A 123046-nucleotide genomic window follows, 5' to 3' on the forward strand; every position below is an offset into this window, starting at 1 on the left:
GGAGAGAAACAGGAAATCCCATACTGCACATCAGAGTATAAATTCATAAGACTCTGCAGAGCAAGTTGGTGACATCCAGTTCAGCTGAAAATGTGCATACTCTGATCTGCCAGTTTAAAATCTGTAAATGGCCTGAAAAAATTCTTACATAGAGCCTAAAAAGGCAGGTACAAGAATGTTGATTGTACATAACAGAAACAGAACAAAACAAGTCTCCCCCAAATGGAAATAACCTAATGCCCACCACAGAAGAATGGATAAGTCAACTGTGTTATATTCAGACATTGGAGCACCATATGGCATTTAAAATCAAAGAACAAGAGCTACATCTATCTGCTTTGAATAAATTCCAGAAAGAATGTTGAGAAAAAATCCCCAAAAACAAAAACAAAAAAACTCCAAGATACAGTGGGACATATTTACAACAAAGATACCATTTATATAAATTTTTAAAACAGGCAAAACAATCCTTTATAATTTTTATGGATATACAGACTATGTGGCAAAAATATAAAAATGTGAATGGAAATGAAAGGCTGAATTCATGAGAATGATCTCCTCTGGCAGGAAAGGGAGGGAGAGGAAAAGATCCAAGAAGGGTACACAGGAGGCCTCAATTGTTTATCTGTCATGTGTAATTTCTTTAAAATAATTATCTGGCAAATATGGCTTAATATTAAGATTTGATGAAGCTGGATAATGGGTATGTGAGTTTTTATGCTTTATTGTTATCTGTATGTTTCAAACATTTATTGCTTTATTCTTTATTTTTATCTGTATGTTTCAAACCTTTATTGCTTCAAGCAATAAATTTGCTCTTTGATTTGAGTGGGAAGAGGCAAGTTCATTCTTCTAAGCAGGGACAATAGAAACAGCAATGAGGGAACCAGGAGAACTAGACTGGAAACTGTAGAACTGGGAACTATGCAGCCTGGACAACATAACAAGACCCAGTCTCTACAAATAATTTTAAAAATTAGCCAGTTGTGGTGGTGTGTGCCTGTGGTCCTAGCTACTCTGGAGGCTGAGGCAGGAGGGTCGCCTGAGCCCAGAACATCAAGATCATGCCACTGCACTCAAGTCAGGGTGACAGAGTGACATCCTGTCTCAAAAAAAGAAAAAAAGAAAAAAGAACTGGGATGGCAGAAAGAGGGATGAAAAATGATCTAGAATGTTTTCAGGTTCTGAAAGTGTCCCACCCCCAATCTAATTCTGGACTCCCACAATACTCTGTGTTTTTATCTATCACTACTCTTTCCATATCCAATAGAAATCTTCTGTTTTCAGTACTCACAGTGTCACCCCATCATTTTGCTTATATCCGTTTTGTCATACGTTTATATAATTGATACATGTTTGAAATGCTTGTTCCCTGGTGCTGCAAAGAAATAGCATTTGAACACAAATTTAATTTTCTCAGCAAGGCCATTTTTACTTTCTGCAGAAAGGGTACACTCACGAGCAGTTTTGCCACTAGAGTACACTGAACAAAGGAGACAGGGTTATTTATAACCTGACACATCCACCCTACTGCGGTGTCCAGTTTCCACTGGCTGGAACGGGACCTCACGTTCTGTATTTATCCCGATTGGCTAGCAACTTAGAACTTTTTAAAAGAGGTAAAGGCAGAGGAGAACAAAGGAAGAAGGGAGTAATTTGTGGAATGCTGGGAAAGGTAAAAAGGTAAAAACACCTTCAAATAAGGAAGAGGAATAGGCTATGACCTAATGCTTGCTTGGACCAGTATAAGCCTGCCAGGGCAAATATTTAGGCTAAATTGTGGAAGCTAAGAACACAAAGTACATTGTTTTCTTTATTATGGCTAGCAGATATCTAAGAATGTTATCACAGGTCTTTGAATAAATTTTGCTTCTAAGAGAAGTTACTATTTATTCCTAATTAGACGGGAGGAAAGTCTCTTTGAAGAGGAACCTCTACTTTACTTTTTATATACACAAAGGTGGTTATCTCAGAGTGGCCAGGATTTCAGACGATGTCTACTTTCTTTATTATGCACTTTTAATAGCATTTGAACACTTACAAATTAAGAAAATTAAATTTCCAAACAAAAAATGAATTCTTTTACAGACGAAATTCTTTTCTCTGTCCTGTGTGTCTGTCTGCCTATCCCAGAATGAAACATCCTTGAAGGCAGGAAGCACATCTCATTCAGATTATTTCCTCCTCCGAGCCTAGCCCTGCCCTGGCTCACAGCAGATGATTGGCATCTGCTGAATGAATGATGGGTGAATGAATGATGTGTCCTTCAGAAGAAAGGCTAAAGTAGCCAGGAAAGAGGTGATCAGGCAGGAGAGAGGGACTAAGAATCAGAATCGTCACTGGGCTTTGCTGCCATAAAACTCAAACGTGCTCTAAGATGGGAAGAGTACTACAACTTATTTAAAGGTATAAAAAACAAGCAAACGAAACAAACAACAATGCCCCACTGAGCCACGTGGCTTTCACAGACGCAGAGCCTTAGAATAGAATGCAACCTTAAAGACAACTTGCCCTATTGTTTGCTTAATGCCAGTGTCCTTCCAACGACTTTCCGAATGAACTCTTGCCCCTTGCTGACATTAGCCTCTCCCAGGTGTGGCCATTCTATCTTTGGCCGGCTGTGTTGGAAATTTCTTTTTGAGAAGGTGAAATCCTGTACTCTCCATCCAGATCCTGCTTCTTGGGACCATTAAATGGAAGACCAACCTCTTTGGAGCTTTCATTCAGATCTAAGATGAGACAAGGCACATTCCTGTAAACACCTGTGCTTTCCAGTTTAGTAAAATAGCCCAGGTCCCCAGCATGGAGAGGGTGCCTGAGGCCAAGGAGCTAATGGAGGAGACTCCCTGGGCCTGGAGATGCAAGTCCTGGAGAGGCCAGGGCGGGGCCTTCCATCTGGAGAGCTGAGCACCTCTCCCTCTTCACAGGCGCAAACCGAAGATTCTTGAGGCCCAAGGAGAGAGGGTAAACAAAGGAGGCTGTCCTGGCTCTCTGACAATTCTAAGTCTTTGAGCTTCTAGGTCCTCCTCTAAGTGCTTTCATTTAATCTTCACTGAACTCTACGAGGTAGGGACTATTATCACTCTTGAAGGGATGAGGAGGCAGACACAGAGGTTGCAGCTTGTGCTCTGACCCACTCGGCCATGCAGCCTCCCTTCATGTCCTGATGTCCAGAACAAGGAAGACAGCCATGGCGCAGGACTGGAAGGCAGGGCAGGGGACCGTACCATACATTCCCAGTGTGGTGGGACAGAGCCCCGGAGGAGGTGTGAACCACGCACTTGGCAGCGCTAGGCCTGTTGGTGAGAAGCAAGTGCCCATCAAAGCCTGTAGGACATGCATCAGCGGCAGGGTCACCTACAAAGGGAAGGGGGAATCTGTCTACACTCTAGATAGGCTGCATCTACACTCTCATCTACATGATACACACATGGGTGGGAGGGTTTGTGTGTGCATCCCATAGATGTACTCTCAATCCAGATTAACTCTGGCTTTAACACTTAACTGGAGAAAGGAGAATCACTTGAGGCCAGGAGTTCAAGACCAGCCTGGTCAACAAAGAAGACCCCCGTCTCTGCAAAAAGTATAAAAATCATTTTTTATGGCTGCATAGTATTCCATGGTGTATATATGCCACATTTTCTTAATCCAGTCTATCGTTGTTGGACATTTGGGTTGGTTCCAAGTCTTTGCTATTGTGAATAGTGCCTCAATAAACATACGTGTGCATGTGTCTTTATAGCAGTTCATGTCCTTTGTAGGGACATGGATGAAACTGGAAACCATCATTCTCAGCAAACTATCGCAAGGACAAAAAACCAAACACCGCATGTTCTCACTCATAGGTGGGAACTGAACAATGAGAACACATGGACACAGGAAGGGGAACATCACTATCCAGGGCCTGTTGTGGGGTGGGGGGAAGGGGAAGGGATAGCATTAGGAGATATACCTAATGTTAAATGACAAGTTAATGGGTGCAGCACACCAACATGGCACATGTATACATATGTAATAAACCTGCACATTGTGCACATGTACCCTAAAACTTAAAGTGTAATAATAATTTTTTAAAAAAAAAGTGTAAAAATCAGCCAGGTGAGGTGGTACACACCTGTAGTTCCAGCTACTTGGGAGGCTGAGGCAGGAGGATCGCTTGAGCCCAGGAGGTCGATGCTGCAATGAGTTGTGATCATGCCACTGCACTCCAGCCTGGGTGATGGAGTACACTCTGTCTCAAAAAACAAAACAAAACAAAACAAAAAACTAGAGAAACATATCTAGTTGTGATAGCAGCCAAACCTTCTGAGCCTGAGTCCACAGTGCTTGTCATCACTGACCAAAAAAATTAAAAATTTTCTGAGACCCAGATAAGAAGCTGGAACTCTTCCTTGCTACCTTGAACTCGCGCTGTTTGCTCACTTCAAACGGCCTTACAACCCCACTATTTCACTGTTCGATGTCTCAGTCTGCACCTTTGTCAGTGTAGAGGTGCAGATTAATTCCACAGGCTTAAGTAAATTCAAACCTCATTCCACAATCCCAATGTGATGAGCACAGGCCAGACAAGGGGCCACACAGATCTTAGGAGAAATGGAACCATTTTTTTCTGTTATTTTTCTTTTTGATACCATCTGCAGGGACATGCGACAGCGAAAAGCTATAACTGCCTGAATGAGGATTTTTCTGTCTACTGAACTGCTCTCTGAAATCCCAAAGGATAATCATCTCTGAATAGCAATGTCATATTGCGCCCCCTTCTTGGGATTTACCTCCCTGAAAGCAACTCTCTCAACCACAGCCCAGCATCATCTCAAAGGCAAAGATAATTCAGCATAGTCCTGGCCTCATCTCCCTCTAGGTGTCTGGTAGAAGTGAGAGAACCGTCCCACATGCAGAAGAAAATGGATGGCCACTCCCCTTCACTTTCTCCCGGCAAGCTCTACTCAAGGCAAAGTGTGTTCCTGCAGAAAAACAGGGAAGAAGTCATAGTTTGAGTCCGAGTGCCCATTTCGACAGAGAGAGGCTTCTTATTGGTCCCCAACCAATGGGCACCAGAAAACATTGAAAGAAACATCAGATAAGGAGAGAAAGATCAAACTCAAGAAAAAGAGAGAAAAGAGAGCAGCCATCCAAGACAGGAAGAAATTGTGCGGACAGCAGCAGCAAAGGGCTTGGAAGAGGAAGAAGGGGAGAAGAATAAATGACAGAGGAAGCATGGAAGGAAAGAGACCCAGACACAGTAATTCAGCCAGAGACAGAGAATGGACACAGACATGCAGAGACAAATGCAATTAATACCCAAAACCCAACAGACAACGCAACCTCCGGCAGAGGTCGTTTGTCTTAAAATAATCCAAGAAGATTGCAAATTAGTTCAACCATTGTGGAAGACAGTGTGGTGATTCCTCAAAGACCTAAAAACAGAAATACCATTCGACCCAGCAATCCCATTACTGGGTATATACCCAAAGGGATATAAATCATTCTATTATAAAGACACATGCATATGTATGTTCCCTGTAGCACTATTCACAATAGCAAAACATGGAATCAATCTAAATCCCCATCAGTAATAAACTGGATAAAGAAAACGTGGTACATATACACCCTGGAATACTACACAGCCATAAAAAAGAACAAGATCATGTCTTTTGCAGCAACATGGATGGAGCTAGAGGGCATTATTTTTAGCAAACTAATGCAGGAACAGAAAACCAAATGCCCCATGTTCTCACTTATAAGTAAGAGCTAAATGCTGAGAACACATGGACACATAGAAGGGAACAACACACACTGGGCCCTGTCAGAGGGTGGAGGGTGGGAGGAGGGAGGGGATCAGGAAAAATAACCAATGGGTACTAGACTTAATACCTGGGTGACAAAATAATCTGTACAACAAACCCCCGTGACACAAGCTTACCTATATGACAAACCTGCACATGTACGCCTGAACTTAAAATAAAAGTTAAATAAAATAAAATAACCCAGACAATTAGTCAAAATTTTGGTGGCAAGTATAGGGTTCATTGAAGGGATCATCTTTTGAGGGGAGACTGCAGGTGAGGGTCTCCAAGATATAACTGCATCCACTGTATGTCCCCAGTAAGCTAAAAATCCCCTGTGTAAAAAGCCTGAATAGACAGCCCCCAGGCTCATGCATGCAAATGAATCTTGCACAATTTGTGCCCTTGAGGAAGAGCAGACTGATTTGCTACAGGTAGGTAATGTCAGATGTTTTTTCCCATTCACCTTCTTTTCCTTCTACCCGGTGAGCCTGTACACAGAACAGTCTGGAAGGTCTTAACAGGTACTGTCAGGTATGGAGCCATCCCTAAAGGTAAGGAATGTGGAATAGCCTTAGGGACATTTTTCTCTATAATTGCCAGGTATTTCCTCATATTTTTTGGAACGATTTTGTTTTCCACATCTAAGCTCTGCAGTGCTGATGAATACAGAGGTCCCTTGCTGGGAGCATCTCACTCTTTTCCCAGCTTGACCATACCTGCTCTAAAGCTCTCATGGGTTGCTAAGAATCCCCCCCTCAAGGGTCTTCACAATGTATTTATGTACATCGAGGAAGGATTTTCACAGAAACACTTTGAGGAAGCAGGGCCAATATGAGTTTCTCCATTCTACAAAAGGAAGTGCAGAAATGATTGCAAAAACTCGCTCAAGGTCCTCACAACCCAGCCACAGCACAAACAATACATGGATTGAGGTCTCCCATCCGGTTCCATCTACTCTTGGGTATATCACCTTGGCTGAATATCTGGGGTGGCAAAACTCCTGTCCTCACACATGTTCCCTCCTTTTGCTTCAGCTCTTTCTTGTCTTTAATTGAAGCACTGCAACATTTGAGTCCCCAGGTAGCTCCCACATCCTTCCTCCCTCTCTAGAGACAACCACTATACTGAATTCAGAACCTGTCGTGCCCATGTATATTTAATAGCTTTTTTTTTTTTTTTGAGACGGAGTTTTTGCTCTTGTCACCCAGGCTAGAGTGCAATGGCACAATCTCAGCTCACTGCAGCCTCCACCTCTGGGTTCAAGCGATTCTCCTGCCTCAGCCTCCCGAGTAGCTGGGACTACAGGGGTGCGCCACCACACCTGGCTAATTTTTGTATTTTTAGTAGAGGCGGGGTTTCCCCATGTTGGCCAGGATGGTGTCGAACTCCTGACCTCAGGTGATCCACCTCCCTCGGCCTCCCAAAGTGCTGGGATTACAGGCGTGAGCCACTGAGTCCAGCCTATTTAATAGTTTTTTATTTAAGTATGCACATATAAATACCATAAAGAGTTGTTGTGTAGATTTCGAAACATTTTATATTATTCTGCAACTTGCTTTTTTTTTTCTTTCCACGATGGTTTAGAACTTTGTCCATACATTAGCCCTGATTCATTCATTTCAACTGTTACTGTACCGTCACCTCTTTTCAACAGCCTTGCTGGAAGTCTGCGCCTTCCCGTCTTTCTTCCCTTCCTCCACAGGATTGAGTGTCAGAATTTGGAGCCAGATGGGCTCAGCAGTCTGTCCTGTGCTTCCGGTAGGCCAATCCCCTGCTACGTTACAGCCACTATTAATTTCCACCAGGGTTTATCCCAAGTGATTGGATTAATGAGACTGTTGATACAGTAATTTCACTGCCACTTCATAATTAGTTCTCAGTGGCAGTTGTTGTAGTCATGATCCTTCTCAGTAGGAAGAGGTAGAGATAAAACTGGAAATAGAGCTTTTCGAAACTACATGAAGCAGGAAATTTAAAACGGGACCTGGCTAATTCCTACCCAAAAGACCACTGAGACTTGGTAAATAAAAGTAAAGTAAAAGTTGTACTTTGGGCATGTTGGGAGACATATGTAGGAATGTCATTCTCTCAAAATATTCTGATAAGATAATTAAACCAAACCATAATCAACTGAAAACTCTTTTTTTAATATGGAGAATTATATGGCATAACAGCAGAATAAAACTGAGTATGTTGAACTGCTGGGTTAGGTGGCCGTGAGAGCTGTGCATTGTCTGAGCTCACCATTCTAGGGAAGACATTGTCAAGCCCATCCCTCTGATTGCAGCTGCCAGTTTCATGGCACTGAGATCCATGTCATTTACCCCTGGAGCCAAGCACATATCTGGTTTTCCCATTTGTTAAATGAATTGTTTAGCGAATGAAGAAAAGTAGCAACAGCGAAGTTGCATTGGCACATAAGAATTTCCTAAAGGCTGCCCGTGAAAGAAAGAATTATACCAAGCTGCCAAAAGGGCTACAGATAAACTCACACATGACAGCTACAAACAGGAAGGGAAGAAGCGTGTCTACAAATGTTATAATGAAGCCAAGTTCATTCAGCAAACACCAGCCAAGGGCTTTCTAATCCCAGTGCTACAGCGTGAAGAGAAATAGAAAGGGCCTAAAGATAAGGGAAAGGAGGAAATATTTACTGAACATCTACTCTCTAATTTTATTCATGTTGAATTTCATCTTTACCACACAGAGAAGTGGATGCAAGCTCCATTTTGCTCATGAGGATGTTACAGGACCAACAGGTTGGTATGCCCATTGCACAGTAACAGACCAACTACACTGAGACAGCAGAGTTTGCAGCAGAGAAAGAGTTTAATGATCACAGGGCTCCAAGCAAGGAGATGGAAGGAGACCCTCAAATCCATCACCCTGAGGAGCTCTAGGCTGGGGTTTTTAGGGGGATCATGGAGGGGAAAGGGGTTGGAAAATTGGGGTCATTGATTGGTTAGAGGAGAGGGGATGAAATCATCAGAATATGGAAACTGCATTCTTTGGTGAGTCAGCTCCTGTGAGGTCCTTCAGACCAGCTGACGTCAGTAGCTTCATTGGTATGCAGAACCTGAAAGAATATCTCAAATGGAAAATATAACACTTTATAACATTCAAGCTGTTATCTATAGGGCAGTTAAGGGGAACTATAATCTTGCGGGGTCTACGTGATTCTGAGGCAACAGGCACCAAACATCTATGAGGAAGCAGGTCAGAGAGCAGGCTGCCCTCATGATTAATACTGTGTGTGCTGCAAGCTTGGTTTATCTTCGTTTCTTCCTCTTCCTTCTTCCATGACTAATTTTATAAAGTATACAGGGATGGCTTCAAAGATGCCAAGACTGAGAAAGGCTGTCTAATGGAGCCACTGCCATTCAGCTAAGCAGCAGCAGACCCAGGATTCATGCCCAGTTCTTTCTTACCTGAATGCCCCTGGCTTTGCAGAGCAAATATGGCATCTCTCCAAGATAAGGAATGGTCCTAGACTTTGAAGAGCTTACAGCCTAACAAAGGAGATCACTTCAGTTTAATTTTAAAAAATAACTCATTAGAAAACAACCATGGACAGAGGAATTGAGACTTCAGTACTCCTCATAACCAGGTAAAGTTTAGCCTATGAAATTTTATCTCTTTTCTTCCTACATTCTAGAAAAACACCACCTGAATATTGTCATTTCTTCTATTTCTGTTTCCTAGGATGATTTCTTTACACACTCCACCTGACCACATGGATTGAAGTTTGTGGTGAACATTGTCACTTTTTGGATCACCCAGCATCTGAACCTCCTTCCAACATTTGGGGTGTTCCCAATCTTATGAATTTTAGTGAGAGGCAGAGGCTACCTCCCACTACAGGAGCCAAAAATGCCAGCTGATTACCTTCCCAGTCCCCTTGCTGCTAGAGCATGAACACATGGCTGAGGCTTTGAAACAGGAGTGAGTGAGGCAAGGAACAAAAGACCACAGATGATTCTGAAGTTTAACGAGATTGAGCCCCTGGAGAAGGAGTGGTGTAGTGCTGGGGCAGCAACCTGTGTCCAGAGCCAGGGCTCCTGGTGCTGGTACCAAGGGTGTAGTCTTCAGCAGGACAACAGTTGTGTCCTCCCCAGACCAGCTCTGTACTGGAATGTGCTGGGATTATATCCCTTGGTCCTGGCTCAGTGGCCTCTGAGCCCAGGTCTGCACGTCTCTACCCTTCTACTGAGCTAACCAACATTATTTCTTAGACAATTTTAATCAATAATAAAGCTTAAATGTAAAACTTGGACAAATCAGTTAAATCCTGCTTGCCTCCCCATAGAGAGGCAACAGACTGCTTGGAATTGGCATTACCATTTTCATGCATCTTTAATACTTTACTATATATTAAGGAACGCTGAGCACTACACAGCAATCGTCCTGTATATTCTTAAACTTCATACAAATGGTGTCATACTCTATGTATCCTTCTGAAACTGGTTTTATCTCACTCAACACTATGATTATGAATTATTCCAGGATGATACATGTGGCTATTAGTCCACTCATTTTTACTGCTGCGGCTCTAATAGAATTCCACCAAAAGAATGTATCACAATTTGTACATTCCTTTATGGGCAGACATATGAGTTATTTCTAATGTTATGTTAATATAAATAATACTGCTGTAGACCCTCTGGTACATAGCTCTTGGTCTTTGTGTACCAGGGTTCCTAGAGGGTATATTTCTAGGAGTAGAATTGATAGGTCCTACCACATGAGCCTCACCAGGCTTACTAGATAATGCCATATATCTAGTTCTCTAAAGTGGTTGTATCTTATATTGGTTTAACTAGTTCCTTCTGCTTAAATGAGCCAGAGTCCATTTCTATTACTTTTTTTTTTTTTTTTTTGAGACTCTCTCGCACTGTCGCCCAGGCTGGAGTGCAGTGGCACAATCTCCACTCACTGCAAGCTCTGCCTTCTGGGTTCACGCCATTCTCCTGCCTCAGCATCCAAAGTAGCTGGGACTACAGGTGCCTGCCACCATGCCTGGCTAATTTTGTGTATTTTTAGTAGAGACAGGGTTTCATCGTGTTAATCAGGATGCTCTCAATCTCCTGACCTCATGATCCGCCTGCCTCAGCCTCCCAAAGTGCTGGGATTACAGGCGTGAGCCACTGCGTCCAGCCCATTTCTATTACTTTTAACTAAGAATACAGTCTGATGTTGGGAGACAATTTCCATGGGTTTCTCACCTTTCTGCATGTCTTAGAGCAGAGGTTATCACTGTCTTTGTTCCAGGGTATCTCTCCAAGGATTTTGGAGAATGAACAGCTTTGGAAAACAGTGGTACGTCCTCAGAAGCAGAAGGCAGGCATATTGATTCTCCATGCAGAATAACAAAGATAATGCCTCCTTCCAGGGCAAAAGTCAGGAAGGCTTAAACTCATTATAAAAGATTCAGGTTACTTAGGCTTGGGATTCCTCTCTTGAAATGAACCCCACTGTGTATGCAGTTATCATCTAAACATCTTCACATCCCTGGGGCTCAAGGAAGCGGTATAAATGATGGTATTCTGGCTATAGTCATTGCAATAAGTAACAGAGTCCTTTGTCTCTGACCCAGGAGCCTCATGTCTTCTGCCAGGTTCCATGAAACTCTGGCAAGCTGACTTATTAGCCTGCAAGCAGGATAAAATCTCAGACCCTTCACAGTCCTTGAAAAGTGACACAGAAAGTAGGGTGGTTTGGGCAATCAACCTTCAGGGAAACTAGGAGGGGGACCTGAGATTTGTTGTCTGAACTGATCAGAGCTTATGACACTTAAAAAAAACATTAATATTAAGAAATGAGACTTTAGCCATTCGTGTGTATACATTAGGAATGCTCCCAGCTCTAAGCAATGGAATATTGATGTTAATAGTGGCTTAAGCAATAAAGACTTAATTATATCATGTAACAAGAACTCTGGAAATAAGAATTGCAGAGCTGGTACAGAAGCCCAGTGAGACCAAAGTCCCAGGCTCCTTTTTCCTGTTCTGCCCTATCATCCTTAGTTGTCGCCTCATTGTTACCAGATAGCTGTTGCAGGTCCAGGCAGCTTGTCTGCATCAAGGTAGGAAGATGAGAGAAAAGCTGGCACCAGCTGCATCTGATCTTTTTACCAGAAAAACAAACCATTGCCCTGAAGGCTTCTGGATTGGGATAAATCCATCATTACTCATGACTTTCAGCTGGGCAAATGCTACCTGCCCGCCCCCCCGCCACCAACAAAGCCAGTAAACAAGGAAGAAGAGGCTAAAGGAGAGTGGGATGAATGTTCACCAAGGATCCGACAGTGTCTGCCACAGTCTACCCAGAGATCCCCCAACATCCCAATATCTGACCCAGGTGCCACATCCAGCTCAAAGTCCAGGATCTTAGGTCCAAATGTGTCTTCTCAAGGTCTAGTGACCTGTAAGCTAATAAATAAATAAATAAATAATTTAATTCACCTGCTCAACAGTGTTAAGCAAGTAATAGAATAAGTGAATCAACATTTTTCAGAAAAGAGAAAAATACAAGGCAGTCACCCATCCACAACACGCATGCCATATCCCACTAAAAGTGAACAGAGCAGACACTCTCGTTGGCAGTCTTGAGCTCCTCAGTCTGCCAGGCCAGCAACCCCTGGTTCTGCCTTTGAAGTGACCTTCTCTGTCCGCTGGCCTCTTTGCCCCCTTGTCCTGGACCCTGGGGGTACTGCCTTGCCCACTGTCCTCCACAGCCCCTCTGAGATGGGCACTGAGGAGGATGCCCCGGAGTTGCATGATTTTCACAGTCTTTTTTATTTTTTAGAGGTGGGGTCTCACTATGTTGCCCAGTCTGGTCTCAAACTCCTGGGCTCAAGCCATTCTTCCACCTCAGCCTCCCGAGTAGCTGGGGTTACAGGCACATACCACTATTCTTGGCACAGCTGTTTCTTTCTTTCTTTCTTTTTTACCGGTATATTGTTTCTTATACACTTTTATAAGGCTATTATGTACATTCTTGGACAAGTCTTTCTTTGGATACCAGCAACCACTTTTTCACCTATTCAATTAGAAAAGGTCAAAATCTTGGATAACACATTGCGTTGGCAAGGTCATGTAGGCAGGCACTCTCATACTGCTGATGAGAGCATAAACTGGAACTACTTCCATGGAGGGCAATTTGGCTAAATATATTACTCACGTATATATGAGTAATTTTGAGATATATATAGACATCTATCTATATACATTTGACTCTATACATATACATTACTCATGCAATGTCTTTTGACTAATTCCATTTCCAGGAATGTATCAAACAAATGTATTTATGCATAAAAAATGACAGTTCTACAGGATTATTCATTGCAGCTGTGTTTCTAAAGCACAGGCTTGGAAACCACCTAAATGCCAATCAATCAGGGATGGTTGAATAAAATATGGTACATCCATACAATGATATTCTATGCAGAATTCATTGTATATTGTATAACAAGAATGCTCTTAACTTAGATCTCCAAGAAACATTGTTAAAAACAGGTGCACAATAATGTATATAGGATAGTCAGTGTCATCTGTGCCAAAAAGAAAGGGAATCATATATCCCTGGAAGGACACGTAAGAAATTGATAACAAAGGTTGCAGAAGGGAACTGAGTGACATGGGCATGGGTGGGAGCAAGACTTTCCGTTAGGTATTCGTTCTTTCGTCTTTGAGCCATGTAAATATATTAGCTACCTAACATTTCAAATTAAACACTTGGTAGGCCAATGTTCATGGCAGCATTGTTCACTATAGCCAAATAATGGAAACAACCTAAATGTCCATCAGTGGGTAAATAAATAAACACAGTGTGGTCTAGCCGTACCATGCAATACTATTCAGCCTCAAAAAGGAAGAGAATTCTAACACACGCTACCACGTGATGAACCTTGAGGACTATGCTTAGTGAAATAAGCCAATCACAAAAGGATGAATATTGTATGATTCCACTAATAGGGAGGCACCTAGAAAGCACAAATTCACAGAAACAGAAAGTAGAATGGCGGTTGCCAGAGGCTGTGGGGGGAAGGGAAAAAGGGGAATTGTTTGATGGGTTATAGAGTACCAGTTTTACAAGATGAAAAGAGTTCTGGAGAAGGATCAGGATGATGGTTGCATAACATTATAAATGTATTCATACCACTGAATCGTACACATGTAAATGGTTAAAACAGTAAGTTTTAGGTTATGTGTATTTCAACACATTTTTTTAAAATTGGTAAAAGAAAGAAAGAGAGAAAGAGAAGAGAGAGAGAAAGAGAAAGAAAGAAAGAAAGAGAAAAGAAAGAAAAAGAAAGAAAGAAAGAAGAAAGAAAGAAAGAAAGAAGAAAGAAAGAAAGGAGGGAGGGCGGGAGGAAAGGAAGGAAGGAAGGAAGGAAGAAAGGAAGGAAATCAGAAAAAATCCAATTGAGAGGCATTCTACCAAATAGCCAGTACTCAAAACTGTCAAGGTCAGGAAAAACAAAGCCAGGATGTCAGAGGTCAGAAGAAACTGAGGAGATACAACAAGTAGATGGCATGTGGTATGCGGGATTAAATCCTGGAACAGAAAAGGGACCTTAATTTAAAAACTAGTGAAATTCAAATAATGGCTGGAGTTAATAGGCTTGTACCAATGCTGATTTCCTAGTTTTGACAAATGTACTGTGGTCCTGCAAGATATTAACAATAAGGGAAACTGGGTGAGGGGTAGATGGAGGCTCTCTATACTATCCTAACAATGTTTGCATAAGCCAAAAGTTATTCCAAAATAAAAAGTGTATTTTAAAAATCCAACATTTTAGTTATTTTCAGGAACAGGATTTGCCAGAATAACCTAACCCACCTTAATCTGAAAATGGAAGGCTTTCCCCTAGACAGCCCCATCACTCATTCCCTATCTCCTTCAGATCCCTGCTCCAATGTCACCTGATCAAGGATTTTCCCCTGAACACGCTACTAAAAACTACTGCAACGTTTGTTATCCATTTCTTAGTAGCTCCACCTCACCTGGAGTGATGGTTAATACTGAGTGTCAACTTGATTGGATTGAAGGATACAAAGTATTGATCCTGGGTGTGTCTGTGTGGGTGTTGCCAAAAGAGATTAACATTTGAGTCAGTGGGCTGGGGAAGGCAGATCCACCCTTAATCTGGTGGGCCCAATCTAATCAGCTGCCATCCAATATAAAGCAGGCAGAAAAACATGAAAACAAGAGACGGGCCTAGGCTCCCAGCCTACATCCTTCTCCCGTGCTAGATGCTTCCTGCCCTTGAACATCAGACTCCAAGTTCTTCAGTTTTGGGACTTGGACAGGTTCTCCTTGCTCCTCAGCTTGCAGACGGCCCTATTGTGGGACATTGTGATCATGTAATTTAATATTTAATAAAGTCATATATATATATCCTATTAATAAACTCATATATATGAATTAATAAGCTCAGATATATATGAATTTATATATATATATATCCTATTAGTTCTGTCCCTCTAAAAGAACCCTGACTAATACACTTGGCTACAAGGAATGGAAGCTCTAGAAGAGAAGTCCTAATTATTAACCATGGCTTCAACAGTAGGTTAGGAACAAGAACTACAGCATCTCACCATGTTTTCTTTTCTGGTGTGTCAAGTAAGCATGTATGCATCTTTGTGAATTTTATCCTTCCTGTTCCTCTCCTTTTCCCTCATCATTTTATGTAGGGTGTATCAGTACTCTGTCCACGAGAATGAAGCTTATCCAAATAGCCTATCATGGAGCTAAATGTGGTAACCCATGAGTCTCTGGGGCATTCCTCTTTGGGAGAGGGGCAGATATATTTTCTGTTATATTCCGCTGCACTATGTGAGCCTGGAGCTTTGCAGTTTACATTTGGAAATGTAAATATGGGAAGAAGAGTATATTATGTGCATTGGACAACCAAACTAGTGGTCTCTGATGAACAGTTACCACGCTCTTTGACCACAATCACTTGAATGCCCCACCTTCAGAGCTAACATTTAAAATGAGTGCTTATTGTGTGTCAGGCACTGTTCTAAGTGCTTTATCCATATTAACTGAGAAAATCTTCACCCAAATCCTATGAGCTAGGAACTACTATTCTCATTTTACAGATAGGAAAACTGAGTCCTAGGGATATTACATAATTTAATCAAAGTCATATTAGCTGGGCATAGTGGCTCACACTTGTAATCCCAGCACTTTGGAAGTCCGAGGCGGGCGGATCACAAGGTCAGAAGTTCGAGACCAGCCTGGCCAACACAGTGAAACCCCGTCTCTACTAAAAATACAAAAATTAGCTGGGCTTGGTGGCGGGCACTGTAATCCCAGCTACTCAGGAGGCTGAGGCAGGAGAATCACTTGAACCCGGGAGGTGGAGGTTGCAGTGAGCCGAGATCCCACCACTGCTCTCCAGCCTGGGTGACAGAGCTAGACTCTGTCTAAAAAAAAAAAAAAAAAAAAAAAAGTCATACAGTAAGTGGCAGACCTCAAATTTTGGAGTCCAAGGAGTTTGGACTCCACACAGAGTTCACACTTTTAACTACAATTCTGTATTGTCCTCACTATACTGGCAAAATTCAGAGAATTCCAATCTTGCAGTTTCTGGTAGAAGGCAGAACTCATCTGCCACTTTAGAAACCGTTAGAAAATTCCAGAAATTCACTTCCTCAGGCTCTCCTCCATGTCAGTCATGGGCACATGATCTAGATTCCACCAATAAGAAACACCTGGGCCGGGTACGGTGGCTCCTGCCTATAATCCCAGCACTCTGGGAGGTCAAGGTGGGAGGATCACTTGAGGTCAGGAGTTTGAGACTAGCCTGGCTAACATGGCAAAACCCCGTCTCTACTAAAAATAAAAAAAAATTAGCCAAGTATGGTGGCACATGCCTGTAGTCCCAGCTACTCAAGAGGCTGAGGCAGGAGAATCACTTGAACCTGGGAGATGGAGGTTGCAGTGAGCCAAGATCGTGCCACTGCACTCCAGCTTGGGCAACAGAGCCAGGCTCCATCTCAACAACAAAAACAACAACAACAAAACACTTGCTGCAGACTTTGAGCAAGTAGGCAGTTATGCAAAGAAGTGAAAACCACAGATAATTCTATCTGGCAGCATTGTACCAAGAATGAACTCCGGGGCAACACTGGCTTTTGCTCGTCCAGAGCCAGAGGTGTCTGCAGTGCTATCTCCATACAGTGGCAGAGGCAGCAGTGATAGTCACACAGAAATAGAACCAATCCTATAAAAGTAATTTTGATCATGGCTCCTGGTTATGTAGCCTTCAAGTCTAGTTTTCCAAGGCCTCTCAGTGAGTGGGTGTGAGCTACCCAACATCCTTTTAATAAATCGCTTTGCTACTAATGTCAGTCAGAATCAGTGTCTGTTACTTGCAATTAAGGACCCTGATATATGAGTCCTTTTCTGAGGATGAGTGATTCAGAAACATCGAGGTTCCAGGCACACCCAGAAAATTGATGGTACAGTCACACTAGAAGCATATCAATGTGATTGTGTGGGCTGTGGTGCTTCTTGGAAAAACAACTTAAGCTCTATTCTCTTATGGAGTTCATCCACATCTTGCATAGATACTGTTGGAATGGCACATGTAATCCTTCGTTCAGGAGGGCTGAGGACCCTATAATGATTAATTTTACATGTTAACCTCACTGCTCCATGGGGTGCCCAAATATTTGGTTAAATATTATTCTGGGTATGTCTATAAGGGTGTTTCTGGATGAGATTAACATTTGAATCAGTAGACTGAGTCAAGCAGATTGCCCTCCCCTGTGTGGGAAGACCTCATCACATCAATTGAAGGCCGGAATTTTAAAAAGGCTAAGTAAGAGGGAATTTACTCTCTCTGTCTACCTGATGGCCTTGGAGCTGGAATACTGATCTTCTCCTGCCTTGGAACTTGGACTGGAACTTGAACCATTGGCTCTCCTGGTTCTCAGTCTTTGAATTCCACATCTTGGGACTTTTCAGCCTCTGTAATTACCTGAGCCAATTCCTTATATCTCTTCATCTATATCCATACATACATAAGATATATAAGACATACATACACACACACACACACACATATACATACATACAGGTATATCTCATTTCATTCAGCTTTGCTTTATTGCACTTGACAGACATTGTGTTTTTTACAAATTGAAGGTTTGTGTTAACCCTACGTTGAGCAATTCTATCATTAAGAATTTTCCAACAGCGGGTACTCACATTGTGTCTCTGTCACATTTTGGTAATTCTCACAATGTTTTAAACATTATTCTTATGATTATATTTGTTATGGTGATCTGTGATCAGTGATCTTTGATGCTACTATTGTAATTGTTTTGGTGGACCACAAACTGTGCCCATGGAAGATGGTGAACTTCATCAATAAATGTGGGTATTCTGACTATCCCACCAACCAGCCGTTTCCTCATCTCTCTTTATTTCCCTGGGTTTCCATATTCCCTGAGACACAATATTACTGAAATTAAGCCATTGAAGAACCCTACAATGGTCTCTAAGTATTCGAGTAGAAGGAAGAATTGCATGTCTCTCACTTAAAATCTACAGGCTGGACACAGTGCCTCACGCCTATTATCCCGGCACTTTGGGAGACCAAGGCAGGCAGATCACTTGAGGTCAGGAGTTCAAAACCAGCCTGGCCAATATGGCGAAACCCCATCTCTGCTAAAAATACAAAAATTAGCCAGGCATGGTGGTGTACACCTGTAATCCCAGCTACTCAGGAGGCTGAGGCAGGAGAATCATTTGAACCAGGGAGGCAGAGGTTGCAGTGAGCTGAGATCATGCCACTGCACTCCAGCCTGGGTGACAGAGCAAGACTCTATCTCAAAAAAAAAAAAAAAAAAAAAAAAAGTTAGAAATGGTTAAACTTAGTGAGGAAGGCATGTCTAAAGCCAAGACAGGTAAAAAGCTAGGCCTCTTGTGCCAAACATTAGCCAAGCTATGAATGCAAAGAAAACATTTTTGAAGGAAATTAAAAGAGCTACTCCAGTGAACACACTGATGATAAGGAAGGGAAACAGCCTTATTGCTGATATGGAGAAAGTTTGAATGGTCTGGATAGAAGATCAAACCAGCCACAACATTCCCTTAAGCCGAAGCCTAATCCAGAGCAAGGCACTAACTCTATTCAATTCTATGAAGTCTAAGAGAGGTAAGGAAACAGCAGAAGAACAGTTGGAAGCTAGCAGAGGTTGGCTTATAAGGTTTAAGTGAAAAAGGCATTTTCATTACATAAAAGTGTAAGGTGAAGCAGCAAGTGCTGATGTAGAAGCTGCAGCAAGTTCTCCAGAAGATCTAGCTATGATCATTGATGAAGGTGGCTTCACTAAACAACAGATTTTCAGTGTAGGTAAAATAGCCTTGTATTGAAAGAAGATGCCATCTAGGATTTTCGTGGCTAGAGAGAAGTAAATGCCTGGTTTCAAAGCTTCAAAAGACTGGTTGACTCCCTTGTTAGGGGCTAATAAAGCTGGTGATTTTAAATTGAAGCCAATGCATTGTCCATTCTGAAAATCCTAGGGCTCCTGAGAATTATGCTAAATCTACTCTTCCTGTACTCTATAAATGAAATAACAAAGCCGGGAGGACAGTACATCTGTTTATAATGTGGTTTATTGAATATTTTAAGCCCACTGTTGAGACCTACTGCTCAGAAAAGAAAAATTCCTTTCAAAATATTACCACTCATTGACAATATACCAAATCACACAAGAACTCTAATGGAGATGTCCAAGGGGATTAAGGTTTTCATGCCTGCTAACACAACATCCATTCTGTAGTCTATGGATCAAGGAATCATTCTGATTTTCAAGTCTTATTATTTAAGCAATACATTTCATAAGGCTATAGCTACCATAGATAATGATTCCCCTGAAGGACCTGGGAAAAGTAAGTTAAAAACTTTCTGGAAAGGATTTACCACTCTAGATGCCATTAAGAACATTTGTGATTCATAGGAGAAGGTCAAAATATCCACATTAGTAGGAGTTTGGAAGAAATTTATTCCAACTCTCATGAATGACTTTAAGGAGTTTAAGTTTTCAGTGGAGGAAGAAACTGCAGGTGTGGTGGAAATAGCAAGAGAACTAGAATTGGAAGTAGAGCCTGAGGATGTGACTGAATTGCTGCAACCTCATGATAAAACTTGAACAGATGAGGAGTTGCTTCCTAAGGATGAACAAAGAAAGTAGTTTCTTGAGATAGAACCTATTCCTGGTGAAAATGCTATGAACAGTGTTGAAATGACCACAAAGGTTTAGACCATAAACTTAACTGATAAACCAGAAGTAGTGTTTGAGAGGATTGACCCCAATTTTGAAAGAAATTCTACTATGAGTAAAATGCTATCAAACAGCATCCCATGCTACAGCGCAATCTTTCCTGAAAGGAAGAGTCAATCAATGTGAGAAATTTCATTGTTGTCTTATTTTTAGAAATTGACACAGCCACTCCAACCCTCAGCAACCACCACCCTGATGAGTCAGCAGCCATCAACATCAAGGCCTGACCTTCCACCAGCAAAAAGATTATGATTTGCTGAAGGCTCAGATGATCATTAGCATGTTTGGCAGTAAAATATTTTCAATTAAGGTATGTACATTGTTTTTTGGACATAATGCTATTGCACACTTAATAGACTACAATACAGTGCAGACATAACTTTTATATGCACTGAGAAGACAAAAATTTCATGTGACTCACTTTATAGCAATATTCACTGAACCAGCAATGTCTCCAAGCTATGTCTGTGTGTATACATACATACATATATATCTCCTATCTGTTTTGTTTCTCTGGAAAATCCCTAATAGAGACCCTCTCAGGAGAGAAATGTTCCTAGAGGAACAAGGAAATGTGCTTCACCCAGTAAGGAAGGGAAGGGCATTTATTTAACAAGATCTGTTAGGTTAAACCAAGATTTCTCTACTTTGGCTATCCATCCACAGACCACTTAATGGACATTTGGAGCACAAATTTTAGGTCATCTCTAAAGAGATTCATTGTAAATTTTATGATAAAAATAAAAATACATAAAATCAATACTATTCATTTCAGATCAATGAAAAAAATGACAGTTTGAACTCTTTCGCTCTTTGGAGGGATGACATAGTTTGTGTCACAGGATTCCACATCTGACTGGTTTCTTCTATATTTACCTAAACTTACCAGTTGTAAGTTATTGAGCAGGGCAGCAAGAGTTTGGCTCTGTCGGAGAGTGCTAGATATTTGGGTTGAACAGGGACATGAAAATCATGGAGAATGACTCACTGAAGACTCCTTTCAGCTCTCTGTCAGATGCTAAGTCAATAAGCACATCACACTGAAAAGCTGGAGGGATGACTCTGGGCTTGGCATCAGTGCTGAATGGATTCCTAATCTACTCTTTGGAAAGTAGCTTTTCATGCTCCATTGCAGCCCCTGGAGGTAATTTTAAAATATGCCCAATAATACATCATTGATTTCTTTCTCCCTGAGAAGAAAATCATCAAATGTTAAAGAAAAGACAAATTTTCTGCAACTGTCCTATTTGTACCATGGACAGTCTAGTGTCTTATCCTCAGTATTAAAATTCATGGTCACTAAACCCTGAGGCAATAGGTTCAGGCTCTAAAGACAATAAACATGTGGCTGAGAAAACACCAGTTCAGCAAAGCACTTGAAGTCTCAGAAATAGTTTATGACATTATCAGTGCCATGAAGAAATGTTTCTATTTCATTCCTGATTTCAAAAATTATTGAGCACTGCTTTCTCTTTGACAGGGTACTTCAGTATTGAAAATGTCTTGTACTAGGTGCCCAGTGGGTATAATTTGGATAGACTCACAATTTTCATTATTTTCATCAATCTTGAATCAAGATCAAGATGCATAAATACCATTGGCTACCAATTGTTCTCAGGGAATACAGTCATGTGTGGATCAACACTGCAGCACAGGCTGGGCACAGTGGCTCACAGCTGTAATCTTGAGCCCAGGAGTTTGAGACCAGCCTGGGCAACATGGTGAAATCCCATCCCTAAAAAAAGTACAAAAATTGAACAGGCGTGGTGGCTTGCGCCTGTAGTCCAAGCTACCCGGAGGCTGAAGTGGGAGGATCTCTTGAGCCCAGAAAGTTGAGGCTGCAGTGAGCCATGATCTCACCACTGCCTCCAGCCTGGACAACAGAGTAAGACCCTGTCTAAAAAAAAAAAAAAAACAAACACAAAACCTTGCAGAGCAAACCTTTATCGATCAATGCACTGCCTTGCTATACACATAGGTAAGTACACTCAGAGATGATACCAACACATATTTGCTAATCTATACCACAGTTCATGAACTAATCAGCAACTAAATGAAAAACCTTTTCTGTAGCATAAATTTTTTAGTGACAAAAAAAGACAACAGTTTTCTAAGCTCTTTTACCTCATGTATGCATCACACCTGTGCCATGAGCCAATTCACATTCTACCTACACATCAGGGGCTTCCTCCAACCATGCATGATTGCAATTGCTCTTTCATATTGCCTGTGATATCCAAGAACACCATTTTTTAAATGAATTTCTCAATAACTCATATTGCTTAGCTCCATGTATATTTATCATCGGTTTTTGGCTGGTTTTACAAGCTTCCCATCAACAGTGTAACTAATACCTTTTTCTGCTATGAGGACTCTGGAATTCTAAATGATGTCACTGTAGTTTCAGTCTCGTCTCTACAATTAGCAACAAGATTAATTAGTTAGAAGTTTACTAAAGAGGTTTGTGTGCATTGAGAATAACACAAGAACTTTGAAGGCTCCCTATTATACTTGACAAAGTTTCATAGCAAACAACTTATTAGGGACCAGGTGGAAAATAGATTGCTTCCATTAAAATCCAATTTCTCATTTATTTACTCTCATACTTCTTATTTGCACTCCTCTTTTGACATATTGTGCAGTTTTACTTCTTCCAGCACACAGAGTCACATTCTGTATTTGCACATTCTATGTTTGGGTTGTGGTGTTTACATTATTGTTTTCATCTCCATTTTGATGCTTCTGTGAACCACTTATGAGCCATCTATCCTTTTTAAGCTAGAGAAATGCTGCAACATATTTCAACCTATAAATGTTCCCTTAACTGCTGCTTTCACTGTTTGCAATAGGTTTTGATACAAAGAGTTCTACTGTTCATTTCAATGCTTTTCTAGATATTACAGTACAAAAGTGATGATAATAGATGCCAAATTCAATCCACGTAAATGACATGTAAATACATGGACCTAGAAGAACTGAATCTGTTCAGTGAAATGTTGCAGAAGATGATATTGTGAAAATGCAATACATACACAACCTTTGAGAAGATGAACACTATGACTTCATTGGTTGTCTTTTAAAACCTGTGAATCACTTAATAGCTGAGCTGGGACCATAAGTAATCAGTGATCTGGTCACCGTTTTGATTGTCCAAATTACTAAATCAGTGTTTGTTTCATTTTTGTTGTTGTTGTTGTTGTTAACCTATTTCATTTTTTAAATTTAGAAATAATTTTTTTATTTCCAGAAACTTTTTGTTTTTTTTTTTTGCTCTTTGACAATTCCTTTGCAATATAGTCTAATATTTCAGTAAGGTTTACACAATGTCTTTGAATCTCTTGTTTCTTCCCAAGTCTGAATCAGCACTCCCTAGCCTGGCTTTGGCTAGGTTTCGCTTCAAGCCGCTGAGCCTGCTAAATGGTTCAGGGCCTTTCTTTGCCTACTTGCAAAGAAAGTAGGCAAAGACTTAATGCAGGTTGAGATGTTGAGCTCTTGCAGGCCCCACGGAGCTGGCCGCTTGGGAAGGAACTGTTTCTCCTGTGAGTCAGGGCCCAGTGGCCTGGCAAGCGGGGGCCTCTTGACTGAAGCCCCTGAGGAGACACCCAGTATCTCAGGGACTTTGGGAGGACCAGTCCTCTCCCAACCACATGGAAAGAGAGCAGTTCAACCCAGCAGGGCGGCTCCTCTTGAGGGGGACCAAGACCTGTGGAATCAGCAGCCCGTGCCCTCTGGATCAGTGGGCTCTGGCCTAGGCTTTGCCAGAAAGTTTGGCTTCCTCCCAGGTCCTTGGGTGTTCTCTCAGTATTGCAAATAATGGTGCACCAATGCCATCCTCCACTGGCCCTTGCCTGCACTTCCTCTCATGCTCAAAGTTCCAGATGTGTTTGGGATCCCTCTCTAGCCTCCAATAGGGAGCCACACTTGTCTTACTGGTCAATGAACCCAGCAGAGAGAAAGGGACAGTGGGTCATGACAGTGCTCTCCAACCAACATCTTTCCAGAATCCCCAGTATCCAATCTGTCTCTCATTGAACTCATCCTTCAGGTGGTCACCAGTGAGATTTACCTAAAACACAAAAGTGTCAGGCCCTGATGAGAACCATTTGTGGTTCTCCATCAGCCGAAGTCGAAGTGCAAGCTCTGGAGCATGGTTTACTAGTTTCATTCCACCGCTCGCTGACACATATTTTACTCTGAATAGGACAGAACTGCTTCTGGTTCTAACATCGTTGCTGCATTCCTGTGTGTTCCTATCAATGCTGCTACATCTCACTTCCAGTGTTTCTTTTATCTCGAGATTTAGCTCAGGTGTCACCTCCTCCAGGAAGTTGTCCCTTAACCCCCAGGTTGGTTGAAATACCTGTTATCTGTGCTGCCATAGCACTTTGGGAATGCCTCTCTTCTAATGTTCACCTAATGCTGTCACTGTTTCCAGTGGGTTTTGATACAAAGTTCCCCTGTTCTTCATTTCACTGGTTTTCTAGATATTACAATACAAAAATGACCATAATAGATGCAAAATTCAAGCAATGTAAAGAACACGTAAATGACCTGTAAACACATCGACCTAGAAGAACTGAATCAACACATTATGTTGAACTTCTGTTATGCTGTCTCCTTCTAAGCCATCAAACTCTCAAAGTTGAAAACTTTGTCTTACTCATTTCTGTATCCCCGGAGCCTAGCACAGTACCAGCCACGTGGCATGTCCACAAAATATTATTTGTTGAGTTAAATTGAGCATATGTCACAGTTTCCAACCGACTGAAATTTCTACTCTTTTTACAATCTCCCCACCAATGCCCCAGGAGTACTTAATGAGTTAAATTCAACCATTTAATGTACAACTCCCATAACAAAGAATGTTTCATCCTTGAAAGGCAACATTGCATCTCAGAAGCCATCTGAGATTAGAATATCACCTGGCCTCAGATTTCTGTAGATGGATATTTTTACCCAAATAATACCATCCTGATTATTCCATATCTGAAACTCTTATTCATCTACAGCAAGAGAACTCATTCCTATTGTCAAGGCTGCAAAATTCTATAATGCACTATGTGAAATAGGCCAAGCTGTTGCTATCAGCAGTGAGAGATTCTTACGCCAGCTGAGGACTCGGCTGCTTTGCCAGAAAGGTTCTTTCAACCAGACCACAGTGTCTGTTTGTCCCTGAATAATCCACATTTTCCAGTCTGTTATGATGCATTCCTTTCCCAGCTCCATTTTATGCGGCCTGATTCTGCCGCATCACCACATTATTTCCACGGCCCACTTCCTGTGGGGGACTGGATTTGGCATCAGTTCTTATTTTTCCCCAAAGCTCAGGTAACAACAGCTTGGGGGAAAAAAAATCTTTGACAGCACCCATCTCCTAAGTTTAATGGAAAGGAGAGAAAACTGGCAGGTCGGGGGAGGCGAGGGGACTCTGCATAGAGTACATTTTTAAGCTAACAAAGAAGATAGATTTTATATCAGCGTGATGATGAACCACCATACATCACCCATTTTCCTATAAGGTGAGGATTTTTTCTTAATCAGCAATACAGATACCATCCCTTCAGGCCATTGTCAGAGAATATAACCCTGAACTACCTACTCCCACCTCCTTTAGAAAGCCTTGCTAAGAGAAGTGATGTTTAAGAAGGAAGGCCTAGAGTCATGCACTTCTGACTTCAAGCCTATCTACTGTTCAGGTTAAACCACCAAAAAGCCCCCACTGGCCCTGTCTACAAAATCATCTTTCACTGAAATGCCCTGGAATGTTTAATATCAACTTTCACTGAGTGTCACAAGAGATGGAGCACAAAAGTTGACTCTGCTTTTGTTATAAATCTTGTTATTAAGGAGATTACTCAACATTCCCGACAAGAACAAGAAGGACAGCAATAAAAACCCTGTGCGAAGAAAAACCTGAAAAACTCGTAAATCAGAGGAGAACGGGCAGACCAGATGACTACAGCTAACGTGATATCCTGGATTGAATCTTGGAACAGTAAAAGGATATTAGTGGGGAAACTGCTGAAATCTAAATAAAGTCTGGTGTTTAGCTAACAGTTATGTATCAGTGTTAGTTCCTTAGTTTTGGCAAATGTATCATGGTCCTAGAAGATGTTGACATTAGGAGGAATTGGATGAGGAGTTTACAGGAACTTGATATTATCTTTGCAACTTTTCTGTACATCTAAAATTATTCCAAGATTAAAAGTTTATTTTTTAAAAAGACTTGCAGGGCCGGGTGCAGTAGCTCATGCCTGTAATCCCAGCACTTTGGGAGGCTGAGGCAGTTGGATCACTTGAGGCCAGGAGTTTGAGACCAGCCTGGCCAACATAGCCAAACCCTGTCCCTAATAAAAATACAAAAATTAGCTGGGCATGGTGGTGTGCGCCTGTAGTCCCAGCTACTTGGGAGGCTGAGTGAGGCAGGAAAATTGCTTGAACCCAGGAGGCAGAGGTTGCAGTGAGTCAAGATTGTGCCACTGCACTCCAGCCTGGGTGACAGAGAGAGACTCTGTCTCAAAATAAATAAATTTAAAAATAAATAAATAAATAGGCCGGGCGCGGTGGCTCACGCCTGTAATCCCAGCACTTTGGGAGGCTGAGGCGGGTGGATCATGAGGTCAGGAGATTGAGACCATTTTGGCTACTGCCTGTAATCCCAGCACTTTGGGAGGCTGAGGCAGGCGGATCACGAGGTCAGGAGATCAAGACCGTCTTGGCTAATGCTGTGAAATCCCGTCTCTACTAAAAATACAAAAAATTAACCAGGCATGGTGGCGGGCACCTGTAGTCCCAGCTACTCGGGAGGCTGAGGCAAGAGAATGGCGTGAACCCAGGAGGCGGAACTTGCAGTGAGCCAAGATCGCGCCACTGCACTCCAGCCTGGGTGACAGAGCGAGACTCCATCTCAAAAAAATAAATAAATAAAAATAAATAGATAACTTGCAGGAGAAGCTTAGAGTCAAGAAAAAACACATCTCCCATGAGAGTCTTGCATGAATTCTCCTTTTTAACAACAAATACCCATAACTATTGTTCATTTCTTTTCACTTTTGCTGTTTAGATGCTCAGAGCCAAATTCTATGCTGGATGATATCAATTTTATTAATCCTTACGGTTATCATATTTGCTTCCTCATTTTTCCTGATCCTAATTTCCCTTTTCTATCAAGAATAAGGATAAATGCAGCAATAAACCTTGCTGCATTTTTGCTCTTATTGCCATAAACCAACTCTAATCTTTTCAGGAAGGAGGCTCTGCATTCATTATAAACCTGAAAACTGTCCAAAGGCAGGGGAGCAAGATTGGGAAGGTTTAGGAAATCACGGGTCATGATGTACAGCTGAAGGAATCAGGCTTCTTAGGCAGAGAGATGACTCAGGAGACAAATGATGGTTATCTTCAAATGACTGAGCAATCGCCCTTGAGAAAGCAGGAAAGACTGGCTCTGTGTTGCACCAAAAGGCCGAATCCCAACCAAGGGATGTACATCATGAGAGGAAGACCTCAACTCAGCACACGGAATAACTAACAAAGCTTTCCAATGAGGGAGTGGTTAGTACCCCTTTCCATAGAGAAACCTGAGTAGCATTTAGATCATTTTCACAGCATCCCAGGTATGCACATTACACTGATGCAGCTGGCCTGCAGCCCATGCCTTGAGTAGCAAGTCTCTACTCTAGACCATCCATCAGGTATCCCTCATTGAAGAGGTTAAACTAGAAGATCTCTACAGCTTCTTCCAGATGCAAGTTCTGAGATTATATAAAAGTAGTTTAGATCAGCCTGGGCAACACAGAAAGACCCTGTCTCTAAATAATTTTTTTTTTTAATTAGCTGGGCATGGTGGCACATGCCTATAGTCCCAGCTACTTGGGAGGCTGAGGTGGGAGGATCCCTGGAGCCCAGGAATTCAAGACTGCAGTGACCTATAATCGTGCTCCAGCTTGGGCAACAAAGCAAGACCTCATTTCAAAAAAAAAAAAGAGTAGTTCATATGGGTGATCATCATTAAATGTTTAGTCAGGAGCTATAGAGTGCCCTCTGCAGCCACTCTCTTTTAATCCTCCCAACAGCTCTTCAAGTTGGCCTGGAAGGAGCATTTCTGCCCCATTGGCCAGGTCTTTTCACACTGCCTTTTTCTATAGTGGCAGTGCTTGCAAGCTGGCTCTGGCATGATGTCCCAAAGGCAGAGTCTGAGACAGTTACATATATTGTTTTGGGAAAAGGTATGGGTGACTAAGTTAGGTGACCAATTTAGTCAATCATTGTTGCTGTGGCAACCAATTCAATAATATGTTGAGAAGAGGCCAAGTCTGTCTGTTTTGGAAGGAAATCTACATGCCCTCAGCATCCCTAGCTTCAAGCAGAACTTCCTCTTCCTCTATATTTGGGTTAATGCTGTATCATATACACAATGTGGCACCCACTAGCTATGTGGCCTTGGGCCAGTTACTTACCTTCTGTCCATTCCTCACACTCTCCAGGGAGTTAGGCAAGTATTTCTGAGAACACTTAGATCTAATATTATAGATAATAAGTGGGGGTAAAGTGACATTTTTAAAAGCATCTAATAATCATATAATAAGCCAAGTATCATCTAAATGTTGCATCTCAAGCTTTTAACAAAAGTCCTCATTATAGAGTCTTAATAATGGAAAAAGAGTAAGGCTGGTGGGAGCAGAGGACAGCAAAAAGAGAAGGTAGATGAGCTACAAGTCTGCCTTTCTTCGTGGTCCAGGACACATAGCCCTCCTGCACAAATAACTCACAATCATCTTGTGCCCAGCTATCACCAGACCTTCGGCTGAGAGAAAATTGCAAGTTAGCTCACTGCAACCTTGGCATTATTAGTACTGCACGTAGCTTTCTCCAACACAAGCACCATCCTATAAAATCCCCTTGCAGTCAGCTCCTCTCTTGCTGACTTGCCCATTGCTTTCTTGCAACAAATTTTATTACTTTCTCTAATAAATCTGCCTTTCTTTACCTACAGCTGTTTACCACCTGCACAATACCAGCCCCAGATAGTCATCACCCATGACACTCATTCACAAGCAGTTTGATTTTTTTATCTTTTTTTTTTAGACAGAGTCTTGCTCTGTCACCAGGCTGGAGTGCAGTGGCGTGATCTTGTCTCACTGCAACCTCTGCCTCCTGGGTTCAAGCAATTCTCCTGCTTCAGCCTCCTGAGTAGCTGGGATTACAGGCATGCACCACCATGCCCAGCTAATTTTTGTGTTTTTGGTAGAGATGGGATTTCACCATATTGGTCAGGCTGGTCTGGAACTCCTGACTTCATGATCCGTCTACCTCGGCCTCCCAAAGTACTGGGATTAAGGCGTGAGCCACCAGGCCCAGCTGATTTTTTTATCTTTAACATCCCCTGAGAAGTAGTCATTGACATCCATTTCTCACATCTGCAAAATGGGGCCATGGGACTTTTCCCAGCATTCAGCCCTCCTGACCTTAATGGGTTACCACGCTGAGTTTTAGGACAGAGAAAATGGAACTTGTGTGATCACAGCTTCTGCCGCAAGAAAAAGGCTGATGAGATTACCTGTTATTAGTATCTTTCAGAGGAAGATTTGGAAGCAGAATAGCATTGGCTCTCCAGAACATCAAAATCAGGACCTTTGGTCCAAGATCACCAAGAGGAGTACCACGTAGGAAGCCAAAAATAAATGATATCTAAGTTTCAGGGGAGAGAGTAGTAAGACAAGGGGTAGAACAACTTGTCTCTGAATGCCAAGGTACAGATCAATCAGACACCTTCCCTGCCCTTCAATTATCAGCAGATCATGCAGAGGATAGAAAAAAACAATGATCAAAACAAACTGAGTTACATGTAGTCATAGTGCTATGGCAGCAGAGAAGAGGAAAAGACAGATTCTGCTCAGAGAAATCTTGGGAAAGTTTATGAACCAAGCTACATTTGGACTGGGCCTTAGAGATGGTAGAGTTCTATAGATGAGGTGACAGGGGAAGGAGGAAAAAAGGAGATTCGAATCCAGAGGACGAGTGATAAAGACGAAAACAGTGGCAAAATTAAAACTGTGACTTTCTATTAGATTGAAGGGAGGGGGGATCCTGGAGACGAGAACGGGAAAACAAGCTGAGGGTTTAGTGCTTGCTGAGGAGTCTCAGCCTCACCTGGAGGCAATGGGGTGACTCAGAGGGTGTGTGAGCAGGACAAGGGACTCCTAGCTGTGTTTTGATAAGATGACTCTGGAAGCAGTGAAGATGCTGTAATCAGAAGAGGAGATTGAGCCAAGAAGTCTTGGTAAGCTCTTTATAACAGTCCAAGTTTACAACATTAGGGGCTCAACTAGGGGCAGGGCAGTGACATTGGAAATGGAGCATTGTGGAGCTGTTTGGGATATTACCAGGGTCAGAGGTCCAGGTTCCTGGAAGGGATTGATGACATTAAGCAAGAAGTGTACAGCACTTTGGCGTTTCCACAACACCTTCCCCTCCCTTTCCTCATACCTGGGCTACAGCAGTCTCCCTAGGAGGGCTGCTCCGCTACCATGCAGTCTCTTCCCCACTCTGATCCATTCTCCAAAGCTTCCAAATGCTCCAAATGCATTTCCCCACTAGCTCAAGAACCTGTAGTGATTCCAGTCCAACTCATCGGATTCCTGGCAGAAAACGGAGAGGAAGCACTTCTGATCACTAACGGTCATTCCGCTGCATCTGCCTTCCAACCCCATTTAGGCCCCGGTGGCAGCCAAGCTCTGTCTCCCAGCATATGTGAGTCCTGTGCTGGTGTTTCCTTATGGTGCCCTACTCCCCTCCATTCCTCAAGATCCCTTGCTTTCCTCAAAATCCACCTTGGAAGTCATCTCTAGAAAACTCTGCCCCTTCAGGGGCTGCCTCAACTGTAGCCCACAAATGACCATTGCCAACTGGAGAAGCCCCCCAACTTTGGCTCCCTGTCCCCTCCTCACCACTGAAGACTAGCAGCACAGAGTTGGCCCTGCTGCCCAAAGGGGCTGCATCTGGGCCCCCCAACCTGGCAGAAATGATGGCTCCCTGAATCTCTCTCCAGCAGATGACAAGAAGACAGAACTCTGCATCTGCGAGCTTCAGAGACTCCTGCCTCCCCAAGTCCCTGGCTTTCGCTCTATGTCCCACCCATTCTGCAAGGAGTCAGGGGGTGGAATGTTCTAAGATGCCAACCTGTCACTGAAGCTCCCACTCCACCCTGCTGACACCTGACTGCCCAGAGGACTCACAGGGCCAGGGCAACCTGCCATTCCTGGTGTCAGCAATCTACCAAAGAAGCGAAGCCTCCAAGATTCCTTTGACCAGGAGAGAAGAAGGTATTCAGCAATGCAGAAAAGATAAATACTGCAGATTAGATAACTGGACAACATGCTTGAAATTACTCAGTGGCACAGCCATCTTTTAATTACCTTGGAACAGGAGATAAGAGTAATGGAAAGCTACAGATAATTCATTAGTTTCTAAAAACCTTTCACATCCAATGTGCCATTTGAAGTCGATGCTTACAAGACACAGAAGAGGCTGGTGAAGGGTTTTCAGGAAGGAAGTAAAATCCAAAGAACAGGAAAAACACAATTTGTTCCTCATAAATGCTAAGTGCGGCACAATGCAGTTATTAGCCACAACTCTACACACTCTTTCCCATTAATGGATAGGTTAAATCTTTTCCAAGTGTGACAAGTGGCATCTGATCACTCCCTAGGGATTTTCCGTTCTTTAGCCACTTACCAGTCACAATAAATTTTTCTGCAGTTCCATTTAAGACGTTATTCTCTGGGGGGTATTCCAGTTTACTTTGAATAGCCTGTAAAAGTATTCCCAACCAAGAGCAGAAAGGCTTGCTCCAACCCACTCTAACAGGGAGAGAAGTCTGCCCAGCCCAGGTATTAAATGACTTCATGACTACAAAACAGCAGGGTGGAGCCAGGCCAGCTCCAAAGCTAATTCAGCTCTCTCACTTTTACAGATGAGGACAGTGAGTTCCAGGAAGGGAAAAGGACACATCCAGGGTCACACGAACTAACAAGTGATAGAATCTACACCAGATCTGGATCCCTTAAATTCTGAGACCATATCTAATTTTAAATAGACATTTTCTTTCTATTTTCTGGTTCTTTCTACAGCCTGAGGGGGCATGAGATGCTCCACCCAGGTCCCCCTTGAAGGAAAGCCTTAGGGCCTAGCTGTGGGAAGCACGGTCAGCACAAAGCTGCCAGCTCTCAGTTCCTTCGGGATCTGCCTCGACTAGAGAGGTCTGTGCCACTGGAGGCTGCATCCTTCCTGGGAAACCCAGCACCCAGTGACTGAGGTGGGTGGGGTACAAAGGCCCAGCCATTTCTGCCCAGCAAGGGCTACACCAAGGCCCAATATTCACTCCACGGCTCCCCAATGCCACTCTCTCCAGAATGTGGTCTTCCTGCCTCTCCAACCAATGATGCAGCAGGAGAGGGAAATGAGACGCCTGGGGTGGCTGGACCATCTCCTTGCAGGCCTCTGCCCGGCAACCCCAAATTCACACCCCAGACCCCTTCAGTTCACATGGAATAGAGCAGGTTCCAGGAGCTGGCCAAGCAATTGCATGTGAGCACATAGATGCCCTCGTGCCTTCTCCTGGGGAGCTATGGGTCACTCATATCCTTGTGGCATTGATAGAATTTGTTGGTTTTGCTTAAAGAGGTAGGAAGTTTAAAAAAATAAGGCATGATTTGGCAGAAAAGCACAAAACACTTGGGTTCCAGTTATTTGAGCATTTGTGGGTGAAGTGACCCTATGTCCAGTATGCCTGGTTCGTGCCTGTCACCCCAGGGCCATTATCAATAGCGCTGCCTTTCACCCTCAAATGCCTCAAATACCTCAAATGTGGCCACCCCATGCAAAAGCCATAGTATCTCAGAGCAAGTCTATCTGGCTGTCTATCCTCCTCTCCAGTCTTGGATATTTTGAGAGAGAGAGGAATATGATGTCCTGGGTGGTGAGTGGAAAGAATGCCCTTCCAGGACAGACTTGGGTTTCAAAGACCTCTGGACCAGTCACCAGCTCAGAGACTTCGGATGAGTTTCCCAGCCTCTTACTGCCTTATCTGAGAAATGGAAGTAATTAAACACACCTAGCCTTTCATGCGTGGTTGTTGAGAACACCGAGTCAAATACTGGTTACGAACTTTCTCTGGAAACTGTGAAGCCCTATTCAGATGGAAATATGGACAAAATGCCTAGCAATAAGTATTTACTAAATGACTGAATGCTTGACTCATTGAATGGGTGGAATGCGGCGAATGTTAGGTGTAATTATTATCAATGTGTGACAATGATAAAACAACAACCAGGTTTTTTTTTCAAGTTGATAGGTCACCCCTCAGGAGGTAAAGTCTATTCACCTAGTCTTGAATACAGGCTGGACTTAGGGACACATTTCTAAGGAAGACAACAGAAAACAGCACAAGTGACACTGCATGTGTTCCAAGGCTAGACCATGAAAGGTACTTTAGCCTGGCTCTCTCTTGGGACGCTTGCTCTTCAATCCCTCCTGCCATGTTGTGAAGAAACCCAAGCAACAATGGAGAGGCTGAGTATATTCATTCTAGTCCTCAGCCCCAGTGGAGGTCCTAGCAAACAGACAGCATCAACAGACAGTCTTTGAGATGACTGCACCTCCCATCAATGTCTTATTGCAACCTCACAAGAGACCCCCAGTGAGAACCACCTCCTGAGCTCAGTCAACAATAAATGATTGTTTTGTGTTTAAAAAAATAGTCAATGGGAATGTGTTCTGAAAGCAAGATGCATCTCTTGGAGCAAACTGCCTCCCAAGGATATGAGAAGGGCCACGCTAGGTATGACTCTCTGTCTCTGCAGCTGGAAATGTACAGTCCTGACAGCAGCCTCTGGGGTGTGCCACCCAAAGCATTCCATTTTCTCTAATAGCCAATTATAACTGTCATCTCTGCAAGTATCTTAATCTTTGAAATTACTTTTGCAGGCACTACCACCTCTTGGGATAATGGTTCCATAAGCTTCTTCCTTATGAAACTCCTCCAGAATTTGAAAAATAAATGCATGTCCACTTTATCCACTGCTCTTACCATTTTAGAGATTATGATCACGTTCACTCTTCAACTTCCCCTTCCCAGACTGGGTCATCTGGTATTTTTCGTTACAATCCCTAATGGCAATCCAGTGTGGTACCTAAAACATTCAAGACCTGGGGAGTTAGTGTAAACTTCCAATGAAACAGAGTTGAACTAAATAGCTTATTTGTTAATAGGTATATAGTTTTAACAGGCTTTGAAAACAGCATGTGGGTTTTAATTTGTGTTAATGAATGTAGTCCCTACTGAAGTACTTGAAAATAAATACACAATGATCTCAATTCAATGTTAAGATTCTTGCCCTTTTTGCCCCCTAGCACTGCTGGGCCTGCAGGTCTCTGTCGAGCCATGGATTCGGGTCTCTGTTCCGCAGGATGGAGTTTGTTAAAGTTGTTAAGAATAAGGCCTACTTTAAGAGATAGCAAGTGAAATTTAGAAGACGCCAAGAGGGTAAAATTGATTACTATTCTCAGAAATGCTTGGTGATACAGGATAAAAATAAATACAGCACACCCAAATACAGGATGATAGTTCATGTAACAAACAGAGATATCATTTATCAGATTGCTTATGCCCATATAGAGGGGGAAATTATAGTCTGCGCGGCATATGCACGCGAACTGCCAAAATATGATGTGAAGGTTGAACTAACAAATTATGCTGCAGCATATTTTACTGGCCTGCTGCTGGCCTGCAGTCTTCTCAATAGGTTTGGCATGGACAAGATCTGTGACGGCCAAGTGGAGGTGACTAGCAATGAATACAATGTGGAAAGCATTGATGGTCAGCCAGGTGCCTTTACCTGCTATTTGGATGCAGGCCTTGCCAGAACTATCACAAGCAATAAAGTTTTTGGCACCCTGAAGGGAGCTGTGGATGGAAGCTTGTCTATCCCTCATAGTACCAAATGATTCCCTGGTTATGATTCTGAAAGCAATGCAGAAGTACACCAGAAGCGCATCATGGGCCAGAATGTTGCAGATTACATGCGCTACTTAATGGAACAAGATGAAGATGCTTACAAGAAACAGTTCTCTCAATACATAAAAAACAGCGTAACTCCAGACACGATGGAGGAGACGTATAAGAAAGCTCATGCTGCTATATGAGAGAATCCAGTCTATGAAAAGAAGCCCAAGAAAGAAGTTAAAAAGAAGAGGTGGAACCATCCCAAAATGTCCCTCACTCAGAAGAAAGATCAGGTAGCTCAAAAGAAGGCAAGCTTCCTCAGAGCTTAGGAGCAGGCTGCTGAGAGCTAAACCAAAGAATTTTCTATGAGGATTTTTCAAATAAAGACAATAAACTTATGGACAGCAACTAAAAAAAAAAGATTCTTATGTATGGTTTTTATTACATGTTAAAAGCAATATTTTTTCCTTGGGAATAAAGCTCCACAATCCTAGTAAAAACAAAACAAAACAAAACAAACAGCCAAGAAAATGTTTGCATGCCTCATGCCACCCTGCTGAAAACCCTCCAGACTCACTGCTTCTTGCCTGCAGAATAGCGTCCACGTGGCTCAAATTGATGGGCAGCCATCATTGGTCCTCCAACCTGATGCCTCTCTCCCCAACAAAGCATCAGCAGTGGTGAATCTGATTTACTCACTGACTCCCACACATGTATTGCCTCTCCTTGTTGTGCTTGTTTGCCAATCCTGCCTCCAATAGCAGGAGTGCCTGTCTATCCTCACCCATGGTTCCCAATTCCCTATCATGTTTCTTTTTGTAAGTTCTAATGCTTTATAAAGATTGATGTTTTATGCCTTTTCTTCTTAGAGGTCTTCCAAAGAACAAAGAGAGAATTTACATATTTTTAATTAAATAAAACGTATTTTATTTTGCAATTACCATATGGGTCTACTGGGACCCTTTTTATCTAAAGGCAATGTGTATAAGAGGCATTACAGGATCTAGGTGATCTTATTTTTCTTATATCTTGAGATACTTTACTATTTTATTATCCTGGGAATTATTGTTATTCAATTATTATTATCCTGACAATTCCATCATTCTTCCATTTAAAAGTTATTTTCATCATTTTTGGCATGGTTGGGAACAACTGATAACTAAACCAACTGTTAAGTAACAATTGCTCCCAACCATGCCAAAATTGATGAAAATAATTTTTTTTTTTTTTTTTTGAGACGGAGTCTCCTCTATCATCCAGGCTGGAGTGCAGTGGTATGATCTAGGCTCACTGAAACCTCCGCCTCCCAGGTTCAAGGAATTTTTCCTGCCTCAGCCTCCCAGGTAGCTGGGACTACAGGTGTGTGCCACCATGCCTGGCTAATTTTTTGTATTTTTGTTTTTTTGTTTGTTTTTTTTTTTAGTAGAGAAGGGATGGTCTCGATCTCCTGACCTTGTGATCCGCCCGCCTTGGCCTCCCAAAGTGCTGGGATTACAGGCATGAGCCACCACGCTCGGCCTGAAAACAATTTTTAAATGGAAGAATGATGGAATTGCCTAGAAGGATGGTGCAATAGCGAAGCAAATCATCATCCTTCCTTTTTTTAAAAAAAGTTTTAAATTGTTTTTTTAATTTTTTGTGAGTACCTACTAAGTGTATATATTTATGAGGCACATGAGATGTTTTGATACAGGCATGCAATGTGAAATAAGCACTTCATGAAGAATGGGTTATCCATCCACTCAAGCATTTATCCTTTGAGTTACAAATAATCCAATTACATTCTTTATTTTCAAATATACAATGAAGTCACTATTGACTATAGTCACCCTATTATGCTATCAAATAATAGGTCTTATTCATTCTTTCTACCTTTTTTTTACCAATGAACCATCCCCACCTCTCTCCCAATTACCCTTTCCAGCCTCTGGTAAACATCCTTCTACTCTCTATGTCCATGAGTTCAATTGATTTGATTTTTAGGTCCCACAGATAAGTAAGAACATTTGAGGTTTGTCTTTCTGTGCCTGGCTTATTTCACTTAACATAATGATTTCCAATTCCATCCATGTTGTTGCAAATGACTGGCTCTCATTCTTTTGATGGCTGAATAGCACTCCATTGTGCACGTGTATCACATTTTCGTTATACATTCATCTGTTGATGGACACAGGTTGCTTCCAAATCTTAGCTACCATAAATGGTACTGCAACAAACATAGGAGTAAGGACACCTCTTTGATATATTGAGTTCCTATATTTTGGGTTTATACCCAGCAGTGGGATTGCTGGATTATCTGGTAACTCAATTTTTAGTTTTTTTGAGGAATCTCCAAACTGTTCCTTGCATTTTCTTATTACCCAAAGAATGACACCGTCTCTCAAGAAAGTACAAAAGAAGACAGGAGACACCATCTTTGTAGGCTGCTTTTTGCTTTCATTGAACACACTTGACAAATCAGAATTTTTCATTTTCCACCCATAAAGGCAAAGAAAATAAAATGGACAGAAAAAGACATTCCAAATTATTAGATGAACCAGAAAATGAAATGAAAAGAGACAGAGAGTGGCACTGTAGACACGAATAATAATGGTAAAATATATCCTTAAAGTGAAATCTCAGGCTATCAGGCCTCAGATGACACCATCCTAAGTGAGTGTTCTCAAACTTAAGAATCAATGCGTGAACAATGTCTTTTTTTTTTTTTTTTTTTTTTTTTTTGAGATGGAGTCTGGCTCTGTTGCCCAGGCTGGAGTGCAGTAGCGCAATCTCGGTTCACTGCAAGCTCCACCTCCCAGGTTCACGCCATTCTCCTGCCTCAGCCTCCCAAGTAGCTGGGACTACAGGCGCCCGCCACCATGCCCGTCTAATTTTTCATATTTTTAGTAGAGATGGGATTTCACCGTGTTAGCCAGGATAGTCTCGATCTCCTGACCTCGTGATCCACCCGCCTCGGCCTCCCAAAGTGCTGGGATTACAGATGTGAGCCACTGTGCCTGGCCAAAAAATGTCTTTTTAAGAACAAAAAGGAAATACAGCATTTTTTCCCTGTTAATCAACAGAAAGGACTTCATCATGCAATAATTTGTGACAAGAACCTGGACCATCTCCTTTTGTTAAAAGGACATGTATGCTGGGTGCAGTGGCTCATGTCTGTAATCCCAGCACTTTGGGAGGCCGACGCAGGTGGGTCACCTGATGTCAGGAGTTCGAGACCAGCCTGACCAACATGGTGAAACCATCTGTACTAAAAATACAAAAAAAAAAAAATTAGCCAGGCATTGTGGCACATGTCTGTATTCCCAGCTACTTGGGAGGCTGAGGCGGGAGAATCACTTGAACCCGGGAGGTGGAGGTTGCAGTGAGCTGAGATTGCACCATTGCACTCCAGCCTGGGCAACAAGAGTGAAACTCTGTCTCAGAAAAAAAAGGGCACGTGACTGCAGTGTTTCATTTTTAATTATGTTTGTGCCTCAAAATTTACTTAATACAAAGAGGTCGGCTACATTTGCATTCTCATGAAAATTTTTAGTAAAGTTGTTTTTCACTATACTTTTATTCTCACTTCTGTTAAGTATTCACAGGATGACTTATGATATGAAAGTAAATAAATAATCCAATGGACATGGATGGTAAATGGTGACGACCATTTGTCCCGGCGTCCTGAGAACTGAGGTCTAGGCAGAGTCCTGTCTACCTTCTAAAATTTTCTCTTGTTGTTCCAGTCCACCCAGAACTTTCTCTTCTCTGAATTATTATTCTAAGAACTTCCACCAAAACAGTTTGGAGGTTAATAGAGGTCAATACTTGCTTGGTTTCTTATCTAACCCAAATCATAAACCTCTTTGAGGCAAAGACATTCATCCAACAAACATTCAAGTGCTGACAGGGACTGTGGCTGGCCATGGAGACACAATAGTAGGCAAATTAGACCTCATCCCTGCCCTCATGGCATTTACCCAGGACCTCGGCTGTGCCAGTGCCGGAACTAGATCAAAGGAGAGTGCAGTGGAAAGGCTCAGAGCTTTAGTGTAGACAGACCTGGGTTTGAATTCTGTCATCACCACTTCCCATCTGTGGGACCTTGGGAAAATGTCTTCACCTCTCTGAACTACGTCCTATTTTATCTGAGAAGTCGAGATTCTATTTCCTTTCTTGAAAAGATGAGTATTAATTTGCTAGGACTGCCATAGCAGAATGCTACAGACTGGGTGGCTTAAACAACTGATATTTATTTTCTCACCATTCAGGAGGCAGGAAGTCCAAGATCAAGGTGGCAGCAGGTTTGGTTGCTCCTGCAGTCTCTCTCTTGGGCTTGCAGACAGCCACCTTCTTGCTGTGTCCTCATGACCCGCCCTCTGTGTGTGTGTCTCTTTCTGTTCTTGTTTTATGCCGCCAGTCATACTGGACTAGGGTGTACCTATACGACTGTTTTTTACCTTAATTGCCTCTTCAAAGGCCCTAACTCCAAACACAGTCACACTAGGGGTTAGGGCTTCAACAGATGAATTTAAGGGAGACACAATTCAGTCCATAACAGAGTGTTATGAAGATTAAAACATATACTTTTTTTTAAGAGACATCTCACTCTGTTGCCTGGGCTGGAGTGTAATAGTGCAATCATATCTCACTGCAGCCTCAACCTCCTGGTCTCTAGCAATCCTCCCACCTCAGCCTCCCAGGTAGCTTAGAGACTACAGGCACACATCACCACACTTCACTACTTTTCTCATTTTTTGTAGAGACAGGGGTCTCGCTTTGTTGCCCAGGGTGGTTTCAAACTCCTGGCCTCAATTGATTCTCCCACCTCAACTTCCCAAAGTGCTGGGATTATAGGCATGAGCCACAGCATCCTGCCAGAGCATACGCCTTATGTACGTACCTAGTACACCACAGATGCTCAATGTAAAAGCATCTAATTGTCAGTTAAGGTATCTTGACACCCAAGTCAATATCCTTTTTGCAAAACTCTTTAAACAAGTTGATATGGTTTGGCTATGTCCCCACCCAAATCTCATCTTGAATTGTAGCTCCCATAATTCCCACGTGTTGTAGGAGAGAGCCAGTGGGAGGTAATAGAATCATAGGGGCGGGTCTTTCTCATGCTGTTCTCATGATAGTGAGTAAATCTCATGATATCTGATGGTGTTATAAAGGGGGGTTCCCCTGCACACGCTCTCTTGCCTGCCACCGTGTAAGACGAGACTTTGCTCCTCTTTCACCTTCAGCCATGATTGTGAGGCCTCCCCGGCCATGTAGAACTGTGAGTCCATTAAACCTCTTTCCTTTATAAATTAGTCAGTCAGTGGGTAATTTATAAATTACACAGTCAGTGCTTAATAAATGATGTATCCTTGGACATGCCTAGTACAGTGGCGAGCATGTAGTAAGTAATCAGGGCACATTCGGTGACTGACTCTATCAGGGAACTGGGTTGTTTTCACACACTGGCTTGTAAGGAGTAGGATGGAAAGTACCACATTTGAGGCCTGAAGAACTGAATACAAGTGTAGATTCTGCTCCTTAGCAGCACGTAAGCTTGAGATGTTACTTCATCTAAAACCCATTTCCTCACTTGTCAGATGAGAATAATCGCACCCCTTTTGCACGGTTGCTTTGAAGCCTAAATGAGATAATGTCTGTGAAATCAGCTCTCCTGACACATAGTAGGAGATCAGTACATATTAGCTGAGTTTATCAGGGTTTATCTGACTGTGCATCTCTAGGGCGGTAAATAACAGTCATGCCCCCACCAGCATTTTCATACAGGTAAAACTGGGTTCAAATGAACACAGAGATAAGTGTGACATGGAAACATGCAATGGATATGTCCCAGGAGGACAACATAGGAAAGGATTAGAATAGGCACGCTGGTCCCAATCTTGAAGTCCTGGGGTGTTAAGGCTTCCAGATTTTTCCACCACTCAAAGGACTCCCCTTCCACCTGCTCTCTGCCCCCATTCCCCCCTCCACACACACAAACATAGGCAGGAATATCTGTTTTATGGGGCCCTTTCCTTACCCCACCCTCCTCTTTTGCCATTGGGATAAAGGGTGAATGGTAAGAGATTCTCCTCTGGCCATTCAGATTCTCTCTTTTGGTTGATTTTAGATTTGGGGCAAAGAAAATGCAAGGTAATTCCAGAACACACTGTGCCAGAAAACAGTGTTCAAAGACTAATGGAGTCATGCCAGAGCACAGAAGCCACAGGTCAAATTTGGGGCAATTTGAACATCAGAAAAGAATTACAGTAAGCATTTGTGGTATCTTGTGTTTTTTTTTTTTAAGATCTATACATCCATAGTGCTCCTAAAGAGAAAGAATGAGAGAAGGAAAATGGGGAAAAGCTCTTCTTTACAAGAAAACCATTAATAAATGAGGACGGAGCCATAGAAAATTATCATTGTGCAATCCCCAACATAATCACTGATTCCAGCAAGAATCATCAAAAAATGTATTGGATAAAGAGTTATAGAGAAACAGAATATTCAGTCTCAAGGTTATCACCTCACAGATTCCTTGTTGACTAGAAAGGCAAAATTATCATTACAATGGAAAGACTGTTCAGTTACTATATCGACTAATTAATCAAATTCAGTATCACCAGCCGTTGCCTCCTAATGAATCTAATCATGAAGAAACACCAGACAAATCCAGAATGGGGACATTCCAAAAGACAACTGGCCAGAACACTCCAAAAAGTCAATGTCAAGAAACAAAAGAAGTGCTACTGCACTCCAGCCTGGACACTGCAACAAGCAAGACTCTGCCTCAAAATTTAAAAAAGTAAAAGACCAAAAAATGTAATATATAAGCTTAATTGGATTCTTTTTTTTTTTTTTTTTTTTTTGAGATGGATCTTACTTTGTCACCCAGGCTGGAGTGCAGTGGTGTGATCTCAGCTCACTGCAACCTCTGCCTCCCGGGTTCAAGCCATTCTCCTGCCTCAACCTCCCGAGTAGCTGGGACTACAGGATCGCTCGAACCTGGGAGGCGCAGGTGGCAGCAAGCTGAGATTGCTTTCATATTTATAGTTTTTTGTATAGTCTGAAATTGTTTTTACACAGAGCATGTATTTCTCGTATAATCAGAGAAAACAAAAACAAAAACCCTCTCTTTTGCGGGGAAGATACCGTCTCCTATTCCGTAAGTAAACTTTCCAGCTCAGGAAATTATGGGGACAATTGTTTTGTGGTAGAATGTTTATCCATTCAGCAAATAGTTCAGGATAAAATGTATTGCTTGCAAAGACTCTAGATATGTAAGGTCCTCTCATCTAACCTTAAAATTTTTCTCCCTACTTTACCATATATATAAGAACATAAAATAAAATCTTGGCCAGGCATGGTGGCTCACACCTGTAATCCCAGCACTTCAGGAGGCCAAGGAGGGTGGATCACCTGAGGTCAGGAGTTTGAGACCAGCCTGACCAGCATAGTGAAATCCCATCTCTACTAAATACAAAAAATTAGCCAGGCATAGTGGAGCATGCCTGTAATCCCAGCTACTTGGGAGGCTGAGGCAGGAGAATCACTTGAACCCAGGAGGTGGAGGTTGCCGTGAGCTAAGATTGTGCCATTGTACTCCAGCCTGGGCAATAAGAGTGAAACTCTGAGAAGAAAGAAAGAGAGAAAGAGGAAGGAAGGAAGGAATGAAGGAAGGAAGGAAGGAAGGAGGGAGGGAGGGAGGGAAGGAAGGAAGGAAGGAAGGAGGGAGGGAGGGAAAGAAGGAAGGAAGGAAGGAAGGAAGGAAAAGGAGAAAAAATCACCACATCAGGGCTTGCTTTCTTGTCTCCCACCAATCCACGTCTGTATTTATTTTACCTAGTATGATCATCTTACCTTCCTTTCACTACCCTCTTCTGAGTCTATTGTTCATTAATTTAAGACCTTCCAGAACCTATTGACATTTGGGACATGCACTGCTTTGTGTTCATACCAAATGCAGTTTTTAAGCTTCAAGGGCTCCGGTGCATTTCGGCTGGGATCTGGACTCATTCTTGTTTGTGCCCAGCCCCTAGCATGATGCCTGGCACTAACAGGCCCTCCACACATGTGTGTCAAATGAATGAACACCAATACGTACAGTTAGCTTAGGGGGAGGGGTGGCTTGGTCTTATTTAGAGTATACACATGCACAGAGATATGGAATGCAAATAAGAACATTTCCACCCAAACCCTGAGCCCTGACTCAGGGCCCTCTGGTGCCTTTTGTCTCCAAGCAGCAGGGAATTCAAGCAGAAAATTCACTATTAATGGTTCAATAAAACATTCAAGTCCTGGATGTGGCCCCAAGGGAAGCCTGCAGCAGCGTGGAATACAGATATGTTTCCCCAGGAGGGAGCCCCATGCTCATTTAGCCTTATCTGTCAGAAGGATAGGAGCCTGGACTCCTGGAGCCAGGCCTGGGTACCTTGTCAACACTGGGGCACAAAGCCACAGGGAAAGGCGCAGCAAAGTCTCAGCAGGTGCCCGTCAGTCACTCTGAAAAAGTTCCTCTCCTGGCGATTTGCACTCAGTTTGTTATACAAGACAACAGAGGTTAATCACATACCTTACCCTCAGAGAAACAATTCCATTATCTTAACCGACCGTGTGGCTTCAGATTTTTTTAGGTGCTGTGTTCATGTGTTTCAGTGAGATACATTTGGCAAATAATTCTAACAGCGCCAGCTCACGTGGATGCTTAGTAAACGCTCTTTGATTGTAATGATGGCAGACAGAGCTGGGACTACCAGCTGTGTGTGCGTGTGCGCGTGTGTGTGTGTGTGTGTGTGTGTGTGTGTCTGTGTCTGTGTCTCTATGTAGCCAGCAGAAGCCTTGGCAGGGTAGGGGGAAGCTATGGGGGAGGAGAAGGTTACAACAAGCTGTTCTGGCAATGTCTTTTAATTGATACCGAAAACCTGAACTTAGAAATCTTAGAGATCTGTTATTTAATTTTGCAAAGGACTAAAACTATTTTCTTTCTCAAAAAAAAAAAAAAACATTCTATCTCATATCTTCCTTTTCCAGAACCACAAAATAGCTTTGGGAAGATAATCATCTTGCATGAACAAAAACACAATTTTGTGAAATGGCATTTCACCAGCTTTACACCAACACTCTGATGAGGAGCAGGGGAGAAGCAGAAAGAAGGGACTCTCTTCCATTTAAGCACAGATTCAGACCGTGGCAAGCTGTCACGCCTCTGATGGTGGTAGTGAAGGAAAGATTTGAGATTTGAGATTTTCTGATCTAGAAACAGGAAACATCTAGAGATTAGGAGATTTTCATGTGACACTATTTGCCGAAAAAATAGAAAGCTTTCAGTGCAGTTGTTGGACCATTTGTATGTCTATTTCTAGCTGGCTTTTGAGGCTGCAGTCATCCATACAGAACCAGCCACATAAAGACAGATGAACACCTATAGACGCCCTCCCACTCTCCCCAATCAGTAAGTATTTAGTGTCGGCCCTAGATGACCACTCCTAAAATACTGCCATAGCATCACTCCCCATGCACAGAAACATTCAATGTCTTTCCAATGCCCTACTAATCCCCACTGGGTAAAGTGTAAGCTATCGAGGCCACTGTTCAAGGCCTTTTACAGTCTCACCCTACATGCATTTCCAGCCTCCGCTGCTGCTCCCTTCTGCAAAGCCTCCTCCAGGCCAGCTCACCTGGCCTTCTGACTCTCACCCTTTCCCCATCTCTGCCTATCCAATCTCGCCCGTCCTTCAAGACCCTGCTCAAATCTCCCCTGTCGGCCAAACCTTTTCCACCATCCTATCTGGAGGAGATGCATTTCCCTTAAGTATCCAGGTGTCTTTTGCTAACACTAGAAATGCCACCTGTACCTTTTTTAGTTCTTGCAGCTCATCCTCCAAGCCAGACTGTGAGCTCTTTGAATGCAGAAATTTTTATTATATGGTATTGAATCCCCTGCCCATTAATACGTGCCTTCTGCATATCAACAAGCATTGGGTGCCCAATGCATGCATGTGAAATTGACTGACTTCAGTGTGGCTGGCACTGTGCTCAGTTGCAGAGAAATAAGAAAGAATGTAAGTTGCTTCCCTCCAGCAGTTTCCAGTTTTTCTAGAGAGGCAAGATACAGTACCAGCGGAGAACAGTACGAGGTGCATTCTGCAATGCAAACTGCAAATCTGAAAATAACAATTGTCCAGACATATCATCCAGAAAAATGCTGTAAGCTTATAAAAGGAAAAGGCCACCTTTTAATTAGGCCTAAGAGTTAGTTGTACTTGAGATGGCCTTGAGGAATAATCATTATATTTTGCATTTGTCTGCTACTTTATAGTTTTCAAAGCTCCTTCATTTACATTAACTGAATAAATTATCACACCACCATTGTTAGGTATTATTATGCCTATCATTTTTCTGTTTTCATAGAGACAGGGTCTCACTATGTTGCCCAGGCTGGTTTCAAACTCCTGGCCTCAAGCGATCCTCCCACCTTGACCTCCCAAAGTGCTGGGATTACAGGCGTGAGCCACTGCACCTGGCCCCTATGCCCATTTTAAAGAATAAGAATTCAAGGCTGGTTGCTGTGGCTCGTGCCTGTAATCTTAACATTTTGGGAGGCCTAGGCAGGAGGATTGCTGAGGCCAGGAGTCTGAGACCAGCCTGGTCAACATAGTGAGACCCCATCTCTACAAAAAGGCCCTGGTAGCAGGAGTGGTTTGGCTCAAGTCATATGGCAATGTGGGGGCTAAGCCAGGACTCAACTCAACCACTGGCATTTGGAGTTCAGGTTCACTACCTTCTACTACTATCATTCTTTGCCTTTAAACTAGAATTCTGGAGCAAGGTATTGAAGCAAAATGAAAATACCATTTTAAAAATATTAGGCAGGCTGCTGTGTATAGGATAGATTGAAGAAATAGAGTGGGGAGAGAGCATACACATGCTAGGAACACTGACAAATGGCTGTAGAGATGAATTGATTACATTTGGTAACACCTGAAGACAAAGGATGAGGGAAGGAGTGAGAAGAAAGATGGCTCAGGTTATAAAATAGAGTGGCTGAGAGAATGTCATCACTGACACTGAAAATGCGGATGGGGGTTTTAGCTAACAGGGATATCACAACATCCTTGTGAGCATCAAAGTGACATCCGAGTGAGAACATTTCAAAGGCGCTGGAATTATGGTACCAAAATCCAAGGGGAGATCTGGGCTGAAGGGAGCCCCAAGAGGCCCCCACAAAGAGTGGAGTTGTGAAAGCAAATGAGCTAACCTACGAAACCTGTGACTAATTTAACAGAGGGCCAAGCCGAAGGGGGTTTGGCTCTCCAACATGGAACATACATCTATTTCGGAAAAATTATGAAACAGAAGGGTATCAGATCCCCTCCATGGCATTCAAATCAATTGCACCATCCCACAAAGCTTTTCAGGGATTGTGATCAGGCTTCTGAAGTGCCTGGATGCTGGGATGCCTGGATATCTGGACACCTGGATGCCTTCTTATTCTGAGCATGGCATTTTTTAGGTTTCTATGATCTTAACATTCAAGTTTCAGCACACAGCTTCTAGCCGTATTGATGGGACTCTTAAGATGTAGCCGTGGGACATGCATGGGGTGTTCCCAGGACATTGTGACATGGCAACCCTGGGGCACATTGTCAGCTTAGTGTCCAGGTATTCCAGCTCCTGGGTTCAGGGCTGAGGATGGAAGGGATGCCCTGTGCACATTATTCACACATGTCCTGTGGTGACCTTTAGTTCCCTTTCTGGGACTGTATCCCCATTATGTGATGAGCACAGTTTCATTACCCCCCTGTTATGGGCTGAACTGTACACCCCTCCCCCAGATTCTTATGCTGAAGTCTTAACCCCAGCCCCTCAGAGCATGACTGCATTTGGGGGTAGGGCCTTTAAAGAGGTGATTTAGGGTAAAGGAAGTCATTACGGTGGGCCCTAATCCAATAGGCCTAGTGTTCCTACAAGAAGAGGAGAATGAAGACACAGATACACACAGGGGGGCAGCCACGTGAGCACACAAGGAGAAGATGTCCATCTCCAAGCCAAGGAGCGAGGCCGCAGAAGGGATCAACCTTGCCAACACCTGATTTCAGACTCCCAGCCTCTAGAACTGTGAGAAAATTCACTTCTATTGTTGAAGCCACCCAGTCTGTGGCACTGGGTTCTGACAGTCCAAGCAGACTAATACACCCACTAATCCTTCTATGTGCCTGTACTAAAGCCCAGTGGCCACTTTCCTGCCCACTCAGAACCTGCAATTTGTCCTCAGCATCTTAACACGTCATTCAAAAAATAAGATAAACATCACTTGAACATCACTCTCCTCTCTTGAACTTCTGTTTCACTTCCAGTCTGATCCACAATTAGCACCTTATCATGTGCTCCCTAGTTCTCGGATAGTCTGAGTCACTATAGCAAATGCTGTGCTGGTCACCATTCATTGATCTAACTTGTCCCCTGGGCCGGCTTCTTGAGTGTAAGGACATCTTTCATCCTCACATCACCTAGCCCAGCACGAGGCTGGTTACTCTGGTAGTAAAACCTATACTTGCAAAGGCAATCATTGGCCATTTGCATTGAAACTGTATTCACCCAACTCTTCCTTTAAACCTAGCTCTTACTGATTACTAAAGTGTAACTTGCCCTCAGTAGTTCAAAAGTCCATCCATATTTTGATGCGAAGTTGTGAGGAAACGTGTGTGTCCCTCTATTTTTAAAATCCATTGTATTCTGACTTAAAAGTGTTTTAAAATGTGAAGAGAGTTTGCCCTCATTGAGTAAGAAGCAGCTTTTCCAGTGGGACCCTGCTAACGTGGTTACTAAGGAGACCAATTGGAGGTAGGCGCCGTAATTAATCAGTAAATTCCAAGCAGCCAAATACCTGGCCGGAAGAGGCTCTTTACTCTGAGAGGGGAAAATTGGCAGGTGGGTGGAGGTACATTGAGCTCGACATGGGGCCCAGCTGTGGCTGCCTCCTTCCCCTGTACTTCCCCTACTGAGATATTCTGATGACAGTTTTAAGAGGTTTCTCAATCTGCCTCAAAACTTACCTATCAGTACAGATTGGATTCTAATGTTTGCAGTCTCCCTGGTTGGGCCTCTATTGCAAAGAAGATGCCAAGCTGGTGTAGGCAGGAGTGAACTTCCACCACCTCATAAGCAGAAGAAATCATTATTTTATTTTATTTTTATGAGACAAGTTCTTACTCTGTTACCCAGGCTGGAGTGCAGTGGCTCAATCATGCCTCACTGCAGCCTCAACTTCCCAGGCTCAAGTGATCCTCCCTTCTCAGCCTCCCAAGTAGCTGAGACTACAGGTGCTTACCACCACACCTGGCTAGTTTTTTATATTTTATAGAGACAGGGTCTTGCCGTGTTGCCCAGACTGGTCTTGAACTCCTGGGCTCAAGCAAACCTCCCACCTTGGCCTCCTAAAGTGCTGGGATTACAGGCATGAACCACCACGCCCAGCCAAGAATTTTATTAATTCCAAGTTCTTGCACACACACACACATGTGCGCGCACACACACACGTGCACACACACACGCACACACACACGTGTACACACACACACGCACACACACACAAAGCAGTAGAAATAAGAGTATGTGACCTTTCTTTTCCAACTATTTTAATAAATGTATCCTGCCAATCAGAAAAGCAGGGGGCAGCTTGCTGCTCTGTGACCAGTTACCATACCCAAGGGAAGCCCATGGCTCTCAAAGTGCCATGTCTCAGTGGCTGTGTGGCAAGGGGGAAGCCCTGAAGCCATCACAAACACCACACAGTCCGCACCCTTTCTAGTCTACTTGCGCTTTTCTGAGGGGCAAGATTCTTCTGCTCTCCCACCCAACAGTGGTTTTAAACTCCCTCCTGGGTTCATCCTGCCCTTCTCCATCCATCACAGGAGACAGCCTGCCACCACATGCAGCTTCATTCAACCCATAGAGAATATCCAGGTATTGGGTTCAACTCTTCTAACTGGTAAATGAGGAAAGAAAAGTCCAGAGAAGCTAAGTGACTTTTCACTCTTGCTCTTTCTCTTCCTCAACTGCAAGGGAAGAAAAGCATTTAGCTGCCTGAACATCCTGGGAATGACAAGGTGCTCAAAGGCAGGTGTGTTGGTTTAAGGTAATATTCCGCTGGATGTAATAGAAAATCCAACTAAATGGCTTGAATCATAGGAAGTAAAAGTTTCCAATGCCTCCAATGAATGGCTTCTGCATAGCCACTCTCTATTATCCTGGGACTTTGTAGTCTCCACCCAGCCTGGCTCTGGACAGTCTTGCAACTGGCCTTAGCCTACAAATGTAGCAAAAGCAATAGACTGCCAGCTCCATGCTTAGCTCTCAAGAGGTTCTGTGTGCTTGCAGTTGTTCCCTTGCTTGATTGTATTTGCTTGTGCTTTCACTTCAGGCTTGCAATGAGACCATGTCAGGTTAATATGCTGGAGGGATGTGAGAGACCCATGAAGGATAAGACATGTGCAAGAGAACTAAGGTCCCCAGCTGACACCCAGCCAACCTTCTGAGTCCAACTGCAGGTGCAAAAGAGAGTCAGGCTGAGACCAGAAGAACTGCCCTGCTGAGACTAGCCAAAATTCCCAATCTGTAGAATCATGAGTCAAATACGTGGTCTGTTGTTTTAAGCCTCTGTCCTTGGTGTGGCTTGTTATGCAGCAACGGGTAATTGAATCCTCCCTGACTGACATTTGAAATAAAGGTTTGGGTTTTTTGTTTTGTTTTTTTTTTAAAAGATTGAAGTTTGGAAGTCCAAGATTGATATGGCCATTCCATTAGTCATGGGGGACCCAAAATCCTTCCATCTTTATGTTCCATCATATTTACTCATGGCTTCCATCCTCAAAGTTGTCTCATCTCGTAATCCAAGGTAGCTGCTAGAGCTCCAGCCGTCACATTTGTGTCCCAGGCAGGATGGAGGGAGGGCAAAGAAGAGACAGAGGACTTTAGCGAGTTGACCTACTTTAAAAGAGCTTTCCCGGCCGGGCACAGTAGCTCACACCTATAATCCCAGCACTTTGGGAGGCCGAGGCGGGCAGATCACAAGGTCAGGAGATCAAGACCATCCTGGCTAACACGGTGAAACCCCGTCTCTACTAAAAAAAAGTACAAAAAAAAAAATTAGCCAGGTGTGGTGGCAGGTGCCTGTAGTCCCAGCTACTCAGCAGGCTGAGGCAGGAGAACGGCATGAACCTGAGAGGCAGAGCTTGCAGTGAGCTGGGTTGGCGCCACTGCACTCTAGCCTGGGCAACAGAGCAAGACTCCGTCTAAAAAAAAAAAAAGAGCTTTCCTGGAAGCCCCACCCAAGGACCTGCAGCTTAATGCTCATTGGCAACCCTTGGTCAATGGGAAATTGACCAAGTCTTTTAGTCTTTTAGCTAAGTGCATTGATGCCTGGAATAAAATCAAGGGTACTGTTTAGTAAGTAAGAACAGGAGAATGGGGATTTGGTAGGCAGCCAGCAATATCTGCCACATCATGTATGAAATCAGGTTCCAGGCCTGAGACACTGAAGTACATCAGGATGCAAAAATGACCCCGTGTCATTCAGTAAACATGCTGGTTTCCCAAAGGGTCCATAATGGTAGCTGTGACCTGCAGTGTAAGGTTTGGGCAACAGAGATCTAAGTGAAGAATCATGAGTATGCTTGTCTCCTGAGCCCTTTTGCTGTGAACACAGATGGAAGGGAAATTTTATTCTCAGAACCTGTTGCTCCTAACCTGAGCAGATGTTTGCTGTCTTTTTCCTATTTTCTTTTTATGGAGATGTAATTCCCATAACATACAATGCACCATTTTAAAGCATATAATTTGGTGGGTTTTAGTATTCTTGCTATGTTGTGCAACCATCACCACAGTCTAAATCCAGAACATTTCCATTACCCCAAAAAGAAACCCTATACCATTTGCAGTCAGGGCAGATGCTTCCCTCAATCCTTCTCCACCCAGTCCTGGGTAGACCAGAGAGCTGGACTTACCATATGAGTGAGTGCTTGAGCTCCTTGGACGACATAGGTTCAAACCCTGGGATTCTGGAATATTTTAGACCCTCTTAGAAAAACCAAGGACAGGGTCATGGTGCAATTCACCTAAGGTAAGGAAATGTGGGGTCCCCAAGGATGCTAAACCCTTGAGCCTGTGCCTTCAGCCTGTGAGCTCCCTTCCTGCAGCCCACAACCCCCGGCGGCTGTAGAAGACAAAGAGGCTCTGCAGTAAGGGACAGGGAAGCTTCCAGAGCTTCTGAGCCTCCAGGGCCCTTGGTAGTGATGCCCTAAGGTGCAGAAGGTTTAAAAGCTCTCTGTTGTGACACCAGACACTGATATGGGATTTCTACATCCAGGTGGTACTAATCAGTGTGAAAAGTGGGCTGAGAGGAGAGGGAGGATGCAGCACATTCATTAAGGGCCTCGTGTGTTGTAGATTCAAACAGAATCTCCTTTTTCTACTCACAACCATCCTGGGCAGTATTAGACTCATTTTCCGGAACGAGGACTTGAGGTTCACAAAGAGATGTGCCTTGCTCTGACTGTACAGCCGAATTTCAGACACTTCCATCTGAGCCTTGAGTCTCAGCATTCTCCATTGCACCATGCTGTGGGCACCTGTGGAAATGCCTCCTGACCTGGCCCAGGGCAGGTACAGCCACCTCTTGAGTGGCCTAGTTAGGGGCAGTGACATTAGGTTGGGGCTTGGCTTAGCTCAGCCCTGGGCTCCTCCGTGCCGGTGGGAGCTTGGCGTGAGCTCCCCTCCCTTCTGCCTGCCTCCTATTCTTCACTCCTCAGGCAAAAAGGTTGCTCAAGGAGACTCCAGGATTTGGGGTCTGCCTCATCACTGTCACCAGGAGGCTTCTTTCCTGACTTGCCAGAGCTCCCCATCAGTCCTCACAGAGACTCTGGAAGCACAGGGAAGGCAGCTGTGGGATCCTGGCTGAACAGAGTCCAGGTGAAGCAGGCTTGAGAATGGATTGATGGGGAGGTGGGGATGTCACAGGTTGATGGCAGAGACGGGGGAAGGGAACAGCCAGGAAGGCTTGCAGGTTCTGCTGTTTGGTTGCTGAAGGGGGTCAGTGTGTGTATGTGTCATGGAGGTGGGCAGGGAAGGGGAGGGCTGTGCGTGGGGGAGAGGATATATATGCTGGTGTGGCTGAGACAGCGGAACCGAGCCTCGCATCCATCGGAGGGAGCCGGGGACTGACAGCTCTCAGGTAGGCAACTGCACAGGGCCCCCAGCCCGACCGCGACTAACTGGACTAGCTGCGTGGAGCTCCGGGAGGGCAGGGCCACCAGGGGCTGGCTCCTCGGCCTCTCTCCTTTGTCCGGTGTGGATGCTGCTGGCCTCTTGCGAGATGGTTTCTTCATTCATTTCCTTTGTAGCGCTTGGATGGTGGGGAACGGGGGAGGGCTGAGTCTCTTTTTTAACCTCACACAGACGCAGAAGCAGAAAGAGGGGAACTTGGAAATGAGGAAAAGTTTTGCTTCCCCAGCTGTGGCCCCTACATGGTTGTTGCTCTGTGTCGAGAGGAGGCTGCTGGAGGAATGAGGTCAGGGGAGGGGCAGGCACTTGGGAGGGGGCTTCCCTTCCACGGGGCGGCCCCCAGGAAGCCCCTGGCCCCCTCATGAGGGTTTTCTCTCAGCGGCTTCCTCTCCGATGCGGTGTGCAGGCTGCTTCTCCGCCTATCACTGAACTTGATGCCATCCAGATGGGAGTTTTTAATCCGGAGGGAGCCCTTCTCCCTTCTGCCCCCAGCAGAAATTGCTACAAATAATGGGGAAGCACCAGATTTGGGGAGTGTGCTTCACCTGTATACACACACTGCTGAGCGCCACGGCGTGTGAATTCCAGAGAGCATTTCTAAGGGCATGACCTTGGTCTCCCAGAACCCCATTCATTTAGAGGGCTCTTCCCTTGCTTGGTATCTCTCTCCCCCTGCCCACCTGAAGGTCTTTGCCCAGGTCACACAGGATACTCCGTTCATAGTCACCGCATCCCAACTCTCGAGGCTCTCTCAGCCACCTTCTTTCTTCTCCTCTCTTTGTGCATCTCTCTCCCTCGAGTCTTGCTTCCCCGGCTTCACTACCCAGCCCCTCCTCCCCCAGTCTCGCTCTGAACATGGGCAAGTTCTGGGGGAATTTCAAGTAAGGCAGGACGATTCGGGAAATGGACTATTTAAAGCAAGCTGCTTTGGACTTGAATACCCCGATCCTGCGCTTAAACATCTGTGTTTAGCTTCCTCAAGCAGCCCATAATTGCCCCAATTATAACCAATAACATTGTTCGGCCGACTAACAAAAGATGAGCTTTGCACGGCATTCGCCAGCAAGCCCAAACCAGAGTTTTCAACATAGATGGGAAAAGTAACTGCCTGGCTTCTTATCAAAACCTCCCAAAGCAAATACTGCTCTTTTTCGCTGCTTGTGGGTGGCTACTGCATGCACCCTCTTTTTTTCTCATTTGTAAAGTGTGGCAGGGAAATATTCTACAAGCGTACACTGAGGCTGTGTTACCTTTAACAAAAAGGATTCGTGCTCCTTTGGGCTCGCTGAGTCTTCTGCAGGGGAGGGTTCCTGGAAAACCCATCCCCAACCATCACCACCTCAGTAAAAGCAGCAGCTTTTACATCTCCATGTGCCGCCTGGTGCTGCCTGGCGAGGGCGCTGTGGCACAGCCTCGGGTCATTTTGAGGGTTCAGTTTTGTTGCCCACAGGGCAGCAGCCCCTGCTTTATCAGCTGAAGGCTGAGAGTACTTAGGGATTTGTAAAATGCAGGCGAGTTTGCATTGTCAATGAAGGGAGTGATTGCAAGATTAGGCTCAAACCTGTGCTCCCTGGAGCCAGTGACAGGAGCTGTCACTAATCTATTCTGTATTCAATCAATCAGGTAGTTATCGTCTACACTCCACCAAGCAGGGAGGCTTGCAGGGGCTCTAGTAGATTCAGCAGAGGTGATAATAACAGCACTTTACATTTGTACAACGATTTAGGCGCTTTCACACCTATTATCCCAGCAACAGCCCTGTGAGGTGGTGCCATTATCTCGGTGTTGCAGTTGGGGAAACTGAAGCTGAGAGATTAAATGATTTATTCAGTACATGGCAGGGTCAGGACTGAGCCAAGCCATTGTGGCTCCAGTTCATCTCCCCGTTACGGTCAGGGGTGCTTATGAACTCATAGTGGGGTCGGGGGTAGAGGAGAGATATAACACAAACATGAGAAACAATTAGAGGACCATGCAAGGCTGGGGGTAATTCAGTCCTAAATCGCATAATCCAGAGAGCAAGTGCTAGAAGAATTCGGGAGAAGGAGCACTTCCTCCAGGCATTCCTGGGATTCTACCAAGTGAGAAGGCAGGTGGAATTTGGATGGGTCAAGGGCTTTGAAGAGGGAGGCAGCAGCCAGGTCAAACACATAAAAGGAGGGCAAAGGAATTAACATTTCTTGAAACCCACTCTGTGCCAGGCAGTGAGCTAAGCTTGTCTACATGCTTATTTCATGCTAATACACATGCACACATATGCACACGGGTAGGAATGGGAAGTTCCAGGTGAGCGTTCTCTACTTGCACTGACACGGTTCAGTGATCCCTCATTTCCCCATCCAGCTCCACAGCTCCCAAAGCCCACGAAGGAAGCTTTGAAATATCTTGCATTCCGAGTCTGGATGGAGCTACTCCTCAGATATCTTAGGAAAGGGATGGGCCCTTCTCAGAAAACAGGAGCCGTCCTGACAATGAATGGCTGGTAGTGGCTTGAATTGCTGGGCAGTCATGAAGCAAACTGGATTTTCTAAACGCCTTTATTTAAATCCCACAATCGAACATAAAGCTTTCCATCTAATCACAAACTAGTCGTGAGATTTGGAGCACATCGATTTCAGGGGCAAGCCAGTTTTCTGGGCATCTCCCTGGATAGGCTACAATTAGTTTCAGTCTCAATTTTCCATGATCCTGTGGGGTTTTTTTGTTTTTGTTTTGTTTTGTTGTTGTTTTTTTTTTTTTTTTTTTCTCAAAATACTGGCAGCTGCTTCAACATTGCAGAAGCACAAAATCATCAGCCCGGGGGCCCAGCCTGGCAGGTGGAGTAGATAGCATGCCTCACCGTGCACCCCAGCTCTGCCATCCCACAATGGCTCGGATCCAACCTCCTCTCTTTCCACACTGGCCTGCAATCTTCCCCCACCCTCCTTCCCCATTCATCCTTTCATTCATTTGGCCAAGGAACATGTGTGGAGTTCCTGATAGGAGCCACACAGAGCAAGTGCCAGGAGCACAGGGCGGCCAGAGCTCTGGCTTCCTCCAAACTCACAAGGGGCTTCAGGAGATTGAGACTTTTGTTTTTATCTTACCTTTCTTAATTTGCACTTTAGTGGATTTTATAATGTATGTAACTTATAAATAAATTAGGAATGTGTACTAAAAATCGACTGCTAGGGGTACAAAGTTAAAGAAGTTTGGCCGGGCACAGTGGCTCATGCCTGTAATCCCAGCACTTTGGGAGGCCGAGGTGGGCAGATCACAAGGTCAGGAGATTGAGACCATCCTGGCTAACATGGTGAAACCCCGTCTCTACTAAAAATACAAAAAAAAATTATTTGGGCGTGGTGGCAGGCGCCTGTAATCCCAGCTACTCGGGAGGCTGAGGCAGGAGAATGGCGTGAACCTGGGAGGTGGAGCTTGCAGTGAACCGAGATTGCGCTACTGCACTCCAGCCTGGGCGACAGAGCGAGACTCTGTCTCAAAAAAAAAAAAAAAAAAAAAAAAAGAAGTTTGAAGATTGTTGTCCTAGATTCATTGCTGTTTCTCTGTGTTTCCCAATATTTTAGAAAAGAACACTTAATGATTTTATTACATAAAAGTAAATAAAAGCTTTTCTTTCTTTCTTTTTGAGTTGGAGGTCTTGCTATATTGCCCAGGCTGGTCTTTTTTTGTTGTTGTTGTTTACAGACAGGGTCTCACTCTGCCACCCACGCTGGAGTGCAGTGGCACACTCATAGCTCACTTCAGACTCAACCTCCTGGGCTCAAGCTATCCTCCTGCCTCAGCCTTCTGAGTAGCTAAGACTACAGATGTGCACCACCACACCTAGCTAAATTTTTTTTTTTTTTGTAGAGCTAGGGGTCTTACTATGTTCCCCAAGCTGGTCTCAAACTCCTGGGCTCCAGCGTCCTAAGTTGCTGGGATTGCAGATGCATGCCAATACACCCAGCTAAAAGTAAATAAAAGCTTTCCAAAATCTACTTAAATTATGTTGCCAGTGTATGTGGGAGTGTGGCCCAGAACCAGGAGGATGGGAGTTGAGGGCTACCTTCCCACCTGCAGCAGCCCTGAACGTGTGTCTTTTTCCCCCTCCACACTTTCTATGGCTTTCCTCATGCTGCCCGGAAGCTACTTCCCCCATGAAGCCTTCATCTCCTTTTCCTCTTCCCTTCTTCCCTCCTTTCTCACTTCCAGGAAAGGACAAATATCTGGCCATTTATAAAATCAAAGAATATTAACCATCTCATCTAACTGCCTCTTCTTATAGAGGGAAAAGCTGAGGCCCAGAGAGAGAGAAGGTCTCGCTTACAATCCCACAGGTAACGACAGAGCCAGACTAGAAGCCAGGACTCTTGTTTCTGAGCACAGCTCTCGCGCGTTCATTTCTCCCCAGCCTGGGGAATGCTTGACCTGTGCTGGGCTGGGCAATTGTTCTTTCCTCCACCTCCTCTATGCTGTCCCCCTCTTTCCAGGTGGAAATTTAGATCAGAGCAGAGACACTTGAAGTGTAATTGTATCAGCCAGAAGAGGAAAAGAAACTAAAGCAGCCTCTCTCCATAATAGCTGGTAAACAAGCACAAGCTCCATTGTAGGAGTCTTGTCTGCTTGGGTCTAAGAAATGGGGCATCGGGAAGACCCACCTATCTTCTGATGGACATGCAGCTGGTGCGCAATGAGGGATCCCTGTGTGAACTGGAAAGAAGCAACGATAAAGAGGTTGTCATCAGCCTGGGCACAGTGGCTCGTGCCTGTAATCCCAGCACCTTAGGGAGGCTGAGGCGGGAGGATCATTTGAGGTCAGGAGTTTGAGACGAGCCTGACCAACGTGGTGAAACCCCGTCTCTACTAAAAATACAAAAAAAATTAGCCAGGCCTGGTGGCGGGCACCTGTAATCCCAGCTACTCAGGAGGCTGAGGCAGGAGAATAATTTGAACCCAGGAGGCAGAGGTTGCAGTAAGCCGAGATAGCGCCACTGAACTCCAGCCTGGGCAGCACAGCGAGACTCCATCTCCAAAAAATAAAAAGTAAATAAAAAGGTTGTCATCAGACAGGGAGTGCAGACTTCAGCACAAGAGGAAGCCCTACACGAAGACAGCTGCAGGGATCACTGACGGACAGGATCAGACATGAGTCCCAGCTCTGCCATTTCAAGTTATATCAGCTCCTCAAGCCTCAATCTGCTCAACTATAAAATGGGGATGAAAACACTTACCCCATAGGGTGATGCTTATAAAGCAATTAGCGCAAAGCCTGGCTCATAGTGCTCTAAAGTCATAATAGTAACATGATTGCTATGAAACGCAAATAGATTCCACCGCAATGAAATGCCATCAGAATTTGGCAACCTTCCAAAAGCAGAAACAGTGTGTAAAGTTGATGGTTTCCCAGAACACACTATTTGGAGTCAACACACCTGAGTTTAAGTCCTAGCTCTGCTACTTATAAACTGGATGATCCTAGTCAAATTGCTTAACCTCTAAGAGTTTATGTTCATCTTAAAAAGGTGAGTTGATATTAACCCTAGATTATAGGGTTGTATAATATATGAATATAAAATTTTTTGGTAACCTGTCAAGAATATTCTCTACATGTGGTCGATGAAAAGGATGGAGGTGTATCTGCCTCTAGCAAAAGCAGTCCCCTCTTCTCTTCTCTGCTGGCAGCATCAAAATTACAGGACTTCGAATAGGTCATAAGACAAAACTCAATTAGGGTCCAGCTTCGACTAAACCTGCATATGTGATTCTCCAAACAGATAAGCAACTAATTATATTGCCCTTGGAAGCAAGATTACATGCAAATCGATTAAGGCCAAGCCATAGTGGTATTTTATCTTTATAAACAGCAAGGCACAATTAAATTTATAAGGTGTCATTACCAAAAGAAAAGGCAATTCAACATTTCTTTATTCAATATGAGACGCCCAGAATATAGTATTGCCACATAGAAGTATTAGCTGAGCTTGGCTCACCAAGTGAAATACAAGCCGTGTAAAATTCAACCTACTCAGGTAACTTTTTATTTACTGATGTTTGCTATGGTTGTATAAAAATAGCAACAACCTGTCACTATTCCCATTTCACAGTTGAGAAGACTGAGGCTCACAGAAGTGAAATAATTTGCACACAGTCCCACCAATACAAAGTATAAAGTTTCAGCATCAATGTAACAACAAACCTGTTATTATCCCCACTTTGTAGTTGAAACGACTGACCATCTCAGGATTTGTCCGCAGTCACACAGGTCCACAGTGTAAGGTTTAAACACAAATATAATTCGTGAGTTAACTAAGTACTCATCTCCATTTAAATACAGAACATCATCCAGCATGTAGATATAGTCAAGACTTCTTACAAATGAAAAACATCTACTGAGTTTTCAAAGTTCAAAATCTGATTTAACCTAGAACACAGTTGTAGTAGGTGTTGGGAGGTGTATGAGAAAATACAGAATGCTGTCTCTTTTATAATGATGTTTACATAATTTTGAGTTTTCACTGACATTAATCTCATTTTAAAGCTTGCAAGCCACCTGTAGGGTGGATGGAACTATGTGGTCATCTCCACTTTGCGGATTCGTGAATTGCACGGGGGAATGGACAGCATTGAGTATGGACGGCTCCTCAAATAATCAGTGGAGTCAATTGTTAAAAGTGAGGGGAGACAAAGAAGGGTCGGGAGGTTGGAGTCTGAAAGGTAGATGTGCCTCTGACCCACAGGGAGGTCCTGGCTAGAGCCAAGGACACTCAACAAGGTCTCCCCAAGTGCCAAGCCGCAGGGCCTCACATTTCACCTGCAGGAAGACTATCAAATGGAGCATGCACTACGTGTCCCAGAAGCTCATCTTCCTTTTACACCTCGCCCCTAAATCCCATTTACCCAGATTTTGAGATGGCAAACATCAGTCAAACCAGCCAACATTTCCTGAATGTGCAAGTTGCCCCAGTTAATGAAGTTCATGAAAAACCTCAGCCAGAGAGCATTTTGCTAACATCTGTCACAGCTTGTCAGCTCAGCCTATGCACATATTCTGTATTACAACCTCACATTAGGAAGGAAAGGAAACGGCTCCTTTTCTCCTCCCGTCCCTTTCTTCTGTGACGTATAGCCACTGCCACCATGTGGCTGTAGAGGGCACAGCCACGCTGTTTGGAACAAATTCTACAAAAATGTCTAGAAAGACGGAAACTTAGTAGAATGAGAAATGTAAGGCCAGGCATGGTGGCTCATGTCTGTAATCCCAGCACTTGCGGACGCCGAATCAGGTGGATCACCTGAGGTCAGGAGTTCGAGACCAGCTTGGCCAACATGGTGAAACCCATCTCTACTAATAATACAAAAATTGGCTGGGCGTGGTGGTGCACTCCTGTAGTCCCAGCTACTCAGGAGGCTGAGGCAAGAGAATTGCTTGAACCTGGGAGGTGGAGGTTGCAGTGAGCCAAGGTTGTGCCACTGTACTCCAGCCTGGGCAACAGAGTGAAACACCGTCTGAAAAAATAAAAAAGAGTGTTAGAGTCAATGCTGCATGCCAGGTTCTTTCCTTCTTTTCCTTTCGTATATATTCTTATTGCCTGTCAGTGCTATTTTAATTGCTTACAAACATTAACCCACTAATCATCCTCTGAGATAGGTACTAATTTCATCCCATTTTTGCAGATGAGGAAATGAGAGATCAAGTACAGCTAGCAAGCTTCAGAGCTGTGATCGGAAGCAGGCAGTCTGTAGTCATTAGCAGATGAGAAAGCACACATCACCGCCACTCTGCAGCATGGGTCTGTTGTGCCTGTGTTGATAGATGGGGCCCCCGAGGCTTGCTGGCCTCCCACTATGATGTGCTCTTCCAGATGCCAGGGCAGCAGAGGAGACTGATCTAACTCAGACCAGGGGGTGGACATGGCTTCCCAGAAGGGATGATGCTAGAGGTGTGTGTGAAGGATGAGTTGGAGAAGGATATTCTGGGCAGAGGGAACAGCAAGTGCCAAGATAAAAAGACATTAAGAAGCCAGGCACAGTGGCTCATGTCTGTAATCCCAGCACTTTGGGAGGCCGAGGCAGGCAGATCACTTGAGGTGAGGAGTTCAAGACCAGCCTGGCCAACATGGTGAAGCCCCGTCTCTACTAAAAACACAAAAATTAGCTGGATGTGGTGGTGTGCACCTGTAATCCTGCTACTCAGGAGGCTGAGGCATGAGAATCACTTGAACTTAGGAGGCGGAGGTTGCAGTGAGCTGAGATCGCGCCACTGCACTCCAGCCTGGGCGACAGAGTGAGACTCTGTCTCAAAAAAAAAAAAAAAAAAGAGAGACATTAAGCGCCTGATAGAGTTGGGAGCTACACATGATTGGCTGAGACTAGAGGCTATGCGAGGTTAGGTGTCAGGAGATGAGGCAGGAGTTGGTCGGTGCTAAGTCCTTGGAGCTCCTCCTGACAGCAACAAGGTTATAAAATTAGTTTAAATATAAGGTGACATCATCAGATTGGAGATGGCTTGGGGGGAAGCCAGATCATTAGGTGGACTAATTAGGAGGCTATTACAATAACCAAGGCAATAAATCTCAACTAAAGCCCTGGTCCTTGGGATAGAGAAGAAAAATTCATTTCAAATGCATTTGCGATACAGTCTTTTATGTGGACACTGTGTTCATTATTTGTTTCAAAACCCGTCTCAGATGTGAATTCATTGGCCAGGTGCAGTGACTTATGCCTGTAATCCCAGCACTTTGGGAGGCTAAGGTGGGAGGAACACTTGAGGCCAGGAGTTCGAGATCAGCCTAGGCAACATGGCGAGACCTCATTTCTGCTAAAACTTTAAAAACTAACCAAGCAGCCTGGGCTCAAACAATCCTCCCAGCTACTTGGGAGGCTGAGGTGGGAGGATTGCTTGCGCCCAGGAGTTCAAGGCTTCAGTGAGCCGTGATTGCATCACTGCACACCATCCTGGGCAACAGAGCGAGACCGTCTCAAACAAACAAAAAGTCAATTCATTGATTTAACAAACACTTACTGAGCACCCCAGTAGTCATCATCCTCTGGGTATGAAATGCTTTGATGATGCACAAGAAGAACTGGGGTGAGCTCAGCTGCAGATCCCTCCTTTGTTCACGTCCTTCTCATACCAGCACTTCCCAAACTTTGGCATGGATACAAGTCACCTGGGAATCTTGCTAAAAATGCGTATCCTTACAAAAAATTAGCGGGACCTGGTAGCATATGCCTGTAATCCCAGCACTTTGGGAGGACGAAGCGGGCAGATCACAAGGTCAGGAGTTCGAGACCAGCTTGGCCAACATGGTGAAACCCTGTCTCCACTAAAAATACAAAAATTAGCCAGGTGTTGTGGCATGTGCCTGTAATCCCAGCCACTAGGGAGGCTGTGGCATGAGAATCTCTTGAACCAGGGAGGTGGTGGTTGCAGTGAACTGAGATTGTGCCACTGAACTGAATTGTGCCACTGAACTGTGCCACTGAACTGAGATTGAGACTCTGTCTCAAAACAAAAACAAAAACAAAAACAAAAAGACAGGCAGATCCTGATTCAGTGGTTCTGGGGTGAGGCCCAAGAATCTGCATTTCTAACAAGATTCCAGCTGGTCTGCAGGGTGCATTGGAGTAGCAAGACCTTCTACAGTTCCTCAATATCATCTGAAGAAAAAGCAATAAAGGCAGTCATTTTTGGTTTTCTAGACTGAACTCTTTATTAAGGGAACTGCATACAGTGAAATGCACAGAATGTAAATGTACAACTCAATGGGTTTTGGCAAATGGATACGCCCCTGCGACTTCAGTCAAGAACATTTACATTTCTAGAAAGTGCTTTGTTCCTTTTCCATTTAATCCTCTACTTAAAGGTGGTTCTACAGGGACCCAAAATGATACAGTCCAGGGAAGCATCTTTCAGATTCAGAAGCCTTGATCAAAAGATAAGTTTCAAGGAGAAACAGTGAAAACTGCACACCTTTCAGGCAATCCTACATAAGACTGCAAACCACTGATCTAATCAACCAATCCTTGGAGCTACTATCTTAGAATAGTTTCTTCGTTCGATTTTAAATAGCAAGTTCCACATGCCAGGGCCTGTGCTTGGCCTGGAATGGCAAGGTGAATAACATGGCCCTTTGCTCGGGAAGCCAACTGTCTTAGTCTGTCCAGGCTACTGTAACAAAAGAGCGTACACTGGGTGGCTTATAAACAACAGAAATATCTTTTTTTTTTTTTTTTTTGAGATGGAGTCTCGCTCTGTCACCCAGGCTGGAGTGCAGCGGTGTGATCTTGGACCACTGCAACCTCTGCCTCCTGGGTTCAAGCAATTTCTGGCTAATTTTTGTATTTTTAGTAGAGATGAGGTTTCACCATGTTGGCCAGGCTGGTCTTGAACTCCTGACCTCTAGTGATCCACCTGCCTCAGCCTCCCAAAGTGCTGGGATTACAGGCATGAGCCACTGTGCCCTGCCAACAACAGAAACAACTTTTTCACAGTCCTGGAGGCTGGGAAGTTTGAGATCAAGGTGCCTGCAGATTCAGTGTCTGGTGAAGATCTATTTCCCGGTTCTCAGATGTTGCCTTCTTGCTGTGTCCTCAAGTGGTGGAAGGGACTAGCTAGCTCTCTGGGGCCTCTTTTATAAGGGCACTAATCCCATTCATAAGGGCTCTAGTCTTATGATCTCATCATCTCCCAAAGGTTCCATCTCTCTCTCTCTTTTTTTTTTTTTTTTTTTTTGAGACAGAGTCTCGCTCTGTCAACCAGGCTGGCGTGCAATGGCACGATCTCGGCTCACTGCAACCTCCACCTCCGAGGTTCATGCAATCCTCTTGCTTCAGCCCCCCAAGTAGCTAGGATTACAAGTGTGTACCACCACACCCAGATATATATATATATATATATATTTGTATTTTTAGTAAAGACAGGGTTTTGCCATGATGTTGGCCAGGCTGGCCTTGAACTCCTGACCTCTAGTGATCCACCTGCCCTGGCCTCCCAAAGTGCTGGGATTACAGGCATGAGCCACTGTGCCTGGCCCAAAGATCCCATCTCTTAATACCATCACCTTGGAGGTTAGGATTTCAACATAGGAATTTTAGGGAGACAGAGATAGACCATAGCACTAGCTCACATCTAACAGGGATAAGAGGCAAGCACCTGGAAGAGAGAATTCGGGGCATAGGGGGATTGGGGGCATTCCTGGCTGCAGCAGGGAAGGCCAGGAGGATGAAAGGAAGCACTTGAGTCATTAATAAATGTCGTATTTTACTCATCTTACTTTTGCACAGCACTTTGCAAAACTCCCCTTACAGATCTCATTTCATCTTCACAATAGGCCTGTGATAAGGCAGGTGCCACTGTTCCCCTTTTATGGGCTATGAAAACTGAGGCTCAAAGTGGTTGATTTAATGTCACATGCTGGTAAACTGCAAAGCGATGCCTTTAGCTCCCAAGAAAGCTGTCTCTGCCACCACACAGCTGCTCCCAAAAGTGCCTGTGTGGTGTCGAGGCCAGCCAGGTGGCAGGAATCACAGGGGTGTCCTGCCACCCAGGACTAACCCAGGAACCCAGACACTAACAAGCCTGTGTGTGAACACTGAGACTAGGTGATAGGCCGGGTCGCCTATGGCCTTGACAATTTACACCCCTGCAAAGTGAATCGCGGGCCCCTAGTGCCGTCCTGCCGGAGACAGCAGAGAAGTGTCTTTCCTGCATTCTCTGGGTTAGGGTCTCTGGCCCTGAGCAGCCTCCCAAGAATGGCTGTACTCATTGCCATGCTTCCTGTATGTTCCAGCACCTGCTTCCTGCTCCTGCACCATGAAAGTCCTGCTTTGTGACCTGCTGCTGCTCAGCCTCTTCTCCAGTGTGTTCAGCAGTTGTCAGAGGGACTGTCTCACATGCCAGGAGAAGCTCCACCCAGCCCTGGACAGCTTTGACCTGGAGGTAGGTCCCCAAGGCCAGGCAGAGAGGCTGTCCTCTTCCCTGACTACCTCCTCCCTCCCTACTCCAGAGCAGACTCTGAGTGAGAAGCCAAGGCCTCTCCCACAGCTCACAGGACTTGCCCAGCACTACATGGCCCATAGGAAACAGATCAGACAGGAGATGCTCTTCTGACCCAGAACCTTACAATCTTTCCACCTTACCACCTGCAGGAAGAGCCCTGCCTGTGATGCCAGGTCATTCCCAGGATTAAAATAATGTTACTCATTTCAGAGAGTTTGGCAAATTCAGAAAAGTATAAAACAAGAGAAATTTAAATCCCCCTTAATTACACCAGTCAGAGAAAGAATCCTACTTTTTTTCACTTACTATATTATACCAGGATAAATTTCCCATGTTATTATTTCTTTCCGTGAGTATAGTCTACAGTTGGCCCTTGGTATCTACAGGTTTCACATTCAAGGATTCAACTAACCATGGATAGAAAATATTCAGAAAAAAATAAAAAATACTAATACATCAATAAAAAATAATACAAATAAAGCAATATAGCATAACAACTATTTACATAGCATTTACATTATATTAAGTATTATAAGTAATCCAGAGATGATTTAAGGTATACAGGAGGATGTGCATAGCCATTTTATTGATTATTTTTATTTTTATTTATTTATATTTTTTGAGACAGAGTCTCACTCTGTCACTCAGGCTGGAGTGCAGTGGTGCGATCTCAGTTCACTGCAACCTCCACCTCCTGGGTTCAAGCAGTTCTTCTGCCTCAGCCTCCCAAGTAGCTGCGATTACAGATGCCCACCACCACGCCCCGCTATTTTTTATATTTTTAGTAGAGATGGGTTTCACCACATTGGCCAGGCTGGTCTTGAACTCCTGACCTCAAGTGATCCACCCACCTTGTCCTCCCAAAGTGCTGGGATTACAGGTATGAGCCATCATGCCCGGCCGCATAGCCATTTTATATAAGGGACTTGAGCATCTGCAAATTTAGTATCCTGAAACCAATCCCCTGTGGATACAGAAGGACCGTGTAATTTGTTTAACCACTGAACACGTATGTGCCCTTTATTTTATTTTATTTATTTATTTATTTTTTTTTTTTTGAGACAGAGTCTCGCTCTGTCGCCCAGGCTGGAGTGCAGTGGCGTGACCTCGGCTCACCACAAGCTCTGCCTCCCAGGGTCACACCATTCTCCTGCCTCAGCCTCCCGAGTAGCTGGGACTAAGGCGCCCGCCACCACACCCGGCTATTTTTTTTTTTTTTTTTGTATTTTTTGTAGAGACGGGGTTTCACCATGTTAGGATGGTCTCGACCTCATGACCTCGTGATCCACCCACCTCAGCCTCCCAAAGTGCTGGGATTACAGGCGTGAGCCACCATGCCCGGCCTGTGCTCTTTATTTTTGATATTGCAGATAATTCAACAGTGAACCCCTTAGTACTAAAATGCTCTTCTATATTTTAAATTTCCAACTTAAGGTGCAAATCCAGTATTAACTTTTTCTTCATTAAATAAACTGCTTTGTCAACTATCTACATTTCAGTCCAGATAGTTACTCCTCTCCTATTAAATCCAGTAGAGCTCAATTGTTTTTTACTTTATAGTCAAATAACTTCCTTCAAAAGATGCCATCTTTTAAACCCCTTAACCTTTCAAAACAACTGGAAGCACCACAGTTCCTTAAGGCAAATGTACAAATGTAGAACCGAGTATTTTCAGGGAGACTAACACACCCTGGTGTCTCCCACCTCCAGGTAACAGAGGAGGAGATAAAATCCAGCAGACCCAAAGCACCAAGCTCTTGGGCTCAGTGGTTTTCAAGCCCATTTTCCAACCAGTCATAACTACCCAGGGCATCTCCAGTTAACCAATTCACTTACTATATTATACCAGGATCAATTTCACATGTTATTAACATTATTACTTTCCATGAATATAGTCTACAGTTGGCCCTCAGTTAAGTGATTACAGTAAATGTCTCCTCTTACTCATCCACCATGTTTCTCTCTGAGCTCCTACTCTGCTAATGATTCCCTCCTTCAGGAACCCCAGCCCTGTCTCGGTCCATGAGCCTCATTCTCTTCCTCACTCTAGCTACTGTGTTGGTTCCTTGTCCTCTCCCCACCCCCTACACATAAAGGATCACCAAGATTCTCTGCTTTTCACCTCCCTCTGAGAACCCACCCATACATCCCAGGCCTTCTGCTCCCTCCAGGCTACAGAAAACTCCTAGAGGCACCCTCCTGACCTCCTCTCACCTGGGCTCCAGACCCGTGTTCCCAATCACTTTCCACAGTTCCCAGAAATCCTGCCTTCTCTTCCTGCCCTGCCATTGTGCCTGCCACAGCCTCCTCCCCCATCCATAAATCCCACTCACACTTCAAATCCCAGATCAAGTGTCCCTTGGTAAGAGAACACTGCACTGATTCTCCACCCACCCCAGTGGAGTGGGCCCTCCTTCCTCATGTTCTGATTGTTAGTCGTATCTGCAGGACTCTCTCTCCCCATATGGAGTGAGCTTTCTTTACTGATGGATCTGGGTATTCCAGCACACAGCACAGTGTGTGGCACAGAGCATAGCTCAATAAACACATCCCATCCCGCGGAAATTGGAAGATTCTAAGACCATTAGTCTCCTAATAGGCACATCTGCTGCAGTCTCTGTAAAGGTTTTACGTTTCCATCTTTCAGAGACTCAAAAATTTGGAGCATGTCTGCATCTCTCCATAGCATCTTAAGTATCTGGGGTCTAGACAACATTATCAGCTCTACTTCTTTGAAACAAGTCAGAAAATGGACCCGTAAAAGCCTCACAATGGGGGACTATCACCTTCACAGTGCTCACTAACCCCCCCGGAGGATGTGGCTGCCTGCTTGTTTTTTTTCTAGTTTGTATTCACTTTTAACCTATGTTTAGGTTTAATGAAATGCCTAGAATGTAGGCACTCAAATCCCATTTCCAAATCTGGCAGCCCTTGACTATGTCCATTCTGTGAATGATCAGGGGACTCATATTTCAGCAAAGGTCACTTCCCCAGTCCCTCCACCAAATTACATAATCCTGAGCTATTCCCAGGGTCCTCTGGATCCTTGGCTTCATCAAGAAACTTTTTATTTCTGCTCCTAGTAGACTGAGTATGGCTGCTTGTTGTTAGACTATAATTTTTATTGGTAAACGACTCACACCCAAACCCATTGCAACGTCCTGGTCTTTAACCTGATTGTGAATGGTACTTACTTCACCAGCTCCAGGAGAAAAAACTGGATTCACTGAGTTGTTTTAGAGACAAAAATAAGGCAACCAATCCCCAAGAAAGAGTGTGGGGAAATTTATTTCCAACTCCCTAAAATTTGGCCTGGTGCAGTGGCTCACACCTGTAATCCCAGCATTTTGGGAGGCCGAGGCAGGTGGATCACTTGAGGCCAGGAGTTCTAGACCAGCCTGACCAACAAGGCGAAACCCTGTCTCTACTAAAAATACAAAAATTAGCTGGGCATGGTGGTGCTGTAATCCCAGCTACTCAGGAGGCTGAGGCAGAAGAATCACTTAAACTCGAAAGGCAGAGGTTTCAGTGAGCTGAGATCATGCTACTGCACTCCAGCCTGGGGGACAAAGTAAGACTCTGTCTCAATCAATCAATAAAATTCCCTAAAATTCTACTGAAAACAAGCTACCTTCTGGTAGTTCTTTCTATCTTCATGAAACGAAAATTCTAATGAGGTGACTTGCAGTAGGAGTTCCTTATATGTTTGTCTTCTATGCTCATCTGCTGTATTTGTCCTCAGATATTCTAGCAGGACCTCACAAAGCAAAGAACTCCCAAATGTCTCTTGGTCAGAAGTGGTGTGACTCTTTAGTGGCAGAAACTTGACCACCTTTGTGAGCTGCTCCTTTCATCCCCAATGGGTTCATATGCCTGTTTCCCACTTTGTACTCTAATCTTTGAGCCCAGACACCCAAATGGCCATTTGCTCACTTTCCCCATAAGCCCAGGTTTACAGATCAATTTGGCAGCCATCTGAGACTCCAGATGCCCATACGCATTCTGGCTTAATATAGCAATGCCATCAGCGTGGGCTGCCAAAACGTGTCCAGCTCACTTAATAAGCCATTAACCCATCTCTGGAAAAAGGCTGGTGAGTTCCCCACACCAGAGGGTCAGGCATTAAGCTCCTATGCCCATCTGGTGCTACAAATGCTGTTGTGAATTTAGCTTCCTCCTATTTGCCCAAAACCCTCTCCTAAATCAAGAGTTGAGATGATTTTATTAGCATCTAATTTATCTAACAGTGCATCAAGTCTGAATATGGACTGTGGCATCTGGTTTGATCACACAATTTCATTTTCTCTGACTGACACAAAATCTAATTACCATCTGGGCTTAGAAACCCAGGGGCTCACAGAAGATCTAAGCACCTCCAGGTTTAACAACTCTTCCACTTGTTTCCGTAAACCGACGGAGCAGAACAATTCAACAAGCAGTTTGGGGCTCCTATTCTGCAAGGATTGGACCAAGCGTGCTCAAAAGTCAGATCCAGCTCCCTCACTCTACCCTTCTATGACTTTCCCAGTGCTAGCCACAATTCTCTGCATCCCTGTTGACTTTGTAGAGCAGAGTTTCTCAAACTTGCCACTATGGGCACTTTTGACTGGGGAATTATTTGTTGTGGGGGTTGTCCTGGGCACTTTAGGAAGTTTAGTGGCATCCCTGGCCTCTAGGTGCCAGTAACACACACACACACACACACACTCGCCAGTTCTGACAACCAACAATGTCTCCAGAGATTGCCAAATGGCCCCTTAGTGGGCAAAATCACTCCCAGTTGAGATCCACTCCTGTAGAGTACTAACTCAACAGGATTCTGATCTGAAAGAATATACTACACATTGATTCTAGCTGGTTTTCTTCCAAGTATTTCAGGAGCAGGCTAAGTACAGACCCAGGTGACTCTTTCTCTGTAGGAGTCTTTAACCACCGTGTTCCGTGATGGCTTCTTCCTCCTCAGAGCAAGTTCCAAAACAAGATTTCTCCAGGTATCATCCAGCCTCAGAATCACCTGAGCTGTTGCTAAAAATACAATTTCTGGGCCCCACCCTTGACTTAGTGGATCAGAATCTCCAATGCTTTGGGCTAAAAATTTGCATTCTAACAAACTCCAGTAGCATTTTTTTTTTCTTTGAGACAGTCCCGTTCTGTCACCAAGGCTGGAGTGCAGTAGAGCAATCTCAACTCACTGCAGCCTTGACTTCCCAGGCCCAAGCAATCCTCCCACCTCAGCCTCCCACGTAGCTGGAACTGTAGGCATGCACCACCACACCCCACTAACATTTTTATTTTTGTAGAGATGAGGTCTCCCTATGTCACCCAGGCTGCTCTCAAACTCCTGGGCTCAAAGGCGCCTCCCTCCTTGGCCTCCTAAAGTACTGGGATTATAGGCAGGAGCCACCATGCCCAGCACAGTAGCAATTTTTATAGAAAACTCCAGAAGTTTGCAACTCCATTGTTCTTAAGGCAGCCCTGCCTATCTAGGGAAGTTACCTATCATTTTTTATAATCAGTAACATTGCAGGTGTCAAAAAGTAGTTCCCTTCATCTCCCTGCTGAGGTCATTCTGTCAGCAACTAGGTTCCATGTGTTAAGCATCTCTAAGCAAAAGCTAAATGAAAAAGGCATGCTCAGAAAAACCATGGCTTGAGCATCACTAGGGGCCAGTGTCACCTTCTGTGACTAATAGGTGGACTTGGACAGGTTGCTTCTTGGAAACTCTACCAGGGAAGGAAAGGAACACTCTTGTCAGACCCAGTCCCTGTCTGTCCCCTCCAGTCCATTGGAACATGGGCAATACTCCCATTCAAACCTCAGCTCTTGGTCTCATAGAATCTTTCTTCTTGCATTAATTGCCACCAATTTATATTGCAAGCACACAGAGGTAGCTGAGTAGATGTCTTGGACTGGGCCGCAAGGCATCTTTGAGTTCTTGTTTAGGTTATGCTGTTATCTAACCCTGTTGTTTTGGACACATTACTCAACCACATCATAAAATGCAAAGGTTGAATTATATTCATGATTTGCAAACCCAGGCAAATATCGGAATTACCTAAGCTTTGTAAAATTAAGTTTTTAATTCCTTTGTAAAAATAAGTTTTAATCCCTGCTTCTATTCTTCAGAGATTTAGTTGAGTCTTGAAATTCTGTTTTGTTTTTTTTTTTTGAGTTGGAGTTTCACTCTTGTTGCCCAGGCTGGAGTGCAGTGGTGCAGTCTCAGTTCACCACAACCTCCGCCTCCCAGGTTGAAGCGATTCTCCTGCCTCAGCCTCCCAAGTAGCTGGGATTACAGGCATGCGCCACAAGGCCTGGCTAGTTTTTTGTATTTTTAGTAGAGACGGGGTTTCTCCATGTTGGTCTGGCTGGTCTCAAACTCCCAACCTCAGATGATCTACCCGCCTCAGCCTCCCAAAGTGCTGGGATTACAGGCATGAGCCACTGCGCCTTGCCGAAATTCTGTGTTTTTAAAAGCTCTGCAGATGATTGAGACTCACATCCAGGTGTGGGACCCTTTACACCAGGTGTGGGCTCTGTCTCCAAAGAAAAAAAAAAAAAAGAATAAAAGAATCCTGGAATCCTGGACTAATGGCACAGATGAGTAATCAGATAAGCAAAGGGTGGCAGCAGGGTGACAGGAGCTGCTGCAACTGTGTGCATGCTAAGCACTAGGGGCGGCCCAGTCCTGGTTGCAACTAGCTGCAACCCCTGTTCTTCCAGGGACTTTTTCTCACCTCTTTTCATTCCCTTCTTTTATACTCTTAGCTAAATATAAAGTGACTTCTTGATTAATTCATCTCAGCTCAACAAACCTCTACTGAAACCCTACTCTTTACTGGAAGGAGAAGATTCCTGCAAGGGATTCACACATGAGTAAGATGTGGTCCCTAACTTGTCATATTCTGCCTTAGAAGGTGTGGCAATTTAATGACATAAAGCATTAAAATTTCCACAAGAGGAATACAAAGTTCTGTGGGAAGACAGAGGCAGGAGAGAGCGATTCTTGCCAGGGAACTAGAAGGTATCAGAGAGGGGCAGCACTGGAACTTGTCTGGGTCCCAAAGGATGGATGGAAGGATGCAAGGAGGTCATCGCATCCGAGGGACAGACAGAAAGGCATGCGGGTGCGAGGAGCTTTGCGGTGTTTAAGGCACTAGGAACAGCCTCATAGGCTTCAAGGGGTGTGTGATGAAGAATTGGAAGTAAGACCTAGATAGTGGGCTGGACCAGGTGGTAGAGGGATTTGAATGCTCTGCTCAAGAGTTTGGAGCTGTTTTATGGATATGATAAACAATTAGACAGCTGTGGGCAAAGTAATGACATAATTAGCTACTCTTCAGGAAGGGTATCCTGCCAGGGGTACCACATTGATGACAGTGGCAAAGACCAGAGATGCGGAGATCAGTTAGGGACCCACTTCACCTAAGAGGCACTTAGGCGGTGGTAGAGGGAGTGGGAGGAGGGGCAGAACTGTAGACTGGCAGGATGGGGGCGGTGAGAGGGGAGGAAAAGATATGCCCAGGGTTTGAAATCTGAGTCAACTGGGGAGTGAGGTGCCACTCAGAGATAGGGACCGAGAGGTCAAGCAGAAGGACAAGTGTATCAGATAAGAATGAAATTCACCTGCTAGTAACAAACACCTAAAGTGACAGTGGCTGAAATCAACAGATTCAGTTCCTCACAAGGAGTGAGATGGGAACAGCCCAGGGCTGCGGTGGCAGCTCCAGTCTCCTCTCTCTTCTCTGCCAATCGGCAGCTTCTAGCCCATGACTCCCATCCTCTGAGTGGCTGCATGGTTTCTAGATGGCAAACATAATGTCAGCCCAAATGTCCACATTCCAAGCAGAAAGTTGGAGGAAGACGAAAACGGGATGTTCCTCCCACTTAAGTCAGTCTCCTACTTTCTTGGAAACCCCACCTGATGCCTGATCACTTCTTTTTTTTTTCTTTTTTTTTTTTTAGGCAAAGTCTCACTCTGTCACCCAGGCTGGAGTGCAGTGACATGATAGCTCACCGCAACCTCCGCCTCCCAGGTTCAAGCAATTCTTTTGCTTTAGCCTCCCCAGTAGCTGGGATTACAGGCACCCACCACCACACCCGTCTAATTTTTGTATTTTTAGCAGAGATGGGTTTTTGCCGTGTTGGTGAGGCTGGTCTCAAACTCCCGGCCTCAAGTGATCCGCCTGCTTTGGCCTCCCAAAGTTCTGGGATTACGTTTCCTTTTTTTTTTTTTTTTTTTTTTTGAGATGGAGTCTCGTTCTGTCGCCCAGTGTGGAGTGCAGTGGCACGATCTCGGTTCACTGCAAGCTCTGCCTCCCAGGTTCACGCCATTCTCCTGCTTCAGCCACCTGAGTAGCTGGGACTACAGGCGCCCGCCACCACGCCCAGCTAATTTTTTTTTTTTTTTTTGTATTTTTAGTAGAGGCGGGGTTTCACCATGTTAGCCAGGATGGTCTCGATCTCCTGACCTCATGATCCACCCGCCTCGGCCTCCCAAAGTGCTGAGATTACAGGTGTGCACCACCGTGCCCGGCCTACACTTCCATTTTTATGCTCTCAGCTACTTATGGCTCCAAGGAAGCTTGGGAAACATATATGTTGCCTTTAGGAATAAAACAGTGTTCTGTGCATAAGGAGAAGGGGAGATGAATACGGGCCAGTTGCAGCCTCTGCCCCAGAAGGTGACCTGGAAGCCAGGCAGGAGCTCCATGCTATGATGAGGGGCTCTGCCTACTGACTCACAGCAGTAAGGTCAGGTTGAAGTGGGGTTTCCAGCTGGCTAAGGCCAGAAACCTGGACTGAAATTAGGGGTGAAGCCAAAACAGCAAATAGGAAGAAAAGCTGGGGGCAGAGGCTTCCAGGAGACCCAATCAGAACCAAGAACGTGGGAGGTGGGGGCCCAAGGTCAGAACCAGCCAAGAGGGGGTGGAGAAACATCGTGGTCCAGCTGGTGGCTAGAAGTCAGGGTTGGCAGGAGAGGCAGAGCAGAGTGTTCCTAGGAGCCGGGCGGGTCTGCTGGGCTCAGGTCTGATGATGGCATCTCTCCCCCCACCTGGAACTGGATCACAGGTTCAGCCCCGCACGTCTGGCCTGCCTACACCCCACAGGGTCTTGACCCCCATTTGCTATAAATGATACACAGATAGTGACGACTGCTGTACGCGGGATGAAAAATTAACAACACCTAGGTAGATCTTTACATGGTGACCTTAAAATAAACCTGCAGATTTGACTACATACTTTCACATCCCCAATTTCTTTAACCCATATGACTTTCCACAAGCCTGAGGAGAGAACAAAATAAAATTCTTTATGGGTGATGGTCATGAGCTGTGCTTGGCTCCAAAAACCCGACTAAAGATGTAACAGGGTACGGTGTTGGGCGCATTTACCCTGTGTTAACTTCCTATGTTAACGTGCTGTGACACCAGAGGTTAAGTTACGCTCACCTCTCTGAGCCCTGGTTTCTTTGTAAAATGATGGAGCACGGTCAGATGATTCTCTGTTTGTTTCCAATTCTGAAATTCTACAAACCTAAAAACCTGTGTAAAACTGCTCCACGTTACTTGATAAATTAGATGCTTCAGAAGCACTTGCACTGGTGCAGTGGGCCGGATCTCCTCCCTCGCCCTGGATTAACAGAGGTCCTTGTTCCTTCTCCCCTCCTCTCACCCGTATCTTTGCAGGTGTGCATCCTCGAGTGTGAAGAGAAGGCCTTCCCCAGCCCCCTCTGGACTCCATGCACCAAGGTCATGGCCAGGAGCTCTTGGCAGCTCAGCCCTGCCGCCCCAGAGCATGTGGCGGCTGCTCTCTACCAGCCGAGAGCTTCGGAGATGCAGCATCTGCGGCGAATGCCCCGAGTCCGGAGCCTGTTCCAGGAGCAGGAAGAGCCCGAGCCTGGCATGGAGGAGGCTGGTGAGATGGAGCAGAAGCAGCTGCAGAAGAGATTTGGGGGCTTCACCGGGGCCCGGAAGTCGGCCCGGAAGTTGGCCAATCAGAAGCGGTTCAGTGAGTTTATGAGGCAGTACTTGGTCCTGAGCATGCAGTCCAGCCAGCGCCGGCGCACCCTGCACCAGAATGGTAATGTGTAGCCGGAAGGGGCGCTCCTCCCAGCTGTACCGGCCACTGCAACCCATGAGTGAGTTGGGCACCAATAAGCTGGGGGCAAGGAGCGACCTCACACACCAACTGTCTTAGCCTTGCTCCCAGGCCTAGAAGCACATTCATCCTCCCGCCCCACCCACCCCCGCACCACACACACATACCCCGCAAGTAGTCCAGCCCAGCCTTTCTCTAGGCAGCAAAGATTTTCCTAAGATTGCACCTTGAAGCTGACCACTTCTGGCTAGAGACTGGTTACCATGGGGATAATAGTAGTATGTTAAGATAACTAATTCCTCTATCACTCCCCAGGAGCTTAGTTACTATGGGGACAGTTAAGTGGACCAATGAGCCCACCCGGTTGCCACAGCAACCAGTCAGCTCACCTTTCCTCGAGATTGTCTCTCTAAACACCAAGAGTGGGACCTACTCTTAGCCATTAGCAGAGTCCGATTACCACAGCTATGATGGTGCTTTTCATCTTCAAAGACGGCTTGCCTATCCCCTCTCCTTTCCCCAGCTGTCAGGGTGCCTGGCTCCATGGAAACATTAAGTTTCCCATTTTACCTGGCCAAAGAGTTCCTGTTAAGATAAGGAGTTGTGGTTTCTGCTCTTCCTCCTTCCACAAGCCATTTGTCCATCCTGCCACCTTGCCAGAGAGGGACTGATTCCTTGTGGTCAGCAGTATCATTACGGAGCAAGATGTGGAGAATTTGGTCCAATGGATCTAGTAGCTACTAGAATATGGACTAAAGGGGTTCATCTTCTTTCCTCCATTTCGCTTCTTTCCTCCATTTCGCTTCTTTCCAGCGTGCCATTTTTGTTTTGGTTTTGTTTGCTTGCTTTTATTCCTCTCTTTCTTCCTTGTTCTTTCTTCTGCTCTGTTCCTATCCCCACAGGCACCTTATACAAGTCCACATGTCTAATAATATACATCAAAGACCCTAATTGATTGCCTGTTCATTCAAAACCCAACTTTCCTTAGGATATCAACCAATACATCACTTTGAGTGGCACTGGCAACCTAGCACAGTAGAATTTTCTGAAGATTTAGGAAAGTCCCAACCATCAAGGCTATGTGCCTTAATTTGTATATGGGAATATGATCATCTGCAGAGTCCCATACGTCTCCTTAAATAGCTAAGAAACTTGCCGGATTCATCCATTTTGCATTGCTACAAAGGAATACCTGAGGCTGGGTACTTTATAAACAAAGTTTATTTGGCTCACGTTCTGCAGTCTATACAAGAAGCATGGCACCCGCATCTGCTTCTGGTGAGGCCCTCAGGGAGCTTTTACTCATGGCAGAAGGCAAGGGGAGCTGGCATGCCACATGGCAAGAGGAGGCAAGAGAGGGTAAAAGGGAGGTCCCAGCCTCTTTAACAACCAGATCTCCCATGAACTCACTACCATAGGGTGGGCACCAAGGCATTCCTGAAGGATCCACCCCCATGACCCAAACACCACCCACTAGGCCCACCTCCAACATTGGGGATCACATCTCAACATGAAATTGGAAGAGGACAAACTTCTAAACTGTATCATTGTCCTAACACAAAGAACCAGTCAGATCATCAAAATCACCCCAAAACATTACCCAAGTGGGGCTTTTCCCTGAGTCCGAGCATAAGAGAAAAATGTCTGCATGTGCTATTTTATGTTGCGTCCCATGTGTCAGAGGTAGCCGTGTCACTAATAACCTTCCTTGACAATATATCAGTACATGTGCTAATGTTTGGTGCCCACACTTTAGCATGGAGACGGCCCCTTTGCAGGTAGGCTAGCATGTTCACCACAGGCCTGTTACCAAATATGGACACGTGTATTAAGTTGTGAAGAGAAAGCTGATGTGTTTATTTTAGCAGGATGACTCATCTCCAAAGGCCCCAAATTAACCTGCACGGCTTTTGAAGTCATACTCACTCTTGGATCCTTCACAAGCCTCCTATTTCTTTCTAACACGTATCTGCACAGCACCTAACAGTAAATCATTCAGAAGTAGCATGGGTTGAATTCTTTCAAATCTTAAAGACATTCTTCTTTAAAGTGGCTCTTCAGGGACACTGAAGCTCATGTCTAATTCTGAACGATGGCAATGTTCTTTACCTAAACACAGTTGAAAATCAGGCCCATTAACAGGAATCCATTTATTTTTAAAAAAATGATTTGAGCCTCTATCCAGGCAATTGGTTTTTCTAATCTTCTATTATGCTTCCAACTGAGAGGCACTGAAACAAAACCGGTAAGGAGCTTCTGTCTGTGGCTCTGCTCAAATGTCAAGTTCTGGATGGAAACTGGAAACATTAACCAGCTCATTTGGGTATTATTGATGACTCTCCTTTCTCCTTCTGCAACCATCTCTCTGTTTCTTTTCCCCCAACATGCACAGTTGGTGAGTTCCAATATGGATATTTATGAGTCTATAACAGCCGGCTTCAACCTTGTTTTCATCCACATACACACACCCCAACCTGCCCTACACATGATGGAGATGTCTCCATCTTGGGGGACTCTTGTTACCAATGCTGTCCTTGACTTCTAAGATACCTAATACTAATCGACATGGAGAAGGCTGGGAAGAAGTGGGGCCACCTTACACTGGAATGGGATAAAGAACCCTATTCAGGGCCGGGCACAGTAGCTCATGCCTGTAATCCCAACGCTTTGGGATGCCGAGGCAGGTGGATCACTTGAGGTCAGAAGTTTGAGACCAGCCTGGCCAACATGGTGAAACCCCATCTCTACTAAAAATACAAAAATTAGCCACTTAGCCACGCGTCATGGTGGGTGCCTCTAGTCCCAGCTATTTGGGAGGCTGAGGCAGGAGAATCGCTTGAACCCAGGAGGCAGAGGTTGCAGTGAGCCAAGGTCGTGCACATTGCACTCCAGCCTGGGCGATAAGATCGAAACTCCGTCTCAAAAAAAAAAGGACACTATTCAGAAAGTGTAATGATGTCCTAAGAAGGAAAGGTGTTGGGGTGCAGGCCCACCTCTAGACAGAACTTGTCACAGCTGGTCTTGGGGGTCTGCCTTCCTTTCCCCTGACCCTATACTGCCTTCCTCTTTTCTGCTACCCTTAGGCTTTGACCCTTCTAGACAATGGAAACTGAGCACATTCATTCGTGGTCAGGTATCAGTGCCATCAGGCTCAAAGAGCACTTGCAAAGAAAAGAACTGTAAAACAAGGGCACTATTTCACATGGGCTCCAAATACCAGCGAGAACTGTTCCCCGGGAGAGGGCTTGCACTGTGCCTATCGAGTCACAGCCCACAGACCTCCCCTTTAGTCTATTAGTCCTGCCAGTAGACCCGGGGCTGGGGGAGCAGATGTGCAGAGGAGCTGAGGACCCCTCTGGCTACATTAGAAACGATTTCTTTGGGTTGATAGCTTTTCTTTGCCTCCCTTTCACTGCTTCCATCTCTAGGGGGAATAGAAAAGGGTCAGAAAAACCATCAGGTTTGCCATTTTTAAATCATTTCTGTCTCCCCAGGTGTCCAGGTGATCCCCCAAACAGCATGTGTCCAGCCCCAGACCTGCCGCCTGGGAATCAGGATTCCTTCTTCCCCAAGGCACTGAGCGCCTGCAGATCCAGCAGGCTTCGTTCGCCTCCAGAATCTCCCCGTCTGATTGTTCCTCCCCAGCCCCCTGGCATGTTTCACCACAACCCTGTTGCTACATCAGAGTGTATTTTTGTAATTCCTCTAGCTACCATTCCAATGGCCCCATCTCTCCTGCTCACCCACCTCTTGCCCCTTCTAGGGGCAGGTGAAAGGAATAGGAAATTGAACCTGGGGTTTTGACTCGCCACTGCCATAACTTGTTTGTAAAAGAGCTGTTCTTTTTGACTGATTGTTTTAAACAACGATTTATCCATTAAACTTCTACTAAGCAAATGGTTAATAAATTGGTTTGCTGTTTTTAAGTGAAGTGACAGAAGCAGACTCTGCACACACACAACCAGCGCTGCGGCTCCCGGGAGGCAGAGGTAAAAAGCGCATGGCACTGCTGTGTAGAAAGGAGGATGGGCAGGCTGGGCGCAGTGGCTCACGCCTATAATCCCAGCACTTTGGGAGGCTGAGAAGGGTGGATCATGAGGTCAGGGGTTCAAGACCAGCCTGGCCAACATGGTGAAACCCGTCTCTACTAAAGATATACAAAATTAGCCAGGCATGGTGGCACATGCCTGTAATCCCAGCTACACAGGAGGCTGAGACAGGAGAATCACTTGAACTCGGGAGGCAGAGGTTGCAGTGAGCCGAGATTGTGCCATTGCACTCCAGCCTGGGAGACAGAGCGAGACTCGGTCTCAAAAAAAAAGAGAACGGGCAAGGTGCACCCCGATGGCACAGTGCCCAGATCCAAGGGCAGCAGGTGGGGGAATGCACATGGCTGTGTGAATGGATGGGGTAGAGAGAGGGCAGGGGCTCTCCAAACCCCTGCGTGCATGAGCACCGCAAAGAGGCAGGCTGCTGGCCCCACCCCCCAATTTCAGATGGTAGAAATCTGCCTTTTTACCAAGCTCCGGGTGGTGCAGATCCTGCTGGTTTGGGTCCAATGGACTGGGACACACAGCAAGGAGCAGGGCGGAGAGAAACCTGCTGATGCCACTTTTATCTCCAGCTTCACACGTTAGGGTGTGTCACTGCCAGAGTCCAGCCGAGAAACACAAGGCAAACCAAACCGAGTCTGTCGGGGAGAGTTAACCGTCTACACGAATGGGCAGGGTTATAGAAGATCAGCAATGGATGGAAAGGCGCTCTGTTGGGAGCCGGAGAGCTCTGGTAGGGGTAAGGGAGTTCCTGAACCCACAAGGACTCTAGCTCTCCATAGCTTTCAGTAGAGAAATACAGCCATTTACTCACACACTGTGGGAGCCAGGATTCAATACCCTCACTTCCCTCTCCTCCCCACTTTCAAACTCCAGCCTGATGTCTGTCAGCCAAATCCAACCAGAAGCTGGAAAGTTGGGGGTCGACCCACTGATGCAGCTGCGAAGGTAGGGGTAGAGGGCGAGCTACAGATGGAGAAGGCAGGTAGCTAACTTGGAGGGGGACTTGGCAAACGCAGTAAAACAGGTAATTCTATTCAAGGTGTTCTTAGAGGGATGAGCTGGAACAAGGACACAGAGAAGGTGAGAAGGAAGTCCCTGACTGCACCCCCAAGATATAAAAAAAAAAGGCAAAAAGGAGGGAAAAAGAAACTACTTTGTGGGCTGCTGGGCATGGCTGACTCAGGACATAATGAAGTGCCTGAGCATGACACCCCCACTGGCCAGCAATGTGAAGGGTCCCTGCAACCCACCCCAAGAGACACTTCACAGTCCCCAAAGCTCCTCACTGCCTCTTTGCCTTCCCTATTTCCCAGAGCCTCTTCCTATAGCTCCTGCTTCTCCCCACCAGAGGGATGACTCAGTGCAGAAAGGATCCTGTCGGGCTTTCCACCTGCCCCACCACTACCTCGAATTCTTATTTTAAATATACCTTAAACGTTTAAACACATTTCCACAACTTCCTCAAGCAAGCCTGGTTTATTTGACTTGGTCTTCTTGGAATCTTGTCATTGTTTCACTAAGTGGTTCTTAAAGTTCAGCAACTGAAATTGCACAAACCAGCCCCTGGGTGGAATGACGCCTTCTGCTTCCAACAGCCTTCCCACCTAGGCCAGCTCTGCCAGCCGCTTAGGCCATCGCAGCACCTGGAACTGATGTCTGTATGGAGCAGACCATGTTCAGAAGCCATTTGATAGGCAGCATGTGACTTATTTTCTCCCATGTTACTTGCTTGCTCCTCAAAAGACTCAGGAATGCAGTCAAGAATATGCTCCCCTTTGTCAAGAAAAGCAGCAGAAAATACTGCCTGGAGTGCTGTTATTTCCCAGTTTATAACCTTGAGCAAGTTATTGAACCTCTGTGCCTCACTCTTCTCATCTGCAAAATGGGAACAATAACAGCACTCTCTCATAAGGTTATTTATAATAGGGAACCCATGTATACACTTGGCCTAGTCACTGGGAAGTGTTACCTACTGTTAGTATAAGTTAATCAACGTCATACTTTACTACAGTATGATATGCTACCATTTGTGTAACACCAAGGACAAGGACAGTGATAATCTTATTTGTTGCAAGGGAAGGGGCAAAGGACAGGCACACATTAAATCAGACAAGGTACCATTTTATTCCTTATAAAATATATTTCATATTGTTGCTGTAAAAACATTACATTTCACATTTTAAAAAAAATTTTTTAACAGTAAAAATAATACTTGGAAGACAGCTGAGGAAAAAGGCGCCAATAAGACAAACTCACAGATGGGATTTATCTCCCTTTTTTTTTTTTTTTTTTTTGCCCCTGGTAAAAGTCAGAACCTGGGATGACCAGAAAGTAACAGGACAGATTCCTCTCAGCAAATCAGAGTCTCCACATCCAAATGAATATTGTTCTCTAAGGAGTCAAGCTATAGACTCACAACGACAACGTGGCCGTGGCTCAAAACACTCTCCGAAATTACAAAATTGCTTTCTGAGCCAATTTAAAAGTCACATGATTGAATCCAAGCTATTTTACTTTAAAGGGTCCTTTTGCTTTGCACCTAGACCTCGCTTGGCCACAGACGTCATTCACTGGACTCCCTGGACACTAAATGAGTGTCTAGCATCCTTAAGGCTGCTCAACACACAGCCCCAGACTCTGAAGGTGATTCCAAGAAATATTCTGAAAAAAGTCACATCACTGGAATAAACAGTTTCCCAAGATAACTGCTTTGAAAACCAGTCCCGTTAGTTTCTAAAAGCCCACCTGCGGCACCTTCCTTCCATCAGAGTCTGCGGCCCGGTGGGCTGGGAAGGAGGGAGATACAAAGAAGAAAGTAGGCGCGATCACTGGGTCGGTTTCCAAGCCACCCTCACCCTCCAAGAAGGCATGAATGGAACAACCCCGAGAACAGAGCACGTGTGAAGAACCAACTCTACAGGCACGGGATGGCAGCACGGGTGGAAGGGAGGCAAGGAGGCCGCCAGCGCCAAGGAGAGGGGGCACAAGTGCAGGCAGGGAAGGCGGCACCAAAACCTAATAAGAACAAAGCAAAACCACCATGCTTTCCACACTGCTCCCTCCCTTTATTCCTCCTTCCTTTCCTGCCCTGTATACCAATGGCATAAGAAGCCTGCACAAAGAAAAATCCATATATCCAGTTATATCTACACGGTCCAAACTGGGGGCGGGGGGAATTCAAACAGCTTTCTAAAGACGAGAGGGCAGTGAAAACTCTGAGGGAGAGGGGAAGGGGAGGCCCTCCTGAGCGAAGTTCCCATGTGTCAAGAACACGCCCTCCCCTCCCCATGAGGACCTGAAGCTGGGGGTCGTCTTGGGAAGTGAGGGGGGTCGGGAAACACCATCAGCAGCTGCCAGCTCTTAATTCTCAAGGAGGTCGAAGGGACAGGAAGGAGAGCCCTGCGCCACCTCAGGCTAGCCTGGCTTTGAGCTTTACCAAGAGACAGAATTCCACATACACTTTTTTTTTTTTTTACTAAGTTATAAAAATATACCCCATCACCAAAGACACCTGTGCATAAGTGTCTGTCCCTTCTGTCACCAAACTAGGGTACTACACCCTTCCCAACATCATGCCCCTACTGCCAGGTCTACAGATTTTGTAACACTCAAAGTGTCCTGCATTAAAAAGCACATGTCTATTTCCTACATGAAGGGGCCAAGGGAGCCCTGGTGGCCCAAATATCTTCACCCAGGACTGGGAGGGCAGCCTCGATGACAACCAAGGGGTGGATGCTGACACTCCATCCCAGGACAGGTGGCTGGTCAGGATTCCCTGAGCCCCTGACAGCTGGGACATAGGGCCAGGACTTGTACCCGAGGCAGCTGGGCAGTGGGCGGTCACATTCCAGCAGGCCCTGAGGAATCCCCAAATAAGTCACGCTGGGAGGAAAGCGAGACACCAAAACAGAAACGTGCCCTGCCATCCGGGCGTGGCTCACTCTGTCTTTGCGCACGGCTGGTTGGCATGGTGCTAAACTCCCTAGCCCTCCCTCCTTCTCCACAAGAACAGCTCTGCTTATCGACATGCACGCAGCCCAGGCTCCCCTAGATCCCTGGAGGCTCCAGAAACACCAAGGGCCAAAACGCCAGCAGCCACTAACCCAAACCCACGTCTTCCTCCTGTCATTTCCTCATCCTGACGCTCACGGGTGCAAGGACTCTGCTTGGCCTTCCTCATCCTGCTTTCAGGCAGCAAACAGAAATGGGGAAATCCCTGGTGGGGCCAGGAGACAGAAAGGAACCTCCAGAACCTCCCTGGGTCTCTCCTGGCCACCCAAATATAAGAAAACTTTAATCAGTAAAGGCTTCTGAATACATCATAAAAGAAAACAAAGCATTTCTGAGGCGTCCTTTCCATAACCGGAGGAAGGCGGCGTCAGGAGGGTGCTTCCTCAGGTCAGAGCAGAGAGTTTCCAGACACTCAAACCCTCCAGGAGTTCCTCGAGGAAAGAGAAGAGAATGATCAAGGTAGTGTTTAACTGCCACATTCCAAAAAGTGAATTCTGATCAGCCTTTTGGCTCAGCTATTTGGCGACAGTCTTTTAAAAAACCTCTTTCTCTGGGCTTTAAGAAGAAGCCATTTAATATTTGTTGGGGTGCAACCCAATGTCTGAGGGAACCCAGATTTAAGTCGTCACCAAGAAAGGGATTTCCTTTGACTTCCATGCAGGATGCTCAGACAGGGAACAGGAGGTGCCCTCCGAGAGGGGCAAACCCCTCTGCCCCGCGGCCAGGCAGTCCTGCACTCTGAGTCACCCATCAGCCAGAAAGTCTTTTTTTTTTTTTTTTTTTTTTTTTTAAAGAAAAGTAAATTCATCTTGCTCACAGTCCTTTCTGGAAGAGTTGAGAAAGCAAAGAATTCACCGACTCAGCAGGAAGCAGAACGAGCTGTTCCTTCTTTTGACACACACAAGCTAATCCCCTAGAGAGTGGGGATGTGGGAAACGGAGGGTAATTAATTCTTTGGTCACTGGTTCACTGCTGAATACCCTTGGTCAGTTTTGGCTCTCTCCTATTTTAGGGGGAAAAATATTTTTTGTTTCTTTTTTTAAAAAATAAAATGTTCCCACAATGGGAGAAAATTGCTTTAAGTGTTACACCTTAGCCAACAGAGCCCAAACTCCGTGTTTCCATTCTTTCTCTTTCGGTTTCTGCTGAGGGCTGGTGACACACTGGCCTCTTGTCAGCGGCTGCCGGCAGGGCCAGGAACAGAGTAGAACCTGCAGCACGGCTCAGTCCAGGAAGCGCTGGCAGGCCTTCTTCCACCGGCAGGCCGTGCACCACTGGTCCCGGTGCTCGATGCCATACACCTTGCGGCACTTCTTAGCCTCCCCTCGGGCTTTCCTGCAGAAAGAGAGGAATGCAAATCGAGCCCCACACAGGTGGTGGGCCCGGGAGAGCGGCCAAGTGGGGCTGGGAGAACAAACAGAGGCCAAAGGGGCAGCTCCCAGCAAAAGCCACCAGGACCAGGGGCCAGAGGCTCTGAGGACCAAACAGTCATCCCATCTGGTGCGTCCGCCATCCGGGCCCCTCTCTGGGGACTAACCCTGGTGACTTCATCTGGGCAGGGTCGGAGTCCACGCCACCGGAGACAGGGCACAGAAACCAGAAGGCAGGGGACGACAGCGGACATCTCACCTGGCACCACTCTGGGCCCGGGGTGGAGAAGTGACAATCAGGTGAGATTTCACCGCAGGTGCTGGCTGCTGGGGCTCGCTGAAGCTTAGCGACCGGCTCCGGACCTGGGCGTCGGAAGAAGGGCCGTGAGCACAGGGACATTCAGGAAAGGTGAGGGAGCCATCCTAAAAGACAGGCAGCCACCCGTCCCCAGCTCCTGGTGCAGGAGGCCTCGCGCCTTCTCAGGGAGAACACTCCAGCCGAGGGGAGCTCTTGGCAGGAGAGTGAGGAAGGAACAGGCCTTCATGCCACACTCGGGACCCAGTCGAGGACAAGGACAGGGGAGCCACTGGACCTGGCCCCCTCTGAGGATCTCCCTGCAGGGGACTTGGACGGAGCCGCCATGCCTGGAAGCCTCACACTGCCTCAGTGGCATCACTGGCAATCTGATTTACAATGTGACACCGCCCTACAGGAGATAACTCAAGACCAGCGCCTGCTAGGTAGAGTTCAAAATGACTTCCCGCTTACTTGAGTTTGGGGTCCACCTATGGCCCTTGTCCCCAGTGGCCTTGAGATTTCTGACCCAGCCCACACAGCCTCCACATTCTCCCCCTTCCTCTCCTCAGCATTAAAATCCTAAAAACACCCACAGGCACTAGGAGCTGATGGGGCAACTGACCCCAGCCTCGCCTGGTGATTTTCTTGGCAAGAAACCTGCTTGCTCTGGACATCCTCTACAAGCGCCTCCTTCCACCTCTGCAAGGGGCTATGGCCAGATGGGGAGTGCCAGGGAGGGGGCAGCACAAGGAGATCTTCAACACGTTTGGGGGCTGAAGGCAAGATGGCCACACCGACCTGTGGATACGTGCCCCGTGCCCAAGGGATGGCCTCCAGCCCTGGGATGTGTGGGAGAGCCCTCGGCCATACCAGGCCCCAGCCATGCTGCCAGCACACTCACCGGAGAGAGGGAGCAGGCGGCGGAGGGGGCAGCAGCCCAGCTGACACTGGTGTAGATGTGTGGTGAGACGGGGATCTGGAAGGACGGCAGAGCCTGCGGAAGACGAGGGTGTCAGCCTGGATTCTAGCTCAGGAAGTGTACAGAGTCTGCCCACAATCCCCACAGCCTCATGACAGCAGCAGAAGGTGCATCTCTGCATAAGTGCAATGACCAGAAAGAGCTGGGACACACTCGGCTTTCTCGAGGACAACACTGGAGTATCATCCAATGCCTTGCAGTAGTCTCCTTATTGCAAGGCTCCAATCTCATCCTGGAACCCTTCCCTCAGCACTGGTCTACGTGCCAGCCTCATGACTTAATCACTGCAGAAGATTCAACTTCTCAACTGGATCACCTACCAAGAACATGCCATGGCAGGTGCCAAAAGAGGCCCCAAGCCTTCTGCGTCTGGGGGGCATGGCTGCGATAAGATATGGGATCCTCCAGCAACTGCTTGAGAGTAGCAGTGTGCTCATGGGTATCCAGGTTCAGGGCTACTTGTGAAAACACCAGCTACATGTCTGGGCCCCATAGGTCACCCAGAGCTGCAAGTGGGCCAAACATGAAATCGCTAAGCGGCCACTCATTCTAACAAGGAGGAGGGCTGGCTCATTTCATAAAGCTTTCTCACTGAAAGCAATACCTTTTAATAACTAATTTGCAAATTGGCCCACAGACTGATAAAATAGGCACAAAGGAATTTTAAGAAATATCAGCACACAGCAAGCTGCACGTGCCTTGAGTACCTACTGCATGCAGTGAAGACCATCCTAAATGTCACCCTCTGTGATAAGTTCCTCATCCACGCGGGCAAAATAGGTTGGTCCCTCTGGTCCCTACAACACCTTCTCATGCCTCTAGTAATTAGTACTTTGACTAGTTATTATAATTAACCATAGATACATATTCATTTCTCTCTCAATCTGAACCATGCCCTCCACAAGGGCAGGGACTAAGTCTTCTTCTACCTGAAAATCTTACTTAGTCCAATTCTTGGCCCGTTGTAAGTATTCAAAACATGCGTGCTGGACTGTCTGTCCACGGAACACAATTCTAGGACCTAGACGTCACGTGGGAAGCCCAACTACACAACTCCATCCTCTCTTATAAGCAGAGGTGTTGACAATTCCCCCGCCCAAATCCATCGCCCAGTTACTTAGGGATTTAGCTAGATTTCTAGTAACCACTCATGACAGCTGCCAATGTAGATAACTCCAGGGATTCCCACATTTATTGAGCAGTGAATTCGGTTTCCTTTTGTTTCTTTGTAGAAGAGATTAGCAATTTGGCCAAAGGGCTCAGCCTTCCATCAGGGTGGTGGTAGCCTGTAATCAAGCTGGCTGGTGATGAGTCAGCTACGAGCCTGAGCCTCCAGCAAGCCCCACCCCATACCTGGTATGCATGATCTGCCTGAATGTGCCAGAAGGACCCAGGAGCTGACTTGCTGAGAGCCCCTGAGGGCAGGGAGGACTCTGGGCCAGGATGTTCTGGGCCCGAGGACTGGGCTTTGTGCAGAGGTGGTGGAAGAGCGGACAGAGGCAGGCCGGTCATGCTGGGGGTGGGAGCTGGCTCAGCGGTGGGAGTCCCAGGGACTGGGGTGCCTGCGGCAGCAGCAGCGGCAGCAGATTCCTCCTTCAGCTGCACCTCTGTGTAGTAGAAATCCTCCTCCCGCTTGAACTGATCAGAGTCCACCGTGTCCCTGTGTGGGAGGGAGATGCGGCATAATCAGGGGCGCCCTGCCCCCTTCAAACCCAGCGGGGACCGCGGTGGGGAGGGGATTGCTTGAGGCCACCCAGCAAGCCAGGGACGGAGCCCAAGAGAACACCCAGGAGCCTCGCTCCTGATGGGTGTCACCAGGATTATGTGTTGCACATCAACGGGAATTATTTTTCCTGGCACCCAAGGCTCATCCTCTCCTGGAACATGTGCCAACCTTTCCTCTGGCAGGAGGCATCCCACGCTGAGCACGACCACGAGCCCTCTCTGGGCCCCACCTGCCTGCAGTCACGCTTTCTCCCCCAGGGCCATGAGTCAGCTCCTACCACTAGCAGCCTGCAAACTCGCTCTGCACAGAACACGGCGGAGGCACCAGGGTGGGGCTAGCGGAGACCCACTCCCAAGGAAGAGTCGGTGGTGCAGTGCTTGGCCACTAAACATCTTGGAAACGGGGTCTCACCAGCAACTGAACCAAATGACCCCGTTTCTACCCAGAACCAAAACATCTTGCTTCCTGCAGTGAGGCAAGAAGACACATCCCCAAGATGGACAGAGCTCCCTTCCCGTCAACAGCAACAATGTTCACCAGGATGTCTTTCTCAGGCGGCCAGGAAGAGACACCAGGGGGTGTTCCCAGCAAGCCATGTTCCTGAAAGCACTGTGGGCTGTGGGTCACAGGGACTCAGCAGGGTGGAGGGACACCTGCACGCAACCCTAGGCTAGAGGCCCTGGGCTCGCACATACCCCAGGTGGAGGGCTTTGACGTGTCGTTTGATGCCCACAATGGAGCGCAGCACTTTGCCACAGTTTGGCCACAGGCACTTGTACATCACCTTCACAGAGTTCTAGAGGAAAGGAAGACAGGGTGAGTGGATATGTCTTTCTCCTTATCCCTCGCTCAACCTTACCCAGTGGGGACTCAAACTGGCTGCTGTCCCCGGCCTGACCCAACAAAAACCTCCAGGAAAGGGGTTCTCTGGGACCAGAGAAACTTACAGCCGGGGGCTAGAAAGCCCCAACCTAAGAGATGGTCCTAGTGGCCAACAGCGGTGCTCGGTGCCGTGGCTAAGACCCCACTGGAGGCCTCTCCCACGCAAACCTCTGCAGGAACACAGGAAAGAAGGTAGGGATTGGGGTGGAGGCTAAAACAGAAGAGGCTTTAAATAGGAGAAGGAGAATCCTGGGAATATCACCAGGTAACAGAAGCAGCAATAGAAAACCGAAATGGGAGTGAACCCAAGACTATTTAGGGCCTGCAGGGTCCCCTCCCCTCCATGGCTGGCTGTCCCCACACAGACATCATCCGCTCCAGCCTGGGCTCCCACTCACACTGCAATCACGTACCTTTCTTTTTCGTGGAGCTGGTTCATCCAGCAGGAAAGGGTCAGGATCGGTCTCAAAGCCATGATCAGTTTGGGGAGAACCAAAAGCATCCCCCAAATACTTGGGGCTGGCCTGGGGGTGGGGGGGCGAGGGGGTGGAGACACCACTGCTCCCACTCCAGTGACCGCTGGTAGTGCTGCTGCCGCTGTCTGAGATGTCACCACTCTCCTTCCATGGGTCGCAGGCCGCACGGGAAGCTGGCCAGACGAAGAAAAGATGAGAGGACACTCACGGGCATGTCCCTGGGCAAACTCTCCCTTCTGAGCTTCGGTAAACATGGAGAGGAGTTCATTCATGGCAGCAATTTCTCTTGGTAGAACTGCTCTGCCCTCACAGACATTTCCTACCATAGCCACCTGGTCATCACTGACCAACAGACACACACCGCAAGTTCGCTTTGTATAAGATTCATGCAAAGAGAAGCCTAATTGAAATTTAATTCTCTTTTTAAACAAAAATTTTTTTAGAGATGGGGTCTTGCTTTGTTGCCCAGGCTGGTCTCAAACTCCTGTCCTCAAGCGATCCTCTGGCCTCAGCCTCCCAAAGTGCTGCCTGTTTCTTACTTTATACATTAAATAAAGGGGGGATGGGGAGGGGGAAGGGCAAAGCCTCTGCTGCCTCCAGGCCTGGTTGAGAACGAGCACACCCAGAGTGTTGGGTACCACCCAGAGCATTTTCCTACAGCTGAGGCCAACTTAAAGGTCTTGTTGACCAGCTTTCCTGAAAAATGCTTTTCAATCATCTAAACCCAGGCCAGTCCATAGAAACCTGTGGGTGGAACAAACCACTCAGCCTTTGCAACTCTCGGGAGGGTGTGCAACATTTCCCAGTGCTAGCTGCAGCCCAGGTGGAACCTGCTTTAATCAAGAAGTAACATGTTTGGAGGAGGAAAGACAAGCTCTGCGAGCAATTCTGGTCATCACAAGGTGGCAGGGGGCTTTCGTGCCTGACATGGCCCTGAAGCAGCTGCTAGGCTCCTGAATGCCTCTGAGCAGGAGGACAGGTATCAGCAGACATGGAGAATCTTCCATTTTTAAACAGCACATCTGCAGGCTGTGCGGGCCCAACCCAGACTCTCACTCCTTGGCCAAAAATCTAGGTGAATTTATAATATAGGAGAATCTGAAATTTTGATATGTGGAAATACCAAGAGAGAGGGAAAAAAGCTACCTGTCCTCAAAAGCCCCAACTCCCAACAGGGGCGTTCCACAGAGCCCCCTAACCCTGGATTCCAAGGTCTACTAGCACTTCCCTTGTGGCCAGGATAAAATCCTGCTGCCTTTCTCTCCTCCTGCTCATAGTCAAGACTCCTTCAATGCTAATCAGGGATCTACCTTGCACAGGCTCCCATCTTTCCATGTTTCCAATCCAGGCTCTCCTTACATCTCACATCCTAGAAGCAGCCCACCCATAAAGAATGAGATGGAGGAAGAACTTTTCCCTCCCCAGATACCGCTGTCATGTCTCACAGCTATCACTGTCCGTTCCTGGGAACTAAGAGATTACTACATGTACATGTGTGCTTAAAAAAGGGTACACATTCAGGGCAGAACACAAGAATCGTTAAACAGGCCAACAAGTGAAAGACCCACGCACATCCACTGACAGGAAAACGATCAGGGAGAGAAGGGCAGAGAGCGGAATACTACATGGCGACATCTAGGATGCTCAGGACTCCGGGACAAAGAGCAGGTCAAGCAGCAGGCACACCCTACAAATGCGGCAGCCCTTCCCTATAGGAACCACTCACAACGGCTCAAATGCATGAAATCTGCATGGCAGATTTTGACTGGCACACAAAGGAAGCAAAACATAAAGCAAAAAGTTATCTATAAGTCATAAGTTAATGTATAAGTTATAAGTGACTCCATCTTTGATCATAAGTTTTTCTAGGACACAGGCAATAAATACACATGCTATACCATGAAAATAAAGTACTGCTCTACAAATGCACAGCACTCAGAGCTTACAAGTGAACTTTTAAGAAATATTTATAATCCTGTTTTCTATACACAGACATGCATACACACATGCCATCCTAACCACACAGAAACCAAAGGGACTATGTGGCGTTTGGGCAAATAGTATCCATGACTCTCTTAGTCAAGGTTTTGGTTGTTGTATAGACCACACTTTGCAGAATACTTCAAGATAATTAGGCCAAGGAAGCCTTATATTTCCACTGACTTCAGCTATAAGATAAAAAATATACTGTCATCAAAAAAAACCTCTAATAGACAATAATTTTTTTTTCTTTTACAAAGGGACTTAAAATTGTCAGGATGATGGCATATCATCAGTGAGATGCTTCTACGTTGATGTGCACTTGTGTATGCATGTATTATACATACCCTCATGATGGGAACTGGAGTCAATAATTTTCTTTTCTTTCCCTTTAGGACACTTTCCTAGATCTTTCCACTGTTGACCCAGCCATCCAGATCTCCTAAACTCCCCTGAGAACTTAGAAATTAACTCCTTTCCTCTTCCCTATTTGGCTGTGCTAATAGAGCAGGCATGCAATACTAAGCTTCACAGCTAGGTGTCCTCATAATGCAATGATTTCCTTTGGCAGCCTAGTCATTGACAGCTGACTTTGAGTCAAGAAAGTAAGTTTTCTCTCTCCTTTATGTTTAATTTCTATTTAGGGAGATTCCTTATGAGGGATACTTATGAAGGCCACTTTCCTCCTGCTATGTGATCAGAGCTAACTCCATACTTTCCTGTAAGTTTATAAGTAGCTTGCAATTCAGTTAGGTGTCCACCAATGAAGAAGTTCTTCCCTGGGAGTAAGGTAGGCCAGCCCTGCCATGAATTTCCCAAAAAACTTCAGGTTCACTACCAGTCTTGCCAAACTACTGACAAATACCCAGCAACCCTTTTTTCCCTCATATTATTGATAAAGTATTTTGGGGTTGCAACTACAGAAATTTTGTTTTAATAAATTTGCCTTGAAGTTGAATCACTGGTTTTTATTAAGCAATTAGACTTACTTTAGAATTTAGCCCATTTATTCCGGATCCTTGTCCCATAGGCCCACACTAATTTATGAGGCTGAATTAGGCACGTGGAATGAGGGCATGAATTTTCTGAGGCCACTAGGAGACCATGTAGCATATTGCTACTTTGTGAACTAAATATTCCTCTATTGGCCTCATTCAGGCCCCACCAAAGTGCTGGGCTCAGCCACTCCCATTGAAGAACTTACTCCACTGGCCACTGCAGCTCAGTCCCATGCTCAACCATCTTCACAATGCACCAGGAAACTCCTCCCCAGGTGAGGAAACTGAGGAAAAAGAACAGAAGCGTCTAACTCCATGGCATGCAGCCGGTCGGAGGTGCCAGTGGGAGGTGTCCCTGGAAATTCTATTGCCAGGCCGGTGACATAGGCAACTAGCTGCTCTGCACAGAAGATGTCTGTCGTGGGCCTCTACCATGCCCAGAACCCAGCTGGGCCCCGCTTGCTCACCAGAGAAGTTGGCCTCAGTCCCGGGAGGACTCTGCACAACAGGGCTGCAGGACAGGGACGTCAGCACCATGGCCGCCATCATCTCATCCATTTCCACTGCGTCCGACTTCCTGGATTCACACGGATGAGTGGGAAATGTTACTTCCTGGCACGGCGGGCCCATGGTCCTTGCAAAACGAGACACCACTTCTGGCTGGTTTCACACAATCATCTTACACTTCTGGACTGTCCCCTCCAAGTCCCCCCAACTCCAATCAGCCAGTGTGTGCTCAGATCATATAAACTAAGTGAAACATGAAGGTCTCCCCTTCTTCCTGAGCAGTACCCATTCTGAGTGATGCTTCTAATATTAGGCAGCCCCGGTATAAGCCGCTGGGTCTCATCCCACTGTGACGCCCTGAGAGATCCTCATTCTCCCATGACTTTGCTGCTGAACTCTGCAGCTTAAAAAAGGAGAATTTTATTTAGGGGAAAGAGGATAGACTCAAAATGAACACGGGGACAAAAGACGCCCACTGGAATTCAAAAGCACAACAATTACCTCCTTTCCTTGTCCCACATTTAAATTTAAGAGGGAACAATTATACGCTAACCACCTTCTCCCACCCCTCCCCCAAGAAAAATGGTAAGGCATTCTGACAGCTTCTGAATGTCAACAGAACCTACTACCCAAGCCAATGTGCAAATAAACCAGAAGCACTAAAATAAATCTCCCAATGCAAGTGTCCATGCTTTATACAGCAGAGTTCTATAAAATGTTACACATAATTTTTTTAAAATCCGTATATCACTACATTATTCGGAAGTAAAACTAGAGCTGTCTAGAAGTTAATGCTAAAGTATTAGTAAAACTTAGTCTGAAATAAACTTCTAAGTGGTCTGTTTCAAAAAGCTGTCTTAATTTATTCCTTACAATTCAGGTCCACCAAAATATGACTTGGGTTTGAAGCAGCTAAACCAAGACTATTAATACATTAAACACATTAGCATCTCTGTTTTTGTATGATCTTTGAATTTTCATTTCCATAGAACAGAAAAATAAATTCTTTGCCTGCATTCCGCTGAATACACAATCACAAATATTGCTGCTCTAATTTGGTTTCAAAATACTGGGTCTGCTGTGTTTTTTAGCACTCATAGACAAACACAGAGAGGTGGGATAGGGTGTGACTGCTTGCACATCTTGTATATAAGACAATTTCAGTTGGCAGATTTTCTTTTTTAAATCTTAAAAGATCAATGTACATACAGCACATAACATAGAAATTAGGATATATATTCTTAGAAAAAAGTTGTATCACAAAATTCTAAAGCAAAATACATTCTTCATTCAACACCAATGGTTCTGAATATCTAAGCCAGGGGTAAGCATGCTGCGGGCTGTGGACCAAATGTAGTCTGCTGCCTGTTTCTGTAGGGTTTCGAGCTAAGAATGGTTTTACATTTTTAAATGGTTTGGTTTTGTGGGTCTTTTTCTTTTTTTTTTTTTTTTTGAGATGCAGTCTCACTCTGTCACCCAGGTTGGCTTCAAGCAATTCTCATACCTCAGCCTCCCAAGTAGCTGGGATTACAGGCATGCGCCACCACGCCCAGCTAATTTTTGTATTTTCAGTAGAGACGGGGTTTCATCATGTTGGCCAGGCTGGTCTCAAACTCCTGACCTCACGTGATCCATCCACCTTGGTCTCCCAAAGGGCTGGGATTACAGGCATGAGCCACTACACCCAGCCTGTTTGTTTGTTTTTTGTTTTGGTTTGGTTTGGTTTTTGTTTTTAGAGCAGAGTCTTGCTCTGTCTCCCAGGCTGGAGTGCAGTGGTGCCATCATTGCTCACTGAAGCCTCAACTACCTGGACTCCAGCAATCCCCCTGCCTCAGCTTCCTAAGTAGCTGGGACTACAGGCAAAAGCCACCATGCCTGACTAATTTTTTTATTTTTTTTGTAGAGTCAAAGTCTCGCTATGTTGCCCAGGCTGGTCTCAAACTCCCAGCCTCAAGCAATCTTCCCAAAGTGGTGGAGTTACAGGTGTGAGTCACTGCACCTGGCCTAAATAGTTTTAAAAATTAAAAGAAGGATATAATTTCTTGACATGTGACACATGGAAAGTATATAAAACTGAAATTTGAGGGTCCACGAATGAGGTTTTATTGGAGGACAGCCATGCCCATTTGTTTCTGCATCACCCCTGGCTGTCTGGACACCACAGCAGAGCTGAGCAGTGGGGACAGAGACTGTTTAGTCCATCAAGCCTAAATTATTTACTCTCTGGCCCATTCAAAACAAGTTTGTTGACTCTCGATTTAAGCCAGTTCTTCCCTGTCTCTTATCATAAACTATGACCTGATTTAGTTTAAGCATGAGAGGGAAAAAAATAGCCCTATGCCCAACCAAAGGTACATTGCCCATAATAGAGCTATGGAAAAGAAAAGATGCCACTCGGCCAGGCATGGTGGCTCACACCTGTAATCCCAGCACGTTGGGAGGCCGAGGCAGATGGATCACCAGAGGTCGGGAGCTCGAGACCAGCCTGACCAACACAGTGAAACCCCGTCTCTACCAAAAAATACAAAAATTAGCCAGGCGTGGTGGTGCATGCCTGTAATCCCAGTTACTCGGGAGGCTGAAGTGGGAGAATCGCTTGAACCCAGGAGGCAGAGGTTGCAGTGAGCCGAGATCATGCCACTGAACTCCAGCCTAGGTGACAGAGTGAGACTCTGTCTCAAAAAAAGAAAGAAAAGATGCCACTCTGGTTTTCTTAAAAAGATTCCCCTTTTCTGTGTCCCATTTGTCTCAATATCTTGGCACCCAGATGCCAATGACACCACATTTCTTCCCCACCACAAGGCAGCCCACACCCTCACACCACACTACCCACGTGACTTTTAAAACCCAATTTCTTCTCCCACACAAACCTCTTTGGGACATCGATGTTCCTGGAGACGGGCCTGTAGGCCAGGGCCTGGGCTCCGGGCTCCAGGGGTGGTGCCTGGGGACAGGGGCCCTGCAGCTCGGCCAGCCACACCTCCTCCACCCTGCAGCAGACCTGCAGCTTCTGCTCCAGCAGCCAGACGGTCACCTGACCCTCCATCCAGCTGTGCTGCTCCACCAGTCCTGTGCACTCTTGACCCCCGTACCACACATAAACCTGTGGGAAGAGGGACAGTAGCTAGTGGTCAGCCCTAGATGGGTCTCACCCTGAAGTTCTCATGCACCCCACGTCCCAGGAGCCAGGATCTGCCTGCCACGGACCATGTTCTCTGCCTCACTCATCTTTTATTCAAGCAGATGTTCCCAGGTACTCGCTTCCCACCTGAGCACCCACACAGGCCCAATTCCTCCCAAGACGGATCCTTATCAGCTCTCTAGACTGGCAGACAGCAAATATGTCAGTTTCTGGGACTTTCTCTGAATCTAGAATCTGTGCTCATCCTCCTGCCTCCCTTGACCCGGATGCACTGGCTGTCTGCTGGTGCCCAACTGCCACTCTGAATTGCTCATTATCCTGCACTCAGAGGATGCTGAGTCTACCTGGGGACAAGGTGGCAGGGGTGCGGGGACAAGGTGGCAGGAGTGCAGATGCAAGCCGACCTCTCACCAGGGGGACCTGGAAGTTGGCAGGCCACCTTCTCTCACAGGCAGGGAGGCCTCGCAGCACAAGCCTTGGCAGGGAGACAGAGGTAGAGTTCTCATTTAGGAGGCCTTGAGAGGGCAACAGAAGAGAACCCCAGGCACCTGGACCACATAACATCAGACCCAGGGCCCTGGCACAGGGGCAGGGACGCTGGAAAAGGAAATCCACACCGAATCCAACTACACAAACATCTCTGAGTCTTGAAAGTGTCTAAAGGGAATTCAAAGATGCAATGTTCTCTGACTCTCATAAGCCTGAGATGCCTTCCTTTGGTAAAGGTGCAAACTGAGACAGATTAAGAGAAATGTGGCTATGGTCATCCTTCAAACTGAGGTTTTGAGCAAGCCAAAGCCCACAGTGTCAGATGCTAGGTCTTGCCACCTTCTGCAGACAACACTGTGGTAGAGAAGCCCTGGGTCTACTAACAATGTCATATTCTCTTGTGCGATCTGCTGCCCAAGTGCCCCGTGGCTGGAAGGCAAAGGTCTGCACTCAAAACAGTGCCCAGAGAGTTTCCGGCCTGTCACTAGGGCACCCCAGCCCACCACCCCAAGACTCGCAAGATGGGACAACTGTCCATGTTGGGATCAACCTACCTTCTGCCCAGGCTGAAAGGCCACCTGCTGAAGGCCCAAGGTGCTGGGAGCCTTAAGGACTTCCTTGGTCTGCTCCTGGCAGGGGGTGTCATCAGAGGTGGTGAAAGGCTGGGGAGCGGCCCCTTCTAGCAGTGGCTCCGAGGGTGGGGCGGCCGAGGGCCCCTCTGAGGCACTGGGTCCCAACACCCGGGCTCCCAGGAGGGACCGCTTTCCAAGGCGTCGGGACAGGACGCTCGCCATGCTGCTGCCTCTCCTCTCCTGCGGAGGCGAAGGGGACACTGAAGCCTCTGCCCATCACCTGGGGGAATCAGGAAGCTTTCAGGAGGGAGCCCCACACAGCAGGAGCCAGGAAGGGTCTACTAAAATAAGTGAACCCTTTAAAGTCAACTTTTACTATCCTTCCTTTTTACAAAAGTGATATCCATTCCTAGTAGGACAATCAGAAAAATACTTATATGCACACAGAAAAACAAACCACTCAGGAATCTGCCTCCCAGGGAGGCCCACTCTTCCTATACAGTAAGCCAGGCTTCCTTCTGTGCATGTATTTACACTTTTATTTCTGTAAAAATGGGATTGCTGTTTTGTAAACCATATTTTTACTTAACTGTGTAAGTTTTACTATATCATTCAATATTATTTTATAAAAACATGTTTAGAAGCCACTCAGCATTTTCCTAGGTGGATGCACCATTCCTATTCTAATCTCTTATTATTTATTGTACCCAAAGGCTGCACCCAATGGTCTGCTGTCTAAACTTCTCTGCCTGCAGTGAGCATACTCTGAGCTAGACCTCAGCACACACACATCAACCACGGCTTCTGTAGGGCAACTTCCAGGATACAATATTGCTGGGTCAAAGCCTGAGGACGTCTGTCTGATGCACATAGATTCTCAAGCTCAGCAGGCTCAAAGCTGCAAAGAGCCATAGAAACTTACCCAGCTTGGCCAGGCATGGTGGCTCACGCCTGTAATCCCAACACTTTGGGAGGCTGAGATAGATGGATCACCTGAGGTCAGGAGTTCAAGACCAGCCTGGCCAACATCATGAAACCCTGTCTCTACTAAAAATATAAAATTAGCCGGGCATGGTGGCACATGCCTGTAATACCAGCTACTCGGGATGCTGAGGCAGGAGAATTGCTTCAACCCAGGAGGCGGGAGGCTGCAGTGAGCCAAAATCACACCACTGCACTCCAGCCTGGACAACAGAAAAAGACTCAGACTCAAAAAAAAAAAAAGAAAAAGAAAAAAGAAATGAACCAGGCTCCTCTCATCTTACACTTGAAGAAACTAATGTTGAGCACGAGTGACTTGTTCACGTGGCAAAGGTAGTTGGTGCAAGAATCTGAACAGGCCTCTCGAAGTGGGTCCCTACCAGGGGACCAGGTGACCTGCAGTGCTCCCAGGCCTGACACTGCTGGCAGAAGGGGACGAGTCAGACCCAGTGCTTTGCAAATTCAGGTTGCCCTCCTCCTACAGAGCACACGCGGCTCCTCAGTTCCTAATCTCTGCTGTTCCAGTCCTCTGTTCCCTCCTATTCGCTTATTCGCTTATTATGTGCAAAGCACATCCCAGGTGCTGTGGGGTCACAGCAGGTATAAAACACCAGGGTTTCCAGGGACCTCAGCATCAATGCTGACTGCCCCCACCCCCAGCACCTATGGGGCTAATTCCACTCAAGTGTGCCCCTCTCACCCCACCCACCTCAAGAGGACACCTGTGGCACAGCCCTTAGCTCAAGCTATCTTTGAACAGTTGCATAAGCCTTCTTTCCTTTTCACCCTTGTCCAGAAGCCCCCCAGGCTCCCTTTCTGTGGGTACCACACCATCTCCACACCTCCCAAATCCTAGCCTCTTTCCAAACCATTCCCACAAGGTATGTTTGCAAACATTTCCACAGTAACAAAATCTAAATGGCAAAAGAATTGTAAAGGATAATAATAGATTGGCAAATATTGAGTAAAGGGGCAAAACGCTGGTTTTCATGAGCATTTTACGCAGAAACTCAAGGTTAGAATCTACTGGCATAGTATCTCCACCATGAATCTTCCAGAAAGTAAAGAAAGTATTAATATAAGGAAAAGGTTGGAGTCACAGCACGCAGACAGAAATTCCTAGTTAGGTATCTGGTAACTACATCCAATAACACTCTCTCTGAAAGCTTCATTGTAACAATAAAAAGGGAGACAAATGTAAAGAGTAGATTCTTTGCCACTATAAAGAAAAAAAAATGTATACCTAAGCTAAATTGGTTGTTTTTTTGGTTTGGGTTTTTTTTTTTTGAGATGGAGTCTCACTTTGTTGCCCAGGCTGGAGTGCAATGGCGTGATCTCAGCTCACTGCAACCTCTGCCTCCTGGGTTCAAGCAATTCTCCTGCCTCAGCCTCCCAAGTAGCTGGAACTACAGGTGTGCGCTACCACCCCTGGCTAATATTTTGTATTTTAGTAGAGACAGGTTTTCATCATGTTGCCCAGGGTGGTCTCAAACTCCTGAGCTCAGGCCATCTGCCTGCCTCAGCCTCCGAAAGTGCTGGGATTACAGGCATGAGGCACCGTGCCTGGCCTTAAACTGGTTTTTAAAACACTGTCACCTACATACCTTCGTCTTTGGAGCCTCAGGCTAAAATGGAGCACCTCTAACTCTCAGTTCAATTTCACTGGGCTGATAGGATCCAGAGGCGAAGCTGCAATGCCAAGTAGAGACATGAGATGGCAGCATCAACTCAGAGAAAGAAACTCCACCACTTTTCTTGGCCAAAAAAAAAAAAAAAAAACCAAAAAAAAAACTAATGGCCTCCCCACTTTCTAGAGCAGGAAGTTTGGGGTTTCTACCACTGAAAATGAAGAAAGGGTAGTATTTCCCAAATTCCTGGGCTCCCAGTCTTCAGACGGCACCTGAAATGTTTGGCCAACAAACATGGTCGATGTTTTTTGTAAGCCTTTTTCTTTTTTTAATTTAAAGACTGCTTTCTACTGCCTATTTTGTTTGTGCCTGCAACCTTCCACGACTGCCAGACTCGCATGGAGTTGGTGAACCTGCCGCTTCTGACTGTATCCCTCCTGTCCCCTTTCTCCTTTAACTGGCCAGAATTCCACACCAAAATACATTTTCTCATTGGCTTTATTTATAGTACTCCCAAATCTTAATTTTTAAAAGCAGAAGAGAAAGAAGGAAGGGAAACTGTCTTTATTAAGTGCCTAAGAGGTACTAGCTTTCATAAATTGTATCTAATTTAATCTTCAAAAGGATCTGAGATGAACCAATGGTCTTCTATTTCTGATGAGGTGACAGCCTCAGAGAGGTCAGGATGCCAAAGCTGCACACCTAGAAACTGCAGCCTTGGGTATGAACTCACGTCCGTCTGGTGTCAGAGGTCACAATCCTGCCATGATTCTAGTAGGTGTGGGATCTCTCAAAATAAAACACTCAATTAAGTTGATTTTCATCAACTTGGTGTTTTTTTCCCTATGTTAGTGAAACTTGATGGGAAAAATAGCTCCTGGACAGGTGCAGTGGCTCACGCCTGTAATCCCAAACACTTTGGGAGGCCAAGGCAGGCAGATCACTTGAGGTCGGGAGTTCAAGACCAGCCTGGCTAACATGGTGAAACCCCATCTCTACTAAAAATATAAAAAATTAGCCAGGTGTGGTGGCGTGCATTTGTAATCGCAGCTACTTGGGAGGCTGAAGCACAAGAATCGCTTGAACCCGGGAGGCAGAGGTTGCAGTGAGCTGAGATCGCACCACTGCAGTCCAGCATGGGGGATAGAGTGAGACTCCATCTCAAAAAAAAAAAAAAAAAAAAGAATCGCTTGAACCCAGGAGGCAGAGGTTGCAGAGAGCGGAGATCACACCACTGCACTCCAGCCTGGGAGACAGAGGGAGATTCCATTTCAAAAAAATAAAAAGAAAAAATAGCTCCTGATCTAAAAGTCTACACATCCATTTTCTCAAGTACTTTCATTCCTTGAAAAAATCTCTTCTCCACTTGCATCTTGGCCTCTTACCTACAGAATAAAGGTCAACGCTTTAATCTGATCCTGTTAAGCAGCCCAAGCCACTGTTAATCATTTAGCAGTTCGGGTTTGGGGAAGACCTTTATATACATATTGCCCTCTGGCAGGGCATGCAAAGGGATAATGGAATCAACCCAAAAAGTCAGGGAAAACTTTAGCCAAGTTTATACTGGGGATTAATAGCATGGAAGTGGGAGAAATACAAATCTAGACTAATCTAGGCTGGGCAGCATCACCAGGCATCACTTGATGCCTCGCCTGTGTTAACCAGCACACTCATGACATTTACAGACGCAACTCAATAGACAGCACAAGTAAACCAAGAGTCTTCGGAGACTCAGAGCGAATGACAGCATCAGCGAAGGTCTGCCAACAGGTGGGTCAAGGAGCAAGGTTAACTCTGGGCCGCCTGTGACTTTTCAGAACCTCCTGCTGTCTCACAATCACTCCGGGGGTCCTGCCCACCTGATGCACTTCCACCATTCCAGCGGTGGCCTCCTTCCAACCTCTTTCCTCCAGAATCTCCACTTCATTCACTCCTCTGGTGAGTTCTTTCTTGGGAGCTATCAATGGTCCCTATCAACCAGCCATCCCCTAGTTCGCCATATGCTTCTGGAGCAGCCAAGAGAAATCAAGAAACACCTATTTCAGGGTAACAATAACAGTAGTTCAACACACAGCCAAATCCCACTTTATGATTCTACATTCTCCTCTTACGGAATTCCCTGACTGAAACATAAACTCATGCTGAAGGCTTCTCGGGAAAGTTTTAAGGGGATACCAAGCCCTCTTGTGTTCCTCACTCCCTACTGCCGTCACCAACAGGACGGGTTGGCTACCCTAGATAACATCTTTCAGTCCATGTCCAAAAGGAGTTAGCTCTTTTCTGGGCTCAGCAAACACATTCTGATGTGCTAATAGCCCTTAATGAGGACATCTGCCATCAGTTAAGGAACTGGAACAGGCAGAACAGTAAAACAAACTCTCTCTGTGGTTCAGGGTTGCAAACTGCTATTTGTCATGTAACTGTTGCTGGACAACCACATGTCTCAGCACACGTAGGCACGCCCCCACACTTGTGTGCGTGCACACACTCACGCACGGTGGCTGTGCTCTCCTACCACTCAGGGACACTGCAGCGAGCTATGATATCACCTAGCAGCACTTCCAGAACACAAGTCATAAGTCAAAGTGATTCACTGCACAACTCGTGGGGTTTCTTTTAACTTAAGAAGGGTGAAGTTTGGAGTAAGACTTCTATTTGCAAAAGCGTGGGTGCTTGCTACTTCTCTAATGAATAATTTATAGGTCAACTGAGGGATATAAACCCTCCTGCCAAGAGCTTCAGTTCTCTGCTAAACTCAGCTCTCTGTATATTTTATTATCTCCACTGGGTATCACTGCAGAAACAACAGTTTAAGTTTTTAGATGTTTGGTTAATATTTAAGCATATCATTCTTTATCTTTTATCAGAAAAGTGTCGATTTTTCCTTTAAATCTATAACATTTTTACTTAAGTTTTTCAGTGTGATGTTCTAAACTTGCAGGGCATAGTGGTACATGCCTATAGTCCCACTACTCAGGGGGCTGAGGCAGGAGGATCGTCTGAGCTCTAAATAAATAAATAAACAAAGGCCAAAATGTTTGCAGTGAATGTTTCCATCTCTTATCTTACAACAGAACTCCATGGAGAACAAGATTCCCAAACAATTCATTTTCAGCAATTCTTAGCCAACATCTCTGCTGACAAATGCCATGAGTACTTGCAAGCATATTTATAAGTATATGCAAATATGTTTATGGTCCTCTTGGTTTGCAGGTCACCATTTGAACCTTGGCAGAAGCAAACTGTCCCATCCCATACCCAACTGCTACCTGGTGGCTGGTTCTCAAGCCTTTTTTTTCTGGTATGTCTTCCCTAAAGAAAGTAAAAAAAAAAAAAAAAAGACACTTCACCAAGCATACACGGACCTTTTCTTTGAAGAGATAGGAGAAAACTCCTCCTGGCTTTCAATAGAAAGCCAGGGCCTCAGCAAGAGCACCCAAAGTCCTGACTTAAAACTTCTAGCTCTCTGAAATTATCAGGTCCTGTTATCCTAATTTTAAGAGGGGTGTGGTGTGTACTTAGGATTTTCACAGTACAAGTTTCAGACACATGGCACTGAGCATATTGGTAACTGATTCAAGTTCTCAATCAGCTGGTCAGAGGGTGACAATTTGGATTCTCAGGGCATTCTAATTATTGTCTTTTTCTGAAGGTTTTAAAATACTGGACTACACTGCATCAGTGTAGAATAGTTTAGACTACCAGTAAAATTAAAATGATAGAATATCAAGATTGATAGGGACCAAAATAATTGTCCAACTCCCATTTAGGGCTGGTATCTTCTCGATGGCATACCCTATAACTGAGCATCCAGCCTTCCTATTACTCTAAGTAATAGATGTAATACAGTAATGGAAAGGAAGAAGAAGGGACTCCCAAATAACACTACTATTTTCATATTCCAGCAGATGGGCCATAAAAATAGGTCATCTGATCTGCTTACATCAAATTCTCTCCAGCAAATAATAAACGATCCTGATCAATAAATATTACTGCTGGTCTGACTGCACAACAGTCATTCAATCAAGTAAAAGAGACGGTTTCTGTTTGGGCTGCTGGCAGGAAAGCGTTTTCACAGCTCTACCCAGGAAAAAATACACTTCCCCTTCCTTCACACCTACCTCCCCGTTTGCTCTCAGAAATGCAGTGCCTTTGTTCACGACTCTCTGGAGTTCACACTACCCTATTACACAAGACAGCTCTTAGGACACTCCTTGGCACATAGTGAGGGCTCAGGAATCCACAACCCTCTCTACTGGCACCAATGGGACTGCAGCCTCCTTAGACTGATCTTAAACAGCTGATCTTCCCAGGGGTAAGGAGAGGCCCAGATTCAAGAAAAACGTGTTATAAGAAAGAATACCTGCTGCTGGCCCTAAAATGAAGGCAAAAGTATCAAGAGCATTCGAACTTGCTTCCAAGACAGGGTTTCCTTAAAAACAGGTAGACAGAAGGAATCAGGTATAAGCAGGACTATGCTGACAGATGTCTGGGTGAGGGGACGCAGTTGTCCTGCAGTGTTTTTGTAAATGCATGGGGCGCTGGGGCGTGCATGTATGTGGTGGGGGAGGGGCGGTGTGCAGTGTGGTTAAACCTGATTTAAACTGTTCTCAAACCACATGACAGTTCCAGAAGGAGGTGGGGAGATGGAAGATTGCTGACTTGGCATTTTACCCAGAGCCAGGACTGAAGGGAGGGAACCAGGAGCCGAGTATCCCTGGGGAAAACAAGCCTCATAGAACTAGCAATTCTCTCTAGCAGTCTTCAGGGTAAACTTCTAAGAGACCTGCACAGGACCTCAAAGCACCCACAAATGCTTGAAGGGCACTCAGGTTTATACTCTCTTGAACGCACACGCTGGGGGCTTCTCTTCTTTCCCAACTTCCCAGCAACTCAATAAAATATGGAGGAACAAGATTATCCCCATTTTAGAGCTGAGAACACAGGTTCAAAAAGGTCACCTATTTGTCCAAAATCCCAAAGCTAGCAAGCAGTGGCACTGTCAGTTTCCCGCGCTGTCCTGGTCCAGTTCTCTCTTCCCTACAAGTGGAGACCCAGCAGCAAGACATGGCTCAGGCCTGGGGAGGGTGAGTTGGGGGGATCCAGAGGAAGAGAGTGAGTTTCATGGAGAAGGGATTTACTGGAAGCACTTGCAGTAACAACAAGCAAAAGCTGGCAATTAAAAAAATTTAAAAAAAAAAAAAAAAAAGCTGCCATTCCAAAAATATAAAACACAGACGTGAGAGTTTTAAAACCCTAACAATGCCCCAGGTGCCAATCCCAAGAGGACAAAAAGGGTTCCTATGTTCTTGCTCCTTGAAGAAAGCAGGGGAACACAGGAACATGGACTCTACTTTCTTTTATTTTCTTTTTTTTGAGACAGAGTCTCGCTCTGTCGACCAGGTTGGGGTGCAGTGGCGCCATCTCGGCTCACTGCAGCCTCCTCCTCCCAGGTCCAAGCAATTCTCCTGCCTCAGCCTCCCAAGTAGCTGGGATTACAGGTGCCTGCCACCATGCCGGGCTAATTTTTGCATTTTTGGTAGAGATGGGGATTCACCATGTTGGCCAGGCTGGTCTCGAACTCCTGGCTTCAAGTGATCCGCCCACCTCGGCCTCCCAAAGTGCTGGGATTACAGACGTGAGCCACTGTGCCTGGCCAATTTTTTTTTTTTTTTTTCCATTTAGTAAGTTAAAGTGGAAACACTATTTGGAACTCAAAAGTCATTTGAATGGATCATCACATTCCCTGACAATGCCAAACAAAGGAGAATCACTCCTGAGGGTGAAATGGTTAAAGGAGAAAACTGGTTTGGAACTCAAATGTCACTTCGATGAATGATCACATTATCTGACAACGCCAAACCGGCAGGCAGGGGAGCCTGGCAGGAGGATGAGAGCTACCTGGTGACTCACCTGGCTGGAATCAACATGGCATAAAAAGGCAACTGCCCTCTCCTTGCGGTGAATAATCAAAGCACCCATTTAGAGGCTTGCCGGTCAAAATGAACCAACTCATGTTCCATGCTTGGAGCTCAACACTAAGTCAGACGGCTCTGGCCCTGGAGCCCAAAGCCAGTGACTGGCCCCTGCCCATCGCCCTTGTGACTAGGTGCCTGCCCCGCTCACTTTCAGTACCGGGTCTCTTTCCTGCTCTGTTCCCCCAAGCCTGAATCTCAGCCTTGGGGCCCTGCCCCCAAGCTTCCCCCAGGTGGGGCCTGGCCAGCCTCTGGGAGCTAATCCCGCCCACACGGGTGGAGGCAGACCCACCTGGGGAGGGACTCACCAGAACCCCCGGGAAAGGGCCCCAGAGCAGAAAAAGCCCAGCGTCTTTAAACATATCAGCCCTGCTGATATGCAACATGTGGGCCCAGCTCTTGACCATGCACCAAGCCAAATATTAAGAAGCCCTGCCCTTAGTGAATTTGGGGTCTAAATGAGCTACCACCTGGTCCACACAGCCAGCACTTGTGTATAAAAGCACTTAATATGCTCCGAAGCTACATTTATGTACTTGTGTTGTATAATGAGATGAATGAATGAACATTTGCTTCTCTCAGGAAAATGAAAAAAACATTCAGCAATCTGACATTGAAGCCTGATTTTTAAAAAGGGGGTTTTTAGAATGGAGCCCATGAGTTAAATGAATATCCATGTGAAAATTTTCCGTTTTTGACATCAGTTAGATAAGTCAAAATAAAATATGTTATGAATCTAAAAAAAAAATCCGCTGATTGACTGGAGGTTGAAGGAGACACACGTTTCACCCCAAAAACAGAAAGTCAGCCTTAGTGAAGAGAAGACAGGCACCATCGGGGAAGATTTAAATACATAGTGGAAAATAAACGGAGTGGAGGGGGGGCTGGCCCAGGGCTCAAACCACTAAGGAAGTGCCTTAAACGTATTTTTCTCTGGAGGAAGCCATTTAAGGAATCTTTATGCCCCAATAACTGTGGGTATGAGAATGAGTTTCGAGACAAAAGAGAGATGGAGAAACAGGCTGAATAAGAGTTCACCCCAGTCCCAGCTTAGGATGTTGGGGTGCCACTCTCTGAAGCTTTTCCTGAAATGGATGGGGTGGCGGCATTAATCAGAAGGTGCTCACTGGTGAGGACGTTCTGAGCCCAAGTGACAAAATAAATGTGCATCAATCACAGACAGCAGCTGGCACATACTCTCCGAGTTTTCAGAGAAGGAAGGGATAAAATCAGCACCGGGTGCTGGTGAGTTCTGCCTGCCCCAGGAACACAACTGAGGGGGCTGACACACATGCCCCCGCCACCTCAGGCCGGCAGGTAGACTGGACTTAGTTCAAGGCCAGCAGAAGAGGAGAATCTTCTGAAGAAAAGGCAGTAGGATGTTCCCAAGAAATAAAATCACATCTAAGTGGCAAGAGAATAACAGCAACCCTTATATGTAATCCGTGGCCTTTCAAAGACTGATGTGCACTCAGGAATGTTCTAATAGCTATCATTTATCAACGACTTAAGTGCCAGTCAACTTGCTGAGCATTTCGCAGACTGTGTCTCATTTAATCCCCCACAAATAACCCATGAGATTATAAACCATCATCATTCCCATTTTACAGATGAGCAAACTGAGTCTCAGGGCGAGTAATTTTCCCAAGGCCACGAAGCTAGAAAATGACAGAACTCAGAATGTGAGCCCAAATGTGTCTGATTTCAAAAGCTATGTTTGTTTGTTTTGAGACAGGGTCTCCCTCTGCCACCCAGGCTGGAGTGCAGTGGCACGATCACAGCTCACTGCGGCCTTGACCTCCCAGGTTCAAGCTATCCTGCCACCTCAACCTCCCAAATAGCTGCGACTACGGGTGCATGCCACCACATCTGACTCATTTTTGTATTTTTTGTAGAGACAGGATTTCACCATGTTGCCAAGCCTTTTCTCGAATTCCTGGGCTCAATCGATCCTCCTGCCTCGGCCTTCTAAAGTGCTAGGATGACAGGTGTGAGCCACCAGACCCAGACAAGCTATGCTCTTTCTACTATGTTGTACAGCCAGGAAATGTATGCATCAAGTGACAGACCAAACTAGATGACCTCATAAGCTTCCTTGTTTTTAAAAACTTGAGTCACCAAGAGGCTAATGTGGTGTTAGTGGTTGTGGCATGGAACGGGAAATGTGCATTATGACAGCAAAGAATCAAGCATGGGATCCCCCAGGAGCAGGGCTACAATTCTTCTTATTTCACCCTTTACAAATACCCCAAAGAGAATGCACAAACAGTCAGGGCTGCCTTAAGCTCAGACTTCCGGCTGGGCGCAGTGGCTCATGCCTGTAATCCCAGCACTTTGGGAGGCCAAGGCAGGTGGATACTTAAGGTGAGGAGTTCAAGACCAGCCTGACCAACATAGCAAAACCTCATCTCTACTAAAAATACAAAAGTTACCTGGACATGATGGTGGGCACCTGTAATCCCAGCTACATGGGAGGCTGAGGTATGAGAATTGCTTGTACCTGGGAGGTTGCAGTGAGTCAAAATGGTGCCACTGCACTCTAGCCAGGGTGACAGAGTGAGACCCTATCTCAAAAAAAAAAAAAATGTTTTTAAAAAAAGCTCAAACTTCCCCATTGTGACCTTAGCCAAATGACCTCACCTCTCTGTGCCTCAGTTTCCTCACGTGCAAAATGAGAAAAAGTATTGATCCTATCCCAGAGGATAATTTGGGGCTTTAATGAGCAATGAATTTTTTTTTCCAGAAGTGCCTTGATTTTTTTAAGAGTCGCCAAGCTCCTCTTCCTAGAGATTCTGATCCCCCAGGTCTGAGAGAGGAAACAGTGAGAAAATGCATGCTGGATACTGAGCACTGTGCCTAGCAAAAGTGCGCAATAAATGCTGACCTGAAAAAAAAGTAGACACCAAATCCTGGGCAGTGAAGAGCCAAACCTATCGGAAAATTATCAGAAAGAGTTTGTGCAAATGCAGGGGAAATACAGTAAATTTTAACATCAACAAGGGCAGTGTAAGAGATGGTAAGAAAAAAATGAAAACCATGCAAGAGCTCTATGGAAACAGTCACACCCAGTAAAGAGACCTGATGTCACTGTGGAATGCACTGTCATCTACTGTGGCCACGAAGGCCAAAAAGGAAAAAGACATCTTGCCCAGTGCCACTGCAAAAGCACTAAAACAAAAAGAAGCACACTGCTCACCCCCATTCTATAAAATCAACCGCACTGGGAACACTGGTTATTGCCCATCAAGAAAGATGAGGCCAGGTATGGAGGCTCACACCTGTAATCTCAGCACTTTGGGAGGCCGAGGCAGAGGATGGCTTGAGCTCAGGAGTTCAAGACCAGCCTGGGCAACACAGGCAGACCCCATCTCTACAAAAAATACAAACATTAGCCAGGCGTGGTAGCATGTGCCTGTAGTCCCAGCTACTCAGGAGGCTGAGGTGGGAGGATCACTTGAGCCTGGGAGGTTGAGGCTGCAGTGAGTTGTGATTACCCTATGCATTCCAGCCTGGACAACAGAGTGAGACCCTGTCTCAGGGCCGGGGGGGATAAAAAAGATGACTTATAAGGCCAGAGGACTATTAACCTAAATGTGCTGTGTGACAGGGAGGGCAAGCTAAGAAGGCAGTGCTCTTCAGGACAAAGGATCAAGGCCAGGAGGGCCCCAAGAGAATCCACCAAGTAGGAGAGAGGAGTAGAATGCCGACTTGGTCACCAAATATTGAAATGACAGAAAAGGGAGGCCCCACTAACATCAGCTGGAGACCAGAGAGGGGATGCTGGAATACCCCAATGAAGGCAAATGAAGTGCACACTGCATTTGGACAGTGAATGAATGCACGAGTGGGGTTGCCCTAGGGTCCAAGTAGCACTACTTCATCACAGACTGCATGGAGATCTGAGGTTGAATGCACGTAAAATCGTGAAGGCTGCAAAGGGGCCTCTGCCTCTCCCCACCCAGGTGGCCAGGGACACCGGCCCACAACCGGCCGCAAAGCTGTCTTCGGGAGTGGCACAGCCACTCCCTCCCTTGCCACACTGGCTCCTAAATGCATGGGTTTGATCTGATAGGATTAATTCTCATGTTTTCCACAAGTTCTACAGAGAGATAGACATGAAGGCCAGAATCGTAAACAGTGGCACACGCCATTCTTCTATAATTAACATAAACTGCTACTAACAGCCACGTGGCCGTATTCTAGATGCCTTTAAAGAACATCATGCTTCCAAACGCCTCACGCTTTGCTTGAGTGTTTAAGCCACACTGGATTACAAAGGCAGCCTGGAGAAGAACTGCAGGTGCGGTGAAGGTCTCCAGGCCAAGTGAACTGAGTTTAGAATTTCCCATCCAGAGTCCACAACGGGCTGCCCGTTTGGCCTGTGATTCTTTTCCACACAACCACTATCAACATACGGGTCAAAGTCCTCAGAGGTTGGGGGGTGGGAACCAGGCAGAATTAATTAACTAGGAGGCCCAGAAGAGCCCTTCCCAATACCAACCCTTCCCACAAACCAGCAATGGTATGTGTGACCTGTGAGCATCCACCTAGCACACTCTAAATCCTGCCCTCTTGTCTTCAAATAACTACTTAATGTCTGAGCAGAGGGCAGGCATCCCCCCGCCTCGTCTATAGTAACTCTAAGCGAGGAACTGACCCCATAATGCATCTTTGTTACAATGTACAACTCAAGAACCCTACGGCCCAGCAGTTCCAGCAGTTCCACTTTCTCAGTACTTATCCTAGAGAAAACTTACAGGTGCTATAGAGGTCTGTGCAGCAATGTTTTTTGGTATCAGCGTTTTTAACAGTAAAGGATCTGGAAATGACTGAAGTGCCCATGATTTTGGGAAAGGTGAAGTAATTGTGTAGCCTTCTAATTCAAAGGGAGACTGGGCAGGGGTTAAACAAAATCAAGGAGACCTTTGCACAGGGGCTGGGAACTATCGCCAAGCACCCTGTTGAGGGAGGGAGAAGCAATTCAGTAAAGAGACCTTATGTAATCCACAGCCAATGCACTTAACTTTTTGTAATTCCTATAGGTATAGATGTGAGTATGTGAGGCATCTGAAGAACAGCAAGTCCATGAAAGTGCTCGACCTCTGGGGAAGGGACTGGGATTAGGAACAGTCATCAAGGAAAACTTTCTGATTGCTGCAAAGTTTTGCATTTTTCCCCTCCAGAGAATGTGTTCGTGTACTAACTTGCGCAATGAAAATTTCATTTAAATTTTTTTTCAAAAAAAGAAAAGAAACAGTCCCTGTTCAATGCATTTCAATAATATGTTCGGGGGCAATTTCACCCTGAATCGGGCCCACGCTTCCCAGGGGCTGTGAGCTCAGCAGTGCACATCTGCGTTTCCAGTCAGCAGTGGGCTTTGCAGCACAGATCTTGTTTCAATATTACAAGCCCAGCTCCACAACTCTGTGGATTGTTAAATTTACATGCTAGTTCAAGGAAAAGGCAGGGAAAAAAGAGAAAGTATGTCAATGGGACTTCTGGTCATCCAAAGGGATGTCCTAGGAGTAATTCCAGTTCTTCTAACCCAGCACTGCAGCACTCCAACACAACACACACGTTCTCTAATAAGCCAGCCCTTGCCCAATCACACTTCCTCCATACCAGGCCTAGCTGTCTGTGGTTTTGACTCTTTCAGCTGGGAATCAGGATTCCTAATATAAATCCAAATCCCCTGAGCTAATGAGAAAAAAGAATCTGAACATCCCATTGCACAAACTCTAAAACATTGTTATTCACTCACTGGGGACTCCTAACCATATAGGATACTGCTTTTTAAACAGACACGCACCCTCCGCTCCTCCTCAAAGCACTACCTATAGAGTCCTTAGAAATACAAAATTGGCTGTGCACAGGTAGCTCATGCCTGTAATCCCAGCACTTTGGGAGGCCAAGGTGGGAGAATCACTTAAGGCCAGGAGTTGGAGATCAGACTAAGCAACATAGCAAGACCCTGTCTCTAAAAAAAATTTAAAAATTAGCCGGGTGTGGTGGCGCCTACCTGTGTGGTCCCAGCTGCTTGGGAGGCTGAGGTGGGAGAATGGCTTGAGCCTGGGGAGGTAAAGGCTGCAGTGAGCCGTGATTGTGCCACTGCACTCCAGCCTAGGAAACAGAGCAAGACTGTCTAAAAAAAGAGAGAGAGAGAGAGAGAAAATTATACTATTTAGAACCTACTGAGCAAAACTAACTTATGGCAATAGAAATCAGATTTGTGGTACTTCTGGTTGGGGGTGGGGCTTATCTGGAAATGGTCACGAGGAACTCATCTGGGGTGATGGAAATGTTCTGTCTCCATACGTATGTGTCGAAACTGATTAAACAGCACACTTAAGATCTGTGCTGTATGTAAATTACACCTCAATTAAAAAAATAACTCCTCATACACAGTTTCTCTCCCGGCTGCAGCAGAACTCTGAGCTGTCCTATCAGACGTCGGAAATCTCTGTTGTGCTATGCAAGGAGCATGAGTACCATGGCGACAGTCACCATAAAAATAGATAACAAGATTAAAATGGACACAGGACACATGAATTTAAGAACAGCACACCAAGAGCAATTCATTTTCAGCAGAAGAAAAATAGAAAGAGGAGAGGGAGTTTTCAATTCCTTCGGCACTTTGACAAGCAGCCACTGACTGAATGTGGTTGTTTTTACTAAGAGAGTTGTATATGGCTTCCTGATACTCAAAGGACAAAAAGGCTGACAACTGGTTTTTTGTGTTTTGTTTTTCTTTTTATTTTCTTTTTGTTGCCCAGGCTGGAGTGAAGTGGCACCAGCACAGCTCACTGCAGCCTTAACCTCCCCAGGTTCAGGTGATCCTCATTCCTCAGCCTCCCAAGTAGCTGCAACTGCAGGTGCACGCCACCAAGCCCAGCTCATTTTTGTATTTTTTATAGAGATGGGGTTTCACCATGTTGCCCAGGCTGGTCTCGAACTGCTGGGCTCAATCAATCCTCCCACCTCAGCCTCTCAAAGCAGCTGCGACCACAGGTAGTCTCAAAGTGCTTGGATTACCGACGTGAGCCACCATGCCCAGCTGGGAACTATTATTTCTTATCATATTTTGCTTTTTTTAAAAAAAGGCCGGGCTCACGCCTATAATCCCAGCACTTTGGGAGGCTGAGGTGGGAGGATCACCTGAGGTCAATTCAAGACCAGCCTGGCCATCATGGTGAAACCCCATCTCTACTAAAAAATACAAAAATTAGCTGGGCATGGTGGCGGGAGCCTATAATCCCAGCTACTCCGGAGGCTGAGGCAGGGAGAAATGCTTGAACCCATGAGGCAGAGGTTGCAGTAAGGTGAGATCGTGCCACTGCACTCCAGCCTGGGCAACAGAGCAAGACTCTGTCTCAAAACAAAACAAAAAAAGGCATGTTAGCCTAACTTTCCCCTAAACCCACTATGTAGCCCAGGGAACCAAATCACAGCAATTCAACAAGCACAGCTGATGTGACAGACACCATGTGAGGCACAAATGATACAGAGACAAAGGAGACTCAGGCCTGTCATCAAATGTACAAAAATTTTCAACTCTAGTTCTAACTAGGTCCTGCCTATGCTTTTCACATACATCTAAAACTGCCATTTGTTAAGTCAGTGCACCCCAAAATTGCTTCATCCCATATAAAGAGAGCACTTTCTTGCCAAATACTGATTTCTCAAATGCCAAAATGCAAGCACAAATCATGTGGAGACAAAACTCATCTTACAATATTCTCCAAAGATGAGATAAACCTCTATTCTCTTTGCAGAGCTGAGAAACTTTTGCTAAGTGATTTAGTCCAAGCAGTGACCTGCACAACAACAAAAACAACAACAAAAGTAATCCAAAAATATCAGGAAGAGGAATCTAAAAGTTTTAAATAATCAGAGAGGATTCTAAATAAAGCATATATTTCAGTGAAAGTTAAGCAGAATTAAACTAAAAAAAAAATTTTCATACGTAAGCTATAACTAATACATATGCAAAAATTTTAAAAAAACTTAGCAAGAAGCAGTGGCTCATGCCTATAATCCCAGCACTTTCGGAAGCTAAGGTGGGAGGATCCCTTGAGCCCGGTGGGTCGAGGCTGCAGTAAACCATGATTGTGCCACTGCATTCCAGCCTGGCAACAGAATAAGATCCTGTCTCAAAAAAAATTTTTTTAATTCAAATTACAAATTTATTGTCTGATATAAACTAAACATATGCTTTCCTGGAAAATCCCACTTTAAAATGTCTTTAAGTTGATCTGCCCTGTATTCTCTTTATCGCTAAACTGCAGAGCAATCAGATGGCTCCATCTCATCACTGGTGTCAGGACGGTGTTGAGCAAGGTGCTCCTGGGGATATAAATCCACAGTGCAGGACATGAAGTGGGAGGAGACATTCAAGGTCACTCCACATTCTCCATGGCCAAGCAGAGGACCCAGCACCCACTAACAGCCCCCTCTTGATTTAGTCATCATCCCGAATAGAAGTGGCATGATGATCCCACCTTTTTTTTTTTTGAGAGATGGAGTCTCACTCTGTCGCCCAGGCTGGAGTACAGTAGCATGATCTCGGCTCACTGCAACCTATGTCTCTTTGATTCAAGTGATTCTCCTGCCTCAGCCTCCCGAGTAGCTGGTGTTACAGGCAAGCAACACTATGCACAGCTAATTTTTGTATTTTTAGTAGAGACGGGGTTTCACCATGTTGGCCAGGCTGGTCTCGAACTCCTGGCCTCCAGCGATCCACCCGCCTCAGCCTCCCAAAGTGCTGGGATTACAGGTGTGTGACACCACACCCAGCATGATCCCACTACTTGTCTACACATCAATCTGTGTCGTTCATTATTACTGCCCATTTCCCGGCCCCCCACCCCGCCAACCTTCTTACTTTTCCTAAGGACCAAATTTAATTTTCAGCAGCCCTGGGGTCACAAACTAAGTTCTGACCCAACTTAAAATAGTTCTCATCTTTGGTTTCCTTTTTTTGAGTCGAGGTCTCACTCTGTCACCCGGGCTGGAGTGCAGGAGTGCCATGATCACGGCTCACTGCTCCTGGCTCACTGCAGCCTCAAACTCTAGGCCCAAGTGAGCCTCCGACATCAGCCTCCTAAGAGCTGGGACCATGGGCAGGTGTACCATCATGCTTGGTTAATTTTTCTATTTTTTGCACAGACAAGTTCTCTCTCTGTTGCCCAAGCCAGTCTTAGAATTCCTGGGCTCAAGCAATCCACCCATCTCAGTCTCTCAAATTGCTGAGATTACAGGCGTGAGTCAATGCACCTCGCCTGTTTTTTGTTTTGTTTTGTTCATCCTTTCTAAAATGATCCCAGAAGGGTCTCTCAAAAATGCTGGGACCTATTTATAAACATTTTTAAAGAACACACTTGATGATATTGACTCAAATACCTGCCACTGGAGGTAAAGCCCCTATTCTATGTGTCTTTCGGCTTTGACAAGTCACATATTAAATAATTGACCCCAGAAATTGGAGGAGATTTTGGAGGTCGGCCTAATTCCTGTCCTTCTCTTCTACCACATCCCTAATCAACAGCATTCAGCCCTACTTGAATACCGCCAACAGCCGTAAGCTCACTACTTCCTGGGCAGACATTTCCTCTGTTGGACAGATCTGCCAGCTAGAAAATCCTTTTTCATATTGAACTGAAATCTGCTGTCCCAGTCTTTCGGGTTAAAGGGGACCTCACAGTCTATGAACTTCAGCATGATCGCTGATTATTCTACAGACAAGGAATCATGTAATCATGCCATAAATTAGGAATCTGCAGCTACAGAGAATAAAGTGACTGTTTCATCTATTGATTGTATTTGAACACCAGGAGCAAAAATGAACGTCTCCTCCTTCCTATGTCTGATAACCAGGAAAATATTTGAAGGTGCTACTGTGTACCCAATGCATGAATACAGTTCAGTTATTCCCTATCCTACAGCATCCTACTCGCCTTTCCAGGATCAAGTCTTACTTGCTCATGTCCCTATTAACTCTTGGCTCTCCAGGGTCCAAATGTCACCTGACCAGCCAAGGTCATTAAGACTAGATCTTATGATTAGATCGCTGAATTTCTGATCCTGTTATAAACTGCATTCAATTTTTTAAAAGCCATATCTTAGAGCTAAGCTCAGTGGACCATGTGCGTAGACCCAGCCACTTGGGAGGCTGAGGCAGAAGGATCGCTTCAGCCCAGGAGTTCGAATCCAACCAGGACAACATGGCAAGACTCATGACTCTCTGAAAAAAAAAAAAAATGAAAACAAATAAAAATAAAAGCCTCATCCACTCAAGGCTCACACTGAACTGACGAACAACAGAAAAATCCCAACGCTTTTTTTCTCCATGCCCTGCCCCTCCTCAGTGGACCTGTGCCAACCTGGGGTCAAAGACTCTGTCTTCCACTGTGACTCTAGCTCCTGACCTTGAGCTTGACACACAGCGAGCAGGCACTCAAGATTAATCACTGAATGAATCATCTATTTTACCCTATCTTGTCCTTGAACCATAAAAAGTTTTAAAAATTGCAGATGTCCCCACTGTGGAATATATACACAACTATAGAAAACACAAATAATACAAATGTTAAAAAAAAAAAAAAGCTGCATGCCTCAACCCATCCAGAAGCAACCGGTATTTGTATTTTGATATACTATTTTGGTGTATTTCCTTCCAATTATTTTCTAAACACATTGCTCTTTTAATATTTGAAGTCACACTGTAGATGTCCCTTAACTTTTGGCAAAAACATTTTTCCCTGTTATTTTAAAGCTATTCCTAAACATTATTTTTCATGACTTCATAACATTCTATTTTAAAGATATCAGAATTCACTTATTTATTATTACCTCTAGCCCACACCATTGGATATTTAGGTTATTCCCAAGTTTTTCCTAGAGTTTAAAAAAAAAAATTTCTGAATAATCTCTGTGCATAAATCATCATCTACATTGTGGATATGGTCTCAGCTACATCCCCAGAAGTGGTATTATCTTATCAGGATACTGAAAATCTCAAAACGCTACAATTCAAATTTTTAAACCTAAATCAGACTTTAAATTCATCCCTTACTGAATTTTTTTCTGTTTGCTTTTTAATTTGCACTCCTAATTCTAGACGACTCAACCTTGATTTGTCTGCAAAACCAGCAATTCCTCTCACTTCTGCACCACTAACAAATCTGATGAGCGCGCCTTCTCTGTCTTCACCGCCAACACTGGGAAAATGTTGAACAGATCAAGGCCAAGAATAGAACCCTACTGTACTCATTTTCAGATCTCCTTCCAGGCTGCCTCAGTGCCAATAATTAACAGTTTCACATAGGATTGTTAAATTAATAACACCATCCAGCCCACGTCTTACCACTTATGATTTAATAAGGACCATCATACCTCAAAAAACTGTTAAATACTTTACTGAAGCCAAAATGTACCATAGTTGCTGCACTATTCTCTGGCCTAGTAAACAAGCCACCATATTAGACAGGAAATAGATTTAATTTGATAAGATTCAGCTGGCTTCTGGTTATCCTTGCATCTGATAGCCACACATTGTTAAAATGCACTTCAGTTTCATTTTGTTAATGTTTCAAAAGCAGTATACTTTTTCTTTGAGACAGGGTCTCACTCTGTTGCCCAGGCTGGAGTGCAATGACACGATCTCAGCTCACTGCAGCCTCCACCTTCTGCAGGGCTCAAACAAGCCTCCCACCTCAGCCTCCTGAGTAGCTGGGAGTACAGGCATGCACCATCACACCGTGTGTGTGTGTGTGTGTGTGTGTGTGTGTGTGTTGACGGAATCTCGCTCTGTCGCCCAGGCTGGAGTGCAGTGGCACAATCTCGGCTCACTGCAAGCTCTGCCTCCCGGGATCATGCCATTCTCCTGCCTCAGCCTCCCGAGCAGCTTGGACTACAGGCGCCCACCACCACGCCCGGCTAATTTTTTGTATTTTTAGTAGAGACGGGGTTTCATTGTGTTAGCGAGGATGGTCTCGATCTCCTGACCTCGTGATCCGCCCACCTCGGCCTCCCAAAGTGCTGGGATAACAGGCGTGAGCCACCGTGCCCGGCCCCAGCTAGATTTTTTATCTTTTGTAAAGACAGGGTCTCAACCATGTTGCCCAGGCTGGTCTCAAACTCCAGGGCCCAAGCAATCCTCCTGCCTCAGGCTCCCAAAGTGCTGGGATTACAGGCGTGAGCCACTACAGCTGGATCAGTATTTTTAAATAATTGATTTTAGTCCCACCTGTAAACATCAGGGTACTATTGGTCAGTCTCTCTCACCAGTGGCTCATGTGGGATGAGCTCTTAGTCTTGGGTGGTAAATCAGACTATTCTAGATCACAGAGTCCTGAACTTAGTCACTTCAGCTGGACCCCAAATCAGCCTCATCTGCTGGGAGCCATTTGGATCAATACCAAGCTCCTGAGAATTGTACGTCATATGGCACTTGATGGCTGTGACTCACAACTCACCAAAGTATGACCTCGACATCACTCTCAGAGATCCCTGCCAGCCAGAAGTGGAAAATGGAAAGGCTGGAGAAATCTTGGGGTCACTTGAAACTTGCCTTACTACGGAGAACACAGGTCAAAGCCCTCTATAATTCCATTCCCATCATCATAAAAATATTTCAAAGTCCCAGCCAGCAGCTCCTCAAAAAGTGCTACTGACTTGCCTAAAACAAATCCGGTGCACAGAAATATCTCAGATTCCATAATGCCACACTCCTACCCAGAATCCTCAGTGGCCACCCAGAGCCCATGACAGCAATCCCAAATTTCCTGGCCCAGCATTCGAGTCTCTTGAAAACTGAGGGGAGGGATAGCATTGGGAGATATACCTAATGCTAGATGATGAGTTGGTGGGTGCAGCGCAGCAGCATGGCACATGTATACATATGTAACTAACCTGCACATTGTGCACATGTACCCTAAAACTTAAAGTATAATAATAATAATAATAATAATAAATGTAATGTGAGAAGTAAAATAATAAAGTTTTAAAAGATAAAGAAAACTGAGGTCGCAAAGCAAAACGCCTACAGGACTAAGTGAAGAATGGGAAGTGACTGGACTGAGGCAAAAGGAAGCCCGGGGACCACGAGCCTGTCTCCTGTCCATAGGGGACAGCCTTCTCAGCTTGAGATGAACACCAGATCTGACTCTTTAAAAGAGCTGCAAATCCAGAGATTTTTCTGGATTTTTTCCCCAATTTTTAAACACCTTCATGTAGTCCAAACTAGAACACAGCCATATGTTTAAAACACTCCCTGGCCACCGGTTTACAACCTTTGCCCTATATGTGACCCCAGCCCACTTTAACAACTTGATTTCTCCCTAATCTCTAACAAGAACCCTCTGTTCTTCTCTCTCACACAATCATAGACTTTACACATTCCTAACTCCAAGGCTTTGCCCACTCTATACCTCCCCACATCCGCAGCACCCTGAGACACCAAAAAACAGTTCATCCCAGACTTCCTTTCTTGTCCCCAAACGTTTTTCCAAGCCACACCAGCACAGAACATGCCCCCGTCCTCTGAACCCCACAGGTAGTTATTCTTCATGTTGGCATTTAATTATCTTGGCTTGCTCCTTAATCAAGGTGTCTCTCATCTTTCCAAAGAGACTGTAAATCTTCCACCCTTCCTCATGCTTTCTTCCACCTTCAGTACTACAGTAGCTCTTCAAACAGCTTAATAAATACTCACTGAATGCGAAAACTCTCTGTATTTTTCAAACTGTGGGTTATGATCCATTAGAGAACGATTAGATCAACTTAGTGGGAGACAAGAGGTTTTTAAATGAAAAATAATAGACTAGAAAACAGAAATGTCAGAGATGACACCAAGCAAAGGGAGGTAGGTACTTTATGAACTTACATTAGATTTTTATATACATGATTGTATGTACTAGGCCACGATGTAAATTTCACTTCTTAATGTAAGTCACAGTCAAAACAATACAGACACTGCTTTGCAATGAGTAAATGAGCTTGACCACTGCTTCATGCAATTATTCTTTGGACAGTCAGACACACGCTATAAAGAAAAATATCTGACTCCCAAGCCCTCTTCTACTAGTTCACTGATCTTGCATTTCAGAGAAACAAGGAGGCTAAGTAACAGTAATTACATTCTCAGCTCATTCCACAACTTTTTGCAATCATCATTTAAATTCAGATGTTGCAAGTTGAGGCTTGGGGAATTTGTTCAGCAAATCACCCTGTGTCACCCTTGCAACATGAACAGAGCTCAAGAAAAAAGGCATCAGCTCCCCTCTACTTGCAGGGTGCCAGGCTCTGGTTGGAACAGCCCTGGGAATCACAATATCCCTAGGGCTAACGTCCTCCTGCCCCACTCTCTCACTCCTACTCCCCAACCCTCCACCCCAGAAAAGTTCAAAATGTTTCAAAGCCCAGCAATTTACTGTCTTTAGCAAATCCCATTCTACACCATTCTAACCTTCAATCCACCCTCGAGATTAGAAGAATCAACAGCCCCATCCTCCTCAGTGCCCAATTGCCCACAGTTGCTTTTCCAACTTCAGGTTCAGAACCAAGCAATGTCATGTGAATGGCAGTGCAGCAGAGAGAAACAGAAGCCCCTCGGTTCAGGCCTTGAGTACCACTCAGAGGCATTCTCCGCTGCCCCCCTATTACCAGCAGCCTCCCCACTTCTCCGAGCCCCTTCCCTCTCCCGGCATCTGCAGCCTCTGCAACACTGTCCCCCCTGGGCTCCCCCCATCTCAGAGTCATAGCTGCTTGCAGGACACTAACATCTGGATATTAGCAGCCACAAGAAACTTCTCTATAGCCTGAGTAGTCAATTCCTTCTCTCCAAAATACACATTTCCGATTTCTCAAGTTACCAACTACAGCAGCTCCAAGGCCCTGGCATTGAATCAATTTCCACCAAGAATTAATTTCCATTCATCTCATCCCTTCACCCTGCCCTATAAACAGATTATTTCAACAGTAATGTTTCTCAAACCCACCTTTTTCACTTCCAGTGATCCCAGTGCAAACTCTGGCCACCCTACAACTGCAACAGCCTGCTCACTGATGTGTCCCCCTAACACGACTTTCCAAAACTCTTCCATTACAGTTGTTCATTACACCATTCCCTCACTCGAAAACCTTGAATGTGCGTCCTTAGGACACACAAGGTGGCATGCAATCACCAAAAGGGCTAAGACTTTCACAATCTCAACCATTGTTCCTCTCCACCTCTGTCTCCTACTGTTCAGGATACATTTCCTGGTCTGGCTAAGGACATCTCCTTGTCTCTCTGGAAAGCCATGTTCATTCCCACCTCACAGCCTATCTCAAGAGCGTCAGCCTCCAGTCCTAGTGACTGATCCCTGCCCACAACTCCCTTCTCTGACTCCAACAGAACTATTTCTGCACCTCGCACTTTGACAGTTACCATTCCCTCTCTTGGCGTCTGATTTCACATGCTCACATCCTTCTGTCCCCTCTATGAGGGTAGAAGCCCTGGAGGGAGGGAATCATCTCTTACACCTTCTGTCTCCTCTCTCCCCGAGACAGGTATGAGCCTCTGCTCCTCTGCTCCGCTTTGCAAATTATCCCACCTGTTACTTTCTTCTCCTCTTGTCTTTGGGCCCTACGGGTGAGTTACTCTCCACAGGCATAATTTACTTCAAAACTTAGTACTCCAAGTCCCTTCCCCTATCTCCTCTTTCCTTTATCTGATATACTCCCTCTCCAGCATCTCCACTAACTCAGGCAGCCACTGCACATTAACTTGAACGTAAACTCCTAAATCACTTCCACCTAGTCCTAGGCTTCCTGAAGCCTGGGGTCTCTTCGGTGCCTCCCCCACCTCCCAGAGGGCCTGGCACCGTGCTGAGAGCACAGCAGCTCCCCAAAAGGACCTGTGGAGTTGAACTTAATGGCTATGTTTCCCTGTGTTTCGAGGTATTTGCGACCAGGCGCTTCTGTTTACACAACGCCTAGGGAGGGTGTCAAGAAGGCCTTAGATACCTGTGAATCACTCACTTTGAAGCAAAACCCCCAGGTGTACCTTTCTAGAAAGGCGGTTCTAAGGCAAGCAGCGCCGGCCTGCAGGAATCCCCCGCGCCTGGTAGCCTGGCATCATGGGAACGCCTGCCCGGTGGAAGTCCTCCAAGGCCACCGGGAACTGGCCAGGGCTGCCCAAAACCGGGAGGCGGCGGCGGCCCCCCTTCCCGCTGGCCAGGTGGGCTTCTTTAGGTCTCTGAGTCAGTTCCAAAGTGAAGGCGCTGAGCCCTGCACTCCCAGGCAGGGAAGAAAACGCTGCCTTGGAAATTGTTTGCACAAGACAAACTCTCTGTGCAGCCCCGCCCCCCCCTCCCGGGCACCCGCGTGAGCCCACGGTGCCACCGCCGGGGAGGGCCAGGGGCGCAGGCGGAGGCGAGACCGGGCGAGAGCGTGCGGGCAGAGGGGGCGGTGGCCGCCAGGGCGGGAGGGACACGGGTCGCTCGCGGGCGGAGGGTGTGTCCCCCTGTCCCGCCCGTCCCGCAGCCTGGCCTCGCGCGCCGGCCGGAGTGGGCAGGAACCGGCAGGAACGCGCGGGGCGCGGGAGGGCCGGGCGCGGGAGCGCCGGGCGGGCGGCCCCGCCGGAAAGGGCCGGGGAGGGGCAGGCGGGCCGGTCCTTGTCCCTCCTAGGGGCGAGTCCCGACCGCCTGAAGTCGGGAGGGGGCTCCGAGAGGGGGGGCGCCGGCGGCGGGCGAGGTAAACAAGGCGACGCGCGGGAGCGGCAGCCACCCCCGCCCGCCACCCCGGCCCTGCCTCAGCGCCCCGCGCCCCGCCCGCCGCGGCCCCGGCCTCCCAGACCCCCGGACCCCCCAGGCCGCCGGCCCGACAGCCGCGGGCGCGCGGGGCGTGGGAAGTTCGCGGCCGCCCCCGTCCCCGGCTGCCGCGCCGCTAGGTCCCCGCGCAGCTCACCTCGGCCCGCCACGAGCGGCAGCACGCGCCCGGCTTCCCCGGCTCGGACGGCTCGGCTCGGACGGCTAGTTCAGCTCCGGGCTGCAGCGGCCGCGGCCCGCGGCCCGGCTCCACTCCGGCCGCCCGCCGAGGCTCGGTTGGCGCCCACCTGGCCGGCCTGCCCTCCTCCCCGGGACACTGCGCTCACGTACGCGGCCGCGGCCACAACCCGGCCCGGATTCCCGCCCGGGAAGGGAGCGGAGCAACACGCCAGCCCCTGCCAGCCGGCGCCCAGCGGCGACACTCCGGACACACCCCCGCCCGCCCCCCGCGCCTCCGCGCCCCCGCACCCGCCCAGCACACCCCCAGCGCGCCTGGGCTACACACCCCCGGCCGCCCGTAGACAGTCGGCGCTCAATAAGTGCCCGAGCGACTCCTCGCGCACATGCGCACTTGAACCTGACCGAGTGGTGACCCCCCACACACACACACACCCCGCCCCGCCCCTCGATCGGAACCGGCAGCTGCAGCCCGGAGCCAAACTTGAGGCTTGGCTTTTCGCACCGAACCAAAGTTTCTCTCGCTGTTGTTTTTCGAGGCCTGGCTCTGAGACAGGCTCCTCCGAGAGGGGCCGGGCTCGACCCAGGGCGGGAAGGGAGCCAGACAGCTGGGGCGCCGCGGACGGGAGCTCGGCTGGGGCCGGGGGGACCCAGGCGGCGCAGCCCCGGCCGCTCCAAGCGCCCATGCCCGCGCCAGTGGGAGGAGGCTGGAAAGCGCCTTCCCATTTTCCTTTGGACTCAATGTTTTCTTCCCCATTTCATGACATCTCACTCCTCTGTCGGTGTAAAGTGAGGCGTTATTTACTGTTGCTGGAATTAAATGGGAGAAAGTTAACTATTAGCCTTCAAGCCTTACATAAACAAGACCGGTTGCTTTTGGCACCGTTAGGCTCTGACTTTTGGATAATTTGTAACAAGGAGAATTGAAGTTGTTCCATTGTGGTGTTCTGTGTTTTTCAGAGATAAGACCAGCGCCACAACGGTAGTGAGGGGGCCCCGTGTCTATATATGTGTGGGCATGAATATTTATATTCAAGCGAATTTTAATGACTCCAAATGTAGTAATTCTTCTCCCCCAAAAAAGTTTTAAAATCTGTGTTGGACATAATGTTTGAATTTGCAGTTCACCTTGGGTTTAAGGTGTGCTGTTTTTCTGGCAAAGAGTCAGTGGGAGTGTCCGGGAAAAGGGCTAAAGTCTTTGCAGTCAGACAAACCGGCTTGCAGTCCTGACTGAGCTACATTCACTTTATGATCTCCAGCAGGTTCTTCCACTCTCTGTACCCCAGCTTCTTCATCTGCAAGATGGAATAACATAGATAAGTGTGTCTAGCTCATAGCAAATAAGTATTATTTCCCTTCCTCCATCTCCCACCATTTGTGAAATAAGAACATTATCTAACTAGAACCAAAATTTCTATAGGACACTGATTCTCAGCTGGAGGTGATAAGAAGCAATGTCTGGAGACGTTTTTGATTGTCACAATTGGGAGAGGGGTGCTACTGGCATCTGATGGGTAAAGGCCAAGGAGGCTGCTAAACATCCTACTGTG

The 123046-nt window shown here is 45.8% G+C and overlaps 2 protein-coding genes and 1 pseudogene across 12 annotated transcripts; 2 read left to right on the forward strand and 1 right to left on the reverse strand.

Annotated features, from left to right (window-relative positions):
• Positions 1–34520: 34520 nt before the first annotated feature.
• On the forward strand, positions 34521–35452 carry LOC100937046 (large ribosomal subunit protein uL18-like; annotated as a pseudogene).
• A 16800-nt stretch (positions 35453–52252) lies between these two features.
• PNOC (prepronociceptin) lies at positions 52253–78338 on the forward strand. Of its 2 annotated transcripts, XM_054561385.2 has the most exons (4): positions 52253–52314; positions 64136–64284; positions 74031–74424; positions 77937–78338. In XM_054561385.2, the coding sequence occupies exons 2-4, from the start codon at positions 64159–64161 to the stop codon at positions 78020–78022; spliced, it is 606 nt and encodes a 201-aa protein (XP_054417360.1). In that variant the 5' UTR covers positions 52253–52314; positions 64136–64158; the 3' UTR covers positions 78023–78338. The 2 variants fall into 2 exon arrangements, with proteins under 2 accessions (XP_054417360.1, XP_002818991.1); XM_002818945.6 differs by lacking the exon at positions 77937–78338 and having other exon boundaries at positions 74031–74479.
• Positions 78339–80602: 2264 nt separating this feature from the next.
• Positions 80603–121694, reverse strand: ZNF395 (zinc finger protein 395). 10 transcript variants are annotated; one of them, XM_054561381.2, is made up of 11 exons: positions 121459–121694; positions 110531–110653; positions 95910–96167; positions 94595–94827; positions 91685–91851; positions 88177–88412; positions 87577–87677; positions 86509–86815; positions 85078–85170; positions 84138–84241; positions 80603–83843 (listed from the first exon to the last, which is right to left on the reverse strand). In XM_054561381.2, exons 3-11 carry the CDS (start codon positions 96147–96149, stop codon positions 83732–83734), a joined length of 1593 nt encoding a protein of 530 aa, XP_054417356.2. In that variant the 5' UTR covers positions 96150–96167; positions 110531–110653; positions 121459–121694; the 3' UTR covers positions 80603–83731. The 10 variants fall into 10 exon arrangements, with proteins under 10 accessions (XP_054417356.2, XP_054417354.2, XP_063582670.1 ...); XM_054561379.2 differs by having other exon boundaries at positions 95910–96207; XM_063726600.1 differs by having other exon boundaries at positions 91685–91794; positions 121459–121685.
• Positions 121695–123046: the final 1352 nt, after the last annotated feature.

Source organism: Pongo abelii, chromosome 7 (assembly GCF_028885655.2).
Source record: "Pongo abelii isolate AG06213 chromosome 7, NHGRI_mPonAbe1-v2.0_pri, whole genome shotgun sequence".
NCBI lineage: Eukaryota > Metazoa > Chordata > Mammalia > Primates > Hominidae > Pongo > Pongo abelii.

Excerpts from the sequence above, each read along its gene's own strand:
- PNOC (XM_054561385.2), top strand. The coding sequence starts at position 64,159 with ATGAAAGTCCTGCTTTGTGACCTGCTGCTGCTCAGCCTCTTCTCCAGT. Across the intron at positions 64,285-74,030 it reads TGGACAGCTTTGACCTGGAG|GTGTGCATCCTCGAGTGTGA; the intron begins GTAGGTCCCCAA and ends GTATCTTTGCAG. Across the intron at positions 74,425-77,936 it reads GCGCACCCTGCACCAGAATG|GTGTCCAGGTGATCCCCCAA; the intron begins GTAATGTGTAGC and ends CTGTCTCCCCAG.
- ZNF395 (XM_054561378.2), bottom strand. The coding sequence starts at position 96,149 with ATGGCGAGCGTCCTGTCCCGACGCCTTGGAAAGCGGTCCCTCCTGGGA. Across the intron at positions 91,852-94,594 it reads AACATCGATGTCCCAAAGAG|GACCATGGGCCCGCCGTGCC; the intron begins GTTTGTGTGGGA and ends TCGTTTTGCAAG. Across the intron at positions 85,171-86,508 it reads AGGCAGATCATGCATACCAG|GCTCTGCCGTCCTTCCAGAT; the intron begins GTATGGGGTGGG and ends CGTCTTCCGCAG.